We start from the raw sequence: 144179 nt of genomic DNA, 5'->3' as shown, positions 1-144179 counted from the left end.
ACGTGGGGCGCTAAAACGAAACTTTGACATCACCCAAGGAGTTTCTGAGAAGAAGAGGCTGGATGTGGCTCCATGTCAAAAATCCTTCCGGTCGGCGTTTTCAATGTTATCTCCTTGACTAAAAGCTTAATATCTCCATTTCTTTTTAACGTGGTGGAAACGAGCCGTTTTCGATCGGCGATCACGCTGCAATGGAGGATCGCGTTGGAAATATTATTGTTCCAGGCGTTAGTCGGGACCCTCCGCCGTCTCGCACGCACGCTTTGTTTACATGCACTTCCGCGTCGGGGCTTCTACAGCACGAAACGTATATCGCAAGTTGTACGAACGCTTGTTTTAGTTGTACGAACGCTTGTTTTCTATTGCTGTATTGTTTATTGGATTATTGGATTGTTTATTGGATCTTGTTTAGTCGATACACTTATTTGTTCTAGCTCATGCTCATTTGATTTAGCTATTTTGTCTCATCTGTTTAACCCATTGAGACCTGAGGCCGATTCGAAAAATGTCTTCTAAAACCTAACCTAAGTTTTCTGAAAACGTCCAAATTCTTACTAAAAAAATGAATACAAAATTATGTTGCTATATGTATAGCAACAACTAATGAGACACAGAGGTGGCTCCCGGATTCAAAGGTATAACAACGTATAGGTGACAGCAGGTCTAAATGGGTTAAGGAAATAGGTAGCTGATATATTGCACTTTTACCTTAGCGCTAGGTATACTCTTGGTTGCTTGTTTTTGCAGAAAATGCACTAAAGACTTCTGGTGATTAGTAGTTTTCGTTCCCTACCTATGTTGAATACACTTATTGTAAGTCGCTTTGGATAAAAGCGTCTGCTAAATGACTGTAATGTAATGTAATGTAATGCAAGTGGATGGAAGAAATGCAGGCACTCAACGTATAATATTTTAATAAACCTCTGGCACCCAATGTGTTAAGATGCATCTCCAAACGATGCTTAACCTGTTATTGATTTTAGTCTAGGACTCAGTTGGTTCCTTACTTTCATTTTATTTAAAGCGACTTTAGGTTCATTATTTTTTCCGATTTATTTTTGTTTGTACAGTGTTATTTTTTCTGTATTTTGTGTTGATATTTGAACTGTTGGTGCCACTATATAGGTCTATGAATTGAATACCAAGGACCTCAATGGAAACAAGACCGCAAGGACTTTTTTGAACAGACCTTTTAGACAAAGTATTTTAAATGTAACTGTGCCGTTTAACTTTTTTTTTCCCCTAAAAAAATATTCAATAAATAAAATCAAGTCATGCCCAAAGTAGTCTATGATGTCAGGCTTGGATGTTTCGGTTAGCTCCATATACAGAGTTCCAGGAGGGGGTCTATGATGTCAGACCTGGGTATGTCAGTTATCTCCATATATGGGGATGTCGGGATTGAATAGGTTAGTTATCTACGTAGAAAGGAATCTGAGCTACTATTATTATTATTATATCCTCATCATCATCATCATATGCATGGATTCAGGTGAAGAACGTTAAAAGCTGGTTTAACGTGAACACAACCTGTTTTAGTGGCAGGGTAAAGATATGAAAACCCATTCCTCAAAAACACATCCTGCTCTTGCACAAGGAAAATCTTTTTAAGGAAGGGACGCCAACGTGATTTTCTCCATCATGCAATTCCAGCCGGCAGATTAGTCACACTGGGTGGCAGACTCACACCGGAAGTTCAGTGAAATAACAGTCTATTAGAGCCGGCTGGACAGCTTATAAAACACTATTTCTGAACGATTGAGACCTTTATAAAATACTCGGCTCAGGAAAATAAAATACGACATGTCACATTGTTTTCTGCTGTGTTGCTTTTCTATGTGTAAACTGTATCATTTTGTAGAGGTATCTAAAGAGCACAAAGTATGTTTCTGAGCGGCCAAAGTACCGCAAGACTGTCCTCCATTTCCTGTCTGGCAACCAAATCTCGCGATACCTCCGAGACAGAAACGATACCTGCCACTGTTTAGATGCCTCAATAAAATGATGTACTGAGCACATCGAAAAGCAAGTGATTAGATGATTTCTCCTTTTATATTCCTGAACCGATTACATGACAAAGGTTGCAATCGTCAGAAATAATGTCTGTTCATGAGCTGGTCCAGCCGGCTCCATTCACTGCAATGTATTTCATTGAACTTCCGGTGCGAGGTTTGCCACCCATGAGTGTCATGGCGCATCCCTGGCGTCCAGCACGTCTCTTCCTTTCAAAAGCTTCCTTGCTCTTACATTTCCTCAAAAACACAACCTGCTCATGCAGACAACTGGCCTGTTGAACAGCCTGGATGATACTGCCATCTACAGGCTGCAGCGGGGATTTCACAGTCTAAACAATCTAAACATCACCTCAAATCGAATCTCCCATTAGCCAAAAACAAACTTCATATGTTCCAATGTTAAACGCCAAACACACAATAAACTCGTTAATCGCAATTAGTTGAGTGACAATTAATCGTCAACTTAAATTTGTAATGGTGACAGCCCTACTTTTGGGTCTGGAGCTGATAAGAGTTTTCAAAGCCCTCGGGAGTGGTTATACCTTGTAGTTGTCGTTGTGTTCTCGGACCATGTGCTGGACATACTCTATGAGGTCAGACGACAGGGACCGGGTGTCTTTACCAGGACGGCTGGCCTCCTCCTCCAACTCTGCACACAGAGAAACGGCACACCTCAAACCACCGCTCACTTAAACCATTAAGACCGGGAACGCATCTGTGTGTCATTTTAAGATGTCTTTGGCTATTCAAAAATAGCAGATCTACAAGCTCAAGCTCAGATCTACAAGCTCATAGCGCAGCACCGAGTGCCGCGCTATGAGCTTGTAGATCTGCAATTTTTTTAAACAAATCGTGAAAATGTGTGCAAATCTTTGAATATATACATGTACAGTATGTATACGTTTTTAACTCAAATATTTGCTTCTGGGGGTCCCTGGAACAACATATTTTGGGATGGAGGGGGTTCATGAACAAATACATATATCATTGAGAACCACTGATATTATAGCATATTTCCCCCAAAAAAACTGTTAGGATTCAGAAGCAAAGATTTAAGTTAAAAATGTTCACTTTACAGGGATTGACACTAACACCTGCCCGGGGCAGGTAAATAAAATGGTAGGGCAGGTGAAGTTTGCTATCTGGTTGCCCCACGGGCAGGTGCACATGTTGTCTCTCCAGCTCTTTTTATTAAACAGAAAATGCCTTTTCGAGTCAGGATACCAATTTTATCGAATCAGGACAGAGAACTCAGACAGGATACAGATTAAACAAGTGAAATTGGAAGTGATGACAAAGAAATGAGCATTTAAAATTGGAACTGGAACATTATAAAAATGAAGCTGATGAATGGGTACTCTCTCCTGATTGGCTGAAATGGTGTCACCTAACTGGAAATTTATTTTCTGTCTATCAAAGAGCTGGAGAGACAGAGAGACCCCTGTTACAGAACAAACACTATAGCAATGAGTACTATCAGAATATAGAGCTTTAACCCATAACAAAACCTTTTTTGTTTTTACCAAAACATATCACTTACCCTACCTTCAATCCATAGTCATATTCATAGCTATTTAGATATTTGGCATACATATTGAGGTATGACATTTTGTATCGTGCAGCCCCATAATTCGCAAGTAGAAAGTAAAATAAAAAATCACACCCAGTGTGAAGTGGGCGGTGTGGTCATCACAGTGGTCATCATAGTGATGGAAGCTCACTTAAAAAAAAAAATGGATTTTTTTAAGTGCATAATCCTATTTATAGGTTATTAATGTCATCATGTGTCTCACTAGCCTATCACAGTGCTGAATAGAGTCAGCCAATAGAGTCAGCCAATCACAGTACAGCTAGGGGTGTACTAATGAGCCAATCACAATACAGCTAATGAGGTGTCCCAACCCTACTTATAGGGGCGGCTACACCGCCCAAAAATAAGTGTTTAATTGAATGGTAATTCAAATTTAACCTATCATTTTATAAAGGACGATTTACTTTTCGGGAAAGTGGGCAAGACCTGTGGGCAAGTAGAAAATGATGACCTGTACTTGCCAGACGGGCAAGTGCCTCTGAGACCTTAGTGTCAACCCCTGCTTTAAAAAAAAATATATATATTCAAAGATTTGCACACATTTTCCAAGATTTTTCAAAAATTGCAGATCTACAAGCTCATAGCGCGGCACTCGGTGCCGCACTATGAGATTCCCCTCTCTTTGCCGAAAATAGCCGATCTACAAGCTCACAACGCCTTCGCTGCACCAGACCTTGTGAGCTTGTAGATCTGCTATTTTTGGCCGAAGTTCTTGTTAGAATAGGGATGCTAGGTGGTTAATGTAAAACAAATATATCCCATCACACAAAAATTTGGCAGACCCCCTGTAGTAACTCTGAGGACCCCCTAGGGGTCCCGGACCCCCAGTTAAAGACCCCTGTCTTAAAGAATTGGACTTCAGACAGGAAGATGCCAATTATGGAGATCACTTTAGACAAGATTTTCAGTCCATGTAGCAACCAGAAAATCTTAACTCCTCACAAAAAGTTCGGAAACTTAATTTTGATCAATTACTTCTCCCCTTCAATAATACCAATTGGTGTGTTTTAACTTATATCATCTTTATCGTTGATAACGAGGCATAACTTGATCCTTACAAGTTACACCTCGTTGTAAAGGTGCCTAATCAACAATACAAATGACAATACCAATAGGTATTATTGAAGGGGAGAAATAATCCAAAGTTTTTGTGAGGAGTTTAGTTATTAGAATTACAAAAACTTAAGCCAACACTAAAACAAAACAAAAAAAAAGCTGAAATTTAAAACAAAAAGTCAGAATGAAAAAATGTAATAAAACGATAATGATAAAAGCTAAACTACAATAAGTTTGGTTTGAATTCAATTCATGATGGATTCACAGCCTCACCTAACGGGTGTGGGAAATGTAAATAATGTGTTATAATGGAATATTTGGTGTGCCTTACGGTTGATAAGGTACGGCTTCCTCACGGTGACAGGGGCTCCAATCTGCACAAATGAAAAAAAGAAAAATATTTTACATTCGTTTTTCCCTCCTCAATTCTCTTTTCATATTTCCTCAAATAACGGTAGCGAAAGCAGGAATGAACAAGGGTGGAAAATGATTTGTGTGAAACGGTACTTAGTTGGTCCGCTAGTATTTACCTCTACACCAAATCTCTTGACCGAAAATAGCAAATCTACTAGCTCACAATCCATCGCGTTGCGATCGCTTGTAGATCTGCTATTTTCAGGATGTGTGTGCTTCCTGTTCCCTGTCAGCACTCCCGGTCTGCTCATGTTTGTTTTGATCCAGGGCGTGCTGGATCGCCCAGATGCTCAGAGGCCTCATGTATGCCAGGGAGCGATAGACGCCCTTCTCGCAGTACGCCTCAGGCGTCTGGAAGGCCATGCCCAGTCTCTCCCACACGGTCCGATAGCATCCCTCTGCCGTGCGAAGACCTTCCTCCAGCATGCCCTCATGGACCATGGTGGCCGCCAGTCCGTACACCACCCCGATCCAGACCTCGTCCGACTGTAGGCTGGAGTGGTCGGGCACTCCTTCGGGACGCATGCCGTTGACAGCGCCCATCTGGCCTCCAGCGAAACTCATCACATTCAAGTCGAAGATGGACTTAAGCGCACTGCGGATCTTCTCCCGGGGAAAAGCCTGGAACTCTCCGTGTCCCAGTCCGGAGGCCCTCAGGAACCAGTGTCCGGCGCACTGGTCCGACATGACGCTGGTGGACAGCTCCCTCCCGCTGCTGTCGTAGTTGTAGTACTTGCCGTTCCACAGCAGCTTGTCGAACGCGGCGCCACCTCTGTCCAGGACGTCTCTGAAGCGGAGGTAGGCCGCGTCGCTCTCCGTCAGCTTGGCCATCTTGCACATCACGCACACCGACGCCAGCCACAGCCCGCCGCAGTACGCGCTGGGTCCCGTGACGCTCCAGCAGTCGTACGTCTGGTCGGCGTAGCCCGAGTTCTCAATCAGCCCGTCGCCGTCCAGGTCAAACCTCATCTCGGACTCCATCACGGCCAGACAGACGGGCCACATGTCTTTGAGGTACTGGCCGTCCCGGGTCAGATGGAAGTCCCGGTACACCTGCAGGACAAACTTCAGATTCAGGTCTTTCCAGTCAGCGGTATCGTGTATGAGGTACGCGTTGACCCGCTGCCACGGCTCGTCGTCCGGGTCGCCCACGTCGTGAGGGACCGTGTTCTTGGCCTTGACGGCGGCGTAGCGGCCGCTCATCAGGTGGAGCCTCTCGGCGGGGTCGTGGCGGAGCACGCTGCCGGCGATGTCGTACTGCAGGCTCAGGGCCAGCTTGGGCCACAGCATGACGAGTGCAAAGGACGCGTAGAAGTGCACGTCGTACGTGTTGTACATCCTGTACTCCTGGCCCTCGAGGTAGGCGAAGCGGCCATACTCCTTGATGACCGCCGGCTGGGCGGGCAGCCCCCCGTCCTCGCTTCGTACCCCGCCACTCACGTCCACGTCCTCCGGCAGCTCCGTCCACACCGTCCCTCCGTCCACCAAAAAGTACAGCTCGTTAAACAGGGCCGACTTGTACCAGGAGGGCAGGGAGCAGTCTTGCAGTATCGGCCCCTGCCACTCCTCGATGCTTCTCTCCCATTGTCTGTAGCGTGTCAGGGCGTAGTGGCTGAGTGAGGGAGACGCGTCGCCCTGCGTCCCAAAGTAACGGGCGTATCTCCTGACGTGCACGCGCTCCCGGGAACCGAAGGTGATCTTGGGCATGTCCCAGGCCAGGCTGAACTCCAGGGCGTTGTGGCCCCGAGCTGGCACCGAGCAGCCGGCGGCCACGGCTGCTGCCACCCTCTGTCCCCGAGGGGTGGGGGGGCTGGAGCCCGCGGGCGAGTCCAGCCGTCCGTCCGCGATGAGGTCCTGCCACAGGCCGTCGCCGGTTCCCTTCGGATGGAATGCCGTCTGGTGACTTATCTCGCGCTCGGGCTGTTCTCGGGCCGCCACGCACAGAGTGTAAGGGTTCGCCGTGGTGCAGTGGTGCAGCAAGACCCCCGACACGGCCTCCCCCTTCTTCGCCAGGCGGAACGGCTCGTTCCAGTGTCCTCCGCTCTTGTCGTCCTTTAGGCCCGACCCGTTGACCACCGTGAACATGACAGATACGTCCAGTGCGTGGTCGTTCCTGTTCTCTATGTCCCACACAAACACTGCCACGGGCAGGCTGGAGTCCTGGTAGTCGTGCGGGATGACGGGGGAAACCTGCCTGCAAGTCAGGGTGACGTTCTGTTCGGGCAGGTGGTACACGGTCCAGGCGCGGGGGTACAGGGCGTGGTAGAACGCGTACTCGCCGCGGTAGCCCCAGTTCCAGTCCTGCAACGTCGGGGGGCGCTCTACCGACAGCACCTGCTGATAGAGCGTCCGACCGCCTTGGCGTACGCACACCGTGAACTGATTGGCTATGACGGTTTTGTAGTGGTACATTCCCGGGGTCATCTGCCACCTGCAGAACTCACCCCTCCAACCTCTCGTGATGGTGCCTCCCCCGATGCCTCCGAGGGGAGCGCCGTATATCTGGCGCAGAGGCAGCGTGCCGAACATATCGATGAACGGAGCCTTCTTCTCCACGTGCGTCTTCTTGTACCACCACAGCAGATACCGGATTCCGAAGCAGAGGTGCTCCAGGATGGTGGACAGAGAGATGTGTCTTGCTCCAAGAGGTTGCCTCTTCTCTTTGAACTCGTGCGCCAGGCAGATTCTCCAACCGTCCTTTGGCACGCGATAGCCTGGTTCGTCGGACGCGTACTCACTCATGAGGTCTGCGGTCGACTTTTCACCCCAATCCATAGTTGTCTTCCTCCCAGGGGTACTCGCTGAAGTAATGTTTCAAACCTACAGTTTCCTTGTCACTGCATGCAGCACGACATCACCGCCTGTTGTAAAAGAGCTATAACTACGTCTTGTAGGAGTTCTGGTCTATGTGGTGCGCACGGATCATGTAGACGTCGTCTTTAAGATGAGGAGGACTGGTATTTGAACATGGAAACTCTGTGCCAAGAGTCACACATAGATCTGTGTGCCCACCAGAATCGTTATGAAGTCACTACCATTAATACGTTTTTATATCCCCAAACTCTCCCAAGTTGGTGCATCAAAGCTGCACGCTGATTGGACAGAGTTTGTCAACATAATGGTTGCTATAGTTGCATATCGTTGTTGTCGATAAACTTTTTTCATTTCTTTCCGTAAATGAATGGCCTACTTCATCATACAAGAGGGTCACACAAAAGTCACGGAGATAGCAGATCTATTTTAACTATTTTATCATAAAAACATAAGAATAATAAAAATGCCTCGCAAGGCCAGGCATTGTGAGCTTGTAGATCTGTTATTTTGACTATTTCATTATAAAAACAGTAATAAAAAAGGAAAGATTTTGGTTTCCACCCGACGATAAAAAAAACATGAAAATACGAGGCGAGCGATATAGATCAGCGTTTGTCCCTGTACCTTACATACAGTACATACATAAGTTATGCATGTATTGTATGTACCTATACAGTACATACATAAGTTATGTATGTTCTACTGTATGTCCCTCCAAATGTTGCCCAAAATTTTTGTTTTTCTTTTTACTGGCAGTGTTCAATAGAAATTTGGCATAGATCGGTGCAGTGGTTTGTGAGATTAGCTCCTGACCTCACCATTCGGATGCCATCAATGCATTGAATGGGAGATTATCACGTTTTTTAATGGGCGAAGTAGGCGACATACTGACCTACCCGTGATTTATCAGACCATTCATTGGGTCTTATCAAGACTTACTGACCTACGGACGGAGATTACTTAAAAAGTTCAATTTCCGTTTCGGACCATGACGGAGGCACGCAGTCTCAAGCGAATTGGAGCCATGTGAGGGACCACCGAGCGAGCTAAAGCGAGTGAGTTGCCATCCGAACGTTGCGACGTTCGCTTGAGCCTACTCAGCGCCGTTCAAGTTATGTACCGATAGGCACAGAATCGTAAATCATGTTGTGGGGGCTCTGCCTCAGCGTAGGTCAGTAGCTCCTGATTATGCCCAATGAATGGTCTGATATCGCGGATAGGTCAGTATGTCGCCTACTCGCCCGTTCAAAGGTCTGAAAAAACGTGATAATCTCCCATTCAATGCAAACACGCACGGACCGACCACGGACTCCTGCATCAATGTTTCTCAAAGGCGGGTCCACGGACCCCCAGGGGTCCCCAATAATATGAAGAACAGTTTACCCTTTTAATACTATTTTTGAAAGCCGCCAATCAAAAGTAGACGATGATCTACAATATCCGAACTCACAAGATGTCACATTGTGATGCATTGTAAGCATGTAGATCTGCTATTTTCGCGACATTTTGAAGAATCATAAAAAGAATAGTGAACAAAATAATAATAATTTTGAAAAACACAGATCTTCTCTTATGGGAGACCTCGGCACACATTTCTTTTCAGATGGGGGACCGAGGCCAAACATGTTGATTTGGGGGTCGTCGACATGAAAATGTTTGAGAACCACTGGACCTACAGAGAGCCATGACTCATGGATTTACCTGTACATACATAGCAACAGTTTCTATGTAGACCATTTCTTACCTTCGTTGTCTGTTTAATGGGCAGAGTTCGGTTGGGGTCGTAGGACAGGCCCATCTCAGACAGGTTGGTGGCCATGGACTTGCTGTCGTCCCACGCATTTCTGATCTGCACACTGCGGACAGAAGACTGTGTTAACAGAGATCTGGATAGAACAGGTGGTTCTCAACCTGTGGGTTGGGACCCAGGGGGGTTCCCAAATTATGTTGGGGGGTCCCCAGATGATTAGCTGAATGTGTAACATTGTTTTCTCACTCAACAGTAAACAAACAAACATACAGTGTAAGTGTATACAGGGTGTCTGTACATTTTGAAATCCTCTCCATAGAAAACGCAATTCTGACATCACCGCAGTTTTATTTTTTCCATATTATTGAAAATACCATACGGTCTCAATAGTAGGGATGGGTCAGACTAATCGAATATTCGAATAATAGTTTGTAGGATAAAAATCGAATATTAAAAAATATAAATATTTTTTAGAACCTGCCCATAGTAACTACATTTTAGAGAATACCTAGTAATGGGTGTAATATTTATTTATTCTTTATTTTGCGTTTACAGGAAGTAATTCAAAATTGAATTTTAGGGACTTTTGATATAACAAATACACAAAAATGGATTGACCGTGGGTATACTCTAAAAGTGTGAAAAACATATTTTTCAAGATGCACATGCTACTTTCTTTGTTTTTTTTTCTGAAAACCAGTTTATATGCCAATGCAAAGCTGTTATTGTAACCTAGGATGGTCATTTGATTTTGATATTTATTTACTTTTTATGAAAAAAAAGAAATATATTTAAAGGGGCGTGGTCGAATATTTGAATAATCGGTATGAATAGAATTATAGTAATCTATTGTGGTCACTTTTACACATCCCTACTCAATAGCATCGAGGCATATAAGAACCGTGTACCAAAAATAAACAAATTAGCCCGGCGATTTTACTCATATGGATATATGAAGCATCAACTGATGCTGGAAAAAGTACTAATTTATTCAAAGAAAAATAAAATCAATTTTCTGCAAACACAGATGTTATCAAATGTAACTCGATATCATAAAGGACACAGAGTCACATACCTGACAGAATCTCCGGGGTGCTTTGTTTATTTTACCCATTAAGACCGGGAAAGCATCTGTCATTTTAGATTTAACCATTATCTTACATACTTTGGCTATTCAAAAATAGCAGATCTAGAAGCTCATAGCGCGGCACGCTATGAGCTTGTAAATCTGCTATTTAAAAAAAAATATATATATCTTTTTTCAAATCTTTGAATATATCAATGCAGATTCTACAAGTGTACCAAAACAATGTACAACATTATATGTATTTGGCCGTGGACCCCATCTCAAAACATGTTGTTCCAGGGACCCCCCAGAGGCAAAGATTTGAGTTACAAATGTTTGCTTTAAAAAATGTGTGTATGTATATATATATATATATATATATATATATATATATATATTCAAAGATTTGCACACGTTTTCATGATTTTTCAAAAATAGCAGATATACAAGCTCATAGCGCGGCACTATGGGATTGTATATCTGCTAATGGGTTAACTCTGAGAGAGTACAAATGGAACCAAATGCACCCAGAGGTTCCATTTGTAAACTGTCAAGAGTTACAGACCTGTAAAAGATGAGGCTGTTTTAGCAATCTGTAGGACTGTGTTAGCAGAGCCTTCGACAGCTTTTATCAACACATTACCAACAGCAACTACGTAGGAGATGGAAGGTATGGAACGCACATTTAATCCCAAATAAAAAAAAAATATTTATCTCTGAAATGTAGTGGAGTAGAAGTAAAAGTACTGAAATTGGAAATACTCCAGGAAAGTAAAAGAAAATACCTCAAATTGTACTTAAGTACAGTACTCGAGTAAATATACTTAGTTCTGGTGTAAATGCACCAACAATAATAATATTCGCATACTTCTCTATGGTGGGATTTCGTTTCTTCATCATCTTCCTCTTGGCTTTCTTCCTGTCTTTACTGTAGTCAAACGTCTTCCTCGCCATGGCTCTCCTGGTTTTAGGCATGATGGATGCTTATTAATAATAAGAATAGAGCTGTTTTCTTCACGTGTGATGATGATGAACCCAGATGATGAACCAGGAAGTGAAACCAACGTATTTCCGTTTCCGGCAGTGTTCGAGTGTTGCCATGTTTTGTGAGAGAAATAAGCAGCCAGGTCTAGGAAAACACGCTCAAAAGAAGCAACTATAGTATCAGTGGTTCTCAAACTTTTTCATGTCAAGGACCCCCAAAATGATATGTATTTGGCTGCGGACCCCCATCTAAAAATTTTTTTCCCAGGGACCCCCCAGAGCAAATATTTGAGTTACAAATACGCTTTAAAATATATATATATTCAAAGTTTTACACAAAATGTTCATGATTTTTCTAAAAGAGCAGATCTGCAAGCTCACAACGCATCACGATGTGACGCCTTGTGAGCTTCTAGATCTGCTGTTTTCAAAACTTCTCGCAATTCAATGTGGAATATTTGGAATATGTTTTTTGAAACATTCTAACACAAATGTATCACTTCCATGTGGCACAAAAGACAAAACATTTTCATGAAAATATTTGAGAACCACTGGTTTAAATAATAAAAATAAATTAATAAATTAATAATTAATAAATAAAAAAAAACCTAAATAAGCAGCTACACTTTAGAAAGAAGCACAAAAAAACGCAACTACCAATATTTACAAGCGACTTTACAGAAAAAGAAGCCCAAAGTCGCTTATAATAAGCCGACATGGCAACATTGGTTTCCGGTCTTTGGTCTTTTTTGTTTTGTTTTGTTTAGTTTTTGACCTTTTTCTTCTTTAAACTAATCACTTTATTTATTTATTTATTTGTATAAATATTTATATATATATATATATATATATATATATATATATATATATATATATATATATATATATATATATATATATATTATATATATATACATACATATAAAATCCACCGTGTCAATTTATTTAAAACGGGCCTTAAATTAAAGTACAAAAATAATTTAAAAACATATACATGAACGTAAATGGTTGCTGTGGCAACCCACTTTACCAGCCAATCACCACGAGCGTTCGTTCCTCCGGGCCATGGGATCTAGTCATAGGATGTAGTTGACACAGCAGCAGGAGCGTGCTGCCGTCAGCCCGTCACAGAGTTATAAATGATATACCTGCTGCCATCTGTTGGCGGGGAGTAAAATGGCATTTTCTCAAAACATCTTCAGTAGTGTTGTATGATGACCCGCTGCATTTACAAAACATACATTAACCACTTCAGGCATTTCGGCCATTTGAAAATAGCCGATCTACAAGCTCACAATGCCTCCCGATGCATGCATTGTGAGCTTGTAGGTCGGCTATTTTCAAATGATTTTTATACATTTTAAAACTTGTGAAATGGTACATTCTGCATCATTTGATACCAATACTTTTGTACTTTTACTCAGGTAAATTTGACTTTTAGGCTACTGTAGGCTACTGTAGGCTATTTGATCACAAAAAAAAGTTGGTGAAGAGTGGTGGAAGTACTCAGATTATGGACATCAGAAAGTTGTAGGCCTAATACAGTGTAAAAATGCTTTGTTGCAAGTAAAAGTGCATTCAAAATCTAACTCAAAAGTATGAGCATTAAAATATACTTAAAGTAGCAAAAGTAAAAGTAACCTACTCATTACGCAGAATGCCCATTTCAGAATCATACATATCATCAGGTTATTGAGCTATAATGGTCATTAACTACGTAAGACCAATACTTCTGCTGTTCGGAAATAGCCGATCTATAAGCTCACAATGCATTGTGAGCTTGTAGATCTGTTGTCTTTTCTGTTCTGTCATTATAAATAGCCTAATTTGATTAGTTATTAATAATCTAAACGTACAAAATAATAACAACTAAATGCTGTCATATAGCCTGCATGTAGTGGAGCAAAAAGTACATTTGTCTCTGAGATGCATTGGAGCAAGTATAAAATATGAAGAAATAGAAATACACATGTAAAGTAAAAGTACTTTGAAAATGTACTTGAGTGAGCTACATTAGGCTATTTGAGTAAATGTTACTATACAAGATTACTAAAATTAATAAACTATTAGACAGTCGCTATAAAAGAGCACATGCCTGCAATTTATAACTAGCCATAGAAAAACCTTCTAAGTTTAACCCCAGAAATGACACCCACCCAACAGTTTTTTGTACATGTTCTAAGTTTAACATTACAATCATTGTACAATCGTACCACTGTAATTTATTAACAAAGTGTTGATAAAGTATTCAATCAATCAATCCGTTCTATGGTAGGCAGTTATCACTACAGTGACGTGCTGCCACCTGTCGATGTGGGAGTGAAATAACCTTTGCATGTGTAGCAGGATGGGCGTTGGTTCCCATTCTACCCACGGCCCATCCTCCGCCCACTCATCAGTGGGCTGATTGGCAACAGTATTAAAGCAACGCACCTCCAAACACAGTTAGCTGTCTGTCTCCACACTGGTCTACCATCAGTCCAGGCTGGCCTGTTGGGCTCGCCTGTCTGTTCATCGCGCATCAGCGCAGGTATGTCTCTCTGTCTTGCTGTTTATGCAATTGCCTTATGCTGCGTATTACATGGTCTTGAACTTGACCATGACCGTTTGTGTCCTTTGTAGCCCCGTGTGTGTCTACCCATCTTGTTGGCCGTGCGGTGTTGTTCTACGCTGTACAAAGGGTACGTTGGTGGTCCTCCTTCTCCGCAGTATAGCAAGTTAATTTGATGTCAGGCAGGCACTATAATAATCATGGCCTTTATTATTACTACAGTTTATTCCTACCGGTGTCCGCCGCTGCAAGCGGGCCATCGTGGCTTCCGCCTTTGCTGCATAGCGGTACGTTACTGTCTGTCTCTCTGCTCCTGTCTTAATTGCGAACTTCGCCGCGCCTCCGACCAAGTGGAGCTTACTATCAAACCGTGCTCGGGTTGTGTCTCTGTATCTCTGTTTGCAGTATTTGGCTCATGCCCCCATGTGACTCACATGCGTGCACTGCCTGTAAGCAGCCACCCGAGTGCGCCAGAGTGCAGGAATTTAGACACTAATGCTCTCATTACAATGCACAACACACACACACACACACACACACACACACACACACACACACACACACACACACACACACACACACACACACACACACACACACACACACACACACACACACACACACACACACACACACACTTCTCTCCCCATCACGGTGAAATAACACGGATTACAAGTCTGTAAATACACAATATTTTCGAGCTGCGTTCGCTTCCAGCGTTCGCGCGTCTTACTTGTGAATAGTAGTATTATAGATTGGTAGAATGACACGGCCGTTTGTCGTTTCAGGCACCGTGATACCGGCTGCTGCTTTGCAGCGTTTGAATTACCCACGCCTTACGAACTCTCTCACACTGACGCTCCACTCTGAGGTTCCCCTCCAGCTGAGCTTATGCCCTTATATGGGTTAACGTGGGCCTACTCTTTTAGGACACATCGGTCCACATTCTCAGGCTCACAGCCAGCCTCCTTGTTTATTTAGCTTATTTAGTATTATTAGTGTTATTGCTTATTTTGTTATTGTTTATTGTTGTTTTGTTATTATTGCTTATTTATTGTTATTTGTTTGGTTTACTTTGGTGAGACTATAGGCCTACAGACGGCATCCTATTATAATAATATATACTAAGTTAAATCTATTTTCCCTGCACTGCCTAATAGAAGAGCGGAATAGCAATACGATCGTGCACTTTTTGTAAGAACGCTGAAACTTTCAGCATAATTAGTAAATAATATAACATACATTTTCAGAAGGGGAGGGAAGTCAAATTTGACCTCTGAGGGGTCAAATCCAAGATGGCCGCCCGTTTACAGGGTCTGAATGTCTAAATACTTTAAAAAAATACATTAAAGGCGTTCTTTCCAACTAAGTTGGGGTTGCCCATTCATTTGATGATACTTTGGAGATTGCCAGAACCCAAGGACATACATTAAATCAAGGTCAAGGTCAATTACATAGTAATAAGTATATTTTAGCTTGGACACTGGGTTATACTGCAATATAGTGAAACTGTTCTTCCATTTTGTGACAATGTGAATAATACAAAACAAATAAACAGAATAAACCCATGGTGGTAGTCCATATTAATAAATTAATAGTAAATGACAATAATCAAGGTTCAAGGCTTCTTTATTGTCACATCTTGCGTACAGAAAGAGAAAAACAAGACAAAAAAACTACACCTTAACAGTCTCCAGAACAGAGGCACAGTGCAGTACATTTGAGTGCAGCTTTGGCACACTTGCATCGTCCAGTACACCCTTTCGTGCAGCGACAGCAGATTAATTCATGGCACGATTTGGATGCTTTGGCAACCATTTTGGACCACTCTCTCTGAACTTCAGAGAGAGTGGTCCAAAATGGTTGCCACCCAGTTGTTTCTTTTGTCCAGCCCCATTCAGATGGCTCTGGCATCTCTGGTTCCAGTACCAATGCCTGGTTCCAACAGTTTGCCTGGTAGCAAGTGCGCTTGATGTGTTGCTTGAGTGCTGCCTGGGTTGGAGGAATGCTCTCTAGTGTTCTTGACTTCTGTGTGAAGAGCTGTTTCCTGGCATCATTCACTTCCGTGCACTCACTGGTTCGGTCATACATGAACACCACAAATTGCTCTAGCAGGAACATTGATCCTTCACTGACCTAACTTGGCATGTGTAGGAGTTCACTGAAAGCCTCATTAACCTCTGGGAATGACCTCCAAGTTTCCCATGCAGTCTCCTTTCCTCTGCCAGCGAATGCAGATACAGTGTCACACCCGGTGAAAGACTGGGAGAGTCAGACACTGTGTTGGAGTCATTGTGGCAACCATTTCATGCTACAACAGCTATGTACCGAAAGCTTGATCAAACACCAAAGGCAACCCACAGCTCATCGGAATGAAGCCAAAGACAGTACTACCACATCAGTATGAACAGTACGTATGGTCACCTTCTTACATCCCTTTAGCACAGTATCTGCCACATGCAGAAGCAGACAAGTGTCAGCCTCCTCTTGTGAACATGGCGCAAGGCAGGCCAAGTTTGAATCAGCAGGAGAATCAGGAGAACAGACGACTCCACTTCCATTGGTTGCATAAAGTTCCTTGCCCTCTGATAGAGGAATGTTAATTAATTGTCTAAACCCCTTCAGATGTGTCGCCTATATAAGACACCCATGTTTGTTACACTGCCATTTGTTGATTCTGAGGAAATCATTGCACTATTTTTTTGGGCACATTTTTTCCCTTGACCTCGACCTAAATGCATTTCTTTGAAATCTGGTGATCTCGAAAGTATCACCAAATGAAAAGGCATCCCCTATTTAGTTGGAAATGATACTTTAAACATTTTTCTACTGTGTTTGGTTCCAAACTTAAGTTGGACTAGCGGACATTTTGGATTTGACCTCTCACGGTCCTCAGAGGTCAAATCTGACTTCCCTCCCCTTCTGAAAATTAATGTTATATTATTTACTAATTATGCTGAATATTTCACGCTTCTTACAAAAAGTGCACGATTTGCTCAAAAACAGGAGTTAACCCACTGTACTATAAGCTTTATTTCCTGTCTTGCAGGCCTGTGGCTGGGGACTAGCCTGGTAAACCCTCCCTCCGGAAATCTCATTTCTATTTGATTCCTGGAGTGAGTCTGGCATGAACCGCCTCTCTGCAATATTGGCTGTGTATGCCAAACGGCCGCGCCTATCAGCGTCGTCGCTCATTGTTCTGTGATTGACAGCTTACGTTGGCCAATCAGGTGGCGAGTTCGAGTGAGCCCAAAACACGAACGGCAGCCATCTTTTTCTTGTGCGGCCAATTCTCCGCTATTTTTTTACTTCAAAAAGCTCTCTAACTTCTATTTTGAGGCACGGAATTTACTTATAAGATATCGTTTGGATAGAATTTAGTTGTTTAACTTCATATATGTGGTCAATTAATCATGACAAAGCCTATTTAAAAAATAATAATTAGAGAACCGGTAGGGGCGGGCAGTGACACCATTGTACCCGAAAAAGGCAACCCATTTTGGGTATGGCTGTCTCAAAAGTCCCGTCGCGTCACATTAAGACTGGTGAACTGCTGATTGGCTGAAGGGGAAAAATTATCATTGGCTGAAGGGGTTGTCAGTCAACGGTATTACTCCCGCCCAACTCCAGCACAGCCAATATTGCAGACAGGCGGATCAGGCCAGACTCACTCCTGAAATGAAATGGAATTGAGATTTCCGGAGGGAGGGTTTACCAGGCTAGCTGGGGACCCCTTGGTGCGAGGGAGCAGGTGACGGCTGCCCAGTTGGGTTGTGGTAATTCCCCTCCCCCCCTTTGCTGTGCTTTTAGTGTGAAGTCGTTTTAGTTCTGTATAGACCGCCGAAGTCTGACGTCATTTACACATCCTTTGTTTGTCTACCTGGTTCGCAGTTTTCCACCCCCGTTCTGAATCCCATAGACGTATTTAATATCGCGTCAAATAAGAACTGTGTTCCAAAAATAAACAAATGACCACGGCGGGTTGACTCTTATGGATATGAAGCATCAACTGACGGTGAGAAAACGCTAATGTTACTTCCGCCAAATTAGTTACATTTTCGCCAGAAACAGACTGTATCAAATATAAGTGACTGACTATCATAAACTATACAGAACCTCCTCCCTGACAATAACGCCGACACGCGGTGTTTATTTTTGGACCACAATTCTTATATGAGACGATTCTAAGATGACCCAATGTTATTCTCCATAGAGAAATTACTTCCGCAAACCTGGGGATGAACGAGTGACGTCAGGACTTCGGTGCTCTATTGCTGTGTCATATTGGGGTGCCCCTCCTCTGGGTCAACCGGCCTGCTCATCCTCCCCCTTAACCCCCAGCACCGGCCCTATAGGCAGATAGGTTTTATTATTAAGTGCCTTATCATATTGTTTTAGCTAATGAATGTCCTGCTCTTTTATTATTGATGTTTTAATACAATAAAGCTTTTTGTACTTTGTATAAACACTGTTTCTGCCTTTAAATTAATTGTACCAACGAACCTGTGTGAGGAGCAATCTATGTTCAGGCGGTTGGTTTATATTATACATATTTCCTGGTTTATATTATACATATTTCCTGGGGTGCAACTCCCCAGGTGGCGTAGTTGGCTATATAGATACAGTGGTTAGCACTTGATAATGTCAGTGGTGGTACCCCTCTGGTGCCCCTGTGGTACCACCTGTTTTTGTGGTACCGCTTTTTTCTATGTGGTGCCACTAGATGGCGGTAGAGAGCAACTAATGCCCAGACATAGGCATGTTGTGTCTATTTGAGACAGGGCTGCTTTCAGTCAACAGATAGAAGCTGCAATTGAAGCTGAACTTGTTGAGAAGTGAAACAAATAATTGTATGGGTTATATTATCAAGATGTATTTTGGTAAATTGCACTCAGTGGGCTATTAAATATAACCCTCAGGAATGAAACATTAAATACATACATTTTACTTAAGTAAAAGTAGCAATACCACAATATAAAAATACTCTATTACAACTAAAAGGCCTGTGTTCAAAATGTTACTTGAGTAAAAGTACAAAAGTATTGGCATCAAAATATACTTAAAGTACCAAAAGTAAAAGTACTCCAATGTTTGAAAGTAGCCGATCTACAAGCTTGTAGATCGGCTATTTTCAAATGGTATAAAATAGGGCTAAAGTGGTTAATGTTTATGTTTTATAATATAATCATTTATATCTGCAAAGTAACTCAAGTTTTCAAACAATTGTAGTGGAGTAAAAGTACAATATTTGCCCCTGCAGATGTAGTGGAGTGGAAGTAAAAGTGCACTAATACTCCAGTACAGTAAAAAAAACACCTCAACATGTTTCCCAAGGTTCTATGCAACCCAAGTGGGTATCGAACCCTGACCTCCAACCTTTGAGAAACATTTCTTTAACCACTAGACTACCAGTACAGATGCAAAATAACTGTATGAGATGAGAACACAGTACACACAGAATGGGGCATCTGACTTCCAGCTGAAACAGTGCAATGTTACTTGAGTAACAGTACAAAGGTATTGGCATCAAAATATACTTAAAGTACCAAAAGTAAAAGTACTAAAATGTCTGAAAGTAGTCAATCTACAAGCTTGTAGATTGGCTATTTTCAAATGGTATAAAATAGGGCTAAAGTGGTTAATGTTTATGTTTTATAATATAATCATTTATATCTGCAAAGTAACTAAAGTTTTCAAACAATTGTAGTGGAGTAAAAGTACAATATTTGCCCCTGCAGATGTAGTGGAGTGGAAGTAAAAGTGCACTAATACTCCAGTACAGTAAAAAAAACACCTCAACATGTTTCCCAAGGTTCTATGCAACCCAAGTGGGTATCAAACCCTGACCTCCAACCTTTGAGAAACATTTCATTAACCACTAGACTACCAGTACAGATGCAAAATAACTGTATGAGATGAGAACACAGTACACACAGAATGGGGCATCTGACTTCCAGCTGAAACAGTGCAATGTTACTTGAGTAACAGTACAAAGGTATTGGCATCAAAATATACTTAAAGTACCAAAAGTAAAAGTACTAAAATGTCTGAAAGTAGTCAATCTACAAGCTTGTAGATTGGCTATTTTCAAATGGTATAAAATAGGGCTAAAGTGGTTAATGTTTATGTTTTATAATATAATCATTTATATCTGCAAAGTAACTCAAGTTTTCAAACAATTGTAGTGGAGTGAAAGTAGCCGGTCTAGCATGTAGATTGGCTATTTTCAAATAGCCTTGGTAAGAGAGAGAGGGAGATTTGAGGTAAGGGGGAGGGGATCTTGAAGTGAATTGATCTACTCTACCAAGCTGAAAAAGGTTATGCTAATGCACACATCCTGTGAAGTAGGCTGTCTCATCTCAGAAGAACTTGGGCTTGACAGTGAAACACATTTAGTGAGCTGTAATCTTTATATTTCATAGATAGTGGCACTTCTAATATGTATGTTTTATAATATAACAATTTATATCTGCAAAGTAACTAAAGTTTTCAAACAATTGTAGTGGAGTAAAGTACAATATTTGCCCCTGCAGATGTAGTGGAGTGGAAGTAAAAGTACAGTAATATTCCAGTAAAGTAAAAAACACCATCATTTTTCACAAGATTCTAGGTGACCCAAGTGGGAATCGTACCCTGACCTCTAACTTTGCAGGTCACATTCACTAACCACTATACTACTGATATAGCTGATAAGATGGCTGTATGTGATAAGATTTTAGCAAAACTAAGCAATAAAAGCCTGGAGATCGAGGCTAGTGATGAGAAGACACTACACACAGAAGGGGCATCTCACTTCAGCTGAAACAGTGAAGTGTTACTTGAGTAAAAGTACAAAAGTATTGGCATCAAAATATACTTAAAGTACCAAAAGTAAAAGTACTAAAATGTCTGAAAGTAGTCAATCTACAACCTTGTAGATTGGATATTTTCAAATGGTATAAAATAGGGCTAAAGTGGTTAATGTTTATGTTTTATAATATAATCATTTATATCTGCAAAGTAACTAAAGTTTTCAAACAATTGTAGTGGAGTGAAAGTAGCCGGTCTAGCATGTAGATTGGCTATTTTCAAATAGCCTTGGTAAGAGAGAGAGGGAGATTTGAGGTAAGGGGGAGGGGATCTTGAAGTGAATTGATCTACTCTACCAAGCTGAAAAAGGTTATGCTAATGCACACATCCTGTGAAGTAGGCTGTCTCATCTCAGAAGAACTTGGGCTTGACAGTGAAACACATTTAGTGAGCTGTAATCTTTATATTTCATAGATAGTGGCACTTCTAATATGTATGTTTTATAGTATAACAATTTATATCTGCAAAGTAACTAAAGTTTTCAAACAATTGTAGTGGAGTAAAAGTACAATATTTGCCTCTGCAGATGTAGTGGAGTAGAAGTAAAAGTGCACTAATACTCCAGTACAGTAAAAAAAAAGACCTCAACATGTTTCCCAAGGTTCTATGCAACCCAAGTGGGTATCGTACCCTGATCTCTAACTTTTGAGAAACATTTCATTATCCACTAGACTACCTGTACAGATGACATAATGGCTGTATGAGATGAAAAGTCTGTTTCTGATGCCAATACCTTTGTACTGTTACTCAAGTAACATTGCACTGTTTCAGCTGGAAGTCAGATGCCCCATTCTGTGTGTACTGTGTTCTCATCTCATACAGTTATTTTGCATCTGTACTGGTAGTCTAGTGGTTAATGAAATGTTTCTCAAAGGTTGGAGGTCAGGGTTAGATACCCACTTGGGTTGCATAGAACCTTGGGAAACATGTTGAGGTGTTTTTTTTACTGTACTGGAGTATTAGTGCACTTTTACTTCCACTCCACTACATCTGCAGGGGCAAATATTGTACTTTTACTCCACTACAATTGTTTGAAAACTTTAGTTACTTTGCAGATATAAATGATTATATTATAAAACATAAACATTAACCACTTTAGCCCTATTTTATACCATTTGAAAATAGCCAATCTACAAGCTTGTAGATTGACTACTTTCAGACATTTTAGTACTTTTACTTTTGGTACTTTAAGTATATTTTGATGCCAATACCTTTGTACTGTTACTCAAGTAACATTGCACTGTTTCAGCTGGAAGTCAGATGCCCCATTCTGTGTGTACTGTGTTCTCATCTCATACAGTTATTTTGCATCTGTACTGGTAGTCTAGTGGTTAAAGAAATGTTTCTCAAAGGTTGGAGGTCAGGGTTCGATACCCACTTGGGTTGCATAGAACCTTGGGAAACATGTTGAGGTGTTTTTTTTACTGTACTGGAGTATTAGTGCACTTTTACTTCCACTCCACTACATCTGCAGGGGCAAATATTGTACTTTTACTCCACTACAATTGTTTGAAAACTTTAGTTACTTTGCAGATATAAATGATTATATTATAAAACATAAACATTAACCACTTTAGCCCTATTTTATACCATTTGAAAATAGCCAATCTACAAGCTTGTAGATTGACTACTTTCAGACATTTTAGTACTTTTACTTTTGGTACTTTAAGTATATTTTGATGCCAATACCTTTGTACTGTTACTCAAGTAACATTGCACTGTTTCAGCTGGAAGTCAGATGCCCCATTCTGTGTGTACTGTGTTCTCATCTCATACAGTTATTTTGCATCTGTACTGGTAGTCTAGTGGTTAATGAAATGTTTCTCAAAGGTTGGAGGTCAGGGTTCGATACCCACTTGGGTTGCATAGAACCTTGGGAAACATGTTGAGGTGTTTTTTTTACTGTACTGGAGTATTAGTGCACTTTTACTTCCACTCCACTACATCTGCAGGGGCAAATATTGTACTTTTACTCCACTACAATTGTTTGAAAACTTTAGTTACTTTGCAGATATAAATGATCATATTATAAAACATAAACATTAACCACTTTAGCCCTATTTTATACCATTTGAAAATAGCCAATCTACAAGCTTGTAGATTGACTACTTTCAGACATTTTAGTACTTTTACTTTTGGTACTTTAAGTATATTTTGATGCCAATACCTTTGTACTGTTACTCAAGTAACATTGCACTGTTTCAGCTGGAAGTCAGATGCCCCATTCTGTGTGTACTGTGTTCTCATCTCATACAGTTATTTTGCATCTGTACTGGTAGTCTAGTGGTTAATGAAATGTTTCTCAAAGGTTGGAGGTCAGGGTTCGATACCCACTTGGGTTGCATAGAACCTTGGGAAACATGTTGAGGTGTTTTTTTTACTGTACTGGAGTATTAGTGCACTTTTACTTCCACTCCACTACATCTGCAGGGGCAAATATTGTACTTTTACTCCACTACAATTGTTTGAAAACTTTAGTTACTTTGCAGATATAAATGATTATATTATAAAACATAAACATTAACCACTTTAGCCCTATTTTATACCATTTGAAAATAGCCAATCTACAAGCTTGTAGATTGACTACTTTCAGACATTTTAGTACTTTTACTTTTGGTACTTTAAGTATATTTTGATGCCAATACCTTTGTACTGTTACTCAAGTAACATTGCACTGTTTCAGCTGGAAGTCAGATGCCCCATTCTGTGTGTACTGTGTTCTCATCTCATACAGTTATTTTGCATCTGTACTGGTAGTCTAGTGGTTAAAGAAATGTTTCTCAAAGGTTGGAGGTCAGGGTTCGATATCCACTTGGGTTGCATAGAACCTTGGGAAACATGTTGAGGTGTTTTTTTTACTGGAGTATTAGTGCACTTTTACTTCTACTCCACTACATCTGCAGAGGCAAATATTGTACTTTTACTCCACTACAATTGTTTGAAAACTTTAGTTACTTTGCAGATATAAATTGTTATATTATAAAACATAAACATTAACCACTTTAGCCCTATTTTATACCATTTGAAAATAGCCAATCTACAAGCTTGTAGATCGGCTACTTTCAAACATTGGAGTACTTTTACTTTTGGTACTTTAAGTATATTTTGATGCCAATACCTTTGTACTTTTACTCAAGTAACATTTTGAACACAGGCCTTTTAGTTGTAATAGAGTATTTTTATATTGTGGTATTGCAACTTTTACTTAAGTAAAATGTCTGTGTACTTCCACCATGAAACACAGTTGTGTTTAAAGAAACAATTGTTTTTGAATTCATCCTAAGGACTCTGCATTATTTTCTATGTTTACAAAAAATAAAAATTACAATCAATTTTAAATGCAATCACCCTTCCCCTGTTGCTAATAATGTACTATAGGGTTCATGGACTCACATGCGCCACATCGTGGCCGATCAGCCACACTACACCTAAAAAAAAGGTGTCAAATGTGGCACCACCAAGTAGTGGTGGTGCCTCTGTGGTACCACAGAGGCACTCAGATGGTATTACTGCCGTTATCAAGTGCTAACCACTGTAGATTAATTCATACCGCCCTGTTACACATGCACACTAACTTTATCTCCATCAAGCCAAACATGCTATAGATTGTATTTTTATTTGATAAAATCACACTTTGACTTAAGAAAAATAGACGTGAGAGGGCATGGTACTTCTTTGTCTCTTCTGGGCAGCCAATCACGGTCCTGCATTCACTGCTTGTGGTCCTTAATTCTCTGCTTGGGCGGCGAATCGCGGTCCTCCATTCACTGCTTGGGCGACCAATCACGGCCATGCATTCACTGCTTGAGCAGCGACCAATCTTGGTCCTGGATTTACTGTTTCACTGACCAGTTAAATCTTCCCCCCCAACTCCCAGACCCAGCCCCATTCCTAGATGAGGAAGAAGGAGGAGCAGGAAACAGCAAGGATTACAGCCAGGGGTGAAAGTGGGCCGGCACGGTCCGGAACGGCGTTCCGGTAAAAGATTAGGTGCCGGAACGCCGTTCCGTTAAGAAAAATTCGAAGGTAGTTGTGAAAATCCCATATTAAATAACCTGCCACAGACCCATGGCCATGTTCAAGAAGAAAACATAATCTACTAACGTCAGATTAACATACACAATTATTACATTTTCTAATAAAGTGCTTTTGAATTGTTCCACTGTGTGTTTGTGTCAGCTTAATCCGTGCTATTTTTACGGTGTTTATTTATTTTACGGAGCCGAGAGGAGAAGCGTCTCCTCTTCTCCAGCGAAACGAAACTTGGACTGGGATCAATTCACTTTGCAGCTTGGAGATCCGGCATAAAACGGATACGGAAACGGCCGTTGTCCGTGCCTATGTGTGTACAGTATGTGCAAATTACCGGATAAAGAAGGCGGGCTTTACGACGAATTAAATCCCACCAACGTTCAAAACATGTTTCTGGTTGGCTAACAGACTAGCATAGTTAGTTCTGATTGGTTCAACACGTCTTTTCTGGAGAAAAAAAGAAAAGAAAAGAAACGCGAGGGGAAATAAACACTGTTTTGATGAAGAATGCAATTTTAAAAATAAATGAAGCACAATGCAACGAAAACTAACTGATATGTTTAAGAGAAAAGAAGACAGAGTTGAAGAAGCTGACAATGTGGTTAAAAACAAAGTTTGTAGAACAACAACGCCCAGGTACAGTGGTGGGAAAAGTACTCAATTACTTAAGTAAAAGTATCAATACTGCAATGTATGTATGTAAAGCACTCTGTTAAAAGTTTGGAATTGAAAATTTACTTGAGTGAAAGTACAAAAGTATTGGTATCAAAATGTACTTAAAGTACCAAAAGTAAAACTACTAAAATGTTTGAAAATAGCAAATCTACAAGCTTGTGGAGCTTGTAGATCGGCTATTTTCAAATAGCCTAGGTATAAAATAGGGCTAAAGGGATTAATGTATGATTTATAATGTAATAATGTATATATGCAAAGTAACTAAAGTTTTCAAATAATTGTAGTGGAGTAAAAGTACAATATTTCCCAAATCCGCCATATAACCACATTTTTTACATTAGTATAAACCCATTTTGTTTGAATATTTTATTAGGCAGAAATTGATTTTTGTGATAATAAATTGGTAAAATCAGGCAAAAATATGAATTAAATAACATAACCCTAACCTAACTCCTAACCCTAAAACCAAAATAAATAAACCAAAAACTGGAAAAAAAAACGAACCCAATCCGCCCAGAACCGCGAAATCTTTTGTGTGTGTGTGTGTGTGTGTGTGTGTGTGTGTGTGTGTGTGTGTGTGTGTGTGTGTGTGTGTGTGTGTGTGTGTGTGTGTGTGTGTGTGTGTGTGTGTGTGTGTGTGTGTGTGTGTGTGTGTGTGTGTGTGTGTGTGTGTGTGTGTGTGTGTGTGTGTGTGCGTGCGTGCGTGCGTGCGTGCGTGCGTGCGTGCGTGCGTGCGTGCGTGCGTGCGTGCGTGTGTGTGCAACCCGATCGCCAGAGGAAACGTTCTCTTTGAACGTTTTTGAAATTCCGTGCATAGACAACTGGAAAACCCGAAAATCCGTTTATAGCCGCCTCGCATCTCCCCCATTGTGACTAAACCATTTCGGAGGCGCGCAGTCTCAAGGGAATTGTCGCCACGTAAGGGGCCACCGAGCGAGTGGCTCTGCTTCCGGGTTTTTCCAGGTTGCGACTGGTTACGCCCACCGTGGGACTCGCCGTACATATGCACGGAATTTCGGGGTTTCTAGGCGACTATGCACGGAATGACGTGCATGCACTGGATCCGTGCAATGTATATTAATTCTCTGGCGATCAGGCTTGTGTGTGTGTGTGTGTGTGTGTGTGTGTGTGTGTGTGTAATCTTGCAAACTGCTGGACTGATCATATCATCATAGCACACTGCCAGTAAGCCACATAAATACCTCCACAATCTATTTTATTAGTGACTGACGTCACCTGCTGGAGTCTGAGATCCAAATTGGAGATATGCTGTTTCTATGTGGATCCTGAATCCACATCATTTCCTTTATTGCTTTTATTTTTTGAGTTTTGAGCTTGAATTTTGAACAACTATGACAAGTCTATAAATTGATCTTTTACTTTGGAAAGTTCAGGTCATTATGATTGCATTTTGCCTCAGGTTTAATTAATGATGGTCCTATCTAGTAAGGGATAATCGGAACGACTATTAACCATAATAACCAATTAAACATGTGTTCTTGTAAGTGTTTTCAACTGGAATCAGCCTATCAAATCAATAAGCAACAAAACTATCTATTTTATTTAGCTAATTTAATAAGTAGGTTATAAAACAGCCTACATGGTTAAGGTTTAAAGATATACAATACAAAAATAAATAGCCATCACTTATAATAGGCTACCACATAATGTCATTCTGCAATCTAACCATACTAAAATATCTTCAAACTAATCTTAATTAATTACAAACATCTTACTTGGTGGATGTAGACTTCTGTGTCGTGGAATGCGTGCTACTGTAGGCTAAGTGTCACTGAGAATCACTGCACCCTTTTCATCTTGGCATGTTGAATCTATTTACTATCATACTGTAAGTCACCTGACCTCAGCTAGCCCGCCCCACTGCACTAGCTGTGATTTTACAGTCTGGCTAGTGACAATGGCCCCAAAAAATGGAGGTACCCCTCCCGGAGTTAGGACCAAACACAACATAGTTTTTCCTCATCTCTAAGGCCTCCCATACATGAAATGGATTGTTGTATAAAAATATTTTACTGCAAAAGTGGTGAAATTGATATATAACAAAAAATAAAGCCTGGCCGTCTGGGGGTTGAGGCATAAAAACTCATGTAGATTCACAATGGAAGCTCTGACAGGTTTAAAACTTGGCATAAATTAAGTCAGGACATCCCTCTACATTATAAAAAAGACTGAATGTCAATATCTGAATGTAAATAGGAGATACAGTCATTTGAACACATACCTACAATAGGCGGAAATGTAAATCTATGTAGAATGTCTCTTTACTTTGTAGTGACTCTGACATGGATGGTCATAGCAGGACATATGTCTTGTTTGAAAGGTGTGGTTCTACTGAATCCAGCAATATCAATGTTGTAAAAGTAGCTTTAATACTCATGGAGGTATGTCACTAAACGTATATGGAGCTACCCTTCCCCATCAGAAACGACTGGAACCATTATTGGAAAGGTATCACAGGCACGTCATAGCTTTCGCCGACCTAGCCAACTTCGTGTCACAGTACGCCAGACGGCGAACATGCTACGAAGCCGGCGTCTATGACCTCAGAGGCCACGCCCACTTCAGGGTGACCGACTCCATGCATGAGGACATGGCATCATGAACACCAGTCTATGGACAGCCGTCTACGACCACCACCCAGGAACCTCCAGCCTCCACCTTCAGTGAGCCACTCTTCACACTTGAGACAAGACTCAATACCATGTCCGAGCAGATGGCCGCGCAGACCGCACAGATGACCGAACGGATGGCCGAAATGGCCGCGCTGATGACCCAGTAGTTCTCCGCCATGAAGGAGAGCATGGGACCCACGCCACAGGCTGGCGCGTCGACCGCATCCACCGCGGCAACCACCACCTCCACCTCTGTAGATGCCGGGAGGACCGAGCTAAATCAGGGTCCCGCCGCTGATGTACGCACTCATTAACTACTTACAAGCAGTCAACAGTCACCAGTCAGCAGCAACTGCCTGGCCGACGAGCCCACAGAGTTACTACAAGATCATGCCGAGGAGAATACCAACCCTGCGCTAAGCACAGCTATACCAGCTAGCGCTGAGCCGAGCCTGGGTCCCGTCCCTACCGCGGAGATTGGTGAAGAGGAACAAGCTCATAAAGCGCTCCGCTCACAAGAGACGACACAGGAGCAGCCTATAGCAGAGCCCGCAGTCACGCCCATGCCGTATAACCTAGGAGACGGCCCTCCCCACCATAACATCACAGTGGCAGAGGCGCCCACCCTTTCATGGGGGAGCAGACGAGAGGATGGAAACAGTCCTCCGGTCTCGGACGATGTTGGGGAACTTAATGACGAACCCCTTACAGTTACTGCATCATCTCCTACACAGATGGTGCAGGGGGGAGCAGACCCACCAACAGGAGATCCCCCTCCAACAACAAATGACATCAACCTCAGTGATGTTGCTAGGTTTTCAATGTAATGGGTGGGGGGGGGTTCAGTGTGGACCCGTTCCTGCTTCTCAAGACCGATACCGATTTTTTTTTTTTTTTTTTTTTTAATATCGATATTTTTCGGCAGCATATCGACTATTTATCGCGGGAGAAAGTATCGCGCCCACCCCTAATATACATATATTTAAAAAATCACACCCAGTGTGAAGTGGGCGGTGTGGTCACAGTGGTCATCACAGTGATGGAAGTTCACTTAAAGAAAAGTAATATTGTGGACTGTGGTAAAGTGCATTAATCTGTGGGACTATTTGCCCCTGTTTAAGGAGAATTAAAGAGTCCAGGCATTCCTTCTCCTCAGTTGATTTTATTAAGGAGAGAAGATAATTACTTACATGGTTACAGCTTTCGTCAGGACAAGAGAAAGAGTTCGACTCAGAAATAGATATTTATACCCAGTGTGTATGCACATGCATGCTGTTTTCTATAGGCATGTGCACGAGGTGTATGTGTTCTGATCCAGATGCCTAAATGTGTGTGTGTGTGTGTGTGTGTGTGTGTGTGTGTGTGTGTGTGTGTGTGTGTGTGTGTGTGTGTGTGTGTGTGTGTGTGTGTGTGTGTGTGTGTGTGTGTGTGTGTGTGTGTGTGTGTGTGTGTGTGTGTGTGTGTGTCCATTGTGCAGAAGAACAACACCCCAAGATCCTAGAGGTCAGCTAAGGTCAGATGCCCTCTGGGAAGCATCCTTTGAACTGGACATCTAGTATTAGAGCAACCACTCTGGAATGTGCACTGTAGACCACTCAGTATCAGCCTATGTCTCTGTGTGTGTGTGTTCAAATTGGGCTCTATAAGTCCATAAATGTGTATCAATTTACCACATTCCCCCCTTGGAGGGCTCTACAAGTCCTCCATAAACGTGGGGACATAAAAACCATAGAACCCAAAGTAACACAAATCAAAAGGCATGAAAAGTTAACTAAACATTAGTATCAAAACACAAACAATAAAAACCTGCTACTCCTCATGTAGAGAAAGAACACATGTGTTAGGATCATCCAGACCCCCCTTGACAAACAGAAAACTGTGACACAAATAGGCTACACAGGTTTCAAAAGATAACTAAATTTACAATCTATAAAAACAGAAAATCACCATCAAACAATTAAGGACATACAAATCGCCATTTACTACGCGCATCAAAACACCAGCTGTTACGACCCCCTGTCTAGGGTAGGGGAGGTGACATAATAATGGAGGACAAAGTCGCTTTCAAAAATGAATTGATTTTATTTTCCTTTTTTTATGCAGAGATCTCAAACTCTTTTTGTCTTTTTTTCACCAGTGCCAGAAACTTCAGGGTGCCGGTTTACATTTGTAAAAAGGCTAACTAATAAAGAAAATTACCCCCTAACCTAAACCTAACCAAAGAAAAATATACATTTACTAAACTCACTTACCTAACTAAAGAATATACAAAAACAAGTAGAGAAGTGGTTGAACCAAACAAAAAGACCAAACACCCCTACAAGGCGAGTGAACAGATAAATACAATACTTAATAGAAATGACAAATATATACAGAAAACTCTGAACTCAAAATAATAATGGTCAAAAAACAACAGGTTTAACTAATGGGATTGTAGGTTAAACCGAGTAACTGAAATAAGTCAACTGAAGGGCAAACAAAATAACTGATCGTATCTAAAGTCACTGAAGGACAAATGAACAAACCGAACAAAGCAAAAACAGAACAAAACACAACAAAACAGGCTACATGGGTTCGGGGAGACAGAGGGATTGAATCTCTGCTAGCTCTTTCAAATGAGAGCAACCAGTCCCCATGACAGTCAGGGCAGAAGGAGCTTTTGTAGGTGAGCTTCAGAGAACAGCCAACCCTGGCTTGGGCGGAGACAAAGGGACGACGAATGGGAGCAGGGGAACAGGGCCAGAGGCTGGACCTGTCAAGCTGGACAGCTGGAAGTCAATCACTCACTCACTCATACCAGCACCACACCCAGACTCACTCACAGCTTCCACCACCACTCATGACCTTATATGGAACACAGAAACACAACAATATAATACAAGCCACACATAGCACAAAAATATACCCAAAATATAACCACACATAACATAACCATACGGCTAGGGCCGTAACACCCCCCTCCTTAAAGAAAACCTCCCCCCCCAAAAAAGAAGTTTTTTTAAGCTGGGGCATAAACACGAGAAAGGGCATCTGCCAAGACATTATCAACTCCTTTCTTGTGACGAATCTCTAAGTTGAAATCCTGTACCAGTAATGACCATCGCATGAGCCTTTGATTCGAATTTTTCATCTGTCTCAGAAAAACCAAAGGGTTATGATCAGTATAAACAACTACAGGCAATGGGCTAGATCCCACGTAAACCTCAAAAAATTGCAGAGCAAGCAATAAAGAGAGAGCCTCTTTTTCAATAGTACTGTAATTGGTCTGAGGTGCATTAAATTTCTTTGAGAAATAACAGTTTGGATGGTCAATACCTGCGCCATCCTCCTGCAGCAGTACTGCTCCGGCTCCACTTCCACTCGCATCCACCTCCAACTTAAAAGGCATTTTGAAGTTTGGGGCAGCCAGGACAGGAGTGCTGCAAAGGAGAGCCTTACAGGACTCAAAAGCATGCTGGCAAGCAGGCGACCAGACATAAGGCTTTTTCACACTGGTCAAACTGGTAAGGGGAGCAACTACATCAGCGAAATTTTTACAGAAGGCACGATAGTAGCTCGACATTCCTAGAAAACGGCGAAGACTACGGCGTGACGTAGGTACAGGGTAGTCCACTATGGCCTTGACCTTGGCATCGATGGCCCGAACTTGACCCTGACCTACCTCTTTGCCTAGATACGTAACGGTGGCACGACCAAATTCACACTTTGACAAATTTAGAGTTAGATTAGCGCCCGCCAACCTACCGAAGATTAAACCAAGAGTGTGCATGTGCTCAGGCCACGTATCAGAAAAAGCAACAACATCATCGAGGTACACCTCACAATTTTCCACCCCAGCCAACACATTGTGCATAAGCCGTTGGAACGTAGCAGGTGCATTACGGAGTCCGAATGGCATAACAGTATACTGATATAGACCATCGGGGGTAACAAAGGCAGAGATATCTGAAGCACGAGCAGTTAAAGGGACCTGCCAGTACCCTTTAAGTAAATCAAGTTTTGTAACGAATTTAGCAGCACCAACACGGTCTACACAGTCCTCCATGCGAGGCAGAGGATACGAATCAGGTTTGGTAACATTATTTACCTTCCTGTAATCTGTGCAGAAGCGTTGACTGCCGTCTGATTTTGGCACGAGCAGACAAGGCGAACTCCACGCGCTAGAGCTGGGAATGGCAAGGCCATTATCTAGCAAATAATCAACCTCCTTTTTAAACAATGAGCGTTTAGTAGGATTCACCCGATAAGCATGTTGTTTAATAGGAGGATTCACACCTACTTCCACATCATGTGATAGGATAGTAGTGCGGGAAGGTATGTCTGAAAATAAAATGGGGTTATTTTCAATCAAATTAACTATGTCTGCTTGAGCTACTGAATCCAAGTGCTGCAAATAATCAGGCAGATTTTTCAGAATTTTGCAGACGAGAGCCAGCAGAGCTCTTTGAATGCAAGCCATCACTCTCTGGGGAATATAGAGAAGGTGCTATAGACACAACTGAAGCTACCGGGGTGGGTAGAACTGAAGGCGCAACACTCTCAGAACGATCAAAATAGGGTTTGAGCATATTAACATGGCACACTCTGGTCTTACTCCGGCGGTCTGGGGTCGCAACTACATAATCAGTCTCGCTTAGCTTTTTTTCTATGACATATGGGCCACAGAACTTAGCCTGAAGGGCTGAAGTGAGAAACGGAAGCAAAATTAGCACCCTATCACCCACATTAAACGCACGTTTAACCGATTTGCGATCAAAATGTTTTTTCATTTTCCCTTGGGACGCAGTCAATGCGCTGCGTGCGATGTCACAAGCCGCGTGCAGGCGGTCTCTAAATTTTGACACATAATCCAACACATTTGAGGATGGAACAGTGGATTTCACCAACAAACGATCATGGAGCACCCGGAGAGGACCACGTACACTATGCCCGAACACCAGCTCAGAAGGGCTAAAACCAAGTGATTCTTGTACACTTTCCCGCACCGCCATGAGCAGAAAAGGTAAACCCTCATCCCAAGACTTGCCAGTTTCAGAACAGTACTTTTTCATCATAGACTTGAGCGTTTGATGGAACCGCTCAAGAGCGCCCTGAGATTCAGGATGATAAGCACTAGACTTTTTGTGTTCGATGGACAAGGAAGCGATAACCTGAGCGAAAACTTTAGAAGTGAAATTCGTACCCCTGTCCGATTGGATGGACTTGGGTAGACCGAAAATAGAGAAAAAATTAACCAGAGCTTTAATCACAGTTTTTGCCTTTAATGTGCGCAATGGAATCGCCTCAGGATAACGAGTGGCAGCACACATTAAAGTCAACAAATACTGATGACCTGACTTCGTTTTGGGAAGTGGGCCAACACAGTCAATAATGATATGTTATTGTCTCCCATCACCGGAATAGGTAATAAAGGAGCAGGAGGAATAACCTGATTAGGTTTCCCCATCATTTGGCAAACATGACACGAACGGCAAAAATTTGACACATCAGATTTTAACCCTGGCCAATAAAAATTACGCAAAATGCGGCGATACGTTTTACGAATACCTAAATGACCAGACAAATTGTCATGTGCGAGACTAAGGACTTGAGAACGAAAAGGTTCAGGTACAACTACCTGCTGAACGGAGTTCCACCCGAGGTTGCCAGCGCCGGGCGGGAACCAAGTGCGCATCAAAATGCCATCCACTACACTGTATGCACTCTGCGCATCCTGCGCATTAGCGGCTCCCCAGCAAACAGTGAGGGATGGATCATTTTGCTGTGCCGAAACGAAAGTCTTTATCGACATCAAACACAAATTCAGTCTTTATTGGCATCACATCAACCATCTTCTGCTTAACCATGGCGGCAGGAAGATTCACTGGTTGCTCAGAACACATAAAAGTGTCCTTCAAACTAATGTTCTCATCACAGCCCTTCCTTGCCTGTGCACGGGTCACAGCGCAGGCAGGGAACAATACCGAGGTGCCCATAGACTGATCCAAATCGATCACAGGATTCTCGACAATTTCTGGCGTTGGGAAAACTTTCTCCCCTGCCAAGTCATTGCCGAGAATTAACGAAACGCCACCGACTGGTAACTGAGCGCGAGTACCCACATGCACAAAACCGGAGACCAGGGGCGAACGCAAAAACACAGAATGCAACGGAGCGCGTAATGAATTCATCTCCACCCCCAACAGTAGAGCATCAGATCCACAAAAGGACTTATTCGAGAAAGGCAACACATCATATAAAATGAGATTGTGACGCTCCCGTATCACGTAGGATTGTGATCGGCACCTGACCTGACCTGATAGGGACACTGAACCTTTCAGAAGGAAGGGCCCAAAACATTCCTCCATTTCGTCTGACACAGGCGCCCCTGTGCCAGAGGAAAGTGGAGGAGGAATGGACTGAATGAACCCAACAGCTTTTGCTTTTTTCGGACTCTGAGTTTCTTTTCGCTGTAGAGTGGGACATGCCGAAATGAGGTGACCCTTTTCATGACAATAGAAACAATCACGAGTCTCTGACCCAGAGATAACATTAGATCCAGAACGAGGAGGGCTTTTTAACCACATTATCTACCTTCTGCTCGTTTAAGTAGACAACAATACGCTCAGGTAGACAGGATTTAAATTCCTCTAATAATACCAAATCACGAAGCTGGTGAATAGTCAATACCTTGTTCGCAGTGCACCATTTGTCAAACAAGACACTTTTCTCCCCGGAAAATTCCACATATGTTTGGTTGGCAGTCTTTTCACAAGACCTAAACCTTTGGCGGTACGCCTCCGGTACTAACTCATATGCCCGTAGTATGGTTTCTTTTACAACTTCATACTTGCGGCTCTCTTCAACAGTTAAGGCTGCACACACATCCCGAGCTTTTCCCACTTATTTGCATTGCAGTAATAGACTCCACATATTCTTAGGCCATTTCACCGTGGTTGCAATGCGCTCAAAAGTGTCAAAGTAAGAATCAAGTTCTGTCTCTTTAAAGTGTGGTACCAGAGGAATATGCTTACTGATGTTGAAATCTGAAGGGCATCCCAAAGTTCCAGAACCACTTGTCCTGCTTAGCTGAGGGGCAGGTGACCTGTCGAGCTCTGCGGCCCTGATGCGGAGTTGCATCAGCTCAACCTCCTTGGTTTTTGTTTCGAGTTCCACCTCTCGGAGGCGGAGGGCCAGCCCTAGACTATGTGAGTCCCCCCCAGCAGTGATGCGAGCTACAAGCGGGTCTGTTTCTGAGTCCTGAGGTGAGGCCTTAGCCACTCCATCCTCAAGCTCAGTGAGCGCAGGGGAGTCTGTGTCAGCAGCCGCCTCCACATTCTCACCCGAACGCCCAGCCATATTCTCCGCCAGGCCGGTGCTTACATGCTTTATGAGCCCTTTTTCAGTAAGTTTTTCCTCCACAAAAGACCTTAGTTCGGCCTTATTGGCACCCAATGGGACAGAAATTTTGAAGACTTTTGCAATCAAATTTAACTCAATTTTAGTGCATTTATCTAATTTCTCTAAAGTGGGAGAAGTTGGGAAAGTGAATGCAACCTCATCTGTTTCTACAGCGGACATTACAATGAATCAAATACTCTACCTAACCTGCCAACCAAAAAATGGAACAAAGCTTAATTGACTACTCACCAGAACCAAAACGAACCGAACCAAACCCATGAACCTGTTAAAACGAATTAAACCGAATTGAACGAATACTCAAAAAGTAACTTTCAAAAAAGGAATACGTTTCAGGGGTAACATTTTTAAACCGAGCCCCCAAATTATGTTATAATTTGGATCGATATTATGCTATAATTTGGACCGGACGAGCCCCCAAATTATGTTACGACCCCCTGTCTAGGGTAGGGGAGGTGACATAATAATGGAGGACAAAGTCGCTTTCAAAAATGAATTGATTTTATTTTCCTTTTTTTATGCAGAGATCTCAAACTCTTTTTGTCTTTTTTTCACCAGTGCCAGAAACTTCAGGGTGCCGGTTTACATTTGTAAAAAGGCTAACTAATAAAGAAAATTACCCCCTAACCTAAACCTAACCAAAGAAAAATATACATTTACTAAACTCACTTACCTAACTAAAGAATATACAAAAACAAGTAGAGAAGTGGTTGAACCAAACAAAAAGACCAAACACCCCTACAAGGCGAGTGAACAGATAAATACAATACTTAATAGAAATGACAAATATATACAGAAAACTCTGAACTCAAAATAATAATGGTCAAAAAACAACAGGTTTAACTAATGGGATTGTAGGTTAAACCGAGTAACTGAAATAAGTCAACTGAAGGGCAAACAAAATAACTGATCGTATCAAAAGTCACTGAAGGACAAATGAACAAACCGAACAAAGCAAAAACAGAACAAAACACAACAAAACAGGCTACATGGGTTTGGGGAGACAGAGGGATTGAATCTCTGCTAGCTCTTTCAAATGAGAGCAACCAGTCCCCATGACAGTCAGGGCAGAATGAGCTTTTGTAGGTGAGCTTCAGAGAACAGCCAACCCTGGCTTGGGCGGAGACAAAGGGACGACGAATGGGAGCAGGGGAACAGGGCCAGAGGCTGGACCTGTCAAGCTGGACAGCTGGAAGTCAATCACTCACTCACTCATACCAGCACCACACCCAGACTCACTCACAGCTTCCACCACCACTCATGACCTTATATGGAACACAGAAACACAACAATATAATACAAGCCACACATAGCACAAAAATATACCCAAAATATAACCACACATAACATAACCATACGGCTAGGGCCGTAACACCAGCAAACCTAAAATCGCCTAGATTAAAACGCACTATCAAACGATCTTCGTCTTCATCAGGGTCTCTGACGGACATCTGTCTTCATGAACGGAAAACCCGTCTCACGAGAAAAGATAGAGTAAAGTCAAGATAAAGCTGTAAAAGAGAAAAAAGGAAGAGTAAAGAAAAGGTATGTATCCGGGGAATGTGAGAGAGAGACATAGAGGGGCAATGGTGCTCCTCCTGCTTTGAGTCTATTCGCAATTGTCCAGCTCCAAGGGGTAATGACACCCCTGTCTGTGGGAGGGCTGTGGCCTCCCCTCCCCTCTGTTACATTGTCTCCAGAAATGGGTGCGTTCCCCACATATATAACAAGGACCCTTAAGCTTCGGCATAACTGCCTTCTGTATGGCCAGTTTGACTTGATTTAGCTCCCTCAATGTCTCGAGATCCTGAGCCTTTTCTTTCTTTCTTTCTTTCTTGCGGATAAGGTCTACCCAGTGGGCGACGTGAGACGTATAAGTTGGCAAATTCATGCTGGCAAGGCCCACCACATTCTCAAGTCCGCTCCACACTGGTGGAGGCAAACCCTGCTCAATCTTGATCCGTACAAGCGCCTCCTCCAACAGATTTCGTCCGGGGTCATTCCCTGTCACGATTCCCCATCTACTATACGCTCTTGCTACAAAAGCACGGGGATTCTCTGTGTCTCCCAAAGGATCAAGGAGAATACTGTCAAGATGCACGTTGGTTGGGTAAAGACCTCTCAACGTACGCCACAGAAGACCTCTGTTTGCAGCGAAAAGTTCTGCGTCGTATACTTTAGTGTCAATGTATCTCTGAAGCCCTGCTCGAGTCAGAATATCATCTAACACATAAATGCCCACCAGCCAAGAGATCAATTTTTTAAAGTCCCCCATCGCTAACTGAGTGCTCACTGAAATTTCATCAAATTTAGAGATCCACAGATAAGCACCCTCCTGGAGTGGTGGAAGCTTGGCCACAATATCTGACATGTCTGTATGCGACAACGGCTCATAATCAAGTTGCTGACCCCTAATGATCACTGGCATTTGCTTAGTAGAGTTTGCATCCGGGCTCTTATCAGGCTGTCGTTCCAGCCCCTCCCGCTGCTCAGTCTCACTCCTGCAGTCTGGTTCCTTAAGCTTAGCTGTGGACAACATTGCAGCTATAATTTTATCCTGACGTTCTTTGAGTAACCTAGTCAACTTCTGACCTTCCTTGAAAAACAAGTCTAAGACTGCTACTTCTACTTCTCGCTTTTCTTTCCTAGCATCACCTTTCTTGCCCGTTTCCTGTCCTGCTTTGTACGTGTCGACAAGAACTTGCATCGTTTTAATAACGTCTGGATCAAAAGTGCCATATTGCGGCCATGGCTTGTCTAATCCAGGCCAGCGCTTATTCCACCTTTTGGAAATTTTGGAAATCCCTTTGAATAGGGGGTTATTCTGTTGTACAATCAACACAGGTGTCGTTGTGGGGGAAGGAGCTCTCGTTGGCTTGGCTCCCATCACTAATATCGATCAAGTATGCAAATAATATTGAATAATATATTTGATAGTTGTAGTAGACCCTTGTAGGTGCACTGTGCATGGCCAGAAACCCAATAATAATAGTGTTATTTGTTCATATAGTTTTGAATCAATGTTGAAAAGCATTAATAAACTATATTGTCACTATTAAAGGTTCATACACAGACCACGAACAATTGTCAGTCCACAACGCATCTTATCTGGCAACAGTGTTCAGTCTATGTAGACTGCATAGTTATGTTGAGAGCGTGAACATAGGGGGTAATGAGTTACTCCAATACAAATTACCATACGTTACTCTAAAATTCGGCACTGAAACTACAAACTCACTGATGTCAAACAACAAGCTCATTTAGAATCAGGGTAGGACGTGTGATTTTAGGCTGTGGGGCAGAATTGTTCTGTCAGCTTTAACCCTAATGCTCAACCTTGGTTCATGATTCCTTGGCTGAAGCACCACCCCTTGGAGGTGGGGGCCAACTTAAGACTGGACTAGTCCCCCACAGCATTAGTTAGCTACCAGCAGATCTGTGCTCAGACCATGTGGGCACGAGAGCGTCCTCTCCTGCCCCACGATCCGCTGTGAGTCCCAGGGAGGGCGTGTCAGCCGTCGCCTCCACGTCCTCACCTAAACTCACAGTCGCACTTAAATACCGGTGATTGTTTCAGTCCACACCAAATACCCTCTGTCCAACAAGCTACTCCTTGTGATCACTCACGACATCAGACTCAGAATACAATTACTATGTTCAACTCACTATTTTTTATTACTTCAGATGAGAACCTATAAGTGTTTCCCTCTTACTCAACTGCACTTATCTCTGTGTATTTGATAACTGTCCTCCTATAGCATGCGCTCTCCTAACATAATTATGGACCCCTCAACTTCTTGCTTCCAACTTCTTATTTCACGCTTGTGCAAAATACACCACATTTGTGGATGCAGATTATTGCAGGTGATGGGCAAACCCCTCACAAACAATAATATGCATTATTGTCTTCTTATGAAGATCAAGCGTTGCTCATATGTGGCTCTACATTTTTTTATTAGTCACTCACAATAATAATACACTATTTTATTAGACCTGTCACTCATCTTCTCTTGATTTTTGTCCCCCCTTGTAACTTTTACAAGCATCTCTCCCAAAAATAGTTTTCGTTCAGTACTACAGTGAATCTTCAAACGTTGGTTTGTATCAGTAGCTCTATTATACATTCACTCACCAGGCATACCCATTCAATCTTCTCTCTCACTCATACATGATGTAATCATACACTGTCAAACATAACTTCATACACACAGGCATGTAACCTCTTCATTGAACCCCATGGCTTTCTGCCTACCCCAAATCTTATACTGTCACTAACTCCTCCCTATGTCTTCAAGTTTCGACGGCCAGGCGAACATAGTTCTTCTAAGCACTCACAACTCCAAAATGATTCTGATTCCAGGTAGAGTGCACCTAGCCATGTTCACCACTAAAACAAAAAAAAGAGATCACTTTACCTATTTCAATGAGTCGATTCCATGCCTACACAAACACACTCAAATAATACATTTCAAACTATACTGCTGTTAGGCTATTAAGCTTTCAAATGGTTTTAGGGACAAACTGATCTTGTGTGATACAATGGACCGGCATCCCTCAGGTCATGGAATGGGTCTGCTTGTGTCCATCCAGATGAAAAGCCTCTGTGTGGTCTGTTTTGCCTTCTGGATCTGACCACTCAGGGGGATGGCCTCAGAAGGGGGTTTGGCTTGGTCTCCAGGGAGGTCATCCTCACTGGAAACTCCCCATGGTACATGTACGCTCAACACAAAAGAAAATAAACAATTTAATTAGCATTCATTCTTCAATACTTCAAACCACAATCTCTACATTACATTAAATGCAGAATAACTCTTAACTCTCACTCATTCACTCAAACAAAGAAGAGAAAAGACACAAGGGCCAATCACACAGAAGAGAGAGAGATCGGCACATCCTATGAAATAGGTAAAAGTTGGTGGGGGCCGAGGGACTGTGGGAGCCCACTGAGAGGTGGGGGCTTGAGGGGGATAGAGACAGGGAGCCTAGGCTCACATGCACTCACTCACGCACTCACTCACACACAAAAGGGTAAGAGACAACCAACAGTGATTGTTTGTTTGGTTCCAGAATTAAATGTCTCAAACAGACTATACTTTTTTTTGAAGAATGTAAAGGAGATTCACAATTACTACATGTTTCATTATGATTTTCCCCTATTGTTATTAACGTGGTGAAATGGAAAATATGTGTTTGCACACTTTTATAACATACTCACAGTTATGAGAACATATCTATCATTATATGCCAAACGCTGCATTACTTATTTTAAAACTCAAACAGTACACTAAAATACGTATCTGAGAACATCTGAGGTGAAAATGTGCTGTCACATAATTTTTCTCTCTCTCACTCTCAGCTATGGGCTCTAATCAGGGCCTTATGCTCCCACTGCTCAGAGGAATGGGACACTGTGATTGGTTACATCAAAGTATACCCTTCTGAGTTTACTCAAGTAAATATACTCATCACGCATCTCTCCTGCTTCACCTCCCCCCTTGAAACATGAGAATCAGGTTTCAGAAACACAGAGGAAAGCATGCAGGAAAGAGAAAGTACTCAAGTACCATATTAGCCACTACTTGAGTAGAAATACTCCCCAGGCAAAAATAACAGCCTGTGTGTGTGTGTGTGGACCCCCCTTTCTCCCCCCTACAGAGGAGAAATAGGAGAGCAGCAGACGAGTGAGAGTAGGACAACTCTCACCGTCTATCTATGGAATACACTACTTAGCAAAACATATTAACATTATCATCATCAATATTATCATTATTATTATTATCATTATAACTGCTTATACCTCTTCCCGCCTTTACGCTAGACGGTCAACCTAATCAAAACACCATCATATTCTTCAGACATAAACACACAGACTTCTCCACACGCAGTGTGGATATTAGCCACTCACAGACACAAACAAAAAACGGCAAAGACAGACACATAGACACATCCTGCAGCTGACAGGCAGACACATTGACAGACAAACAAACAAAACATTTTCACCTCATCACCTGTACACATGTATAGCTTTTACATGTATGCAAAATGTATGAAACAAAAACAAGAATACGAACCTACACACAACATAAAAAAAAGACATTAACATCGTTAACATCGCAGTAACACGGAAAACCACAGTAGCAGCTCACGGCCGCAACTCAACAGTTCAGTACACGGAAAACCTCAGTTTTCAGTGAATAAGTAGCAGCCCCTGGCCGCAACTCAACAGTTTCCAGTACACGGAAAACCTCAGTTTTCAGTAACTAAGTAGCCCGCCTTTACACTAGACAGTCAACCTAATCAAAACTCCCAATCCCAAGAACTACTCAATACCCATGTGACAAAGTACATTCGATCAACTTATTACAAAAGCAACTAAGCAACGAAAATAACCCATCACCAGAGTGACCAAGGAAAGTTCCCCAAAACAACTGAGCACACAAGTGATAAGTACAGTCCATCCACTCATTACATTAGTAACTAAGTAACGAAAATAACCTATCACCAGAGTGACCAAGTAAAGTTTACTGTTTCTTTTTTTTATATATATATATATATATATTTTTTTTTAGCTTCATGATCAGTCAGGCAAAATTATTAGGAGACAGAGCGTGACGTCTTAATCTGATGCGTAATCGCCTGACACAGAGGCATCACTGAAATGCAAGCCAGATACTTTTGACCAAAATTTCAATAAAAATAAATTCAACATGAATTCAAAACCCTCCCTCAACAAAGGCAAAAATAATGCCCCACAGACAGCACTTAAAAAAGTAAAAAAATAGGTTATTTTCATCGAAAACATCCTGAGGGACAAACTACTGAGTCAAAAAACAACTCACCTCTATTGAAGATTGTCCCTCAAATGAATTCAGAAAGTCAAAAGCTGGTTCGCCATTTGTGGTAAAATGCATTAATCTGTGGGACTATTTGCCCCTGTTTAAGGAGAATTAAAGAGTCCAGGCATTCCTTCTCCTCAGTTGATTTTATTAAGGAGAGAAGATAATTACTTACATGGTTACAGCTTTCGTCAGGACAAGAGAAAGAGTTCGACTCAGAAATAGATATTTATACCCAGTGTGTATGCACATGCATGCTATTTTCTATAGGCATGTGCACGAGGTGTATGTGTTCTGATCCAGATGCCTAAGTGTGTGTGTGTGTGTGTGTGTGTGTGTGTGTGTGTGTGTGTGTGTGTGTGTGTGTGTGTGTGTGTGTGTGTGTGTGTGTGTCCATTGTGCAGAAGAACACCCCAAGATCCTAGAGGTCAGCTAAGGTCAGATGCCCTCTGGGAAGCATCCTTTGAACTGGACATCTAGTATTAGAGCAACCATTCTGGAATGTGCACTGTAGACCACTCAGTATCAGCCTATGTCTCTGTGTGTGTGTGTTCAAATTGGGCTCTATAAGTCCATAAATGTGTATCAATTTACCACAGGACCAACCATTGTACACCCCTAACTTAAAAAAAAACCCATAAATGTGTTTTTTTTAAGTGCATAGTCCTATTTATAGGGCTATGCACATGTGTCATGTTTCACTAGCCAATCACAGTCCTGAATAGACTGTGATTGGCCAATCACGGTGCAGGGTTAGGGGGGTACACTGGTGGCCAATCACAGCGCAGGGTTGGGGGGGTGCAAATATGAAACCTCACATATAGGGGCGGTTTCACCGCCCAAAAAATCACGTGTGAAGTGGGCGGTGTGGTCATCACAGTGGTCATCATAGTGATGGAAGCTTACTTAAAAAAAAAGTGCATAATCCTTTTTATAGGTTATTAATGTCATCATGTGTCTCTCTAGCCAATCACAGTGCTGAATAGAGTCAGCCAACAGAGTCAGCCAATCACAGTACAGCTAGGGGTGTACTAATGAGCCAATCACAGTACAGCTAATGAGGTGTCCCAACCCCACTTATAGGGGCGGCTACACCGCCCAAAAATCAGAAATATATTTTTTCAAATGTATAGTATGAATCTGTAGTATTAGCACACCTTATGGTAAGAACGATGGTACTAATAGTGGGCAAAGGTGGATTTAACATAGCTTTGACCAATAGAATACATTTAATCATAGAACCTTTTAATCATTATTATTATTTTATTTTGTATTATTTATGAATGTAGAATTTCTTTTTACTATTTATTGTGTAGCAATAAAAGGCTGAAAGCACTGGCTTTGTCACAGGCCTAACAGGGCTATTCAACTAGATTAGACAGGGGGGCAAAATTGTTGAATGAATTGAGGTCGGGTGCCAAGGAAATTTGTAACCAGTTAACACCAACGGTTAATATCAAATTTTCTTTTAATTGTTAGTGAAAATGCACTTTTACCCCCAACCCAAAGTGGTGCCTGGAGGCAGACGCACAGCCACCACGTAAAGTATCATTTATAGTCGGACTTAAGGATACGTAACGAGCGCCGGCGCTCCTTACGTTGTCGTTTTTGTCTCCCCCCCGTCACCTGCGGCTCCAGTTTTTCCTTCCATGCAGTCGACATTCACCGTCAGGCCGACGTGCACGTTGGTGGTAGTACCATTGGCGCCCGTTGGCAGTAGGCCTATAAGGAAAAAAATGTTTTCCTTGGGCCCTCTTTCTCCAAAAAAAGACCCACGTTGGTGGAAGTACTTGAGTAAATGTACTTAATTACTTAGACCAATAGCCGACCCACGGTCTGTGACAAAATGAACCCAGCCATTCCCTAAACACACACACACAACAAATAATATAGCACAGTGCAGTAGGGGTCGAAACTCACGTTTTGTAGACAACCATTGTTTTTGTCTAGTTTGTGGACTAGTTTGTGTCTTTTATTGCGTTGTTTTGGCTAGATGCTACAATACTAGCTCAATGTTAGCGCTGTTGCCAGGTTTTGTGAGAGAAATAAGCAACCCGGGGCCTGTTCCTCGAAAGGTGAATTAAATAAGCCTGGATTTAAGTCAAATCCAGGCTTGACAAAGTCGGGTCCGTATAGCCTGGTTTATTCGGTTCCTGGAACGCCAAGCCAGGCTGAAAAGGAGCGACTTTGTCGAGCTAGGCCTTGTCAAGCCAGGCTGTGTCGAGCCAGGATAATGAAGCCAGGCTTCACTTATTTCTATAAAAGACCATGAAAGTCGATAGCAGAATCCTTGAACTTGACCAATCATGGAGCCCAAAACCAGAGCGGCGTTCTTCTCTGTGGCTGAACAGCAGCACTGCAGCAGCTCATGGAATCTTACAAGGAAGTAAAATTTATAATAAGCAAGAAAGGAAACGCGGCCGCAATAAATATAGATCCAGGGAGAAAGCGTGGCAAAGTATTGCCGACAAATTAAATGCACAAGTTGTCCAAAAATATGCAATTAATTTATATACAAATCCATAAATATATAATTCAGTTAGGTTTAAACATAAGGAGTTTAAGTGAATGTTGGAATTATAATTATAAACACTTAGAATAATTTTCTAATTTCAAATTTCTAAAATCGAAGATCTACAAGGGAAAAGCTTGCCTTTTGGCGGCCGGGGGTCCACGGTCCACGGGGGTCAATGGGGGTCCGGGAGTACACGGGGGGCCCGGCCCCCCGTGTACTCCCGGACCCCCGTTGACCCCCAACAGAGGTCTGGGGTATACGGGGGTCCACGGGGGCGGGGGTCCATGGGGGTCCGGAGGTCCATGGGGGTCCGGGGGTCCACGGGGGTCCGGAGGTCCATGGGGGTCCGGGGGTCCATGGGGGTCCGGGGGTCCACGGGGGTCCGGAGGTCCATGGGGGTCCGGGGGTCCACGGGGGTCCGGAGGTACACAGGGGGCCGGGGGTACACGGGGGTCCGGGGGTCCACGGGGGCGGGGGTCCATGGGGGGCCGGGGACCCCCGGCCGCCATAAGACAAAAACATTTCGGGCTTGTAGATCTTTGATTTTCGCATAAGAATTGAATAAGTGTAGAAAAACTCATTGGTTTATGATTGGAGTCATTGGACTAACAGCTATTTCACAAAACTTGAAGAACAAGGCACTGGATTAATAAAGCTTGGCTGTTAGCCTGCTCCTGACCAGGCTAACTTCACAGCTAAATTGCCATGGTAACTAAGCTAGGCTTGCTTCAATTCTCTTTTGAGGAATCGGATAAGGCTAAACTTAGCCAGGGTGAACTGGCTAAACTAATCTTCAAGATAATTCACCTTTTGAGGAACCGACTCAGCTCTAATCCTGGCTAAATTAAGCCAGGATAGGTGGTAAAGCCAGGCTTTAGCTCTAATTCACCTTTTGAGGAACAGGCCCCTGGTCTATGAAAACAAGCCCAAAAGAATCGACTGGGCCACATCACATGAAAATAGCAGATCTACAATATATATTTGAGAATCACTGGTTTAAATAATAATTGGCCCAAATAAGCAACTACACTTTAGAAACAAGCCCAAATAAAACCGCAACCACCAATTAAAAATTGCTTGTTTGTTTACAAGCAACTTTACAGAAAAATAAGCCCAAAGTCGCTTATAATAAGCAGACATGGCAACATTATGGGTACGGTACATAATCTCGCAACTGCCATCTAGTGGATGTATAGGTGTATTACGCCTGTACACTTTAAAATAAATAAAATAACCCCTAAATAACGTGAGCGACCATGCATGTGTCCGTAAAGAACGGACGGAATCCCTCACCCCCTGACGCACGTTTCAGACCCACCTAGGAACTTTGAACGGGCCTTTAGACTGCAATTCTGCCTGATTTTTGCCAGACCCAGGGGGTCGGCCTACAGGAGGCTGTGTCGGTCGGTCTGTCGGTTGGTCGATCGGTCTGTCCCTCTTTTCCTACAGGAGCCATTCAGATTTCAACCACTAGGGGTCTGGCAGAACCAGGTCTCCTGGTCTTATTGTCTCCGCCAGGCCGAGAGGCATGGCGAGAGAGTATGTTTTGCCCCCTGTCCGTCCGTCCGTCCGTCCGTCCGTGTGTGTGTCCGTCATTCTGTCTGTGGACAGCTAATCTCCGGCACCGTTGGCTTGCTCGCAGTGAAACTGTGCACACACACTCCCTGGATGCCACAGCAGAACCTCTGCCCCAAATTTTTCACATGGGCCTTTTATAGCGCCACCAGGAGGCAGATTTGTGCAAAACATATTTTTTGACAGTACTCCTACAGATTTGGTCCAAAAATCCCGTAAATCGGTACACAGTATCTCTATAGTCATTAAACAAAACGGGTCTTTCAGATTTTTCATATTTCATCCTGATTGGCTAAAAATGGCTTCCAAAGTTTGCAGGAGTGCTCCGTTTTGAACAAAATGCCTCAAATCATGAACACAGCATGCAATTTCCTTGACATTTTGCATGCATATTCCCACTATGCCGAGGATGAAATGCCACTTGAAAATGTTCAAATCAGCCTCATGGTGGCGCTATAACAGGCCCATTCGTGTTTTTACCTATAACTGCACCGATCTGTGTAAAACTTTGTAAGCGCACTCCCTAGAGGTCAAGGAAAAACCCTTGCCCTGCATTTTTCACATCTGCCTTTTTAGAGCGCCACCAGGAGGCCGACTTATGTAAAACACATTTTTGTATATTACTCCTTCCGATTTGATCCAAATTTCACGCAAATCGGTACACATGATCTCTATAGTCATGTGATCAAGACGGATGTGTTTGATTTTTCACATTCCATCCTGATTGGCTAAGATTGACATCTAAAGTTTGCAGTAGTGGCTTGTTTTGAACAAAATGCCGCAAATCATGAATGCAGCATCCGATTGTGGTCAAACTTTGCACGCACATTCACACTATGTTGAGGAGCAAATGCCACCCTTTTAACATTGGCCTGTTATAGCGCCACCAGCAGGTCTGATTTAGCAAAACACATTTTTTGAACAAAATGCCTCAAATCATGAATGCAGTGTCCGATTGCCGTGCAAGGCCTGAGAAGAAATGGCACCCTTTTCACATTGGCCTATTATAGCGCCACCAGTAGGCCACAATAACCTACCTGACCTGGCGGAGACCTGTGCTCCGAGGAGCACTTTTTCTAGTTTTAATTTTATTTAAGTTAAACACAGGGAAATAAAGTACCATGCGCAATTCAAGAAGTTCACAAGCTGACATATAGTCCATGAGCCAGACAAGATTTGATTATCAAATGAGTGGCCAAAACCGTACCTGTATTAAATTGTTTATAGGGTCAATATAAGTAAATAGATATATGATAACCTTTCCACAGGAGCAGCTTTTTCATATTTATCATATTTATTTTATATTTATTTTCACCATAGTACATGACAGGTGAAACAATGACAACATTTAAAAAATAGTTATCATAATGAAACTTCCCCAGTTGATTACTTACATGAAGACAATGATGAAGTATTACAAGGTTTCTGAAATTGTATATTTAAATATGCAAATTAGGCATTTAGTCCATGAGCCAGAGCCCCAAAATTGAGCCATGATTATCAAATGGGTGGGCAAATCCAGGTTTGATTTTTTGACTAGCTGTACATCTCTAGTTTACAGTTTGGCATGATAACCATTGCAGACTAGTAGCTTAGTGGTAGTTATCATGCGTTGAATATGTGGACCCCTATATTGTCACATGCAAATTGTATGAACAACTTTTGAGCCTTATTTTGTGTAGAGAGCTATGAACCCACTTTCCTGCATAATTCAAGTATGGGGAATTGATTGAAATGGTTATTTTACTACTTCAAAACTTCCATATATGCTTAAATAGCCTTTTAATGCAAGATTTCACACACACATACAATAAGTTTAAAATAAGGCTACTAAATATCCACATTTTTAAAGTGTGTGCTGAGAACCAACACCATTGCAGACTAGTAGCTTTGTGGCAGTTATCATGCATTGAATATGTGGACCCCTATATTATCACACGCAAATTGTTACAACAAATACATTATCAACTTTTGAGCCATTATTGTGTAGGGACCAATGAGTACACTTTTCTGCACAATTCAAGTATGGGGAATTGATTGGAATGGTTATTTTACTTATTCAATACTTCCATATATGCTTTTAAAAATGGCTTTTTAATGCAAGATTTTGCACACAAATTGAATAATTTGAAAATAAGTCTTATAAATATCCCCAATTTGAAAGTATATGCTGAGAACCAACATGTTCCTAATGTCTATACAAAAAAGAGGACCTGACAGTGCCTGGCCCCTGATGTGTCCCAGAACCCCTGAACCTTCTGTCCTTCTCCCTGCCATATCCCTCCCTTGGCCTTGTCATACACTCCTCCTTTGTATCTGTCTCTATATTGTTTTGAAAAGTAAAACTGAAATGTTTACCAATACAACAGCCTCCGTCTGCCTTCTGGGTCCCCACTTTCCGTATACATTTCCACATAACTAACTCATCTTACTTGATAAACTGATCATTTGGTCCTTCAAAGTCTTTGTGTCACATGAAACAAACTCATTCGTTAATTTTGACTTGGTGTATAAGACGGTATAACAAACAAAAACAAAACTAAATTTTGCCATGCACCAAAACGTGTTTTTTTTATGCCTGCTCAGTGCTCACAGTATTTTCTTATTTATGGAGTGATACATTGAATATTCTCTCGTTAAAAAAACATTCATGACTCTAACATCTTAACAAAATGAAATAAGACACTGGCTTTGTCCAATGTTCCAATGTTGATCCTGGAAAGTTATGCACATTTGGGCATATTTTCCTATATAATGCCTCATTTGCATATTTAAACATTCAATTTCAGAAAACTTGTTATACGATAAATCATTGTCTTCATATAAGTAATCAACTGGGGAAGTTTCATTATGATAACTATTTCTTAATTTTTTTTCATTCTATTCACCTATCATGTTTGTATGGTGAAAATAACAAAATGTGTGATAAATACGAAAAAGCTATTCCTGTGGAAAAGTTATCATATATGTATTTACTTATATTGACCCTATAAACAATTTAATATAGGTATGGTTTTGCCCACTCATTTGAGAATGACATCTTGTCTGGCTAATGGACTAACTGGCTTGTTTCAATTGGGGTTCTTTTGTACTCAATTCATAGTGACATTAAAAGACAGACAGATGTACACTACTATGCAGAACATCATATAAACAGTTTAAAATGAAAAAAGAAATGAAAAAAAAAGTACAGTAAGAAGTACGAAGGGGGGGGGGGCTTCTTAAGGTAACAATGTATATGCTAATGGTAGCCTATCTGTACCGATTTGAATGGAGGAGGTTTGCCAAAGTGATGAAATGGTGTTTCAGTATTTCCGAACGCAACTACTTTGAACCTTGCCTTGCCTGCACAAACAAGGAAGTTACAAATGCATGGATGGCCGAACTGCTTTGTTTATAGTTATTTAAAAATGTGTTATTGTAGCAGTGTTTTGGAATCAGCCTATACCAGAATCAATAAGCAACCAAACGATCTGTTTTATGTAGCTAATTTGAACTGTAGAATGCATGGTTATGGTTTAAATAGGCTATATACTTAAAACAAATAACCATCACTTATTGTAGGCTATACCACATAATCTGCAGTCTCACCATACTAAAATATCTTCAAACAAATCTAAATGAATTACAAACTTACTAGGTGGATGTTGACTTCTGCGTTGTTGAACGTGTGCTACTGTAGGCTAACTGTTACTGAAATCACTGGCTTTCTCCTTCATATTGGCGGGCAGCCAGTCACCTAACCTAACGTCAGATAGCCCGCCAAGCCCCCAGAAGCACCACGGAGGGTTATTGAAGCCACCTAAGCCTGGTGGCCAAATCTGGTATTTCAGGACCTCCGCATGTAGGACGCTACTGCGCATGCTTCTACCGTCTGAAATGTTAGTGCGCCTGCTCAATTGGCTCCGACGTTGGCGCTGAACCAAGGAAATTAGAAAAGAAGGAAGGGACAGCCTAGGGGGCAGGCCGACGCCATTGCTTGCATGGCAGACGCCATTGATGCTCATGGGAGCCAAAACTGGAACAGGAAGTGCAATGAAATGCATTGCCGTCTATGGGAGCTGGGTAGACGAGCCAGGACAAGAACGTGAACACAATTTGTTTTTGAATGATTGCGACCTTTGTCAGACAATCGGTTCAGGGATATCAAAGAAGACATTTAACACGTTGTTTTGGGAGCCTTTTTTTTTTGTGTGTACTATTTAATTTTATTGAGGTATCTAAAGAGCACAGACTGCCTTTCTGCCTCGGCTGTATTGGCTGTCATCGCGACTCGCGAGACTGCGTGTCAACGACACTGTCTTGTAAACATCAACACAGTGTTGGAGAGATAGCTGCGAGTCTGTGTCGAACCGACCGAAGGAGCAAGCAAGAGTTGATCATTTTCCGAGCATGAATGTATCTATTGCTTTGTGTGTTCTTACTAAGTTTGAGTAATGTAATTGCTAAAATTAACATAGTTTACGTTTATATCAGTTTGTTAGGCTGTGGTAAGCTATGCAAGCCAGTTGCCTCTTGTAAATGTCTCATTTCTAATTATCGTTTGACGTTTAAAACAAGCTCTGTAAATGAATGATGTTCTGCATGCTTGCCATAATATATAAGATACTGTTACTACTACACAGTACCCTACAGTATCGATTTTGACCATACTATCATACCGTGCTGATGCTCGGTAGTGCTTGTTTTTGTGTCTGACTGTGTGCTTGCGTGTGTCCCTGTTTACACACATTTTTAAAGTCCTTACAAGACAAGAAGTCAGCGGTGGACATGTTTAAAAACATGCATTTTCACAACCATAATGATAATGCTGATAGGTCAGAATCATTTCAGCATCATGTCACTATGAAGCTATGACATCTATGAAAAGTTGAATGTGCAACACAATTCTAAACAGTGTGTACTGTGTAGTGGAAACGTTGAAGACCCCTGATGTAATAGTTCACCAGGGATATGTTCTTGATTGTTTTTACTTCAGAAGACAGCATCTTTGAAAAACAGCTCATTTTGAAAAAAAAACTAAAAACAAAAAACATTCCTTCTATCTACTGAGCAGTTCATAAGGAAAACAGGATTAAGGTCCTTGCACACTGGTGCATTTTTTTGGTGCGTTTTATTAATCCGAATTATTATAATGATACACAATAGTAAGTATATTTGTTAATGTTAAGAATCGATAGTGTGAATTAATGTCAGCTTTAGCCTTACATACTACAATATTTGACCATTACACAGATTTTTACCAAAATAGTATTTTTATTTTGTTGGTTGTTTGTTTTAAAGCCCCAAGGTGTAACATGCGTAAAATGTATGTTCATCTACATACTTTTCTTGACAAACAACAATATCATACTCTTAATAGTTTTGAAAATAGTTTTTTGTGGCTAGAATGATGTACGTATGAGCAAGCATAAATTCCCATGAAACACATGCAAATTGATGTAGGCCTGAAGAAAATGGAAAAAAGGGCTATGTGTTTACTAGATAGTACAGTATGATTGCATATTGTGGTACATTTTTTCTGTTAGAAGCCATTGCTGAAAATGTAGATAGTTGTATTATATATTAGCTATAATAATGATAGAACCGGACAGCTTTTGTAGATGTAAACATATTTGTCTAGCATCCAATTGTTAGACCCTGATTATAACCCCAAATTTCTATTTCATTCGATGTATGGTTATAAGGTTACAATTCAACTCAGATAAGTATAATCTGACACACTAACTATGTTCTCAAACTAGGTTCACGAGTAGTAAATGTATGTATATCTGAAAATGTATCAGTATTTACTTTTACTATAAATGACCATAATTTATGGTATAGACCAAGATTATTAGTTTGAAATTCGGTTTTGTAGAATTACAGAATTGTTAAATGGTTGGTAATGGTTTTCTGCTTATAATTAAAACGGTATTAGGTGAATGATGTAGTGACCATATCATATTAGAGGGTCTACTTGCTGTTAAGGTTTAGAGAGAAAACGGAGATAGAGAGATTAGTGTGTGCTAGAGGATGAGAGAGAGAGAGAGAGAGAGAGAGAGAGAGAGAGAGAGAGAGAGAGAGAGAGAGAGAGAGAGAGAGAGAGAGAGAGAGAGAGAGAGAGAGAGAGAGAGAGAGAGAGAGAGAGAGAGAGAGAGAGAGAGAGAGAGAGAGAGAGTGTGTGTGTGAAAGGTGAGAGAGAGGGGGGAAGAGAGAGGAGATTGAGAGAGACAGATGTTAAGAGAAGCCACCACTGACCACTAGATGTTTTTTGATAAAATAGCTACAAATACATTGGATTAGAGTAAAACAACAACGTGCATAACATCTTTTTTTTTTAATGAGTGTATCATCACTCCCTGAGCATGTGCAGGTATGCACACAAAAGTAGTTTGATAAAATACAACTGATATTATAAAGCATAAAAAGTTACTTAAAACACCCTAGATATTGCTCAAGGTATATATTTAAGCAATATATTACGTAAAAAAGTGAATAATCCTTTAAACTCTGGGGGATACGTGGAGGTGGTAATAAGGGTCTGTGAGAGTTGTTACTGTTGTACTGTTAAACTAACTATAAGCTACAACTTGGGGCATAATTTTGTTTGAGCCTGATAATATGTGTGTGTAAAGTGTTAACCCTATTAAATCTAAAACTTTGTCCCCACACAAACCCATATTTACATCATACAACTGTACTACAGTTTAAAATAACCTGAAACATTTTATTTGTAATCTTATATTCCTAAAAAGGAAGAGTTAACATTCATAGCATAGTTTTCAAAAGTTTTCAACACTTGTTAAAGGAGGAAATGTGAGACTGTGTAATATTATTAGGGAATTTAAAAAAAATACCACGTAAGAGCAGCTTTAAGTTATTCTTCAAGTGAATAATCATTAAATAAACAAAATAGTTTTAAGCACACATATTTTGACTTTTGCTATAGGCAAGTGCAAAAATGTCAGTTTCTTTAACAAAATTAAATCTGACTTCCCCCGGGGAACCAAAGCCAGGAATCATAGACAGTGGTGTGTCTTTCTGATGTTTGGGTTAACATTTTGTTCATTTCAGTTTGCTTAATAGACAGTGGTGTTTTTTTATTTTCTTCTGTGGTGTTATTAGCCTATTTGTCATTACTAATACTATCCATGTTGGGTGAAGCGGTATTCACTTTTCTATTAAAGCATGATATGACATAGCAAGAAAATGTTATGTTGATGAGTAAAACTTAATTTATAAGGACTCTGTGACGCAATGGTAGTGCGTCTGACTCCAGATCAGAAAGTTGCGGGGTCAAATCCTGTCGGGATCAGTCTTTATTCTATGAGTTGAATACAAAGGACCCCAAATGGGAAACAGGTTTTCTTGGTTTTAAAATCCTCTTAACAGACCTTGTATTGAACTGTACTTCCCTGTGTTTGCCTCTGCATACTGTTAATAAAGTATTCCATAAAAAAAAAGTTGACCAGCATGGATGCAGGGTTCCAATGGTAAACAGGCAACCAAATAAACAAGCAAGCAAAATTGGAACGAACATAGCCAATCAACAAGCATCGTGAGTAATTGGAACGAACATAGCCAATCAACAAGCATCGTGAGTGCTATGATCCAAGTATCACTTGGGGATTTTGTATCTCCCAGCTGCCCACCATGGGATCCACAAATAAGTAAAGTTAAAACAAAGAATAAAATGAATTAAATGAATATTTTGGATGCTGTTATTTGACAGAAATGACAGTTTTTGACTTTCCAATAATTAAAAAAGATTGAAAGTAACCAAATGTGCTGGTTCATTAATATACTTACAGCAATGATATCATGTCCACTATAATTGCTTTGTGGTATATTCCACCAATCATTCATTTTCTCAGGGGTTTCTTTCACTATTGAGGAAAATGTATTGTATTTTATTTTTGACACAGTGGACAATTCTAATGCACACCCTAGTTATAAGGCTTAGTCAGCTTGATAATATTTCTAACAACTAGTAATATTCCATCATGCATTAGGGGTGACACTAAATAATTTTTTTTTTCTAAGGCCACGTATACAGCAAATAAGATAGTTTGAAAATGTATATTTATTAGGAGATGTTTAGTGTAACGTTAAGCTTTATCAAACCTAAACTTTAAATTTATAATTTATATATTTGAAAACTGTGGATTAAAAAGAGATGGCAGAGATGGCATAGAAAAGTAATGACCAGTCTGTCATCTGTTTACATGGGTAACTTTAATCCTGGCTAAGCTTCCCTGTGAAAGATGCATTTCAATTGGCCTGACATCCTTGTTTTCTAAAGGTATGTATGCAGTAAAAAAGTTATAAATGTTTATTATGGTGTTATTGGTTAGGGTTGTCTTGTGTCACATCTTAAAAGGTTTAGTATTCAACAAAATCAGTGACTTACAATAAGTAATACAGATCTTAGTTTCAAGAAAAGTTATTTGGAAACATGTAAATATACGTACTACTTATGAAATTAGTTTGAGAATGCTGACAATGTGGTCTGAATTTAGTTTTTGGAGATGGCTCGGAAATGTTATAAGTGCATCCGTTGCTAGATGTTTTGAGAGATCATGTTCATGATATCGCACAAGATCAGAAAAGTGTCAAAATCAGAGACTTACAATAAGTAATACAGAATCTTGTATTTAATGCAAAATATTCGACCTATTGGGAGATATCATGCCGCGTGTGTAGGTTAACATAGTAGTGTGTAGTTGATAATTCCACAAATGTGGGAACTGTGGAAAGTGGGAAAAGTTTTGAAGATGACATTTTGAAAGATACAATGTGAGTAACCTGATATAGAAATGGGTGACCCCTAATGCTATAAAATGTTTCTAAAATAGCTGATTCTACTTCTATTCTATCCAAAAACAATGCATATACAAGTCAATCTGTAGTCTATTTCCTTCCAATCCCAACATTCAACAGCTATCATCAACTATACTCATAAAATGTGTGTACGTTAACATAGTAGTGTGTGGCTGAGCGTGTGTTGTATGAACCGTAAGTGTGACTTGTACGTGGGTGGGCGCTTCCCTCCACGAATAGCGTGAGGAAGTCATACTTACCTGGCAGGCAGGGGAGACACCATGACCAGAAGATAGTTCACCCTCAGTGAAAACGCATACTTACCTGGCAGGGGGAGACATCGTAACCAGATTCCTGGCTTTGGTAAGTCATACTTACCTGGCAGGCTGGTGAGAAAATATGATCCAATGCACTCCGTTATCCTGCATGCACTAGGATAACTTTAAATACTTTTGCTTTCTATGATTATTTATCCAGTAAACCAGTTAGACCGTGTTTTTTTACATGGTGATGTTGGTTAAGGTTGCCTTGTAACATCTTAAAAGCTGCAGTAAGTTAGTTAGAAAATATATATTGGTTGGGGTCGGTAAGTTAATCTATTCTTTTGTTTAGAAGTAAGAAGTAAAAAAGTGTCTTAAAAACTGACAGTGAAACCGTTATTGTGAATGATCTCATAGATGGTTCACCCACATCGAGGCTCAGTCATTGGTTAAAAAATAATTACCCAGCATGCATTGAGGGTAACTTTTAAATACTTTTGCTTTTCTTTTGCTTTCTATGACTATTTATCCAGTAAACCAGTTAGACCATGTTTTTTACATGGTGATGTTGGTTAAGGTTGTCTTGTGTAACATCTTAAAAGCTATAGCTAACCTAAACTTTAAAAACTTTTGCTTTCTATGACTATTTATCCAGTAAACCAGATAGACCATGTTTTTTACATGGTGATGTTGGTTAAGGTTGCCTTGTGCAACATCTTAAAAGCTGCAGTAAGCTAGTTAGAACATATATTGGTTGGGGTCAGTAAGTTAATCTACTCTTTTGTTTAGAAGTAAGAAGTAAAAAAGTGTCTTAAAAAACTGACAGTGAAACCGTTATTGTGAATGATCTCATAGATGGTTCACCCACATCGAGGCTCAGTCATTGGTTAAAATATAATTACCCAGCATGCATTGAGGGAAACTTTAAAATACTTTTGCTTTTCTTTTGCTTTCTATGACTATTTATCCAGTAAACCAGTTAGAACATGTTATTACATGGTGATGTTGTTTAAGGTTGTCTTGTGTAACATCTTAAAAGCTTTAGCTAACCTAAACTTTAAAAAAACATTTTTTATTTTTAAACCAGTGGTGAAAAGGTTAGAGACTAGAGCCAGTTGCCAGCCTGTCTCCCTTCTGAAGCGCAACCTGAGTCCTGTCATTACATCAATCATATCAAGTTGTACTCCACTTGTAAAAAAAAAAGTTATAAATGTTTAATATGGTGATATTGTTAGGGTTGTCTTTGTGTCACATTAAGGTTTAGCTACCATAGCCTTTTAAAATATAATTTATATATATATATATATATATTTTTTTTAAACCAGCTGTGAAAGGACTAGAAACTAGACAGTGGTACCAAACCTGTTAGACTTTCAATGTATCCTGATGTGTTAACATCTTTTAGAATCACATTCAAAGTGTTCAAACCTTTTTGTTAAAGGACTGTGTAATATTACTTTAGGGAATTAAAAGAGTAGCGAGTAAATGCAGCTTTAAACACAATACATAGGTTGTGTCAATGGTGCATTCTACTTGTTTACACTGTATAACACCCTGTGAGTGGGACATTTTCAATCATCTATGTCACTAGGGGGGCCACTCCCATTGGCTAAAATAATTACCCAGCATGCACTGCAGGATGGCCTGACATCCTTGCTTACTAAAGTTATGTATGTAGTAAATAGGTTATAAATATTTTACATGGTGATAATTCCACAAATGTGGGAATTATGTAAAAGTAGGGAAATGTTATGAAAGATGACATTTTGAGAGTTACAATGTGAGTGAATAACCAAACATTTGTCTTGGAATAAAAGTGGGGTGACCCCTAATGCTATAAAATGTTTCTAAAAGTAGCGGAAGTAGCGGTTTCTACTTCCAAAAACAATGCATACAAGTCATAATGTAGCCTATTCCCTTCCAATCCCAACAATCAACAGCTATCATCATTAATCATATCAAGTTGTTGTACTCCACTTGTAAAAAAAAAGTTATAAATGTTTAATATGGTGATATTGTTAGGGTTGTCTTTGTGTCACATTAAGGTTTAGCTACCCTAGCCTTTTAAAATATAATTAGGGAATTTTAAGAATAGCGAGTAACGTGCGCTAATTATCATACAATCCCTCCCCTCCTTCCCCCATCATCTATCCCGTCACTAGGGCCCCCCCCTCCCATTGGCTAAAAAGAATTACCCAGCATGCATTGAGGGTAACTTTTAAATACTTGCTTACTAAAATGCATGTAGTACAAAGCTAGAACATGTTTTTGTATGATGTTGTTCAGTGTTGTCTTGTGTTACATCTTAAAAGCTTTAGCTAACCTAAACTTTAAAAATAAGTTTATTTTATTTTTAAACCAGTGGTGAAAAGGTTAGAGACTAGACAGTGGTACCCAACCTTTTAGCCTTTCATTGTATCCTGATTTGTTAACATATTTTAGAATCACATTCAAAGTGTTCAAACCTTTTTGTTAAAGGACTGTGTAATATTACATTAGGGAATTTTAAGATTAGCGAGTAAAGGCAGCTTTAAACACAATACATGGGTTGTGTCAATGGTGCATTCTAATTGTTTACACTGTATAACACCCTGTGAGTGGGACATTTTCAATTACAAAACTATTCTGCTTACACGCTTAACATGTAAGTGCATTTTTAACAGTCTCAATCTTCATTATACATTATAAAATAATACAGATACATATTTTATGTGAAAGTAACTTTACTGAGCAATAACTTATGAGACCCCATGACCACTAAGATGGTTCACCCACATCGAGGCTCAGCCATTGTTTAAAAATAATTACCCAGCATGCATTTCACCCATGGCGAGGCACAGCCATTGCACTCCGTGCGCTAATTATCATACAATCCCTCCCCTCGTTCTCCCATCATCTATGTCACTAGGGGCCCCTCCCATTGGCTAAAAATAATTCCCCAGCATGCACTGGGGGTATTTTTAAGTACTTGTTTACTAAAGTTATGTATGTAGTAAAAAAGTTATAAATGTTTATTATGGTGTTATTGGTTAGGGTTGTCTTGTGCCACATTAAGGTTTAGCTACCGTTGCTTTAAAAAATATATATATATTTTTTTATTTTAATCAAACCGTATGTGAAAAGACTAGACTAAAGAGTGGCATTCAGCCTGTTAGACTGTTAATCTACCTTGATTCCTTTGCATTTGATCCCCAGTTTAACTACAGGGGAGTCATACTGTATTTGTAAGGAATACTGTAAGAAAATAAAATCCTGCTACGGCATATGTTCTAAAGTCATTATAGGTATTAAAGCATAATAAGTTTAGTTAATTATTATACCCTTTAAGAATAATTTATAAAAGAATGAACCCTGTTACTACATTGAAATAAGACTATAATGTGACCTAAGTCAATCAAAGTTACCTTTTAAACAACCACTTGAAGCCTAATAAACTCATGTGACATTGTAGTAGTCAGCAACAGGCAAACGTTAATCAGAGATAACAATTCTTATTTTTAAAGAATAAAACAAAACAAAACCTCACTATTCAATTATCACTTTCTACGGTTACCCTACAGCCCCACTCCATCCACCTTGAATCCACATTTACCCTGCGTCTGGAACACACCCCACTCAGACACAGTAATTGAATACACATTAGAATACACATTAACCCCCTCCTACTTCCCCCCCTTCCCAGCAGGGGGCGCCAAAGCCCCCTCCACTTCCCCCTCCGCACAGCAGGGGGTCTCAGACATGCTAGGGCATGAAACAGACACGCCCCCCTAATGATGACGTCACTAAAACAAAATGGCGGATGCTAACACAATTAGCATGTTAGCATGTTAGCTTAGCAAGTACATTTTGAATTCCAGACTTTTACTTGTAACAGTATTTTTATATTGCAATATTGATACTTTTACTTAAGTAAAACATTTTAGTACTTTTTCCACCACTGAACGTACATTTAACTACATTTACTTTTGGAGTGTCTGTATTTATTTGAGTATTTGTAGTTTTGGATCACTTCAAATATAGCCTGCTATACTGCCTAAACTACCAGTCAGCGTGGTCTATCACATCAAAACATAATCCAGGGATCAGTGTTAATTATGTTGACTAAAACGATGACGGAAAATGTTTGTTGACTGCCTTTTTATGCGTTGTGAGCTTGTAGATCTGCTATTTTCAAACCTTTTAGTACATTACATTAGTACATTTTGGTACCTTTTTACTTTTACTCAAGTAAATTTTGAATTCCAGACTTTTACTTGTAACAGAGTACTTCTTTCTACATTGCAGTATTGATACTTTTACTTACAGTAAGTAAAACATTTGAGTACTTTTTCCAACACTGCTAAAACTAAATCAAAATGAACACAGCCAGGAATGTATAGGAATGAAAAAGAAAATCACAACTACAATTTGCCCACTCAGATTGTAGCATATGTTGCATTGGGGGTCTTGGCCCCCCTAAGGACATCTGCTCTCTCTTTCTCTCATACTCTCTTTGTCTCACACCCACACCCCCACATGTGAATATGCGCACACACGCGCACGCACACACGCAATTACGCACGCACGCACGCACGCACGCGCACACACACACACACACACACACACACACACACACACACACACACACACACACACACACACACACACACACACACACACACACACACTCTCTCTCTCTCTAGTGTGATAGCATTCTGAACGGGACAGATGTTGTCTGGACAACCCCCCCCCTCTCTCTCTCTCCCTCTGTCTCTCTCTCTCTCTCACACACACACACACACACACACACACACACACACACACACACACAGACACACACACACAGACACAGACACAGACACAGACACACACACAGACACAGACACAGACACACACACACACACACACACACACACACACACACACACACACACACACACACACACACACACACACACACACACACACACCCAGAAGAAAGTTGGGTTCAGTTCAGTCTCCCTGCTCGAGGAGGTGGACCGACAGCCTAGCCGAGAGAGAGAGAGAAAGAAAGAAAGAAAAATGTGTTTGTGGTTCGAGTCTGTGTTTGTTTTATTTTTTCACCTCAGATGGATGGACACGCACGCACGCACGCACACACACACACACACACACACACACACACACACACACACACACACACAGTATAGCAGGACTGGATGTTGTGGTGTGGAGATGTGGAGACAATAATGTAATTATGTTCTGAACTAGTAGACCAACTATTCCAATCTGGATGTGAAGTTCTGGACCAATGGGATCGAGGTTCTGGATGAAGGCTACGTTTCTGGACCAATAGGATGATATTCTGGATGTGAAGGATCTGAATTTGGATGTAAATGTTCTGAACTACATTCTGGACCAGTATAGGGATTGTGAACCAATAGACAGATTGTGGATGTGAAGTTCTGGACCAATAGGCAGTGGTGGAAAGTAAGTAAAATGTTTAACTTTTTTTTTGTTTCTTTACTGGAGTATTTTCAGTTTTCAGTACTTTTACTTCTACTCCACAATGTCAGGGACAAATATTGTTATTATTTTCACTCCTCTACAATTATTTGAAAACTATTTGTAACTTTACTACAATATACTTTGTAGATTTTGATTATTATCACAAAACATACATTAACCACTTCAGCCCTATATACTGTACACTAGGCTATTTGAAAATAGCAGATCTACAAGCTCACGACGCGTTGTGAGCTTGTAGATTGCTATTTTCAAAACATTTGTATACATTATGAAAACTTGTGAAATGGGACATAGGGCCCTATATTTTCGCCGGTGCCTTACCCATTATCCCTAAACTTCCTTGACATTTTCTACTATGTTTAAAAAACATTTTCAAATAGTTCAACTAGCCGATCTACATCGACACGTTGTGAGCTTGTAGATCGGCTTAGCTATTTATATATTTGAATAGTTGGTACTTTATAGGTAGGGTAAGTTGGACCTTTGTTAAAATAAGTGTTAAATAGCTCTATATTCTGATAGTACTCATTGCTATAGAGTGTCTCCCATGTCTCTCCAGCTCTTCAATAAACATAAAATGCATTTTCAGTGCTCTCTCCTGATTGGCTTAAATTTCGTCACCTACCTGAAAATGTACTATATTCTGTTTACTAAAGAGCTGGAGAGACCCCTGTGACCGAACAAACGCTCTGTAGCAATGATTTTATATATTTTCATTCCAATACCTACTTACCTGTACTTTTACTCAAGTACATTTTGAATACCGGACTTTGACTTGTAACAGAGTATTTCTACATTGTGCTATTGATATTTTTACTTAAGTAAAAAACTAATGTGAGTACTTCTTCCATCACTGCCAATAGGATGATGTTCTGGATGTAGGCTACATTGCTGGACCAATAGGATGATGTTCTGGACTTCCGGCGCCGCTGCTCTTCTGCTGTTGGCAACTTTGTTTGCAGGTAAAGTGTGTGTGCAGGCACCATCTAATTGGTTTCTTGTGTAACTGAGTAAGGGCTCATTGTGCTGTTGTTGCAGTGTCCTGCGGAGTCAGTGTTTTCGCTGTGTGTGTGTGTGTGTGTGTGTGTCCACCGGAGCCGGGGCGCTTGTTTCACTCCTAACCTGGCAACACCGGCGCTTGTTTCTCCCACAAAATCTGGCAAAACCGGAGCCACTGGCTGCCAACGACTTATGACGACTTAAAAAAAAGTCATTAAAAAAAATAATATATATATTATATTCACAATATATATATATATATATATATATATATATATATATATATATATATATATTGTGAATATAATATTTCACTTTTTTAAAACTTTTTGTATCTAGATCGGCATCATATAAATACTCTGTTACAAGTGAAAGGCCTGAGTTAAAAATTTTACTTGAGTAAAAGTATTGTCATCAAAATTAAAAGTACTAAAATGTTTGAAAATAGCTGATCTAGATCAGCTATTTTCAAATATATAAACCTATGTAGTTATTTTTATATAGTAATTTATATCTACAAAGTCACATAGTAACTAAAGTTTTCAAATAATTGTAGTGGAGTAAAAGTACAATATTGCCTCTGAGATGTAGTGGAGTAGAAGTAAAAGTACTGAAAATTGGAAATATTCCAGTAAAGTAGAAATACCTAAATGTTAAGTACAGTACTTGAGTACATGTACTTAGTTACTTTACACCACTGCGTAACACTGTTTGCAACACAATCCTATATTACATAAGAGATAAGTCCCGTCATCATTTTCCCGTGTCATTGTTTCGCACTAAACACAACAACAACATATCACACGTCACTAACAACATAAGCCACAACATAAGCCACAACGTGCGCGATTAATTTACGGGTGGCGTAGGCTACTTTTCATTGCTCACCACACATTTGCCTCCTCGGAGCATAATTAATTGCGGCCAGCACAAACTGACAACATTACGGGTAGACCATGTTGTTCCCTAGCGTCAGCATCGACCACCGCCGAGCGAAACCGAAACCGAAACACCGCGAGCCAACACGACGCAGCCGCCATTGAAATCTCCACACAACAACAACAACAACACACGCGACCACTTCGTTTCAACCCGCGCCGTTGCTTTCACTTTGGTCATGTCTCTATCACACCACACTCACAATAATATGTCCGTCATTCACGTGCCAAGTACATCCCAGCGCTTCCCCCTGCACGCTGTGCTCCATTCTCACAAACACACACACACACACACACACACACACACACACACACACACACACACACACACACACACACACACACACACACACACACTACTGAACGCTTTTGTGGGTCTTTGCGAAATCCCGAAGTGGAGTTTTGGTCATTGGAACCCGTTTGTGAAGTGGGTATTTTCAAACCCTGGAGTGGATTTAGGGGAGCGTCAGAGTGTTTGTGTTGGAGCGCCTCAGTGCGGCTGCAGAGTTCATGTGCAACCTCTTGCATGCGTGGCTGTGGCTTTACAGTTTTCCGTTTTCCTTCGCCGTGTCTGTAGGTCTCCAGGGACCCCCAAGGGTCTCCGCGGGACCCCTAAGGGGTCCGCTATGTTTCGCGGGGGTCCGAAGGGCTCCACGATATTTCGCGGTGTCCCAAGACTCCAAGGGGGTCCGCGGACAGAGGGGAGCACAGGACACTCAGTGTTGCCATGTCCTCTGATTATACGCGCATTTGCCTTACTTTTCACAACAGCGTTGCCATGTCTGAAAATCATAAGCGACTTTGCCTACTTTCACACAATACTCTCTCTCACACTGTGAGGTGACTGTAAGGTGGATCTGCGATGCGAAGTGGACGACACGTCACACTAGACGTTCTAGTGTTATACAATATGTAGTGGGGGTCTGTGCTTCACCCCTCTCCCAGCCAAGGGGTCCTTGGCCTAAAAAAAAAAAAAAATACCCTTGATTTAAAGTGAGACGGAGTCAAGGGGGAGGGGCAATGTGTTTCTATGGCTCTGCCCTTTATTGTGTCAGAGACCATTGTCTTGGAGTTGGGGCCCCTGTGTGTGTGCACGCGCGCGTGTGCGCGCGTGTGTGTGTGTGTGTGTGTGTGTGTGTGTGTGTGTGTGTGTATAATAGTATAATAAGTGTAATTAATAAGTATAATAAATGTCATAGTTATAATACTTATGTGCTTACTATATCTTTTTTCCTATACAAACCATTAACTCCATTTTAACCATGTGAGATTCATTGAAAACACCTGTCCTTATTTCCAATATTTTTTTGGGGAAATGAAAAATAACAATGAAAAATAATGAAAATGAAAAGTGTAATTGAAAAAACTCTGCCCCCTCACGTGTTAGAAGGACGATATCAGTCACCAGAACCAAGGACGGGTGTTTTCAATGAATCTAACATGGTTAAAATGGAGTTTGAAGTTACGATGGGTTTGTATAGGAAGGGGGTGTGTCTGATAAAATGAATATCAAATATCTACATACTGAATCAAGCAACTTAAAAACTGTCTGGGGTGAAACACAAAAGCCTGAGTTAGGCCGTGGGCTGAGTGCTCTAATTCTGACTTTCATTGATCCCCACTCAGAAACTGCATTCTTTTTTCAGGGTAGATATATAAAATTCTTACAAGTACTGTAACAAATGTTTCCAGCTCCGATTCGTGCGCCAGAATGAAAAAGACAGATTTTATCGAATGCAATTTTAAACAGGCAAATATGCAGGGCTACTAAGAATCTCCATGGCAACCAGCAATAAAACATTCCGTAAAACCGAGACTTCTGGTCCAAAAAATACTAAAATGAGTGTAAAATATAGATTTTCCTAACGAACTTGCAACAGCTATACCATAGGCTACTAATAGTTCATTCATAACCGTATTGGACTGCTTTTGTATATCCGATTATTTTCGCTATATTGCCTTGCCTCTCGTTCACTGCCGCTGCGGTGATTTGATCATTAACATAAATGAAGTGGTAACGTTAATTCTTGTCTTTATAATCTAAAATTGTATCATATTTAAGTATACTTAATCTGTTACAGTTACAGATAATTGTTCAAATCAATCGTACATTATTACCTGTTAAACTGTGAGCCATTTATAGGCAGTGGTGGAAAAAGTACTCACAGGTTTTACTTAAGTAAAAGCAATGTAGAAATACTCTGTTAGGGCGCGCTCCCACCAAGAGTTGGCTGGCCGCTGTTAAACGCAGGTTGTGCGCGGCCAAAGTTTTTTGCAGCCAGCGGATTTAAAAAAAACGCTGTGACGCACCTGTCACTCACATTCAAGACCGTCCCCGTAGCCCGCAACGCCTTCTTCCTTGACGTTAACCTGAAGCCTTTGCGACCGCACTGACTTGTAACCAGGCCAGTTCTTTAATGTCAGTCATATGGAACTCTTTCATGGTCAAATCATAAAGTACTGGGTGAGATGCAACAGCTACAACCAGTTGGTCTACTGAGAGCACCATGTTGCTTCCTGAGTCTTGAGACGGTCCGCCTTCGACTCACCCGATTGGACAGAGGGAGAAAATCAGCGCCTGCCTCCAGCAGTTTTATGCTTAGTCGCGGAGAGCAGATAAACACAAGGTCTGCGCGACCAGCGGAAAAATCTGCTCTTGCGTGAATCAACGCATTTACATTGACAATGCATTGGCAGATTCTGCAAACAGCGGCCAGCCACCGCACTTTTATTTTACCTCTTGGGCAGAATCTGCCAATGCTTTGTCAATGCAAATGCGTGGATTCTTGAAAAAAATCTGCAAGACCAGGAATCCACGCATTTGCATTGACAAAGCATTGGCAGATTCTGCCCCAGAGGTAAAATATAAGTGCGGTGGGAGCGCGCCCTTACAAGTGAAAGTCCGGAATTAAAAATTCACTTGAGTAAAAGTACATAAGTATTGGTATCAAAATGTACTTAAAGTACCGAAAGTAAAAGTACTCTTTATGCAGAATGTCCCGTTTCACAAGGTAATATGTATCAAATGTAAAATCTTTTGAAAATAGCCGATGTGAGCTTGTAGATTGACAATTTTCAAATAGCCAAAGTTTAAATAGGGCTGAAGACTGAGAGGTTAATGTATGTTTTGTAATAATAATTCAAATCTACAAAGTAACTCAAGTTTTTATATAATTGCAGTGGAGTAAAAGTACAATATTTGTCTTTGAGATATAGTGGAGTAGAAGTAAAATAATTAAAACTTGGAAATACTCCAGTAAAGTAAAAATACCTCAACTGTATGTACTTAAGTACAGTACTTGAGTAAATGTACTTAAGTACAGTACTTGAGTAAATGTACTTAGTTACTTTACACAACATACTATAGGTGACGTTTACATAATTAAATTAAATAACCAACACAACACTGATTCATATTATTCAAGTGATTTTGTCTGGTGTTGATTCATTAAATAGCATCTGATTATGTATTTTTTTTGTCTGCTGTTTTGAAGTTCTTATGAAATGGTACCTACATGTCTAGTCAGGACACGTATGAAGCAGGATTTGCTTCTGTTTGTGGTTATTGCACACAAACATAAGATAGAGATAACAAACACCATTTAAGCCATACAAAAACCTTACAAATGAGTATTTTAACACTGTGCATTTAACCAAAAGATATAAACGGGCTCTGAACAGTACTGTACAAAATAATGAATGCAGCATGCTAGTGCACACACACTAAATTGACAGACAAACGTAATTTAACCCAACTCGCCTAACTATATCTACATTAACAACTGGTAACTTTAGCTCAGAACTTGTCAAGAGAGAAAGAACAAATCACCAACCGTAACTCTAAACACCAACTTTGGCAACGGATCCACAGTGACTGCAGATCTGAACAGAAAAGATACGAGATGGGAATCAATAAAATAACAAGGCAACGTATAGCAGAGCCAATTAATGATAGCGAGACATTTATAAAGGGGTACATATTGATTGGTCACTGCTTAATAGTATCTTAAGCATTTGCAGCTGTTGTTAAAACGCTAAATTTGCATCTGCAAACCATCCTGTTGCCTGTAGGCAACCCTTACATTATAATGATATAATATTGATGCTTAATATCATAATGTGCAACCAACGATCATCACAAAACAAATATTACCTCTGTTGTTTTCTTGTTTACAATATTCCGTCAGTCTGAGCTGTATTTCCGGGTTCTGCTCTTGCAAGTGGTACGAAGAACATGATTGGCCAACTGAATTACACAATACAGTAGGCGAGCTTTGATTGGTTTATACTTGGCATCGGGTTGCCAGGATTTTGAAAATAAGTAATGTTTAGTCTGTGATATTATATCTAATTTTTATTATTCTGGCGCAACTTTTCAGGTTGAAAACATTTGATAATGTGTTCATAAACAATTAATCTACACAATACTAAAAAATCACACCCAGTGTGAGTAAGCGGTGCCTACTCTGTTTGATGAGTGTGTGCTGTCATTCAGTTGGTACAAATCTATTTGATGTGTGGGCGCTGGCATTCAGACTGGTATTGAGGCGGTACTAAAAGAGTATTTGTAGTAGTATTTTTTGTAGTAGTATATTTGGAGTTTTTACTCATTTTTACAACTTTTAAGTATTTTTACTCTTTTTATCAACTTTTAGTAATTTTTACTCTTTTTTTCAACTTGTAAGTATTTTTACTCATTTTGAATACTTTTAAGTATTTTTACTCAATTTAAGTACTCTGAAGTATTTTTACTCAAGGTATTTACTTCTAAATATTTGTACTCACTTTATTTACTTTTAATAATTTGTACTCACATTGTAGATCGGTCGTTTTAGTGTGTGTGTGTGTGTGTGGGGGGGGTTGGGTGTGTGTGTGTGTGTGCGTGCACACGTGCGGGCCAGTCTGTGTGTGTGTGTGTGTGTGTGTGTGTGCGCATGTCTTTAAGTGGCGCATGTGTTGCAAAGGTGCGCCTCGCAGGACCGCATGTTCTGTGTGTGTGTGTGTGTGTGTGTGTGTGCGTGTGAGTGTGCGTGTGCGTGTGCGCGCGCGCACGTGTGCAGTGCTGGCTTGTGTGTGTGTGTGTGTGTGTGTGTGTGTGTGTGTGTGTGTGTTTGTGTGCATGTCTTGAAGTGGCGCATGTGTTGCATCTTTGCCGTCCGCAAACATACGGACGGACGGACGGACGGACGGACATACATACACACACGGTCAAATGTAGAGCGGCTGGCACCGCTAAAAATGTGTCAGTTCCTTGATGGGGATCAACCAACTCAAAAACTAAAGCAGATAGAGGCACTCGGCCCACGGCCTAAGTGTGTTAAACTGAACCCAAACATATTTGAAAGTGAAATGTCCCTTTAAGTACCCACAGCTCTATATATTGGCCAGATTAGAAATAAATTGGGCCTCTTCCTTACTTCCTTCACAGGTGTTACCAATGATACTAATGACGGCTCTGTTCCATTCTGGTCATACTGAGTCAGGGTGCTGATATTGTGCATGTTGGCTCACTGGAAACACTCTGCTACACCAGTCAAAGTGTGGTCCAGGGACCCTCATAGTTCCTTGAAGGGGTTCCAAATGGACCCTTATGATGGGGTCCATTTGGTTCCACTGTGAGAACCACTGTGCTACACTAAATGGAATGGAATAATAACACATTCTGAGTATTTGTGAGTTATTATAACTATACTATAACTGTACAGCAAGGTTTCCCAAATGTTTCAGACCTTCCAAAATAATCATATTTGAACTGGGGACATTACATATGATATAGTTCAGGTAAATATTGTGAAAATAGCCACACTACGAGCTCACAATACCTCACTTGTAGATCGACTATTTTCACAATGTTTGCCTCTGTCTTACGTAATATTTAACAATTTGGCCAATTTGGTGTTAACCCTATGTCACCAAACGTATCATATATGATACACACATTACACTGATTTTTTAATAAATCAGTGTAATCAATACTTGGACCAAGAACCTGTTGTATCATATCTGACACATCCCCACTTCCCCCTGGACCATACCATTTGCATTGCAGGTAGTTACAGAGCCTCAGGTGGTCTGACCCAAAATGGCTGCCATCAACTAAACAGGAGAGGTTGATGCACTACTAACAAACAATTATTTTTTAAGCAGTTCGGGTACGTTTTCCTAGTATATCTAAATAAGTGTTGGATAACTTGAATGCACTTAAGAGCTCTCAAAATTTAGCATTTGAGTTAGTTTTTTATGATGTCAAAAGTGTTTGTATCATATTTGATACTACAGGTCTATAGTCCTTTACGATTTGTATCATATTTGATACTACAGGTCTAAAAGATTTTTTTTTGTAATGTTAAAACCGACTTGATTTTTTTTTTTGTTTCAAAATTTTATCCCACGATTTTGTAACCCTATTTTTTACACCCAGTGCCAATCTCTATGTAATCCTGGGCACTACACTCCCTCTGCCAACCTAGGGAGGCCAGGGCCGAGCTCATGCCTCCTTCAATGCATGAGAGCTAACTGACCTTCTTATCACCTGACAGGGGAGAGTTTCCCTGGTTGGACGTAGCGCGTGGAAGGAACACATTATTCCAACCAGTTCCTTTCCCCTCCATCAGGCGCCCCGGCTGGCCAGGGGGAGGCAGTAAAACCGACTTGAAATACCCCTTTTAATACCCCTTGTATCAAATATGATACAACAAATAAATGATACAAAGTAATGGTAAAAAAAAATAAAAAAATCAAAAATGTTTTAGGACCCAATAAAGTGTCCCTTTTAAAATTTTTGGAATTTTCTGACCTTTCCTTCATAGTTCAGGTTCTAGAGGGTTAAAAAGATCTTAAAAGTCATTCAATTGTGTCTTTATAAATGTGCAGATACCATGTATACACTTATGCTGTATGTTGGTTTGTTTACTGTTGAGTGAGAAAACAATGTTGCACAATAAGCTATCCGGGGACCCCCAAAATAATTTGGGGACCCCCCTGGGGGTACCGATCCCAAGTTTGGAAACCACTGCTATACAGTGTTATAAGTGTATAATACATTATGAGTATGTTTGTAATGCATTATGGCCTTCATAGGAAGTTTTTTTTAATAAAAATGCACTGGTATCGGATCACTACTCTGTGTTGACCTGTACACAGGTTCAGGTATTAGTAAAGTACTCCGATGTTTTACTCAAGTAAAAATACCAATACAACATTGTAGAAATACTCATCGACTACCTTTTTTCACTGACCAAAACAAAATAAAAACCAAGCTAATATTGTTGCTATCGGGCAGAAACCAACTAACTCAATTTTTTAGCTTTTCCATTTTGTTCATAAATCAGTGCTATTGAAGACCCTTTACGTCTATGTGTTGGTTACAAAAGATATTGAAGCAATGAAAAGTATTAAAAAGCGCTTCTGATAAAACCAGCTAACTCCATTGGATCCTCAAACTTTCTGCTAAACCAGCTAAGTCCACCAAAGGGGGGTGGAGTTAGCTGGTTTAGCTGACTCCAGGCTCCACTCCCTTTTGACCTCCAACCTCATTGTGAGCTTGGAGGTCCATTCAGTTCTTATCAATGATGAACAAAACCTCCTAACTCCACTTTTTGTTTTGCTGGTTTCTGCCCGACAGCAGAGATATACTAAATATATTGACAATTTTGTCAATCCTCCTATAATTCCACAAAGCTCTGTGCGTCTGTAGCAAGCCCCCAGAACCCAGTGGTTTCATTGAAGCCAAATGGACATGCTGGCCATTCATGGTACTGCAGGCCTGGGGCCTCAACATGAACGAGCGAAAACGGTTTCGACCAATGGGCTCGACTCACGAGCGTGCGCACGTGCTTGCGCACGGGGCTGCGCGCTTCTGTGACGCAAAACGCGTCACTTCTGTGACGAACTGGGCCCTAAATAGGCCGCGCCCACCAAATTTCCAACCCGGAAGAAGGGGTGATTTAGGCCCATGCGCTGGGTGAGCAACTCAATGCAAGTGGATGGGAGGAGATTTCGGGTGCCCTCTCTATTATTTTTAATTCTATGGTCTGTAGCTCTGTGCCTCTGTAGCTCTGTGCCTCTGTAGCTCTGTCTGTCTGTGATGTGTGCAAAAAAACACCCAGTTCTCCTCAGTGGCTGGAGCAATTGATCTGCATTTGCACACAGCCATTCACCATTACCATGTGCACGGAACACCGAAGCCCGTTTTTTGCTTTCCCCAAATGTCAGCTGTTTATTTGCCTTCTTATGTAAAGGATTGTCGCCATGGTTACGGCTCCCCAGCTGTGGGATGGCCTTCCGACCTATGGGACGAATGATCAAACTGCGCATGTGTCGAATCCATAGACCACACAGGGAACGTGCGCTCGGGTCCGTCCGGCCGTGTGTGTGTGTGTGTGTGTGTGTGTGTGTGTGTGTGTGTGTGTGTGTGTGTGTGTGTGTGTGTGTGTGTGTGTGTGTGTGTGTGTGTGTGTGTGTGTGTGTGTGTGTGTGTGTGTGTGTTCACTGTGGGTCCAGGACGCCGCCAAGAGTGGAGAAGAGATCCAGTAGAACTAAGACAAGACATTTTATGCTTGGCTGCACGTGGGTGTCACAAGTTCAAGCCGGATGGACACCGTGAGGTTTTCAGTTCGATCCCGGGCTCCCCCAGAAGAGTTAGCGTAGAAGTGTCCTTGAGCAAGACACTGAACCCCTAATTTCTCCCGAAGAGCAGATTGGTGCCTTGCATGGTTTCCTCCGCCATCGCTGTATGAATGTGTGGGTGAATGTAATGCACGATCTATTATGTAAAGTGCTATATAAATGCACCATTTACCATTTAAGTTCAGTTTATTTTGTCCCAAGCTGGGCAATTTATGTTACAGCAGATAATAATAAGAAACCAAGAATCCAAGACACAGTAAACATACATACAACGTACATACACAAGACATAAACATAGACATAGTCATAGACATGATCACAAGATCCAGATAATAATAGTTACTAACAGCTACCTCCTCCTGCTTCCATTATTGATGGCACGAATAGAAGTAGGTAAAAATGAGAATTGTACCTGTTGTACAACGTTCCGAAAATAGCCGATCTACCAGCTAGTAGCTGGGCTATTTTTGGCACACAGCTACTGTAGGTATAAATCAGGCATTACGACGCAATCAAGGCCTGCCAAAAGTACATTTTAGTCGACTAAATCAACTGTAGATTTAGTCGACTAAAACTAAACTAAAAAAACATGTCAGTTGACTAAAATGTAAACTAAACAGATTTTTTTTCAAAAGACTACGGCTAACTACATTAGCCATAGTTAAACATTAAAATTTTCTGTAAAAATTAACAGTGCTTGTAAAAGCCCTGTATTCAAAATTGAGTATAAAAGTATTGGCACAATACTTAAAGTACGAAAAGCAAAAGTGCTCAAATGTTTCCAAAAATGTCAAAAATAATGAGAAAATAGCAGATCTACAAGCTCACAACGCGGCACGATGCGACATGTCTAGATCTGCTATTTTTGAATAGTGCCAAGTATAGGGCTCAATTGATTAATGTCGGAATCTGCAAAGTAATTGTCAACTAAAGCTGTCAAATAATTGTAGTGGAGTTAAAAGTATGCACGTACGTACGCACGCACGCACGCACGCACGCACGCACGCACGCACACACGCACGCACGCACGCACGCACACATACACACTCTGCTTGCCAGATGCCGTGTGTGTGTGACTTTCTGATGCAAAGTGACCACATATCACTTATTAAGACCCTTTATCCAAACCGAGACGTATATGTCACAGGGTCAGACACACACACACACACACACACACACAGATTTGCATTTCACACAATCATATTAACAGCTTTTATCGTGTTCAGACACAAAAGATCATTAGTCACACGCACGCACGCACACGCACACACACAAACGCATGCACACGCACACGCACACGCACACACACGCACACACACACACACACACACACACACACACACACACACACACACACACACACACACATACACATACGCACTTATGGTCGTAATCATCAAACTTTTTTTTTGCTCTGGGGGGGCTTTAGGGGGGGTCATGCTGCTTTAATTTGTTGAATTTTGTATTTTAAAAATGTTTTGTTTTTAAAAAATTCATATGTGTTAATACTACCCTATCTATATCAGTTAACCCTGTATGGTGACTTCACTTGGTATCTCCCACTTCTGTTTACGTTCAACCGGTCCCACCAAACCCGCCCGGAAGCAGTGTTGCCAGACTGGTCGCTTGAAAAAATTGCATTGGGCGGGCAAGTTCTGGCGGGTTGTATTAGCCTCACGTCACCAAACCTGGTTTCTTTCTACTGCTCAGTGCTCTGAGTCTGATTCAAACTCGAAGTTTAAAAAGTTCCATATAGGAATGGGAGTCTGACCCCGAGCTAAATTATGGATCGCCCCTGTTCCTGTCCTCTTGGTGTACATGTTTGAGTGGTGCCAACAGTGTGTGTGTGTGTGTGTGTGTGTGTGTGTGTGTGTGTGTGTGTGTGTGTGTGTGTGTGTGTGTGTGTGTGTGTGTGTGTGTGTGTGTGTGTGTGTGTGTGTGTGTGTGTGTGTGTGTTGTCCCTCTGTCCGTCCGTCCGTCCGTCCGTATGTCTGAGCAAGGCCTCAACAGCTGCAGCTGATAGCAACACAAAGATGCAACCAGTTACTAATTCAACACAAAGGTGCAACACATGCGCCACTTAAAGACATGCACACACACACACACACACACACACACGCTTGCTAAGGACGCACACACATGGGCGCTAACCCGTTGTAGAGAGGTAGAGGGGGAGAGAGAGAGGGGGAGAGAGAGAGGGGGAGAGAGAGAGAATGGCCTTTCGTGGTCGAGTGACCATGTGTTTATATTGAGAGAGGGACCGTTGGTGGAAGTAGTAAGATTTAAAACATAACCAGACTGTATTCATCACCTCATGTGAATGAATGTCTCCCCTAGATTCATATTTAGATCTTAGTTGGAAAACTGCAATGGCATCATCAGAGTGTTGAATTCTCCTCTCCTCTCCTCTCCTCTCCTCTCCTCTCCTCTCCTCTCCTCTCCTCTCCTCTCCTCTCCCCCTCAGAGTCAGTGTGTGGGGGGCTACAGACCCATGAGTGTGTGTACTACAATGTGAACCATGAGCTGGAGAAGACCAACCACAGTGGGGTGGAGCGTTGTGAGGGAGGGGAGCAGGACAAGCGCTCTCACTGCTACGCTTCCTGGACCAACTCCACTGGTTCCATAGAGCTGGTGAAGAAAGGCTGCTGGCTGGACGACTTCAACTGCTATGACAGGTACGCCCAGGTCTACTGGGATTAGGGCTGTGAATCTTATGATATCTCACGATTCCAATTCGATTCCGATTTTTGGGGTCACAATTTGTTTTCGATTCAAAAACCTTTTTTTCCGATTTAAAATCCATGTTTTCCCCGGTTCAGCCCAGAATCAAAAATGTCATTATACAAAACTACTGGGGAAAAAAATATATACATTAATAGGAGAATCGATTCTGAATCGTCCAACATGAGAATCGCGATTTGTATTCAAATCGATTTATTCCTGCAGCCCTAACTGTGATTGGCCAGGCGTTTTTGCTACTATGCCTAAGCCCAACTTTAACCCTCACCTCAGTAAAACTATGCCTAACCCTAACCTTAGCCCTAACCCTAACTTAATTGTAACCCTAACCTCAGTAAAACTATGCCTAAGGCATTTGTAGAATCGGCCTCAGGTCTTAATGGGTTAAGAGATCAGATGTCATGGTTGCAACAACCCAGCAGAAATCGACCATGTCCCCTACTACACTGTTTGGTCTGTGTTGTCATCAGTGGTGTCAAGTAACTACAGTGGTCACCTGTTGACCTTTGCGCCTCCGTCTCTGAAAGGTACCTACCATTACCCACCTTATCCTTAGGTTGTGAAAGGTTGGGGGTGTGGCTATGCCTTGGGGGTGTGTTTTCAGTTTTTCATTGCTGTAATACAGTAGGTGGACAGTGGGTGGCAGAAGAGAGCTAAAATGTTTGCAGAGGAAAGAAATTACTCTAGATTACATTACATTAAGGTATATGTCTATTTATGAATTGATTAATTTAAGTAAATACATTGATTCATTAATGTAATTCATAATCCTATCTTATAATTTAAATGCCTGCTCATCTGCCATCTCTGTGTCCCAAAAATAATCTGTGGGCTAATAATAATAATAATAATAATAATAATAATAATAATAATAATAATAATACAAAATCTAGATTATTTAATTGTTCAATTATTAATTTTTTTTAAGTAACTAAAAAGTAATATGTAATATTAATATATTGCAGAATGTCCCGTTTTTTACCACAATATAAAAATACTCTGTTACAAGTAAAAGGCCTGTGTTAAAAATATTACTGAGTAAAACTAGGCTACAAAGGTGAAAAGCCATTTACTTGTTCAGTTTGTAGCAAAGGCTTTAGTCACATGGGAAGCCTAAAAATACACAAGAGGACTCACAGGGGGAAAACATTTTACTTGTTCCGTTTGTACCAAAGGTTTTTATATATTATTATTTTTTCTCGCATCAATTGCTGTGTAGTATGTATCCTAAATGTTTCCTCTCTAAATGAAACAGCCAACAGCTAATGGGACCCGACCCGGCGGCAAAGTTTTTTTTTTATCCAAATAAATTCATATATTAATTAATTTGTAGCGTATTGTGTTCACAATAAGCAACTTGTCATATTAGTCAGATCCCCAAGAGTATATGAAAGCCAGTACTGTACGCGAACAGGCTTTTTGCATGTAGTTTAAGCGCAAGGGGGCGGGGCCGCGGGTGGGTAGAGAGCCTGGCGACGCGAGCTATGTTAGTTAGAGCACTGAGTGGCAGTTGGGGCAAACGCAGTCCCCACAACATCATTTACGATTTTTCAAACAACCGCAGACTACTTTTTTCGCCGATAAAGTATAGTTTTGGACCATGACGGAGGCGCGCCGACTCAGCAGACCTTGAGGCCGAGGAGTCGCGCCCGAGCGCCTCCAGGCGCGAGTGCCCGCGACGACCGGCCGATGGTCTGCTAGTCGACTAAGCGCCGTCCGAGTTATGTACCGATAGGCACAGAATCGTAAATGATGTTGTGGGGACTGCGTTTGCCCCAACTGCCACTCAGTGCACTAACATAGCTCGCGTCGCCAGGCTCTCTCCCCACCCGCCACCCGCGGCCCCGCCCCCTTGCGCTTAAACTACATGCAAAAAGCCTGTTCGCGTACTGTACTGTACTTAGGTAAAACATTTTAGGTATTTTTACTTCTACTCCACTCTCAGCAAATATTACACTTTTATTACACTTTATTACAAAACCCACATTAACTTCTTCAACCCCATATACATTTTGGCCATTTGAAAATAGCCGATAAAAGCGATGCGATGCAGTGTGAACTTGTAGATCTGCTATTTTCTTCAACGAGTAATCCGGGACCCGAGGGGATCCTCAGAGTTACTACAGTGGGGCGCAAAATCTTTTTGTGATTGGACCATTTTTTTTAATGAAGTAATAATTGTGTGTGTGTGTGTGTGTGTGTGTGTGTGTGTGTGTGTGTGTGTGTGTGAGACAGATCTGAGTGTGTAGCAACAGAGGGCAGTCCCCAAGTCTTCTTCTGTTGTTGTGAGGGAAACATCTGCAATGAACACTTCACACACCTGCCTAGCATCCCAGCACCAGGTGAGTGTGTGCAGTGCCGCTTTAGACTCCACAGGGGCCCTAAGCATGATACAGGACACATGCACGCGCGCGCAGCGCGCGTGCATGTGTCCTCCGTGCGCTCGCGCTTGATTTTTTTTGCGGTTCTGGGCGGATTGGGTTCGTTTTTTTTTGCGGTTCTGGGCGGATGGGTCCGTTTTTTTCTCGGCGGGTAGGCGGGGCCCCACGCAGCCTGCGTAGTGTGCGTGTAGGGAGAAGCGGCCCTGAGTGTGTGTGTGTGTGTGTGTGCGTGTGCGTGTGCGCGTGTGCGTGTGCATGTGCATGTGCATGTGCATGTGCATGTGCATGTGCATGTGCATGTGCATGTGCATGTGCATGTGCGTGCGCGCGCGCGTGCGCGCGTGCGTGCGTGCGTGCGTGCGTGCGTGTGTGCGTGGGTGGGTGTGTGCGTGGGTGGGTTCACAACTTATTTGAACACATTGCTATGGTAGAGCAGTGGTTCTTAACCTGTGGGTCGGGACCCCCAGGGAGGTCCCCACATGATTTTAGGGGGGTCCCCAGATGACAGTGAAGTGACAATTTAAGGACTGTAAGTACCACCAAAAAAAAAGAAAGAAAGAAAAGAAAAAGGCCATTACTGCTTAACAGGTGGGCAGGTGGAAAACCACTTTAAACACAAAACTGGTCAGAACTCGCAAGTGGCAGCTGGCTGCGCCTCGGCAGAATCTGACGAGGGAACTCGTCCCTGGCAGGCAAAGAGTTAATATGTGCGGAAAAGCACTTCCTTATTTGCTTCATATCTAGCGGAGCTTCCTTGCCACCTGGGTTGATATGTTAAAGAGTCATTCTACGAAAACGTGTCATTTTCCATTTTCAGTGTTTGATTTTTAAAATACCATTTTACATGTCATTTTTTGGATGAAGTAGATCCGTATCTATCAGAAACATGAGCCGTGCCATCTCAGGCTATTATTTTTTTTGTATTTTTTCACACTTTTAATCAGCATGCATGTGCATTTCGTCAACCCTGTTACCAACATTTAAATTACTTTTTGGAAATATTTTAAAAACATATTTAGAACAAATGTCATACAATATGAAAGATTAATTCCCCCTATTACACTCAGTGTGTTTGTCAAGTGAAAATATTGACAAGTTTAGCTTTTTTCTCACAGATCAACCTGCATTTTTGCAATTGATACCCCTACCTTATTTTTAAAGACGCGGTGCCGTGATTTTCAGTGATTCCCCCCCCCCCTAAAACATAATCATCAGGTATTATGGTTATACTAGGAGGAAGATTTTTTTTCAAAAAAGTGTACAGAAATGGTTAAAATTATGTTTTATGTGGACACGCCTCCAGTTCATTAAGTATACCTGGTTCTCACAGCATGTGTTATGATAATGAGGGGGAGGGTATGTTTTTACTATGTCACTAAAGCGCTGTTTTCTATTGGCACGTTTGACCCTCAAGGTTTCAGCCTCCAGGTAGAAACTCAAAATAGTCAGAGAAGACATAAAACACCATAAAAACACCACCAGGGGGCTTAATGAAGTTCTATCAACCTCATAGACACATGAAAAACAGAAAAAGTGCAAAACCATGGCACCACCTCTTTAAAGAAAAAGTTACTTTTACACAACAGTTACTTTTATTTAACATATATGAGATGAATTTATTTTGCATTTGCCATTTAATTTATTGAGTTATATTAGAATACAAGTTATAAAAGTAACAGGGCTGACAACAGGATAGTGTAACCCCTGTTACTATCCTATGTTAAGTCAACCCTGTTACTGTCAACCTCATAACTATTTTAACATAGGATAGTAACAGGGGTGATAGTAACAGGGTTGAGGAAAAATGCCAAGATTAGCCATTGCTAGCTATGTGGTGCATGTAATGACACCACATCGGACACCAAACATGCTTATGTGTAAATTAAAACAATTAAACAAATAACTTTTAACTCATTTTAAACAGGGTTGACGCCGTGAGCTCGTCCCCCTTTGTCAAACATTACAAAACTCAAAGAAAATTCATAAAAAGAAGAGCACACTTAGCTGACTTTTTGCCAGGAACAACATGAAAGAGTGATGATGTCACTTCCTGGAAAGAATGGCCTTTTGGAACATTCCATTACCTCTGAAGGGGTGTTTTATTTTAACAGTAACAGGGTTGACTAAAATATAGTTTGTTTTCACAATTTTCAACAAATTAAAAATAAAACATTTTCAAGAGACACTTGATAGTGGGGCGACGTAGCACGACAATCGTTCACTTTTGTGATTAAAGCGCCAAATTTGGTAGAGGTGTTGATTGATATATTGGGAACAAATCTGGATATTGGGCCATCACAAATTCTCACCCTGGTGGGCGTGGCAGCCATTTTTCAAAATGGCCACCAGTGGTTGATCAAATCTTCCAAATTTTTGTCCTAGTAGGCCGAAATGTTGCTCAAGTATGTGAGTATGAAGGTGTGTGGGTGTGTTCATGCTAATTGCCTAAAAGGGGGCGTTGCAATGGGAGTGGCCTAGATAACAGCAATATTTTGGGAGAATTGTTCAAATGGTGATACAAGCGTGAAATTTGGTACAAATCATCTTTGGAGATCACGCTTCGATTTAGGAATCCAGGCCACTCTTAAATCAAAGATGGCAGCCTTTTTTCAAGATGGCCGCCAAAATTTGTTTTTGCATTTTTGCATATCTTTGCCTATAATCATTTGAGGTCAATCACCAGATCACCAAATAACACTCCCATAGTATGTTTTTGAACATTTTCAAACAGGAGTTACCATTTATAACCATCTAAATTAAAACTTTTCAGAAACACGCCCTGCCACTGTGCTCACAGTCAAACTTAGGGATTAAAGCAAAACAAAATCGCATGAATGAACCTGTACAAAAGAAAATCCCATCTGGTTCTGTGTCTTCCTCAGTGAATCCAGCCACCTGCATGTCGTCTCTCACCGCATCCTTAAACCTCCAGGTTTTTGACGAACTTTAGACTTGATTTCCTTACCTTAATAAACATTGTCATAAATACTATATGCCTCCAGTCACTAGTTTAAAGTCTTCTTTCAATCACCATGATATGCGTTTTGGGAAATTATGATCCCAATTTATTTTTAAATTGATGATAAAGTAGGGTGTGCTGGGGGGCGGGATGATTTGATTGACAAGCTACCCAACCAATAGCATTCTTTCCGGTTGCGCAGGATATAACGTGATATAACGCGATATAGAAAGATGGCGGATTTGAAATTCCTGAACAATCGGCTTCATTTACGGTCTGTAGAAACCAATGGCGTCACTTTGTCCATACATTTTTACAGTCTATGTGCTACTCATACACTGGCACCGTCACCGTAAATGGTACAGTAACTCCTGTTTGAAAATGTTCAAAAACATACTATGGTCGTGCTATTAGGTGATTTGGTAATTGACCTCAAATAATTATAGGTAAAGATATGCAGAATTGAAAAAACAGTCTTTTGGTCGCCATCTTGAAAATAAAAATGGCTGCCATCTTTGATTTATGAGTGGCCCGGTTTGGTTTCCTAAATCTAAGCGTGATCTCCAAAGATGATTTGTACCAAATGTCCCGCTTGTATCACCATTTGAACAATTCTCCCAAATGTTGCTGTTATCTAGGCCACGCCCATTACAACGCCCCCCTTTTAGGCAATTAACATGAACACACCCACACACATACTCACATACTTGAGCAACATTTGGCCCACTAGGACAAAAACTAGGAAGATTTGATCAACCGCTGGTGGCCATTTTGAAAAATGGCTGCCACGCCCACCAGGGTGAGACTTTGTGATGGCCCAATATCCAGTTTTGTTCCCAATATATCAATCAACACTTCTGCCAAATTTGGCGCTTTAATCACAAAATTGAACGATTAGGCTGATATATCGTGCCACGCCGCCCCACTATGAGGCTTTATATGAAATATCGATTTTCTTATTATCATAAACTTTTTTGGGCTCAATATCTGGTCAAAGTTGAACAATCATACAGAGGGACAGGCCATTTATGCATAAATCCAAGGCCATGCTATTTTTAAAAGTGTTTAAATAACCCTCTAAAACAATAAAACTAAAACTTTATTGTTCTTATGTTATGAAAACACATCAAGGTAACTAAATTAAGATATATATATCTATATATATATATATATTATATATTTTTTTTTATTCAAAATTACTTATTTTGTGTGTGTGTATTTTCAGGTCCAGGGTCCAGCAGTGTAGATGGCGTGTTGGCTTATTCTCTGCTGCTCTTCTGTATGTTCAGCCTGCTGCTCATTAGCGCCCTCTGGAGGTGCACCCACCATGGACACGTGCACATGGTCAAGGTAAGCGCGCACGCACGCACGCACGCACGCACGCACGCACGCACGCGCACGCACGCACGCACGCACGCACGCACGCACGCACGCACGCACACACACACACATAACAAAAGATATAATAAAACAGCAATCTCTCTCTCTCTCTCTCTCTCTCTCTCTCTCTCTCTCTCTCTCTCTCTCTCCAGGACCATGCACCCACCTCTCCCCTGGTAGGCTTGAGGCCATTGCAGTTACTGGAGGTGAAAGCTAGGGGGCGGTTTGGATGCGTGTGGAAAGGCCAGATGATGAATGAATACGTGGCAGTAAAGATCTTCCCACTACAGGTGCATAATACAATATTTTAATAAAGAATAACTAATGAGGAACAGATAATGACCAGTACACTATTACTGGTCGTTGGACTATGTGGTTGAACCTGGCACCAATGTTCATTTTGAAAGCAAATTGTGCTTTTCATTTTTTGGAGCGTGACAACCACACGCAACCAATCATACATTTTAGCAGTGGTGGAAAAAAACACATTTTTTACTTAAAGGTAGAGTAAGTGATATTTTTTGGTTAAAACAAAAAGTATTTTTTTAAAAGGTTAAAATACTATATTCTGATAGTAATCATTGCTATATAGTGTTTGTTCAGTAACAGGAGTCTCCCCGTCTCTCCAGCTCTTTAATAAACAGAAAATACATTTTTCGGTAGGTGTCAAAATCTCAGCCAATCAGGAGAAAGTACCCATTTTTAAGCTTAATTTGTATAGTTTGCAGTTCCAATTTTGCATGCTCATTTCTTGGTGTCATCACTTCCAATTTCACTTGTTTAATCTGTATCCTGATTGAGTTCTCTGTCCTGGTTGGATAAAATTGGAAATGAAACTGAAACTGAAACGAAAATGCATTTTCTGTTTAATAAAGAGATGGAGAGACAAGGAGACTCCTAATACTGAACAAACACTCTATAGCAATGAGTACTATCAGAATATAGAGCTATTTAACAATTATTTTAACCAACGCAAATCACTTACCCTACCTTTAAGTAAAAGTATCAATACTGCAATGTAGAAATACTCTGTTACAACTAAAAGTCAAAGGTCCCGTTTCACAGGTTTTCAAATGTATAAAATGGGTAAAAATCTTTTGAAAATAGCAGATCTACAGGCTCACAATGTGTCGCATTGTGAATTGTACTTGTACTTAAGTACAGAACTTGAATAAATGTACTTAGTTACTGGTACTTTACACCACTGTATGATACTGACTAAAAGTAAAACATTTCAGATGACTAAAACTAAATGGAATTCTATTCATTAAGACTATGACTAAAACTAAATCAAAATGCGCTGTCAAAATGATCTTTTATTGTTTTGTTTTCCAGGACAGACAGTCGTGGCAGAACGAGACGGCCATTTTCCAGACGCCAGGAATGAAACATGACAACATTCTGCGATTCATCGGAGCCGAGAAGAGAGGAACCAACATGGATATGGAACTATGGCTCCTTACTGAGTACCAAGAGCTGGTGAGAGGAGAGGAGAGGAGAGGAGAGGAGAGGAGAGGAGAGGAGAGGAGAGGAGAGGAGGGGAGGGGAGAGGAGAGGAGAGGAGAGGAGGGGAGGGGAGGGGAGGGGAGGGGAGAGGAGAGGAGAGGAGAGGAGAGGAGAGGAGAGGAGAACCACTGTTCCCATGATGTATTCTTAGCAGCATATAAAACAAAAAATATCTTATACAAATAAATGTACCTGATGGAGCTATACCTCACCCATCTTCTGGGTGTGTTTGCTAAGCAGCCGGCCCCTAGCCGCGCACGGGCTCTAGTAGCCGGCCCGCACATCGGAGGCCTGAACCTCTTGGGACCCCTGCGAAACATCGCAAAACATCTGTGACCCCTTGGGGTCCCTGGAGACCTAGTGTGGGCTAGCTCTGAGATTAATGGAGTACACGGACATTATCGTGACTGACTGTGTGCAAGGGTGAAAAAACGAAAGCGAAAGCAAAGTGCAAGATGTAAACGAATTGTGTGTGTGCATTGCTTGTTAGTCGCGCAAAAGCTGGCAACCCTGTGGCTGCGTGGCTGCTCCGTTGCAGACAGGCAGAGGCACAGGCACGGTTTTAACTCGACAGTACAGCGTGTACACGTTCATTGCAACAGCGGTGTGTGTTTCGACACGCAAACCGAAAGCGAAAGCAACAGCGGGGTTGAAGGGCTCGCCTGTTTTCATTTTTTTTTGAGACGGACACATTTCAATGGCCGCCGCTTCGTTTTCGCTCGGATCTGGTGGGCTGCACTCGGCTCTCAGGCAGACGCAGAAACACGGCGAACGGCGAACATGCGAACAGCGACGCATGCGTGCCATTCGCAAATGTAAGTATAGATAAATGTGCTATGATATCTGATGGAGCTATAAATCATCCAGCTTCTGGGGCACGCTGGGCAAGACCTGGGCCTCGCCCCCATTCTATATACCGGCAGATTTGCCTATAATACCTCTGGATTTGCCCCGGGGCGACTGTGTTTTGGGGGCGAGTGTTTTGGTTTTCTTGCCGTTGTGGCCGTCGTTGATACGCTATGGTCGCCTCGGTAAACAAGGAAGTGTTGATCAAATTGAATCACTATTTGGTTATTGCATCGTCTATTTCTCACTTCAAATGTTTTCAAAAACATTCTTGAGTCCAACGTTTAGCTGTAAATGACATGGTGTGTTTGTATACATGTTGGCTAATATATATATATTAGCCAACACCTTTTTTGCTCTAAATTCAAAGATGAAGTGAAAGAAAACGGTGTATTGTGTTGTAGCCAAATGAAGGAACATGATTATTAGCAGCTTCCCAAGGCTTTTATTTAACAAAGTGCAGCCACAACAAGAGGCAGGCAGAGAGAGAGAGAGCGAGCGAGCAAGCGAGTCTCTCTCGCTTGCGAGAGAGAGAGAGAGAGAGAGAGAGAGAGAGAGAGAGAGAGAGAGAGAGGCAGAGAGAGAGAGAGAGAGATAGAGAGAGGCAGAGAGAGAGAGAGAAGAAGTGAACATGCATTAATTAACAAAGTCATGATTTTTGTTCAGTAAATTATATTTGGACTGGTTAAATTGGGGTTTGAACCAGGGACCTATAGACTTGCGGGTAGACAGTGTAAAGGATAAGGATAATTCCTTTAACAGGTCCGTTCATGAAAGTCCTTGCGGTCTTGTTTCCAATGAGGGCCTGTGAAGAGTCTTGCTCAGGAACAAATTTCATTTCATCGAAATGGCCTGGCCTGGAATCGTACCTGGGGCAACCAGGGCCTCTGGCTCCCTAAGCGGGCTCACACACTCAGCTATGGCCGCAGTACTGACTGAACCATTGGATAGACTAGAATTGGATTTCATGTGTGGTAAGTTATCATACAGCATGGGTTGCTTATTATATACATACAAGCTCATAACGTGTCACATTGTAGATCGGCTGTATGTGGTTAACACTGTAGGTGTTGTATTAATAATTACATCTGCAAAGTAACAAGTAACTAAAGCTGTCATATGCTGTAATTGCAGTAGAGTAGAAGTAACACAAATGGAAAGTAAAGTAAAAGTACCTCAAAATTGTACTGTGCTTTGTAAGCACTTGTATTGGTAGTCGACTATAAGCGCCGTCCGAGTTATGTACCGATAGGCACAGAATTGTAAATGATGTTGTGGGGACTGCGTTTGCCCCAACTGCCACTCACTGCACTAACATAGCCCGCCAGCACCGCCCCCTCGCCCCCTTGTGCTTCAACTGCATGGAATAAGGCTGTTCGCGTGTGTGTGTGTGTGTGTGTGTGTGTGTGTGTGTGTGTGTGTGTGTGTGTGTGTGTGTGTGTGTGTGTGTGTGTGTGTGTGTGTGTGTGTGTGTGTGTGTGTGTGTGTGTGTGCTCGTTTTTGCGCGTTTGCATGCGTGGTGTGGGGCTCATGTCTGGCTTGCATTGCCCTCTAGCGTTGATTCTACAGAATTGCCTGGGGGGCGGTGAAAACAAGCGTTTCTTTTCCAATTTACCTGGAAAGCCAATTTACCTGTAACATATATATCACACAGCTTAGATTTTTTTGATTAAATCGGAGAGTGATGTAAAACAAATCTGTAGTGTAAAAGTTGCACCTTTATATAATGTCAATGTATAAGGTTTCTTGTGTCTGGGTAGCTCAGTTGGAAGAGCTCTTGACTCTGAACCGGAAGGTCATAGGATTTAATCCTGGCAAACGCAACATAGCATATGAGTAATCTTGTTCCCTGGTGTATACAACATTGTTACAGGTATAGACTCATTTGTTTGTTAATGTTGCTACCCTTTAAATGGCCATGGCCAATAACGTGGCATTGGTCACTTAAAGTTAAATATTTGAGAAACTACACATTATTTCAAAGAAAAAGCCACCAGGCCACTAATGAGTTGTAACAGGTGTAATTGGTGATGAGTGAGAGCAGGTGAGAGGGGTGGATCCAATCCATGGGAATAGAGGGAAGGTTGCTGACTAGATGACTCTTTTCCCACCCTCACACCCTCACGCACCTTAACCTCAGTAAAACAACGACCTAAACTCAAGAAAAACTATTTGTAAAACTAAGAATTCCAAATGATGATCACCTCAACACATTGTTGGGGAGAGGGATCGAACCAGTGACTTATGGACTCACAGGCTTCCTCTCTTCTCATTGAGCTAGAGATATGGCCTCCCTGATGGTGTCTGTTGATATCTATAGGTTTTTCCGTTCGTTATGAACCAAGCCTCTGTTTCGCTATTCTAGATCACTGGTTCACAAAACATTTACCAATAAAGTTTTTTTTTTGTCTCCTCGGAATGGAAACTAGTGAAAATAGTCGATCTACAAGCTCACAACGCGTTGCTATCTGAAAAGTTGTGAGATTGTAGAGCTATTTTCACAAGAAAGTATGTCATACATAAAAAACAACTACTCTCAAAAAAGCATTTCATGTTATTTTTTTTAAAATGCCTGAAAAAAGTCTGAATTAACAGGGTCATGTTTTGTACAATGCAATTTAAATGTAAACTGTAATGAGTGGGATTTGAACCGGGGACCTTTGGAACATGAGGCTATTCTTTATTGATTGAGCTATTCAATCCACAGCCTTGGACATTGAGAAAGGAGAATCCAACAAAAAGGGCGATTGAAGTAAGTCATACATTGAAAATAACTACTTTCAAATAAGCATTTCACGTTATCTTTCACATGTATTCATTGATACAGTCATGTTGTGTGCAATGCAATTATAATGAAGTCTACATGAGGTGGGATTCGAACCAGCGACCCGTGGTTTCAAGGCTCATTTGTTTGTTAATGTTGCTACCCTTTAAATGGCCATGGCCAATAACGTGGCATTGGTCACTTAAAGTTAAATATTTGAGAAACTACACATTATTTCAAAGAAAAAGCCACCAGGCCACTAATGAGTTGTAACAGGTGTAATTGGTGATGAGTGAGAGCAGGTGAGAGGGGTGGATCCAATCCATGGGAATAGAGGGAAGGTTGCTGACTAGATGACTCTTTTCCCACCCTCACACCCTCACGCACCTTAACCTCAGTAAAACAACGACCTAAACTCAAGAAAAACTATTTGTAAAACTAAGAATTCCAAATGATGATCACCTCAACACATTGTTGGGGAGAGGGATCGAACCAGTGACTTATGGACTCACAGGCTTCCTCTCTTCTCATTGAGCTAGAGATATGGCCTCCCTGATGGTGTCTGTTGATATCTATAGGTTTTTCCGTCCGTTATGAACCAAGCCTCTGTTTCGCTATTCTAGATCACTGGTTCACAAAACATTTACCAATAAAGTTTTTTTTTTGTCTCCTCGGAATGGAAACTAGTGAAAATAGTCGATCTACAAGCTCACAACGCGTTGCTATCTGAAAAGTTGTGAGATTGTAGAGCTATTTTCACAAGAAAGTATGTCATACATAAAAAACAACTACTCTCAAAAAAGCATTTCATGTTATTTTTTTTAAAATGCCTGAAAAAAGTCTGAATTAACAGGGTCATGTTTTGTACAATGCAATTTAAATGTAAACTGTAATGAGTGGGATTTGAACCGGGGACCTTTGGAACATGAGGCTATTCTTTATTGATTGAGCTATTCAATCCACAGCCTTGGACATTGAGAAAGGAGAATCCAACAAAAAGGGCGATTGAAGTAAGTCATACATTGAAAATAACTACTTTCAAATAAGCATTTCACGTTATCTTTCACATGTATTCATTGATACAGTCATGTTGTGTGCAATGCAATTATAATGAAGTCTACATGAGGTGGGATTCGAACCAGCGACCCGTGGTTTCAAGGCAAATGACGCTCATACGTTTGACACAGTTTCACGCAAATTGCTCAGAAATCCTTGGTTTAAATGTTTTTCAAACTGCTCAATATGGCGTAAAATCGGAGGGCGGAGCTCACTGGTCAAAGTGATAGATGTGTTCCTCATGAGTCAAGGCACATGTGTAAGCAAGTTTCACGGCTGTCGGCCAAACGAGGCATGACTTTTGCCTGTTTAAAGTTTGCATGTTCAAAAAATTGCTATAGCGCCCCCCTTTGACCAATTGGAGTAAGATTGGTTTCAGTGATACTTGGAATGACCCTCTACATTATTGCAAAGTTTCAAACAAATGAGAGTCTGCATGTATGTGTTAGGGGCAGATGAATAATTTTCATAAAACTGCAATATTCATTGGCTTATAAAAGCTTAACGTTTTCAGTTATGGAAAATACGCTTGCTCACGTTTGTCAGCATAGGTCCAAAGTTCATGTGTAAAAAGTTTCGTGCAGATTGCTCAAAGATCCCAGGAGGAGATAGATTTTTACTGTTTTTTCATATCATTCAAAATGGTGTGAAATTTAAAGGTCAGAGGTCAAAAGTCAGAGTATGAAAGTTGTTAGGCATGAGGACACGCATGTGTGTATTGAAGTTTCATGGCTGTAGGTCAAACAGGGCATGAGTTGTAGGTGAAAACCGGGACGAACGACGCGGAGGGACGGTTGCAAGTCGGACCTTTTTTCATGCTACACTTAAAATTCGTCACCCTCTTAGTCTTCGGTCGAAAACATCAGTTTTTTTCCCCAGTTCTGATCAAAATTGGCAGAGTTGAAGCCACTTTTGTATATTTCCACACTGTAGTAAAAAATCCCCTATTTGAGTGTTTTACATTTGTACTGCTGTGTTTATTTGGTGCCGATTGTACATTGATTTTGTCTGTTAGGCTAATCTGTGGGCTAACTCTCAGTGAAGGTTCCATTGAAAAATATTCATTAGCTTTTGTGTTAGCTAGCAAAACATCTGGGAGGGCAGGGAGGGACGAACGGCGCATTAAGCCACTCGGTGCATTACGGACAGGGAGGGACGAACGGTGCATGTGTAACACAAAGTTGAGGAAACAGACAGAGGCGACATTAACATGATACATTTATTTGACTATCAGCATGGTCATTTGCTTGTAGGATTCTACTGAAGCATCAATGAGAGTTAGATACCAGAAATGTAACTTATGTGCTTGTTATAGGACATTTCATCCGACCGCGCCGTCCACCCCCCATGTATGCACAGTTCGTCCCGACTGGTGGCCGTGTGCGGAGAGTAGCGCAACGTCACTTTACTTACCGATTGCGTTTGACTCGTTTCACTAAAATTAAAACGGACTGCGGGTAATGGGAGAGGACAAGTGTCTCTTGTTCACAAAAAAGTATGGTTACATGAAATTAATTAATCTCTGTGCAGGGAGGGAAATAGAAAAGGGTGCGTCGTTCGTCCCCGCCCTCCCCTACCTGTTCAAAGTTGGCATTTTCAATTGAGTGCTACAGCGCCACCCTTTGGCCAATGGTTGTGAGTTTCGGGTCTTCGCCGTTTGGCATAGCCCTCTACCTTATTGCCGAGTTTCGTAAAAAGTGACCACACGGTTAGGCCAGAACTGAAAAAACGGCGGAAGAAACGGGGCAGTTTCAATAAGGCTTCGAGCCTGATAGGCCTCGAAACCTTAAAAATAAAAAAAATAACACCATTCACTTTGCAGCAGGTTATTTAGACTGTAGTCCATGTTTTATGGACTCCATTTTTCTTTGGCAAACCTATTCTTCCTTTCCACGAAGCCAGTCGCTAAGACATACAAGCTGATTAACATGTTGAGATGATAAAGAAACACGCTTCTTTTGAACAATATGCCCAGCAAGGGAAAACAGCCTCTCACACGGCACTGATGTGGCAGGTGTAGACAGATACCTTTGTGCAAGGCAGGCCAGCCTGCTGTGTGAGCCTGCATGTTGTGACCACCACTCTATTGGACAGGCGTCCACAATAGAATATAAGTATATAACATAACAGTACAGAATACTGTATTAGCAATGATTAACACAGTATCACCAACTAAAAGCACCAAATGAGTTGAACACAATAAGCCAACGTTTGTTTCCAATGTGGTCCATTATAAAACATACAACATCCAGGAATAGTTTCATATTCTTCGGATAACACTTGTACTTCAGACTGTAGCATATAGGTTTCTTCCTTGTGTTAGATAGGTGCCGTATTGGAGGCTATGTACAAAATAAATGTATGCTCACTTTGCGCTTCTCCATGTCTGTTGTGAACGTGAATTTGAATTTGGCCACGTAGGCAGGGTCATCATCGGAGCTCTCCATCACATCAAAAAGCAGGAAGAACCACCGAGCATGAAACATACTTCTCACCTCCCAGAAGTTCAGTCACATATCTGCACAGAATAGAATTCAAAATGACTTCACTTAATACTGAGAAATGACCATTCACTGTTTACAAATATACACACAATGATTTTTTTTCTTTCTACATTTTCACATTTCATATCATTTCTATTTTTCATATATACTCACTTAAACTCTTGCCCATTTATTTCTCTCATACACTGTCATACTCCCTCTACACACACACACACACACACACACGCACGCGCACGCACATAATCCACGGGAGCTGCCATTTTGCGCATGCTCACTGCTCAGACCGAATTATTTGGGGTAACACGTTTGCGTGTAAGAGAAAATACTAGTAATATACTAAATGGACAATTTACCTTTAAAACTCTCCCAGATGGCACAATAGACAAAACTAAAGTTGTCTGTAGCCACTGCCAGGCAGTATTAAGTTACCATCGAAGTGTTTCGAGCCTTAAGTATCATTTACAGGCAAAACACACCAGCGTCGATGCCAGCAAAACGCCAGCAAAACAAACACTGCAACAGTCTACGTTGGATGGAGCTTGTGCGAGACGTATCGATCAACCAAAGAGTGTCAAGCTCTTGCTATTGCTATGTTAAGAATGCTATTGCAAAATGGGTGGCTACAAGTTGCAGGCCAGTGCTTATTGTGGAAGATGTTGGCCTGAGGGATATTCTTAGGATTGCATCGAATGACTTCACCTATGTGTTACCCTCAAGAGTTGAATTCCATCTGGTCGGGACATCTTGAATAAGCGACTCCTCCTCTTTCCCATTTTCTTTTTGTTGATGATGTAGTTCTGCAGCGTTAGCTGGACTGTGTTTAAAGTGGCCAACGACTTTTCTGCATTTGGCTAGTGCATTGTCAAACGGACTGTTCTGCAGAGACACTGTGACAGAACGCTGGAGACTGTGTGCAGTGCAGGGAACATGATCAAATGTGGGCATGTGATTCATAGCTGCGACCATATTTCGGGCACTATCTGTGCTAAGTGTACTAACTTTATCACAAACGTTCCACTCCTCTGCAACTTGAATGAAATGTTTGGCGCATGTTTCTGCATAGTGTCGCTCTTCAGTTTTCATGACCGTCAGTGCATGTGAACGCAGCTTCCAATCTCCATTAATATAGTGGACTGTAATCCGGAGGTAGTTGTGGTTACCCAGCGATCTCCGGTGAGAGCAACGGTTATTGCTTGTTCCAACTCCTTGGCTCGTGTAGCCCTCTCCTTTTCATACAATTTATTATCGTGGCTCTTGAGGGTAACACATAGGTGAAGTCATTCGATGCAATCCTAAGAATATCCCTCAGGCCAACATCTTCCACAATAAGCACTGGCCTGCAACTTGTAGCCACCCATTTTGCAATAGCATTCTTAACATAGCAATAGCAAGAGCTTGACACTCTTTGGTTGATCGATACGTCTCGCACAAGCTCCATCCAACGTAGACTGTTGCAGTGTTTGTTTTGCTGGCGTTTTGCTGGCATCGACGCTGGTGTGTTTTGCCTGTAAATGATACTTAAGGCTCGAAACACTTCGATGGTAACTTAATACTGCCTGGCAGTGGCTACAGACAACTTTAGTTTTGTCTATTGTGCCATCTGGGAGAGTTTTAAAGGTAAATTGTCCATTTAGTATATTACTAGTATTTTCTCTTACACGCAAACGTGTTACCCCAAATAATTCGGTCTGAGCAGTGAGCATGCGCAAAATGGCAGCTCCCGTGGATTATTATTGTTATTTGTATCGTCTTTCTAAGACGATTTCTACGTAGATTTTATTGTTTATAAAGTAGGATAAAGTAGGATGTGGCCATGCAAAATGGTGGTGTCCCGTGGATTTATAAAATATTTGCGGTAAAAATATATTTTACCGCGAATATATATATATTTTTTCCTGTTGTTGGTGACAACTGTAGTGCGTCCCATGGACACCACGACGGTGACATGAATGCGTCCTTCCTCAATAATGTGTGTCAGCGACGCAGGACGCAGGCCTATGAGCACTAACTTTAACTACTGTGTGTGTGTGTGTGTGTGTGTGTGTGTGTGTGTGTGTGTGTGTGTGTGTGTGTGTGTGTGTGTGTGAGAGTGCACGTACGTACGTGTGTGTGCGTGCGTGCAGGGCTCTCTGTCAGACTATTTAAAGGGCAACATGATATCGTGGACAGAGCTGTGTCTCATAGCAGAGTCCATGTGCAGAGGTCTGTCCTATCTGCATGAGGACATTGCCCAATGCAAGGGACGAGCCCCCAAACCTGCCATCGCTCACAGGTACGTTCAGCCCAATGCAAGGGACGAGCCCCCAAACCCGCCATCGCTCACAGGTACGTTCAGCCCAATGCAAGGGACAAGCCCCCAAACCGGCCATACGTTCAGCGGGCAGCGGTGGGAAGCACTGTTTCCCAAACAGTTGTGTCAGGACCAGTGGTGGAAAAAGTACTCAAATGCAATAGCAATACTACAATATAAAAATACTCTGTTACAAGTAAAATGCCTGTGTTCAAAATTTTACTTGAGTTAAAGTACAAAAGTATTGGCATCAAAATATACTTAAATTACCAAAAGTAAAAGTACTAAAATGTTTGAAAATAGCAGATCTACAAGCTCACGTGTCGATGTGACACGTTGTGAGCTTGTAGATCGGCTATTTTCAAATAGCCTAGGTATAAAATAGGGATAAAGTGGTTAATGTATGTTTTATAATAATGATGTATATCTGCAAAGTAACTAGTAACTAAAGTTTTCATATAATTGTAGTGGAGTAAAAGTACAATATTTGCCTCTGAGATGTAGTGGAGTAGAAGTAAAAGTACTGAAAACTGGAAATACTCCAGTTAAGTAAAAATACCTCAAAATTGTACTAAGTACAGCATTTGAGTAAATGTACTTAGTTACTTTCCACCACTGGTCGCGGACACGTTTTTATGGGTCGCGAGTAAAAATCCCCGGTAACACTTTCTATGAAGGTTGCCTCTATAATGCTTTATAAGCTCATTTATAATGCATTACAATGCCCTTATAAGGCATTACAATGCTTGTTATAAATGTTTATAATCATGTATAACGACTTATAACCACATTTATAACATATTATAACTGCTGGTCATAATGCATTATTATGCTCAGTGGAACAGCACATTATAACTACCCTAACTTAGTCATATTATAACCAAATGTTTATTAAATGGAATAATGTCTTATAAACATCAATAATATGCTATAACATGACTTTTAGACCTTTAAGTAAAGTGGCCACATATTCATGCGTTATTAAACATTGTATCATACTATAATACCCTATAGCACGACACAGTGACCTTTAAGTAAAGTGGAAACATTCTTTAATGGTTATTAGCACTTGTATCATACTATAATACCCTATAGCATGACGTAGTGACCTTTAAGTAAAGTGACAACATTCTTTATAAGTCATTAGCATTTGTATCATATTATAATACTATAGAGAGAAGGAATGAGTCCATATCAGTGTGTTTTCAGTTTGTTCATTTTACTGGATATTATGGAACTGCAACAAGACAGTTAAACACATAAACAATGAATTGAAAAGGCACGTTTCTTCATCACATTATTAACAGGATGCATTGGCTTTCTTTTTGATTGATAGCCATACTGTAACTGGACATAAACAGCATAATACATAACAGAATTTTTTTTAAACAAAAATATAACATAAATACATGACAACAAATAGTTCTGTTGTTTCCAAAATAGTATTACTATTACAGTGGGGTAGAATTCATTAATTAATCACAACACAGTCACACAGTAGCAGCTTGGGGCCTCTGCAGTCACTACTTCAGTGCAAGTTAGCTTTAGCTGCTAAGTTAAGATGCTAAGCTAAGATGCTAAAATAAGCTGCTCAGCATGGAGGACAATTGTAGTTACAAACATTGTGGAGACAAATGGCCAACTTTCCCACCATCAAAATACTCCCTGGTCATATGCTACTTTATGTGTCTAAGTTTACTGACTTTATGATATCCCACCTGAAACAAGATAGTTAAACACATAATTAAACAATGAATTAAGGCAATTTTGTGTCCAGTCTTCATCACATTGCATAACAGGATGTTTATGTTATGTTATTGTCCTCTTTGACTGACAGAATCCTGTAGCGCTCACTGGAGTGTAATGCCCCCTTGTGGCGTGGTGGAGCTATTGCTCTGTATGTGTTGTCTTTTGCAGGAATGGAACACAGTGAATATTAAGTAAATACACTAACATTACAACAATATGACAGAAAATAAATACACTTATGCGTGAACTCTCTCTTTGAAACTATTTAACTTGTAATACCATGACATCTACTATGAACTTGAATAGCAACAACACATACAGAGCAATAGCTCCACCACGCCACAAGGGGGCATTACACTCCAGTGAGTGCTACAGGATTCTGTCAGTCAAAGAGGACAATGACATAACATCCTGTTATGCAATGTGATGAAGACTGGACAGAAACGTGCCTTATTCATTGTTTGTGTTTAACCTTCTTGTTGTAGGTGATACATCATAAAGTGGGTAAACTAACTAAACTTAGACACATAAAGTAGCATATGACGAGGGGGTATTGTAATGGTGGGAAAGTTGGCCATTTGTCTCCACAATGTTTGTTTTTAGTATTGTCCTCCATGCTGAGCAGCTTAGCTTAGCATCTTAGCTTAGCAGCTAAAGCTAACTTGCACTGAAGTAGTGACTGCAGAGGCCCCAAGCTGCTACTGTGTGATTGTGTTGTGATTAATGAATGAATTCTACCCCACTGTAATAGTAATACTATTTTGGAAACAACATAACTATTTGGTGTCATGTAGCCTATTTATGTTATATTTTTATAAAACTTGTTTTTGTTTAAATGTTATTTCTGTTATGTATTATTCTGTTTATGTCCAGTTACAGTATGGCTATCAATCAAAAAGAAAGCCAATGCATCCTGTTATGATAATGTGATGAAGAAACGTGCCTTAAATTCATTGTTTATGTGTTTAACTGTCTTGTTGCAGTTCCATAATGTCCAGTAAAATGAACAAACTCAAAACACACTGATATGGACTCATTCCTTCTCTCTACATCAAGCTATAGAGTATTATAATATGATACAAATGCTAATGACTTATAACGAATTTTGTCACTTTACTTAAAGGTCACTACGTCATGCTATAGGGTATTATAGTATGATACAAGTGCTAATGACCATTAAAGAATGTTTCCACTTTACTTAAAGGTCACTACGTCGTGCTATAGGGTATTATAGTATGATACAAGTGCTAATAACCATTAAATAATGTTTCCACTTTACTTAAAGGTCACTGTGTCGTGCTATATGGTATTATAGTATGATACAATGTCTAATAACGCATGAATATGTGGCCACTTTACTTAAAGGTCTCAAAGTCATGTTATAGCATATTATTGATGTTTATAAGACATTATTCCATTTAATAAACATCTGGTTATAATGCGTTATGACACATTACAGCACTTCTCTATGAGCCTTTACAACTGACTAAGTTAGGGTAGTTATAATGTGCTGTTCCACTGAGCATAATAATGCATTATGACCAGCAGTTATAATACATTATAAATGTGGTTATAAGTCGTTATACATGATTATAAACATTTATAACGAGCATTATAATGCCTTATAAGGGCATTATAATGCATTATAAATGAGCTTATAAAGCATTATAGAGGCGACCTTCATAGAAAGTGTTACCAAATCCCCTTTTTTCATTTCCTACATAGAAAAAAAAACATATTATTTCAAAAGATTTAAAAAAGTTTAAATAAAATACTAAATTGCATCTTTTCATCAATTAAAAACAATTCCAACATTTTTCAAAAGTATTTCATAAATAAAATCAAATAATTACTTTAATAATAATCATAATAATAATAATACTATTAACTAATAACTAATAATCTCTCTCTCTCTCTCTCTCTCTCTCTCTCTCTCTTTCTCTCTCTTTCTCTCTCTCTCTCTCTCTCTCTCTCTCTCTCTCTCTCTCTCTCTCTCTCTCTCTCTCTCAGGGATTTTAAGAGTAAGAATGTCATGTTAAGGACAGACCTGACTGCAGTGATTGGTGACTTTGGGCTGGCCGTGTGCTTTGAGCCGGGGAAACCTCCAGGGGAAATCCATGGACAGGTAGGAACAAACAAACAGTGGTGGGAGGAAGTACTAAAAAAAATGTGTACTTCACCCATTCAATCCGGGAACACATCTCTGTCATTTTAGATTTCTTTGGCTATTCAAAAATAGCAGATATATAAGTTCATAACGTGTAGATCTGCAATTTCTTTTAAATAACGTTGTGCAAATCTATATATTTTTAACTCAAACTTTTGCTTCTGGGAGTCGCTGGAACAAAATATTTTGAGATGGGGGTCTAAATACAAATACATATCATTTAGGGTGGTCCTTGACATGAAAAAGTTTTTTTTTAACTGTTACGATTTAGAAGACATTTGTATAATCCCCAGAAGCAAAGATTTGAGTTACAAAATTAATGTTCACTTTAAAACATTTATATTCAAAGATTTGCAAACATTTTCACGATTTTTCAAAAAATAGCAGATCTACAAGCTCATAGCAGAGCTTGTATATCTGCTATTTTTTGAATAGCCATGACATCTTAACATAACACACAGATGCGTTCCCGGTCTTAATGGGTTAAGTAAAAGTATCAATACTCTATTGTAGAGACACCCGTTTTTTGGCGGACCAGAGTTTGTTTGTTTGGTCAGCAACAGAGTTGGAATGAGCGTTCACACCAGCGCAAACTAACCACACTCTCCGACAATATGCTCCAGGGTTCGTTTTACTCGTACTAATACATCCAGGTGTGAAGGCACCCTTAAAGTACCAAAAGTAAAAGTATTCTTTCTGCAGAAGGTCCCATTTAGCAAGTTTTCAAATGTATAAAATGTATTGAAATCCTTGAAAATAGCAGATCTACATAACTTGTAAATCGGCTATTTTGAAATTGCCAAAATATATAGGTCTGAATTGGTTTTGTAATAATAATCAAAATCTACAAAGTAACTAGTAACTAAAGTTTTCAAATCATTATAGTGGAGTAAAAGTACAATATTTGCCCTTGACATGTATGGAGTAGAAGTAAAATTATTGAAAATTGGAAGTACTCCAGTAAAGTAAAAATACCAAAGAAATGTACATCAGTACAGTTTTTAGTAAATGTACTTAGAAGACACTACTGGGTAGGAGAGACAGATTTGGACAGTGATTCTCAAAGTACGGTCTTGGGACCCTGAGGGGTCCTTGAGGGGCCTCCAGGGGGTCCCCAGACAAATCTGTTTACCCATCGATTTTATTCTCCAGCTATTCCAAAATAGCAGATCGACAAGCTTTTTTTTATATATATAAAAAAGAAGAATTGCTACACAATATTAATGATTTTTGAATATTTAAAACACAAATCTTCTCTGAGGGTACGTGACCAAACGAGTATCACTTTAGGGGTCCGTGACATGAACATGTTTGAGAACCATTGGTTTAGGACAGTGATTCTGAGTCTATGTCGAGGACCCCAAACTTATGTTCATCAGCGGACCCTCATCTTAAAAGAGTTTGTGGCAGGGAGACCCATGAGAGAAGATTTGTAGCCTATAGTCAACAAACCTTTTTTTCCAAAATGATTTAAAACATCTCACAACAACATTCAAGATTTTTCACACATTTTCCAAAAGAAACGGCAGATCTACAAGCTCTCAGTTTGAGCTTGTAGATTTGCTAATTCCCGTCTTTTTTAACCCATTAAAACCCATCTCTGTCATTTTAGATTTTTGCGTTGACTATTCAAAAATAGCAGATGAACAAGCTCACACGCTGCAGCTTGTACATCTGCTATTTTTGGACATTTTTGAAAAGTCTTGAAAGTGAAGAGAACTACTAATTTAGAAGTCATTTGTAGAATCGGCCTCAGGTCTTAATGGGTTAAATGCTGTCCTAAAATTATGTGCGTGCGTGCGTGCGTGCGTGCGTGCGTGCGTGCGTGCGTGCGTGCGTGCGTGCGTGCGTGCGTGCAGTGTTGTGCCTGAACGATCGTTCATGAACTCGTTCATATTTTGGGCGAACGTGAACTGAACGCACTGTATATCTGCTAGATGAACGTTATTGTGAACGCGTTCATTCTGGCGTTTGTGAACGGCGCTCTCTCACAGTATAACTTTGTTCAAGAGTGTCCCAAATTTCCATGGTTACATCGGTTTGTCATGTTGTATTTCATCCTATCCTGTGTTTCCGAGGCGCTATGAACGCACCATCAGCCAAAAAAAAAGAAAAGCCGGGCGGTCTCTGACATTCATCTGCACAGTGCGGAGTGAATTCAATCTACGTGCAGACTACAGACTACTATGCAGCAGCCGTGATTACAGATAGCCTCTCGGTTTAAAAATGCAAGAGAAGCACCTCTTTAGCTTTATAAAATCCCTGTCCGTTTATCAGTTGTTGTGTCACTGTAGTATGCTGAGTGATAATGATCCACAGCTGTAGCCTATTGTTCTTATTGCAGATTCTCTGACGCAAGATCATTTTGTAATTAAAGAAAGCTTCTCCGCTGTACTAACTACACACGTATGAGCAACAACAACGTTGCTGGGACCGGGTGTACTGCTTGTGTTTAAAACAAAGTATTTTTCACAACTTTTCACTGTTGATGCAGTTTCTTTCTCTTTTTGCTGCTGCTGCTGTTCTCTCTGGGCTAGAGCCTAATTTATACTTCGCAGCATGACGGTGTCCTGTGCCTAAAATTGCAGACATACAAGCTCACAACGTGTCGTGGATGCAACTCATTGTGAGCTTGTAGGTCTGTTTTTAAAACATTATGGCTAAAAATGGCATAATCCTGGATTATATTTTTGATTGATTGAATATTTTATTAGGCAAAAAAATTTAAAACAGCACAGTTACATTTAAAATACTTTGTCTAACAGGTCCGTTCATAAAAGTCCTTGCGGACTTGTTTCCAATGAGGGCCTTGGTATTCAATTCATAGACATATATAGTGGCACCACAGTTCGAATATCATTACAAAAAAGAAAAACAACAGAAAAATAAATAAATAATAACACTATGTACAAAAAAAAAAAAAAAAAAATAGAAAAAGTGCTCCTCGGAGCACAGGTCTCCGCCAGGTCAGGTAGGTTATTGGGCCTCCTGGTGGCGCTATAACAGGCCAATGTGAAAAGGGTGCCATTTATTCTTAGGTCGTTCACGGCAATCGGACACTGCATTCATGATTTGAGGCATTTTGTTCCCAAAATGTGTTTAGCTAAATTAGACCTGCTGGTGGCGCTATAACAGGCCAATGTGAAAAAGGGTGGCATTTCTTCCTTGGCCTAGTGGGAATGTGTTCATGATTTGAGGCATTTTGTTCAAAACGGATCAATCCTGCAAATTTTGGAAGCGAACCTTAGCCAATGAGGATGGAATATGGGAAATCGGACAGATCCGTGTTGATTACATGACTACGGAGATACTGTGTACCGATTTGCATGACGTTTGGATAAAATCTGTAGGAGTAATGTAAAAAAATGGGTTTTGCACAAATCGGCCTCCAGGTGGCGCTATAACAGGCCCATGTGAAATATTTGAGGCAGAGGTTCTGAATTGGCATCCAGGGAATGTGTGTGCACAGTTTCGCAGCGACCGGGCCAACGGTGCCAGAGATTAGCTGCTAACACACAGACAGGACACACGGACGGACGGACGGACGGAGGGTAAAACATACTCTCTCGCCATGCCTTTCGGCCTGGCGGAGACAAAAAAGGGGGGAAAAGATATGTACAAGAACAGGGGGGGGGGGGTCGGCTGTCTAACGGGAAAATGGTACTACCTCCTCTTTTGGCCTCCTGAAAGATGATTTTTTTTTAAGGCTCTTTTAAATGAGCCCAGCGAACTGCATTTTTTGAGGGATGGGGTTAGACTATTCCAATCCTGGGTGGCAGTGCTGTAGAAGGAGAATTTGCCCATGTTTGTTTTATGGGTGGGTGGTACCAAATTGTTGTTAACGCTCCCTCTGGTATTGTGACTGTGGGTGTCGCTAACCTTTTGGAGGTATTTACTCAGATATGCGGGAATAGGAATAGGGGGCATATCGGGCAAATTTGCATTTACAATTTTGAAGGCCAGTCCCATTTTTTGTTGTTTAACCCTTTCTTCCACCCTGAGCCAGCCTAGGCTGGCAAAATGGGTGGGAGAAAGGTGGGTCATGGGCCCCAATCCGAGGAGTAGCCGAATCAGTTTGTTTTGGGAGGTTTGAAGCTTAGTCTTCAGTGACACTGAGGTGTTGGAGTACCAGGAGGTGCAAGCATAGTCAAAAGGTTGTTGAATCAGGGCCCCTGAGAGGGTCCTGAGGGCCTGAGGGTTGACAAAAGAGGAAACTCTGCCCAATATATTTGGTTCTCTGGTTTACTCTTTTGACCACCTTTGTCGCCATGCTATCACCTGTCAGGTATTTGTCAAGAATACAACCCAAATAGGTAATCTCTTCTTTGCTAGAGATAATTGTGTCATCGACTTTGACCTTGAAATCATTTACATCCATCTGTCTGAGGGAATGTTTGGTCCCAAAGAGAATGGATTCAGTTTTCCCAAGGTGTAGTGACAGTTTGATATCGGTAAGCCAAGTACGGATTTTGGAGAGTTCGGAGCTGAGCGCCTCCTCAACCTGCAACTTGTCCTCTCCCGAGATCAGGAGTGCCGAGTCATCAGCGAACAGGAACAATTTGCAGTTACAGGCAGCATTCATGTCGTTAATGTATAGAAGGAACAGTAACGGCCCTAGAATGCTGCCCTGAGGAACCCCACAGCTCACCGGGAGGGATGAGGACATGGTTCCGTTGATGTCAACCACTTGTTCTCTTCCCTCCAGGTAAGATCTCATCCAGTTTAGTGATGTGCAGTCAAAACCAATCGCCCTCAGCTTATCAGGTAAAATGTAATGGTTTACAGTGTCGAACGCTTTTTGGAGGTCCAACATGACCATGCCGCAGTATTTGCCCGCGTCTACCTCACGTTTGATGTAGTCGGTCAAATACATTAGGCATGTGTCAGTGGAATGGGAGGTTCTGAAGCCTGATTGGAATTCAAACAACAGTTTATGCTCGCTGAGGTAGCTGTTGATTTGTTCTTGAATTAATCGCTCTACAACCTTTGAGATGGAACAAAGGATGGAAACAGGCCTATAGTTGCCAGGTTCTAATTTGCTTCCTTTTTTATGCAGAGGGATTACTCTTGCCAACTTGAAATCCTGTGGGACGTGACACTGGCTGATGGATAGGTTTGTGATTTGGGTTACTATGGGGGCAATAGCAGTAGCTGCGTCTCTGAGGAATCTGGTGGGGATATTGTCAAGGCCGGTGGCCTTGTTTGGCTGGAGGGCGAATAGTTTTTTCTGCACATCATCAGCATTTACTGGTTTGAATGAGAAGGAGTCTTTTTTAGCCCCCTTGTCATAGTGAGCATGGATGTGGTCAGAGCCGTACAAACCTGAATGCTGAGGAAGTTTGCTTACCAACTGGGTTGCAATGGTGGTAAAAAAGCTGTTAAAACAGTTCGCTACCGCTTGCTTGGCTTTTGTTTGCCTCAATGCTTTCATTTAAGAAATTCTTTTTGGCAGTTTTGACCAATTTGTTTACTACATTTCGTTGATTTCTGCATCTTTCAAGTAGTTGCACATTTTTGCATTTCCTGAACTCAGAGTACATTTTGTTTCTGAGTTTGATGGCATTTAGGATGTCTCCATTCATCCAGGGTTGTGTACGGGCTCTGACTCTCACCACCTTCTTGGGCGCTAGGCTATCGATAACAGACACAAATATGGAATCAGAATAGACTCTTAATTATCTGTATCCGTAAAAACTGATTTGTACTCGTAGAGGCAATTCATAACAAACAGGCTGTACGTGTGAATCAGATTTGTACTTGTAAAGTGGAATTCGTAACTCTTATTGTCAGATTTGTAAATCAAATATCAACATTTGTAACTCAAATATCAACATTTGTAACTTGTGTATGTGTGTCAACTTATACATTTTAGAAGGAGATATATTTGTGACTTTCCACCGATTTGTGTGAGTAATTATGAGACTCTTTTACCTCGCTGTTAGTCATATGATTCGTAACTTGTAAAAAATAAAGTCACATATGCATGCAGTCATTTGTATTTGTGTCTCTAAATTTACAACTCGTATATCAACATTTGTGTGTCAACTTAGACATTATAAACGCAAATGTAGCTGTTAATGTGCACAGATGTGTGTGAGTAATTTTGAGACTGGGAGAACAGTCTCATAATTATCTGTCTCCGTAAAAACAGATTTGTACTTGTAAAGTGCAATTCGTAACTCTTATTGTCAGATTTGTAACTCAAATGTCAACATTTATAACTCAAATATCAACATTTGTAACTTGTGTATCAACATTTGTGTGTCAACTTAGACATTATAAACGCAAATGTGTCTGCTAATGTGCACGGATGTGTGTGAGTAATTTTGAGACTGAGACAACAGTCTCATAATTATCTGTATCCATAAAAACAGATGTTTACTTGTAAAGTGCAATTCGTAACTCTTATAGTCATATTTGTAACTCAAATATCAACATTTGTAACTCAAATATCAACATTTGTAACTCAAATATCAACATTTGTGTGTCAACTTAGAAATTATAAACGCAAATGTAGCTGTTAATGTGCACGGGTGTGCACAGATCATTTTGAGACTGTTGTTCCACGGTGTGGTTCAGGCAATTCGTAATTCGTATTGGAAGCAGTACCGAGAGCCTCCAGTAGATGGCGAACATGCAACATTGGAGGTAGGAGGAGTTTGAATAGACTACAGAAGTCCTGATGTCACTCGCTCATCCCTTGGGTCACAGAAGTTTTTCTCTGTGGAGAATAACATTGGGTCATCTTAAAATCGTCTCATATAAGCATTGTGGTCCAAAAATAAACAAACTTCCCCATATTGTCAGGGAGGTGGCTCTGTATAGTGTAGTGCCACAGTTCTCAAAGTGGGGTCCGCGGACCCCTGAGGGTCCGCGACGCATAGCCAGGGGGTCCGCGAAATAATTCACAAATGTCTTTATTTTTTGTAATGATATTAATCATGTTCCATCATATTCAAGGCTTGAAAATGATGGAATATGATTAAGGATTACTGTGATTATGGAAAACCCACATTTCATATCACACACACACACCATACAGTAAGAACTCCTGTAATTTTCACTAGCCCCCCCCCCCCCCCCCCCCCCAAAAAAATAAATAAAAAAATAAACCCCACTTTGAGAACAGTGGCACTACACTATACAGAGCCACCTCCCTGACAATATGGGGAAGTTTGTTTATTTTTGGCCCACAATGCTTATATGAGACGATTTTAAGATGACCCAATGTTATTCTCCACAGAGAAAAACGTCTGCGACCCAAGGGATGAGCGAGTGACATCAGGACTTCTGTAGTCTATTCAAACTCCTCCTACCTCCAATATTGCATGTTCGCCATCTACTGAAGCCACTCGGTACTGCTTCCAATACGAATTACGAATTGTCTGAACCACACCGTGGAACAACAGTCTCAAAATTATCCGTGCACGCCCGTGCACATTAACAGCTATTTGCGTTTATAAGTTCTAAGTTGACACACAAATGTTGATACACAAGTTACAAATGTTGATATTTGATTTACAAATCTGACAATAAGAGTTACGAATTGCACTTTACAAGTACAAATCTGTTTTACGGATACAGATAATTATGAGACTGTTCTCTCAGTCTCAAAATTACTCGCACACATCCGTGCACATTAACAGCCACATTTGCGTTTATAATGTCAAAGTTGACACACAAATATTGATACACGAGTTACAAATGTTGACATTTGAGTTACAAATCTGACTATAAGAGTTACGAATTGCACTTTACAAGTACAAATCTGTTTTTACGGATACAGATAATTATGAGACTGTTCTCTCAGTCTCAAAATTACTCACACACATCCGTGCACATTAACAGCTACATTTGCGTTTATAATGTCTAAGTTGACACACAAATGTTGATATACGAGTTGTGAATTTAGAGACACAAATACAAATGACTCTGCATGCATAGGTTACTTTATTTTTTACAAGTTACAAATCATATGACTAACAGCGAGGTAAAAGAGTCTCATAATTACTCACACAAATCATTGGAAAGTCACAAATAAATCTCCTTCTAAAATGTATAAGTTGACACACAAATGTTGATATTTGAGTTACAAATGTTGATATTTGAGTTACAAATGTTGATATTTGAGTTGCAAATCTGACAATATGAGTTACGAATTGCACTTAACAAGTACAAATCTGATTCACAATTACAGACTGTTTGTTACGAATTGCCTCTACGAGTACAAATCTGTTTTTACGGATACAGATAATTATGAGTCTATTCTGATTCCATACACAAAAGCAGTTGGGGGAGGGGTGAAGCAGAAGTCCTGTGCTGGCGCCATGGTGTGAAAAACAGGGAGACATTTTTCTCTGTTTACAAGCCTTCCCCACAAAGGAAAACTGTGCAAACGACGACCTGAGTCCATTGACAAAACAGGGAAAAGAACTCCGTTTCCCACCATTCCTCTCGTGGGACACGCTGTGGTTGTCCTCCCTGCAAAACAGGGAGAAAAACGTCTCTGTTTACAAGCCTTCCCCACAAAGAAAAACTGTGTAGACGGCGAGCTGCATCCATTGAGAAAGCAGGGAAAAGAACTCAGTTTCCCAGCATTCCACTCGGTGGGACACCCTGTGGTTGTTCTGGTGTCCCGTGTTGCATGGGGAAGCCCTCTCGGTGACGGCGTGTCGGGGGAATCCTCTGTATCGTCGACGGGGGTCTGTTTGCGAGTGTGTATCCAGGGGACCATGGTTTCATCTCCGTCGCTAGCCGGGACAAATAATCCAATATTTATATTCATATAATATAATAAACATAGGCTATAAACATAAATACAGGCCTGGGTCTTCAACGTTTTTCAGGTCAAGGACCTCTTAGCTGAGAGAGAGAGACCCTATATATATATATATATATATATATAGGGCAATAATTTCTACAAATAATAGCTCGCAGCAATATATTGAAACAAAAAAAGAACAAAAAATGAAATAAATTTTTTGGAACGATGAACTTTAGTTCAAAATTTTGAATTATGAACTATGAACTGAACTAGTTCATTTTAAAATGTGTGGACTATGAACTGAACTAGTTAATGTAGAAACTTTCCCAACACTGTGTGTGTGTGTGTGTACAGGTGGGCACATGGCGGTACATGGCTCCAGAGGTGTTAGAAGGAGCCATTAACTTCCAGAGAGACGCCTTCCTCAGGATAGACATGTACGCTCTGGCTCTGGTGCTGTGGGAGCTGCTGTCCAGATGCAACACACACGGTACAACACATACACACGCACACACGGTACAGCACATGCACACACACACACACACACGGGGGGGGGGGGGGGGGGTCGCACATTGAAAACTGAAAATAAAAAATAATAAATAAAACCTTCCCATTAACCCATTCAATCCGGGAACACATCTGTGTCATTTATATTTCTTTGGCTTTTCAAAATAGCAGATCTACAAGCTCATATGAGCTTGTAGATATGCAATTTTTTTAAAAATCATGAACATTTGTGATTTCAATATCTATAAAGGTAAGGTAAGTCTACTATTATTATATTTTTTTTGTTAAAAAGGTTAAAGTACTATATTCTGATAGTAATCATTGCTACAGAGCGTTTGTGGTCGGGGGATCTTAGTATAATTTGAAATTCAATTCCAATTCACTTTTTAAACAATTATTTTACTGATTTTCCTTTCAGAACCCAAATTAAACATTGCTCCATTTTTCAAATAGTCACTTCCAAATTGAAGCTCAGATTATACTAAGATCCCATAGGCACTTGGGGTGTGGGGGTATCTTAGTATAATCTGATATTCAATTCAAATTCACATCTGAAAAGTCTATTTTACTGATTTTCATTTTAGAACCTAAATTAAACATTGCTTCATTTTTCCAATTTTCTAGCCCACAAAAAAATCTGGAAAATGCTCAATTTTTCTGATATTGTGCTTAGTATTTTGGCGTCTTTTGATTTGGGACTGACACTGAGAAAAGCTCAAAATAGGGTTTTTTTCAATTTTTTCATCCCAGAATAAAAATCAAAGAATGTCTTCATTTTCCCAATTTTCTAGCTCACCCAAAAATCAAGAAAATGCTCCATTTTTCTGATATTGTGCTTAGTATTTTGGCATCTTTTTATTTGGGACTGACAAAGGTAAACATCTTCATTTGTCTTTGTTTTTCAAAATGTCAGTCATCTTTTAATCTACATTTTTCATCAAAACAAAGATGTCACGTGACCATGTGTTACATCACATGGTCTTTGTCCTTCAAAGTAAAAGTTGTAGTCTAACATGTAAGCAATAGGATCTACAGACAGTCATTAACACCACATCTAATGACTGTATGATGTTGTTTTTAATGCCTTTTCTGTCTTTTTTTTAGATCAAAGCTACGGCTCACAAAAGTATGTTGCAAGACTACCAAACCTTTCTGGGACATAAAACCGTAAATCCCTTACAACTATATACTTGTGGTGTGGAAGCTCCACCAGCAGGGGTCATTCACTTTCCCCTTGTGCCTCCCAACTTCACAGCACCTTAGTAGTTTTACTGAGGTGCTGTCAACCTAACAACCTTTTTGTTCTTCTATACAAATATTTTCTTTCACATCAGGATTTAAAGGACGAGTTCACCCATTTTCAACCTGTCTTCATATAATTGTTCCTCAATAATGCTCATGATAATATGGCACAATTTTTGTCTACTCAATCTGTGTCTCAGAGGAGGGCTGTGGACAGTTCAGAAACCTGTCTACCAGTGACATCATCGATGGGGAATCCAAGATAATAGAAACTACAGGCTTTCTATTCCTGTTAGCACGCTATATGGAAACCAATGGCCCCGATTCATAACGAGGGTCGTAAATATGGGGTAAATAAAGTTCGTAAAGGCCGGTCGTATTTTGGTAGTCACAAACGGACGTGCAATTCCCAAAGGGGTTCGTATATCACAGAGACGTGCGTACAACCAGTGCGTATGACCAGGTGTGATGATTACTCTGGAAGGCTGCGTCCAACAGCATCCAACTTTAACGTCACCGTGCTGAACCGTGCTAAACAGCGTTGCCATGTCCGCTTATTATAAGCGAATTTGGGCTTATTTTTCTGTAAAGTTGCTTGTAAATATTGGTAGCTGTGGGGACCGCGGTTTTTTGGGCTTGTTTCTAAAGTGTAGTTGGTTATTTAGTTGGTTAAAGTGTAATTGTTTTAACCGGTGGTTCTCAAATATTTTTATGACATGGACCCTCAAGTTAATATGTAGGCTAATTTATCCCTATAAGCCCCATCTGAAATGTTTTGTGCCAGCTGGAGGCAGATTTGTGTTGTTAGAATGTTTAAAAAATCTTCCAAATATTGCACATTTTATTACAAGATTTATTTTAAATATAGCAGATCTACAAGCTCACAACGGTTAAAGTGCTTATAATGGCCTAAGTGCCAGTTGCTTCTTTTGGGCTTGTTTTCCTAGACCTGGTTGCTTATTTCTCTCACAACATCTGGCAACGCTGATGAAAGTTTGAAGTTCAACTCCGCCTCGTCTAAAGATAACAGATGCGGCTTCGCATCGCCTTGACAGCTTACTGTTCTGTCTGGAAGCGGATCACGTAATAAATGCTCTCATGTGTAATGAGAATAAATAAGTTTACAAGGTTTAACCCCATTACCAAATAAAAGGCTAATAAAACGTGGAAAGGATATATATAAGCCTTTTCTAATGAACATTGCGGACTTTTACCAAGGTAAAAAGATGATGAAATCCAGCATACAAGTGGAACGCTGCTATCCGATTATGGACCAGAGCTTATTGATTACTTATTGATTAAATTAGTGCATTTTTGATTAATATATCACTGTCCTACGTCGGAATGGGGAATATTAGATCTGTTGTGTGTGGTGTTCATGTGATCAAAATACAGTAGAGTAGCCTACAGTAGACTATTAGCCTACAAATTAATACTGCAGCACGGACAGAGGTGCGTCAGTCCCTCCGCAGTTTCATTAAGGCATCATAGCCTATTTTCATTATTACATGACACTTTTGCTGAGATGGCCCGCTGGCAAACACACTGAGGGACGGGGACCTAATAATTCAACTCTAAATGCAACTGATAGCCTAGAAAATAAATAAAAAGCGGTGGAATCTACATCATGTCTATATGATGCATACTGTAGGCTACAAGCAATATATAGTTTGACATTTATTTTTTAATTTTTTATATATATGTGTTGACAAATGTTGGGCATATATATATTTTATTTGAGGTTTGCCACTGTTGTAATTGATTTTGGCATGAAGAATAAAGCATTCTAAAGACATACGCACATTTCAGCCCTGGTAAGACAGCCTCAGGGCTGACCTGAGAACGTGCGCACCTGACGCACAAAACACAGACCAAAAAACTTTTATGAATCCGACTGCAGGTGTAGGATTTGTCCTAAATGCCGGTAGGTACAAAATATGGTCGTAAATCCCTTTATGAATCGGGGCCAATGTTCTCGCGTTAATAAAAACAAATATATACAATTTTAAATATTGAAGGGAAAAAAATCCTTTCTGTTGAACTGATAATCGGCTGATTCTTTGACCAGATCCGAGAGCCGCTATGAGAAGTAAGTAAAATCGATATGTAAGGCTTAGGCTGTGAAAACCAACTAGGCTGATGAGTTGTCTGATGCTTATCTAAGAGTTAATGTCGCTCGGGCTCACTGATGAACTCCCTTAGCCATGATGTCAGTCCTGATGAACTCCCTTAGGACTTTGATGTTTGTCCTGGACGTTTTGGTTATCTCCATATATGGAGTTCCAGTAGGGGTTCTCTGATGTCAGAGCTAGGTATGTTAGGTATCTCCATGATAATCGTCTAGGAGAGATTCTATGATGTGTTGGAGATTTCAGCTATTTAAACAACAGACAAATTGTGCAATGACATAATTTGTCGTGCGTCCGTCCATTGTATTGGTTAAATTAAGAGTTAAAATTAAGTGTATTTATTAATCAAGCAGTAAGTTAAAAGTTAGAGAAATGTACTTAACAGAGATCTCTGGGCTCACACTAGCTTTCCTTATCAGCAACAAATTGCATCGAGGTCACCTCACTAAGTCTGAGCCCTCTTATCTGTCCCTAGAGCCCCTATATACTGAAATGTGGGATGGTCTTCAGGTTGGTTCGCCACCTGACTCAGCATTTGTCTTCAAACAATGGGGGGGGGGGGGGGGGCATTTCTCTCCAACCTGCATACCACAAACGCATACACATGTACAGACAGATGACCTCTCATCACTTCAACGGCCGGGCCATCTGACAGTTTTGTCTTCTTTATTGGGACAGCAATTAAACAATAGTAATTAAAGCAATCGCATATTCTTATAATACCAACTAGTATTAACTAAAGCTTTAAAGGGATATCAATTGCCATCAGATGTCAGACTTGGGGAGGTTAATTGTCTCCATCTATGGGAATCTCCATTTGGGAAGGTTGTGATCAAATAGGTCACTAAAGTCGGGACTGAATAGGTCATTCATCCCATTAGGTTTCTGGGCACCTTGCCATGATCCACCTTGCGGTGTTATCCATCTATGGCTAATGCTGGCAAGTATGCCCTGAACGTTCTTTATACTTTCACTGGTAGATGCGTTTCTGAAGTGTCCATAGCCCTCCTATGAGACACAGACTGAGAAGAAAAAAATCACACAATTTTAGCAGGAGCATTAGTGAGGATCTATGAAGATAGGTTGAAAATGGGTGAAGTCGTTCTTTAATGATCATTAGACTAATAACCCATTACCCATTATCAATAAGTAACCCACCTACATCCCAAACTCCCTCCCCAGTCAGAGTTTATAGTTTTATTGAATGTAGAATTATGTGCAGGATGTCATTTGTATATGTGAGGGAACTTAATTTACTGTCTTTCCCTATGGGACTGACCGTGGGTAGCTACCTGGGATGTAAGTTGGGGCTTGATCAACCCCGGCTGGGTCACCTGGGCGAGGGTTCATGTTGCGAGACCCGAAACACCCTATGACCCCAGGCTACAACACTGATGATACATCCCAGGTGCATCCATGTGATGTATTCTTTATTGTATGTACTTAGTTTAGGAGAGAATATCTCAACTGTTCTTGGCTAATATGACCCCAGGGAACAACTTAGGAACTGTGACTAATTCTCTATCCGGAATGAAATACCCGAAAATGACCACGCTCTTTTTTTAAATGACCATAACCGGTGCACTACTTCCAACATGGCTCTATCTGCTGCTGTGTGTGCGTGCGTGCGTGCGTGAGTGCGTGTGTGTGTGTGTGTGTGTGTGTGTGTGTGTGTGTGTGTGCGCGTGTGCGTGTGTGTGTGTGGTGCAGTATGTATCAGTTATCGCAGAGCTGTTCTGTTGTTGTAGTAACACCAAGACACATTCCTAGCAACGATTTGTTGTTTAGCAATTCACTTTTCAGATTCTAATTTGAACAAATTGTTCAAATTCCATACACCTTTGACTATTATGATAGTATTCACTTTATGCTGAGCATTGATGTTATGGTTTGCTGACCAGCTGCTGCTGGAAGTGCCAACTGCACCCACTAAAGTTACCAGGGGTGACCGGGCCTTTGCCGTGGCTGCCCCCTCTGGAATGACTTACCTTTACGCATCAAAGCAGCCCAGTCATCTTTACTAAAGACTAATTTTTTGTCCTTGGCATTCAGTAACAACTAAAGCAGCCTTACCTTCCTCTATTGGCGCTAATGTTTGTTTGTCTGTGCTTACTCATTGTTTACTATTGTCGGCTTACATTGCATTGTTTGCTTCCTGTTTTTTTTTTTTTTTTTTTGCTTTGTTTTGCTTTTTACCTGTACAGCACTTTGGTTGACCTGGTCATGTTAAATGTGCTATATAAATAAACCTTGATTTGATTTGATTTGATTTTTAAAAGGGCGTGGTCATTTTTGGGTATTTCGTCCCGGATAGAGAATTAGTCACAGTTCCTAAGTTGTTCCCTGGGGTCATATTAGCCAAGAACAGTTGAGATATTCTCTCCTAAATGAAGTGCACACATATCTTAGCCAGGTCCTAGAAAGTGAATGACCCCTGCTGGTGGAGCTTCCACACCACAAGTATATAGTTGTAAGGAGTTTACGGTTTTATGTCCCAGAAAGGTTTTAGTAGTCTTGCAACATACTTTTGTGAGATGTAGCTTTGATCTAAAGAAAATGACAGAAAATGCATTAAAAAACACATCATACAGTCATTACATGTGGTGTTAATGACTGTCTGTAGATCCTATTGATTACATGTTAGACTACAACTTTTACTTTGAAGGACAAAGACCATGTGCTTTGACCCATGGTCACATGGCTTCTTTGTTTTGATGAAAAAGGTAGACTAAAAGATGACTGACATTTTGAATAATAACCATTCCAGGCTTTTGGATTCCAGATGAATTAAGAAAAACAAAGACAAAGGTGGCGGTCATATTGGATTTGGCCACTATGATGACCCTGAAGGTTGCTGGCTCGGGCGCTCTTGCTAAATCATTAGAGCATGCCCTTTGTTACATCTGGGACAAATGTGGTGCTCTTAGATTGATTTGCGCAAAAATATCCTTATGGCCCTGGACAGTAATACGTTTCTTTTAGCTGTTCTGTCAAATATCAAATTAGAAATTTTACACTTTACTATGTTTCCCTAATCATAAGTATTCTGAACATTTTGAGCACCTCAGTAAATCTGTAGCTCCAAAAGTTTAGCAGATAGAGCCATATTGGAAGTAGTGCACCGGTTATGGTCATTTAAAAAAAGAGCGTGGTCATTTTCGGGTATTTCATTCCGGATAGAGAATTAGTCACAGTTCAGAATCAGAATCAGAATCAGAATCAGTTTTATTGTCACATCACAGGTTTACAAGGTAAAAAAGTGGGTGAAATTCTTTTTTGTACATCGTTCCCATCGCAACGTTAGTTTCCATAGAAAGAAGAGGGGGGGGGGAGAAGAAGAGGGTGGGGGGCAAGTGGGAAGGAGATCAAAACAAGAGAGCAACAGAAGGCCAGACAAGTTATCTACATATTTACAAATTACCTGAGATAATAAAAAAAAACTAAAAAAAAAACTAAACTAAGGTGCCTGAGCATAGCAGCAATGTATTGTATACTGTGCATGTTATACTTATACTGTGCATGATAGACAATGGACGTTAAGGTGCTTAGAGGAAAAGGAGCACAATAAAAAAGTCAGTGCGTTATACAAGGGATTAAGGTGCAAAAGGTCAGTGCGTGTCCACCTAGAGTGGACTGACCCTAGTATAATCCGCAAGTAGCTCCATGAGGGAGTTCCTAAGTTGTTCCCTGGGGTCATATTAGCCAAGAACAGTTGAGATATTCTCTCCTAAATTAAGTGCATACAATAAAGAATACATCACATGGATGCACCTGGGATGTATCATCAGTGTTGTAGCCTGGGGTCATAGGGTGTTTCGGGTCTCGCAACATGAACCCTCGCCCAGGTGACCCAGCCGGGGTTGATCAAGCCCCAACTTACATCCCAGGTCAGTCCCATAGGGAAAGACAGTAAATTAAGTTCCCTCACATATACAAATGACATCCTGCACATAATTCTACATTCAATAAAACTATGAACTCTGACTGGGGAGGGAGTTTGGGATATAGGTGGGTTACTTATTGATAATGGGTAATGGGTTATTAGTCTAATGATCATTAAAGAACGACTTCACCCATTTTCAACCTATCTTCATAGATCCTCACTAATGCTCCTGCTAAAATTGTGTGATTTTTTTCTTCTCAGTCTGTGTCTCATAGGAGGGCTATGGACACTTCAGAAACGCATCTACCAGTGAAAGTATAAAGAACGTTCAGGGCATACTTGCCAGCATTAGCCATAGATGGATAACACCGCAAGGTGGATCATGGCAAGGTGCCCAGAAACCTAATGGGATGAATGACCTATTCAGTCCCGACTTTAGTGACCTATTTGATCACAACCTTCCCAAATGGAGATTCCCATAGATGGAGACAATTAACCTCCCCAAGTCTGACATCTGATGGCAATTGATATCCCTTTAAAGCTTTAGTTAATACTAGTTGGTATTATAAGAATATGCGATTGCTTTAATTACTATTGTTTAATTGCTGTCCCAATAAAGAAGACAAAACTGTCCGATGGCCCGGCCGTTGAAGTGATGAGAGGTCATCTGTCTGTACATGTGTATGCATTTGTGGTTTCTGTTCCTTTCTGTCCTTCCCTAATCTTAGAGAGATGCAGGTTGGAGAGAAATGCCCCCCCCCCCCCCCCATTGTTTGAAGACAAATGCTGAGTCAGGTGGCGAACCAACCTGAAGACCATCCCACATTTCAGTATATAGGGGCTCTAGGGACAGATAAGAGGGCTCAGACTTAGTGAGGTGACCTCGATGCAATTTGTTGCTGATAAGGAAAGCTAGTGTGAGCCCAGAGATCTCTGTTAAGTACATTTCTCTAACTTTTAACTTACTGCTTGATTAATAAATACACTTATTTTTTAACTGCTCTTAATTTAACCAATACAATGGACGGACGCACGACAAATTATGTCATTGCACAATGTGTCTGTTGTTTAAATAGCTGAAATCTCCAACACATCATAGAATCTCTCCTAGACGATTATCATGGAGATACCTAACATACCTAGCTCTGACATTAGAGAACCCCTACTGGAACTCCATAAATGGAGATAACCAAAACGTCCAGGACAAACATCAAAGTCCTAAGGGAGTTCATCAGGACTGACATCATGGCTAAGGGAGTTCATCAGTGAGCCCGAGCGACATTAACTCTTAGATAAGCATCAGACAACTCATCAGCCTAGTTGGTTTTCACAGCCTAAGCCTTACATATCGATTTTACTTACTTCTCATAGCGGCTCTCGGATCTGGTCAAAGAATCAGCCGATTATCAGTTCAACAGAAAGGATTTTTTTCCCTTCAATATTTAAAATTGTATATATTTGTTTTTATTAACGCGAGAACAATGGTTTCCATATAGCGTGCTAACAGGAATAGAAAGCCTGTAGTTTCTATTATCTTGGATTCCCCATCGATGATGTCACTGGTAGACAGGTTTCTGAACTGTCCACAGCCCTCCTCTGAGACACAGATTGAGTAGACAAAAATGGTGCCATATTATCATGAGAATTATTGAGAAACAACTATATGAAGACAGGTTGAAAATGGGTGAACTCGTCCTTTAAATCCTGATGTGAAAGAAAATATTTGTATAGAAGAACAAAAAGGTTGTTAGGTTGACAGCACCTCAGTAAAACTACTAAGGTGCTGTGAAGTTGGGAGGCACAAGGGGAAAGTGAATGACCCCTGCTGGTGGAGCTTCCACACCACAAGTATATAGTTGTAAGGGATTTACGGTTTTATGTCCCAGAAAGGTTTGGTAGTCATGTAACATACTTTTGTGAGCCGTAGCTTTGATCTAAAAAAAAGACAGAAAAGGCATTAAAAACAACATCATACAGTCATTAGATGTGGTGTTAATGACTGTCTGTAGATCCTATTGCTTACATGTTAGACTACAACTTTTACTTTGAAGGACAAAGACCATGTGATGTAACACATGGTCACGTGACATCTTTGTTTTGATGAAAAATGTAGATTAAAAGATGACTGACATTTTGAAAAACAAAGACAAATAAAGATGTTTACCTTTGTCAGTCCCAAATCAAAAGATGCCAAAATACTAATCAGAATATCAGAAAAATTGAGCCTTTTCCTGATTTTTGGGTAGGCTCGAAATTTGGAAAAATGAAGCCATTCTTTGATTTTTGTTCTGGGATAAAAAAATGGCAAAAGCCGTTTTTATGAGTTTTTTTCCAGTGTCAGTCCCAAATCAAAAGATGCCAAAATACTAAGCACAATATCAGAAAAATTTAGCATTTTCCTGATTTTTGGGTAGGCTAGAAATTTGGAAAATTGAAGCCATTCTTTGATTTTTGTTCTGGGAATGAAAAAATGGCAAAAGCCGTTTTTAAGAGCTTTTTTCAGTGTCAGTCCCAAATCAAAAGATGCCAAAATACTAAGCACAATATCAGAAAAATTGAGCATTTTCCTGATTTTTGGGTGGGCTAGAAAATTGGAAAAATGAAGACATTCTTTGATTTTTATTCTGGGATGAAAAAATTGGAAAAAAAACTTATTTTGAGCTTTTCTCAGTGTCAGTCCCAAATCAAAAGACGCCAAAATACTAAGCACAATATCAGAAAAATTGAGCATTTTCCTGATTTTTTTGTGGGCTAGAAAATTGGAAAAATGAAGCAATGTTTAATTTAGGTTCTAAAATGAAAATCAGTAAAATAGACTTTTCAGATGTGAATTTGAATTGAATATCAGATTATACTAAGATACCCCCACACCCCAAGTGCCTATGGGATCTTAGTATAATCTGAGCTTCAATTTGGAAGTGACTATTTGAAAAATGGAGCAATATTTAATTTAAGTTCTGAAAGGAAAATCAGTAAAATAATTGTTTAAAAAGTGAATTGGAATTGAATTTCAAATTATACTAAGATCCCCCGACCCCAATCAGCACTGAAAATGCATTTTCTGTTTAATAAAGAGCTGGAGAGACAACAAAGAACAGACCAATTAGGCTCTATGCACAGCAGCCATTTTAGAAATAAATTTGGCCTCCTCCTTACTTCCTTCACAGGTGTTACCAATGATACTAATGAAGGCTCTGTTTCATATAGTGTAGCACAGTGGTTCTCAAACTTTTTTAATTTCAAGGAACCCCATAACTCAGAGAGTGCACTTCCGGGTCCTTTTGGTTCCATTTGGTTCCATTTGTACACTCTCAGCGTTACACGCCCGTAAGGGACCATTGGAACGCCCTACAGGAACCATGAGGGTCCCTAGACCACACTTTGAGACCCTCTGGTCTCCTGTTTCCAGTGAGCCAACATGCTCATTATCAGCACCCTGACTCTGTTTGACCAGAATGGAACAGAGACTTCAGCCGTATCATTGGTAAAACCTGTGAAGGAAGTAAGGAAGAGGCCCAATTTCTTACCAATATGGCTGCTGTGCACAGAGCCAATCAGTGCTGAGCTGCACTGTAGTCAGTATGTACACAGAGTGCCTGTCAGTTTAGCTTATGTTCAAATAAATGACCTTTAACCTCTTAAACACTCTATTCTTACTGAAAATGACTGAAAATGACTACTCACAGCGCTTATCCATCTTGGAAGAGTCTGGAATTCCACACTGTAAAAATTGCCAAAACGGGTATTTGACCTGTGTGCGTGTGCGTGCGTGCGCGTGTTTAAGAAAGTAGGTAGCTGATATATTGCACTTTTTACCTTGCCGCTAAGTATGCTCTTAGTTGCTTGTTTTAGACATGTTGAATGCACTTATTGTAAGTCGCTTTGGATAAAAGCGTCTGCTAAATGACTGTAATGTAATGTACTTACATGTAATTACATTGATGTATATTTTCCATAGTGTAAGGGCTGAAACACCGGTCTCCCTGGAGGAATCTTAAAGAGGAGAATCCAGTCAAAGTGTGGTTGTCAGAGCATAATATTTCCGCCCGACTGGCTAACTGCCTTTGGGTCTAATAAGCAGCGCGCCCAGTCACATGTAAAGCACATTATTTTATACACTGTTTACCTTCTGCTCACAAGGGGAGGGGTCAGGTGGCTAAGCCCAGCCCCTAATCCCGGTTCACCAATCACACATACATAAACATGAATACTGAAGGGTCGTGGTCGAGCCCCCCCGCCAACATCCTGGTAAACCATTAGCATGTCCTTACAATGTAACAACTTGTCTTATTTCCAATTATCAAACTTTACTATTTACACAAAGTCTGGTTTAGTATTTCTTGTTCAACATCTCTTAAGCTTTAGAATAAGTCCACACACATTATACATTCATGATTGCAAAGAAACAGCAGTTAAAATACAATGCGTTCAACAAAAACAGCAGTTACTTCAGGACTGAATATTTCCCCCAAATGACATTTCTCTTTGTTAACAACACAAGTCATAGTTATCCAGACTTTGTCCTTTTAACTACAAAGACTCAAGAAAGAAGAATAATCAAAGTGTATATATTTTAACTGTTTACTCAGTCATCTTGACCTGGCTTCTAACCATTCACTACACATTTGCTGTCTGTGGCTGGTGCCCAGGAAGGAACAATGATTATTCTGATTAGTTCAGATGAAGACAAAAGAGGCCAACCTCAACATAGGGTGTCGACACTTGGACTCCAACGATTTACATCTCTGAACCAAGAAACAAAAGGTTTGCCAGACAGCCTGTTCCGTTTCTCACCTCACCTGGGCTTCTATAACTTAATACAATGGCCAGAACTCTTGGGGTGTTTGGGAATGCAAATCGATCGCATCTCAGCCTGCATAAACAGATGGGGGCCACCAGTTATTTTCAACTCCAAGCACTGTTAACTGCAAGAGCTCAAAGTCACCTAGTACTGTATCTCAAGATGAAATAAAATTACTTATATCGAACACCGTGCTTATGTTTGAAAATGATACCACAACATTAAATGTAATGTGCGTGTGTTCAGGTCCAGTAGATGAGTACTTGCTACCGTTTGAAGAGGAGATTGGACCTCATCCCTCATTGGAGGATTTACAGGAAGTGGTCGTGAACAAGAAGATGAGACCCGCCTTCAAAGAGGACTGGCTGAAACACAACGTGAGCGAGCACGCACGCACGCACGCACGCACGCACGCACGCACTCACGCACTCACACAAACATGCACGCGCAGGTATTGGGATAATTTGCTTGTCTGGGTCATGATCCTAGAAGTCCTCAACAGTCTCTCTGCCTGTCTGTCGCTCTGTGGGGTTTGCGTCAGGTGTGTGAGACAGTAGAGGAATGTTGGGATCGTCTGTCTGTCTGTCTGTAATCTCTCAAGAACAGATTCAGAGCTGCGCTACTGAATCTGTCGGGAGCCCCATTCAGAACGTGTCAACATTAGCCTACAAGTGGGCGTGCCTTAGATCAGGGAGCAGGCCGCCCTTTACCCAATCAAATGTAGTGGGCGGGATTTACATCTGTGCGTTTGCTTACCACTGGAAACAAATCCAAACTCATTTAACAATAGCGTCCTCGGAGCCGACAAAACCACGGAAAGTTAGTAACATTTTAACTTGTTCTTCCATCATAGAGACAAGTGGGCTTATAACCAAAACGATCCAGGTTCCGTGGGAAAAATGTTGTTAGTGTTCCGTGGAGCAATGTTGTTAGTAGGAATGAAAACATAGGCGCCCCCACCTGAAGAGGAGGGCTGAGGGCAGACCAAACGGGCCTATTTCCTGTGCCCACGTTCTATTGGGAGCTCCCCCCAGTCAAATTCAAAGGAAAAACACCAGAGGGTGCTGTTTTTATTTATTTTTACATGGGTACCCAAATTGGTCTGTCTGGCAGGTGTGTGAGACAGTAGAGGAGTGCTGGGATCATCTGTCTGTCTCTCTACCTGTCTGTCTCTCTACAGGGTGCGTGGCAGGTGTGTGAGACAGTAGAGGAGTGCTGGGATCACGACGCGGAGGCCCGTCTGTCTGCCGGCTGCGTGGAGGAGAGGATCAGACGTCTCCACGGCAACCCCGCCGTCATAACCCCGCCTCCCTCCCACCACAACTATAATGGAAATAATATGAAAACTACACTATTGCCTGTATGATTATGGTTATAAACTTCTATGAGCCTTCTAAAGAAAGGACTTTGCACACTCTGCTGTTTCTAGGTCTATTTACAGAGTTTGTAGTAGTAGACAGACCGTGTTCTCACCTGTTGGTATCCTGTCAGAGTAACTATTTCTAAATAGAGCCATGTATGACTCTGTCCACTAACCACACCTCCAGCTATTTGTGTTCTCTTCTTGTGTATAAAGGAAACACACAACTGAGCAATCGAGAGGCTGCATGTAGGCAGTCTCCGAGAGCTCTCGTATAGTATAATAAATGTATGTTGATTCATCCACTCTACTCTCTGTGGAATTATTTCCTTTATATTGATGTGAAGTTTATATTTTTCCATAACAGATGGCGCTGTGAGCAGGGTGTATCTACTGTCCGTCAGCACTCTCTTTTCCAGGATGTCAGTAATAGCGCTACAAGGCAAATCTATCACTCACAAACGCAGCGATGGGCCTGTGGATCAGAGGTGCTGACCGGCAGAGACTACACTCCAAACGAACTACGGGTAAGAGTGGTATGACCCAATATATATGCCAAGGATATTGTATTGATACAATCAATTGTGTTAAAGTTGGTCGTGAAAAGCGAGCCATTCGTAGTCAAACGATAAATACCTGTACTCCGGTGCAAAGTCCTTAAAAGGAAACTGTAGGTCGTGTAAGACGAGCCGTCCGTGAAAGTCGGAAAATACCTGTACTCCGGTGCAAAGTCCTTAAAAGGAAACTGTAGGTCGTGTAAGACGAGCCGTCCGTGAAATTCGGTAAATACCTGTACGAACTGTACAAAGTCCTTAGCCGGAAACGGTGTGGAAAAAGGAAAAAAATATATATATAGTTAAGTGATGGTTTTTATCTAGGAACGATTACAGTAGGTGTTTACCTCTATTCTGCTTTTTTGTCTCTGGTTGTGGAAACAAACAACTCAAATGGGAAGATAAAGGGAGGATGGTAAACAGCAAGAAATTAGTTCATAGGTTCTGTTAACTTTGCATAAGACTCGAGCAGCTGGTGTGTATGTGTATACAGGATGAAAGTGTGCGTAGGCCTACATGTATGAATGTAAGAATAAGTCAAATAGTAATATCCACTATGTAATATGAGTAGGAACAGTCTGTATGTTGGAGTAAACACAGACATAGATAGAGGAGTGACAATATTGTGAGTATATTAGCAGTTGTCATCTAACAGTCTTAGAACTGGAAGATCTACAAGCAGACCCCCTGCAATGTTGTCAATCAGCTGTTTTTAAACATAGACGGATAGATAGGATTTAATGGTTAATGGGAGCTTTGTTGTCATATTCAAGGAGACAAAGTGACGTGATTATAGTGGAGGTTAATATGACTATATTACCCCTTATAAGTATAATAAAATAGAAGTCAAATATTTAACCAGTATCCCTGCTAATCAAGGAAAGGGAAGAAAAAGGAGAAAATTGTACTCAAATAGAGTATGTCAACGTACTTAGTTACCTTCCTTATTTTGGAAGAGATAGGTCATTTTGTAACTGCCGTCTTATTTTTTCCTTGGTATCTTACACTACAGAAAAGGTTAGTGGTTAGTTCTAGGGATACTCCCAGTATAGATAGTAAAGTTTCAGGGTGAGAGAGACAGTATGCAGGAAGTAATGAGTGTTTCAGCTTCTCCCCCTCACAGCAACCAAGGGTCCAGAATTGATGCCCACTGGGTGGTAATGATAGGAAACACCACTTAAGTGAGGAGCCTAGGTGAGTGTCGAATTTGTTTAAACATTGCACAGAAATTTCCCAGAAACAGTGGGGACTAGATCATTATTGTAAGAGTAGATTATGATTTTTTTTTTTGTAAATTGTAGTAATAGGTGAAGTTGTGGCATTAGTGTCAGAGTACTGTATCATAAATCTGGGGATAGTTGGGTGCTGGTCTATTTGAAGAGCTATAAATACCCATCTAATAGAGTGATAGATCTATCCAATCTGGGTGAATTATTCAATTTGGTTGAAGGTTGTGCTGCTTTGGTCATATGGACAAGCCAAATACTTTATGACAAGAATGCCATGAGGGTACTGAAGTAAAGTTGATTCACTGCTGCATAGGAGCATTTGTATATAACATTATATGAACATGGACTTTAGTAATAGGAGTGACACACATAACTGTTGCAATAATAGTAACTTCATGACAGTTGCGACTGGAGAGACATAAAGTGTACTGTAGTTTACATAGCCTGCTTACTGCGTGTCCATCAAATGCTCTACCTATCACATCGTGCTATTACTAAGGAGAGGACAATGCAGTCACACTTGCAGTCTAATCGTCAAATAGACTGTGTCCGCATCTCAGACAGAATGTGTTGGAATGGGGCCAACACGATGACACTGAAATGGAATCTTTTCCAGTGACATTTTGGGACTGACAGGAGCAGATTTCAGTGACCTAGGAGGCAATGGACAGGTGGCTTTCTTTATGTGGCTTGCAACATGGAGGACTCTGAACAAGCATTCCTGAGGCACATGCATTAGGGTGGGACATGCATCGACTCAACAGCCATGATGAACTAATGAAATGACTTTTCTTTTCTTTTCATGGGACTGTTAGCTGTTGTCCTCTATGTGAGGTGCGGGTGTGATGGTGTTGCATTGGTGGTCTCACAGTGAGTAGGTGAGTAGCAGGCTTATTAGTTTAGGCCTATGAACATAATGTAAAAATTTAAAAATCCCGGACAAGTTTAGGCCTATAGAGATAATGTATTGACGATCCCTGAAAATGAATGTCAATGAATGTCTATAGCTACATAGTCTTAAGATTTCGGAGGCGAGATGTTTTTATTTGACAGAAACAAGTGGCTTGTCGATATGATCAGATGGTATGCTATTAAATCAACTATCAAATTATCATGAACATACTAAATGAAAAATCTATAGAGCAATTATAGTGTGTAAGTGTATGTTGCTCACACTGAATTTGGAGTATTTACAATATACATTTCTGATGGCTAATACTACTTTAGGGAAAGGAAATTTATGAGACATACAAAACGCATCTCTAGCACGAAAATGCAAACTTGCATGCAGAGAGGAGATGCCACAGAGTGTATTTGTGAGTTGCTTTGTGGTCTGACCAATAATAACCAGATCACAGCTGTTGTGGCCCCCACAGGGGCCACACTCAACAACAATAAGAGTATTTGGGAGACTATATTAAGACAGCAGTTTCTTCGTGTGACGACTACAATGTCAGTAATTGAAGAGGTTAGGAATAGGGTTTGTTATTAAGGATAGATAGAATAGGGAGAGACAAGTCAGAGTGCAGGAGTATATAAGTTGAATCATACTGTCATCCAGTACAGGGTTATTTCATGAGTCCTGTAGCAGTGGTGTAAGAAGTACTCACATTTGACTTGGGTAAAACTATCAATACACCAAGGTAGAGATACTTTGTATAAGGCCTGTATTCGCAATGTTACTTAAATAAAAATATAAAAGTATTAGCATCAAAATATACTTAAAGTACCAAAAGTAAAAGTACTGCAAAGTTTGAAAATAGCATATCTACATGCTCACAACGTGTTGCAATGTGAACTGGATTGACTATTTTCAAATAGCCTATGTATAAAATAGGGCTAAAGTGGTTAATGTATATTTAAATTTATATCTGCAAAGTTCTAGTAACCAAAAGTTTTCAAATAAGTGTAGTGGACAAAGGAAAAGTGTTGAGAATTGGCAATAAAAAATTTACTTCAGGACATTACTTGAGTAAATGTACTTGGTTACTTCACACCACTGTCCTATAGTAGGATACTGTGGCACAAGGTAATGAGCTCCACTGTAAGAAGTATCAGTCACTTCAGTTTTTGTCTATACAAAACTCATCTCATCCTTGTTGGTGTAATGTAATTATACACTGGGAGAGAGTGAAGATAAGGAAGTATAGACTGATAAAAAGTATAATATTGCTGAAAAAGACTACATATTGAACTAGTAGTACATGTACATAATATATGTCATACGTGAAGAACCTTTAGTGATAAAATAATGTAATAACCTACTATAGGATAAATCGAGTGTACATTCCTACATTGGTTCAGTGCTTCTCAAAGAGGGGAGTAGGCTATTAGGAAAGGGGGGTAGTACAAAAGTAGGCTTTGTTTTTGTCACCTGTTTTCAGTCCTTTTCAGTTATTATTGGCCAGTGGGTCCCCTGCTGGGTCAGTGAGCAGCTGATCCCTGCTGAGTCATCAGTGAACAGTTAAGAATGGAGATAATGAATAGCCAAATATTGTGGAAAATATTATATACAGTCATGATGAAGGAGAAGGAGGAAAATTTATTAGGAGATATTTGAGCAGAGTAACAGCATCACCAATCAGTATGTGTCCTTAGTGTGAGGCAGTGTATTTAACAATACACCCCCTGGACATGACACTAGTGTGTCACAGGGACGGACCCCAATCCAAACCTTAATGCTGAGTGCAAGGCAGGGGGGCATTGGGTCCCATTTTTAGAGTTTTTGGTGTGACTAGGCCGGGTGTGAGCTGACCTCCCGGTCTCGGGGCGGACACTCTGAGGCCACAAGGCCACGAGTTGGTATTCAAGGATGCGGAGCAAGTCTGATGAGAATGGATGATACCCGGGTATGTGAACTTGTATGAGTGGACCAGGGGTGTCTCTCAAGTAGTTTTTTAAGGAAGGAAAATGGTTTGAGAATCACTGGTATGTTTGGAAGAATGTTGAATGCATTACAACCACAGTTTTGGTAAAACTAAAAGGTACAAGTTTATAATGGATGGTTTCTGAGTAATGAGAACTTTGAGGTGAAAGAAAATCATGCTAACCAAATTGCTGTTTTTCTAATAGGAAGCCTGATATCTGGTTACAAATGTTGTACGTTATTCTAATGCTAATTGGATTTTTCCTACTTGTCAAGGGGAGGACCAATCTTGGACCGATGCTCTTTTTCAGGTGCAGAGTAATGGATGGCGGGTATCTTTGCAATACTGTGTTGTGGTGAAATGTTAATAAGCATTTATTTCCCTTCCATCGTATGGGTCTTGTTAATATGGAGAAATGAACTAACTCTACTAAAAACCTAACATGTCTAAAACAATGAATGTTAGTGCGATGCATTGTGAGGTCTGTGGACAAAATGCAATTACAGGAGATGTTGAAGTTCAACATTACGTCTGCAGTGGTAAGACAACACTCCCACTAATGAACAACTGGAGGTATGGAAATGTAACAGATTTCATCCATTATTGAAAATATGTATTGTGACATATTAGACTATAGATTGATTATCTTGTAATGGTGATTCCTATAGTGTTGACATCACCATACAGTGAAACATTCATTTTGACAATACCATGTAATAAGACTGGTATAAGTTTCCCCTTGCCATTACAAGGACTAGAGGGACAAGGATTAAGTACAATTACAGATTCATAGTTTGGTCAAATAACCTGTAGAATAAGCATAGAAAAGGTTTTGAACCAGTAATTGGGCAACTGTGTTTAAGATACATTTAATGACTAAGTTAAAGGAAATACTTAGAAGCGTTATCAGGCACACATATAGGATAAAACAAATATTTTAGGTTAGAGTTAGGATTTGACATAACCAAAGCTGTTGTGAAGTTTGTCTATTTTGCAGTTTGAAATCCAATAGAGTAATCTGGAGATATAAGGAGATGTGTTGGGAAATGACATTTCCCACATAAGGAGTTTGGTTTGTATCTTGAGCAATTGTATAATTGTATAGTTTTTTACTCGCACATCATACACTGTCTACTTGCTGTCCTATATACACATTCTAGAAATTGTTGTCCAGGTCCTAAACATTTAAAAAGACATCTATATAACAAACGTATTAATTTACAGTGGAACCAATCTATGTGAAGCACAATTACCTGCACAAGATGTTTTTTACAGTTATGGAAAACCAAAGGATATACAGTGACCAGTGACCAGTGACCAGTGACTGTGAAAGTAGCCAATTTTGCAGCAAAGGTGCCCGGATTTCCCTAGTGCCCACTATCTTGTATCCCCAGTGACAGCTGTGATGGGTGCACTGGTAGGAGGAGCACTGGGAGCCTAGCCTGGTCGAATATGCGATGGCAGATTTGTCTGGTTCCAGGCTACCGGAGGCCAAGCAAGTGCAGTTGTTGTCGGTGCCCAAACAAAGACAAAAAAGACACATGCCATACAACTTAGAACTGTAGACACATGCCATACAACTTAGAACTGTAGCCACGAGGAACTGTAGCCAAGAGGAGAGAAGAGAGACTCATTGACATTTGAGCTCATGTGAAGAAACAAAAACAAAAACACACCTGATTGCTGGCTTACAAGTGGTCGCTCGGAAAAACAATACAGAGGATCGTAGGTGGAATTTCCCCAAAGAATGCAGACAGAAAAGGGTTTTCGCCCCTACCAGCGATCAGAAGTGTCTTGTATGTTTCCATATTTCTTTGTAAGGAGTGGTTGTGTTAGTGGACATTAAATGCCATGAATGTATTTCTCCTTTTTAGGATGTACATAGAACTATTAGGCTTCTGGAAAATACTGGTTGGAATTCAGAGGCCCACAGGTGAGGTCTAGAGAGTAAATAATTGTAGTAATATCTCATTACAGTCTAGTATTTCATATCTCTTGGTCTATGATTCTATTTGAATCAAAGGGAGGATTATAATGGAAATAATATGAAAACTACACTATTGCCTGTATGATTATGGTTATAAACTTCTATGAGCCTTCTAAAGAAAGGACTTTGCACACTCTGCTGTTTCTAGGTCTATTTACAGAGTTTGTAGTAGTAGACAGACCGTGTTCTCACCTGTTGGTATCCTGTCAGAGTAACTATTTCTAAATAGAGCCATGTATGACTCTGTCCACTAACCACACCTCCAGCTATTTGTGTTCTCTTCTTGTGTATAAAGGAAACACACAACTGAGCAATCGAGAGGCTGCATGTAGGCAGTCTCCGAGAGCTCTCGTATAGTATAATAAATGTATGTTGATTCATCCACTCTACTCTCTGTGGAATTATTTCCTTTATATTGATGTGAAGTTTATATTTTTCCATAACACAACCACACCCACCTGCTCTGCGTGGCCCCGCCCCTTCCCACGGTGGCCAACGTGGACCCGGCCCACAAGGAGTCCACTTTATGATGGAAGGGTTCAGGGGCGCCATTTGGTAACCGGAAGGGTGGGCACCTCGATGTTCTGCCAAGGCGCAGCCTGCCATGGACGTTAACGCGTCAAATAGTTTTTTAATTGCTTTATAAAAGATCGCGCTGTGATCCGGTGCCCACTTTCCCTGTAACTCACACGGATACGGAAATAACGTCATCCGAAGATTTCCGCCTCCGTTCACTTCAGCGGCGGAACAACTGAAAGCCGGGCCGGGAGGCACAGCGCAGTGTGTGGGTGCACATTTTGTGGGTTTTCCGCGGATTCGGTCACTTTTTGGGGGGCTTTTTGTCACTTTATTTCGGTTTTAGGGTTAGGTTAGGGTTATGTTGTTTAATTCTTATTTTTGCCTGATTTTACCGATTTATTATCTGACGGCCCGGGCCCTCCTGGGTCGCGGGCCCGGAGGCGGCCGCCTCCCTGGCCTCCCCGGACGCTCCGCCACTGGTTCACTTCCTGTCTATTGGTTTCCTGCATGCCTGTAACATCAGTTCATTTGTTGTCTCCGCCAGGCCGAAGGCATGGCGAGAGAGTATGTTTTACCCCCTGTCCGTCCGTCCGCCCGTCCGTCCGTGTGTCCGTGTGTCCATCTGTCTGTGAACAGCTAATCTCCGGCACCGTTGGCCCGGTCGCTGCGAAACTGTGCACACACACTCCCTGGATGCCAATTCAGAACATCTGACCCAAAACTTTTACATGGGCCTGTTATAGCGCCACCAGGAGGCTGATTTGTGCAAAACACATTTTTTATATTACTCGTACAGATTTTAACGAAACATCACACAAATCGGTACACAGTATCTCTATAGTCATGTGATCAACATGGATCTGTCCCATTTTCCATATCACATCCTGATTGGCTAAGATTGCCTTCCAAACTTTGCAGGATTGGTTCGTTTTGAACAAAATGCCTCAAATCATCAACACAGCATGCGATTTCCGTGAAATTCTGCACGCACATTCCCACTAGGCCGAGGAAGAAATGCCACTTAAAAACGTTCAAATCAGCCTCAGGCCGATTCACGCTTTTACCTATAACTGCACCGATCTGCGTGAAACTTTGCCCGCACAATCCCTAGAGGCCAAGGAAAAACCTTTGCCCTGCATTTTTCACATCTGCCTTTTAGAGCGCCACCAGGAGGCCGACATTTGGAAAACAATTTTTTTGCTCTTACTCCTTCAGATTCTGTCCAAAAATCACGCAAATCGGTACGCAGTATCTCTATAGTCATGTCATCAAGAAGGATGTGTCCGATATTTCATATTCCATCCTAATTGGCTAACATTGGCTTCCAAAGTTTGCAGGATAGGTCCGTTTTGAACAAAATGCCTCAAATCATGAACGCAGTGTGCGATTTCCATGAAATTTCGCATGCACATTCCCAGTAGGCCAAGGAACAAATGCCAACCTTTTCACATTGGCCTGTTATAGAGCCACCAGCAGGTCTAATTTAACAAAAAAAAAATTGGAACAAAATGCCTCAAATCATGAATGCAGTGTCCGATTGCCGTGAAAGGCCTAAGAAGAAATGGCGCCCTTTTCACATTGGCCTATTATAGCGCCACCAGGGGGCCACAATAACCTACCTGACCTGGCGGAGACTTGTGCTCCGAGGAGCACTTGTTCTAGTTTTGCCCTGGATTTGACGAGACACAGTGGTTTCAACATGCTCTAGCAAAGGAAGCGATAGTTCCGGTCATTTTCTTTTTTTCTCTGCATGACAAACAGTGATCCCTTTGTGTTTACCAACCGTCTGACAAGCGATCATAATGTATATAAATGTTCTGTGGCCACTTGGGGAGGTTGGAAAGACGTGCATTTTTGACAAAAGCGGCAAGGAAAGTTACCTCACGGGTGCATTTTCTTTCCTCTGGGGATCGGACCGAATCGCTGGCAGTGGGTGAGTTTATTTATGTATATACTCTGGCAGTGAAAGTGAAGTTAATAGGAGACCTTAACAAGAGCAAAACCATATTTAAAACATTGTTTTTGAACCTGGATCATCAGCAGGCTCATCAGTGATTACACTGTGGGAGTTGTTCTGGAGTTTATATTATTATCTTAGTTAAATAATGGTCTCCTACCGCAGCAGAGCCCTGAATTATTGAATTATGGGCTCAGGAATGCGAAAAAAAAACGAGTGCATCTCCATGAATTCAAAGCTTCATGGGGTAAAAAAAATAAGTCATTTTGGGGTTGAAGTATTCCTTTATATTGACAAATTTCCACCAAAATGTTAAGTAATGTAAAGTATAAATGATTTGAACATTCGACAATTAAGGCCTAATATTTCTACAATTGCTGAAAATTATACAAAACCTGTACAGCCAGTCACTTTTGGCATAAACAAGAAGTTGAAGGATACAAGTTTGATACGTTTGATAATGCATGTTCAAATCATACAAATTCTTAATTTTTTTACATTTTGCCAAGGAAGTTTTTTTTATACGTTTGCATCTGCACCCAGAATCACAGTTACTGTCAATTTGATCATGCAAATAAGCGGTTATCATATATTGTCCAAGATTTACATATTGCGCATCCTTCCCAGTCTACCCCATCTACCTTTCTTTTGTTCTCCTTCAGATCACAAAACACAACAGGAAAACAGGAATTTAATTAATTCATTAAAAATATAGCTGCAAGCAGCAATATGGGGGCCAAGGAATGCAATAGGCAATATGCAATACGCAATATGCAATATGCACAATAAGCCATAGAAACAGAATAGATTGAACTTGAGAGAAAGCAGCCCGTGCAGTTAACAAAAGATGATTCTAAAAAAATACCTCAAAATTGTACTTAAGTACAGTTCTTGAGTACATGTACTTAAAGACGTATGCCAAAATCCATTTGAAAAAAAATCTTTTCACTGTTCTCAGGTCAAATATTGATATTTGAATTTCAAGCACTGAAAGAAACTGTGATGGGATTGGTTTATTTTCAGGAAGCGGGTATCTTGCATGCAGAGATTTGATTGGCTGACAGCTCACAGCATTCTGTTTGACTAGGATCATACTGGAACCTGGAACTTCTCAGGTGACCAGTGGAGGGCAACCGTATACACAGGGGGAGGAGCCATTGACAGGGGGAGGAGCTATACATTAAAGGACATTGTCACAGGTCCTGGTCATGGCAAAATATCTTCAGAAATAAATATTCTATTGATGACACACACACACACACACACACACACACACACACACACACACACACACACACACACACACACACACACACACACACACACACACACACACACACACACACACACACACTTCACTTTAAAACAACAGTAACAACACACTCTACCAGCCTCCAGTGGTGTAAAATGGCAGATCTACAAGCTCACAATGCCTTGCGCTTGTAGATCTGCTATTTTCACATGCACATACTGTATGTTTTATAATTATAATCTAAATCTACAAAGTAACTAGTAACTACTTTTCAAATAATTGTAGTGGAGTAAAAGTACAATATTTGCCTCTGATATAGGTTATAGTGGAGTTACTGGAGTAGAAGTAAAAGTATTAGAAATTGTAAATACTCGAGAGTCAAGTGCAAATACCTCAAAATTGTACTTAAGTACAGTTCTTGAGTACATGTACTTAAAGACGTATGCCAAAATCCATTTGAAAAAAAATATTTTCACTATTCTCAGGTCAAATATTGATATGCGATTAAAAGCGATTAATTAATTACAAAGCATCTAATTAATTAGATAATTTTTTTTAATCGAGTCCCAGCCCTATATATATATATATATATATATATATATACATATAAAGCCTCACCTAAAGGTTGTTGCGTTCGAAGATAACGTGATAAATACTGAGTAAAGTTCAAATGTCACGATGCTTCGCACGATCAAAATGACAAAAAATTAGTCACGGATGACCTTTGCAGACGGTTTTACATATTTGCATATCTCTGGAATCACAATGAAATAATAATAGGCCTAACAAAGAGATGCACAAGACCACATTCACTCAGCAAACATGAAACATATTCAACTCAAAACCTTAAAAATTTGATTGTTATGAGACACTTGACGCTCAAAGCATACATTGACCTTAAGCCGAACATAGCAGCTCGCTAGCATCATGGTGCTAGCATGATGGTAACTAGCATCATGGTGCTAGCATTATTTTGATGGTAGTAGCAACTTTTATGATTGTTATCATTAATATTTGCTCTCTGATGCATTGAAAGCAAGCTAATCTATCCCTCTTTGTACAGTATGAGGTTAGAATAGGTTAGAATAGTTCCACAGTGAGGATGATGATGATAGGTTTAGGTTTTTTTGTAATTTTTATGGTTCACATAAAAACTAAATTGTATATCCCAGATCCACAGCGAGATTCTCTTGGACGTGTCTGATAAAATTAATATCATATATCTACATACTGAATCAAGCAACTTAAAAACTGTCTGGGGTGAATGTTTGAAAGTGAAATATCCCTTTAAGCAACAGACCTCGATACGGCACAAATACCTCAGATAATATGTTTTTTTTCTATGTCTAAAAGTTCTGTTCTTTATTTTATTACATGATGATTTGTTGTGAAGCTTGTTGTCTGTTTTTTTTTATGGAATATGAAAAATAGTAGGTTAAACGTAAGTTGTTGTTGTTATTGTTGTTTTTTATGAACAAAAAATACATGTTTTTTTATACCACCTTCCATGGATTTTGGCTCATACAGTGCTTCATTGTTGTATTCAGGGGTTTTAACACAGGATGGTTAAAAGAGGGATACATGGAAAACTTATATAGAAAAACGAAATGTATTCATAAATAAAGCTGAATTGACAAATGATGGTGTCTGTTAGTCTGTAGAATCAGTAGTGTAGGTGAGTGGATGTGTGCAAAGTATGGCGTGGGGGTGTTGGATGCAAAATAAAATAAATACATGCAAAATCAAATGACTTCTTTAAGCATGTTCTTTTAAGCATGTTCTTTAAACACACTGAAATCAACTGACATCTCTTTATGCACTGAATGTCTGTTCTGTAAACACGGAAATCACTGCTCTTTGAGCTCAGTTTGCTTTATGCTACAAGCCGGACATCATCATCACTGCCCTCTTGACAGCTGCCCTCTCATCACGTTGAGCCTAGCAGCATGCAATCAGTTGTTTGCATCCACAAGTCAACAGCTGGCTTTGGGTCAAGGTGGGTGTGCATCAGGGATGAGAGGCGAGAGTCTGACAGCCAGGATCTGTAGTTTAAAAAATATATATTATATTGAGGTATGAAAATCCACTCTCACATGCATCACTGCTCAAGGGCAGCTAGTGTAAGGGACAACATAAGGACTTTCTAAATGTTGGAGTAAGTCTCTGGATTGCTTGTCTTCACATGTTGACCAAGTCAATCCGTGTATCTTGCGTTCAGTCAATAGCAAATCTGAAATCCCAAAATTGAAAATTGGCTTGTTTTTCAACATCAGCCTTTAATCTAACCTGACACCGTCAAATGGAAAAAAGTTTTTTTAATTATCGATCTTTCATATACATTATGTCCTATTATATACTTGCGTTTGTAGTTTTAATCCTATCACCCGGAATCGGAAGTAACGGCAACACGCTGGTCGTGCCCATAGTTCAGTCCTCTTAGCAGTCATAAGCTAGCTTGCATTATGGATACCTGCACGCTTTACAGAGCCCAGCACCAGTTGTGTTTGGACTGTGGTATGTCTTACATCTGGCTGTCACAGAAATGTAAAACAAACAGTCGAACAAAGGTTGAGAGATCAGTTCTTGCAAAAGTGGCACAGTGAACTTAATAATATGTGACATTTATGTTGAGTCCAAACAAGAGTTTAAGTTGGAAAAATATCTGTTGAATAGACAGGCCATTTGTAATTTCAGGGTGAACACAACAATCCCAAAGGCTACTGGTAGATATAAAGGGCTGGAAAGAAGCCAGAGGTTATGCAATTTATGTAATGACAATGGAGTTGGAGATGAGTTTCACGTTATATTTGAGTGCAAAAATAATAACATTATGAATTTTAGACAAAAATTATAACTCACCCATCTAATACATTTTTACAATCTGATAAGCCACAAGTTATTTATAAATTGGGTGCTTTTCTGAAAAACGTTCTTCCTCTGTTCAAATAATGCTTGCCATGCCTTTTGCTACATCTGTTTGAATACTGTTATGTTTGTATGATTTATGATATCTGTGCTCCATACCATGTGAACAGGGTTTTGTGAGTTAAATAAATGATGATGATGATGATCCTTTTTTATTTAAACAGCCATTCCAAATAAATGAGTTGTGTGACTACTTCTCTAAATGATCTCCTGTTCACTTCATGCACTCTGTGTGAGTGCCTGCATCGTGAAGAACAGCAGAGCATTTATAGAAGCAGTCACACATTTTGTGTGATCATTGGGAACGTTTCTTGGGAAGGTGTGTTTCATTTTCATTTTGTTCAAAATAAGGTCCTAGTCTGGTAAACCAGCGTTTCCCAACCGCCAAAGCCGCGAAGGAATGCTAGGTGTGCCGTGTAACATTTCGAATGAAAAAGAAAGAAATCAACCCCCTCCCCCCAGAACAATAGATGCGTCGTGGGCTGCTGCTGCCTTGAGCCTTTGGCTCATCGTCCGTCGCGGACACACATGCAGTGAATCGACCCTCGCACATATAAATGCAAATGTGTGGCATTGTCTTCATGGGGCCATCACCTGTACTCGCCTGGCAGGTACTCGGTATACGACGGACCTGGCAGGTATACGACGGACCTGAACGCCGTACCGGCGAAGAGGGGCTGTCAAAAGCCCATATTATATTATATAACCTGCCATGATGAATGTCCAACCATCTTGGAAAACAGCATTTCTAGCAGTTGGGTTGGCTCCCTCTGGCAGGCAGCCAGGTTAGTTCAACTACAGCTGAACTTGGTACATAACATCTACATGACTACATCAACAGCGCTCCTGAGTAGTATATGTTCTACACTATGCTAATGGGATGGTGGCGCCACTGAGCACATTTCTATATATAGCATTTAGATCCTATATATAGATTTTCTAAAAATAACTTTATGCTATAAATACCCATGCTATAAATACCCAGGCTATAAATATCCAATTTAATTCGTACATTAATTAATACATATCCTCTCTGTCTCTCTGTCTCTCCCTCTTTTCTCCCTTCTCTTTCTCACTGCCTCTCACTAACTCTCTCTCTCTCTGTGTCAGCTGTTACCTGTCAGTTGACACCTGTCAAAATGTCTCACCCCCATTCACCCTCTCCATTCTCTCTCTCTCTCTCTCTCTCTCTCTCATCTCTCTGTGAGGGGGGTAGTGTGCGTGCGCTTGTTCTTTTTTTTCCCTTGGGGTTTGATTGATTGATGTAATTTTATTTAGTAAGACATGAGAACATTAGTACATGATAGTACTAATTCACAATACAAGGTCTACTAAACTGGGAGACTCATTAAGCAGTAAGCTTGTTTAAGATGTGCTATTCTCTGTAGTTCTCTGTGTGCGACACCTTCGTAGGGGTGATCCGTGATTGTGTCATGATCATAGAGTGATCCCTCCGTTCTTATGACAGCTACTGGAGGTGGGGGTTCATTATTAGGGTTAGGGGTAGTATTCCATCTCTCTCTCTCTCTCTCTCTCTTGGTGAAATTGGTTAAAGGGAGAGGGGTTGCTAATGGTCATCAGTGGTACTGCAGACATACATAGGCCTATCAGATTTTAAATCACTAGGGTGTAAATACAAAATACATTGATTGTTTCATTTGTCATATTATAGGCTTAATGTTTTAATTAACATGGATACACTCTTTTTCATGTTTTTTCTACAAATGAATTAACACTAATTAAATATAATATGTTTGTAAGAACTATAATGACATTATAACAGCGGCCGACGGCCGTAGCACAGGGGTGTGAAAATTCACAGTTTTTACAGATGGAGTCTGGCTTACCCCCCATGGGGGTCTAAGCATGGGCTCAAGTTTCACTGTAAAATGGATGAGAGGATAGGGTTAGACACTAGTCTATAGCATTATGATCCATGGTTTTAGAAAAATAATATAACAAATTTACTACATCATTTAAAAAAGTGCTAGGTTAGATCAAACCTTAATGTGACACCATACATTACCCTAATCAATATATATTTTTTCATAACTAACTTATTAAGGCATACATGGCCAAAGTTCGCAATTGCATGCTGGGGAATACTTTCCTAGCCAATGGGGAGGAAGCCCATAGGGATACAGTATGTGGTGCTCCTCTCACAGGGGGGATTTGTTCGCACAGGTGTTAGTGCTTTTGTTTTCTCGGCGGGTCCACAGCTGCAACCAGGGGGGACACAGTGTATTTGTTTGATTATTATCTGTATGTATGTAACACATTTCATCATTTAACAAGCTCTGACAACCTTTGAAACCTATGTTATAAGGTTCTAATGAAAATGTGGTACAGACACACTTTTTGCTAAAATTATACGAAAATAGCAGATCTACAAGCTCAGATGAGACAAAGGGGATGTAATAAAACTATGAGAAGGGGGATTCCACTAGCCCCATCCCACCCTCCCATCATTGTTATCACCCCCTCCATTGGTTTTTCACACCTATTTGCTATGAGTTGGTTCTCGGAGGCTACCCACCTGTGTATACATGTCTATCTGTCTATCTGTCTATCTATCTATCTATCTATCTATCTATCTATCTATCTATCTATCTATCTATCTATCGGTCTGTCTGTCTGGTTGTCTGTCTGTCTGGTTGTCTGGTTGTCTGTCTGTCTGGTTGTCTGTCTGTTTGATCTACTTATCGGTGAAGAGTACATTTACTCAAGTACTGTACTTAGTTTTGAGGAACTGAGAAAACTGAGTTTTCAGAACTTTTACTTCTAATGCAGTAATATACTGCATCTCATGTACAATTTGTACCCCAAATGCCCATGACCATATAAAATGGCTGTAATTGGTACTGCATGCATACGATCTACATACAATAAATATCTATTATGGCTGACTGAGCATCTGCCATTCTGATATTAACCACTTCAGCCCCTTATACATTCAGACCATCTGAAAAATAGCTTATCTACAAGGTTTAGTGGTTAGTGTTAGGGGATCGTAAATAGTGATTGAGGGGTAGTGGGTAACGGGGGATGGTAACATATGGTGAATTTGTGATCTGTCTATCTATCTATCTATCTGTCTCTTTCTTTTCTCTCTCTCTCTCTGTCTCTCCTTTACAATGCTAGTACGAGGTTACAGTAGTTTAGTATTGTCCCCTTCTCAGGGGGACAGCTTCCTGCAAGTGATGTGTACCACAATGTTTTATTGTGAGTTGGATTGTACTGGGTGTAATTTTCCTTTTTTAACAGGTCGTTCATGAAAGTCCTTGCGGTCTTGTTTCCAATGAGAACCTGTGAGCAATTGGGGTTAAGAGTCTTGCTCAGGGACAAATTTCATATCATCGGCACATATCGATGGCCAAAACGCAAAACCTCCTATCTGAAAAATTTACATTGTTGGGAAAATGAAAAAGAAAACTACAAAATGTTGTATCTTTTTTGCACAATGCTATTTTTTTATGATACCCATCACATAATTCACTGTTTCTGGATTTCTGGATTATATTACAATATTATATGTTAATTACACTGATCTCATATTGCAAATGCAGATAGGAGGTTTTTCCCCACTTTTCCTGGTTAATTCTGCAGATAGGAGCTTTTGCACCGTGATGTTAAGTGATTGCATAACTAAATAATGATAAATAGTACAGGCTGTAAATACATACATTTACAGCTGCAAACAGTTGCATCAGTGGTGTGGTCTAGGTTTGTTTTCTGAGGTATACAATAATCATTCCCTGCACGAGATGCGCGTGGTCGTGGGTAGCGCATTTTCAATGGATGAAATGGTTAGTAGACTGTATACGCTTTTTTCCAAAAACAACAACAATTAGGTGGACTACAAAACAACTGGCCCAGGCACCCCTCGACATAATCCCCCCTATACCCTCAACTCCACCACCTGAAATACCCCCCCACTCCCACAACCCCCATTCCCCCCAACCAGCACAACACACCCCCCAAACCCCACCCACCCAAACCCTCACGCCCTCCAACTCCCCTAACTCATACAACTGGATCACCAACCTTGTGTCCGGTGTGGATAGTGGAATAGTATGTAAGATCATTGAATGTCTTAAAGAGCCTATAAGCAAGGAGGAAAGACGGATGCCTTGACCCTAGAATCACCACAGCCAGGGAGGAGATGAGAGCAGCACACAGGGACTTTGTCGCTGACCAAAAAGGAGAGGGTCTGAGGGAGAAACGAACAACGGGAGCTGACCCAAAAGATCAGGGACATTAAAGAGGTGCATGTTAACCAGAAACATGGCAAGAGCTGGAAGCTCATCAATGACATTTCTGGCAGAAGCTCTTCTCAGACTTCCAAGATCTGGGGAGAAAGCGCAGAGGAACGAGTTGAAACATGGTACCAGCACTTCAAAACACTCCTAGGAAATCCTCCTTCAACCGAAGAAGAGGATGATCCGAGGATGATCCTGTCTTCCATGACCTTCCCAAACCAGACGGTTCACCATGGATGAGTACCAGAGGGCCAAGGCTACTATCAAGTGAGGCAAGAGCTGCGGGGAAGATGGAGTGACAGCAGAGGTTCTGATGTATGTGCCCATAGACGAGGTGGTGTTGGATTGTATCAAGCACACACGTCTAGCAAGCTGCCGAAGCTGTGGAGCAAAATGATCATCGATCCAGTACCAAAGTCAGGCGAACTCACCAAGGCATTAGCCTGAGCTCACAAGTTGCCAAGACGGCTAACAGGAAGATCATCAACCGTCTTAGACCCATCTTAGACCCTGTAATGAGAAACTCGGGCAGATACTGGTGCTGAGGAGGATACTGGAAGGAGTAAGGAGCGGAATCTTTCAGTGGTGATCACCTTCATGACTTCCAAAAGGCTTTTGGCACCATCCACCGGGGGAATCTGATGAACATTCTCCGGGCCTATGGAGTTCCTGAGAAGATGGTTCAGATGATGGAGACAAACTACTCGAGGCAGTCCAGGACTTCTAATAACCTGGGCCTGGACTGCTTCAATGGAACAGGACCTGAAGGTCCGGGGGGCACTTGACTGGAATGCCTTGCATGGGATGAGGAGAGTGTGGAAATCAGACATGGGAGAAGACCTCAAGAGGCGGCTGTTCGTATAGCTACAGTGGAGTCAGTACTGCTGTATGGGGCGGAGACATGGACCGTCACAGCACAACAGGAAAGGGCCTTGGATGGAGTCTACACAAGAATGCTATGAATGGCACTAGGAGTCACATGGACGGACCACATCAGAAATGTGGTCCTCTACAGGAACCTACCATGGGTCACAGACAAAGTCAGAGAGAGAAGGATGAGGCAGGGCACTGCGTCAGGGACCCATAACTAGTGGCAAGCAAACTAACACTATGAGAGCCAACCCAGGGCAAAGCCAGGAGAGACAAGAAGTGCACCACCTACGTAGATGCACTTCGGCGTAACAGCTTAGCCAACAATACTGTAGAGCTTAAGACCCTGATGCTAGATAGGAGAGTGTGGAGGGCAGCGATTCAGTAGTCCCAAGTTGGTGTTGGCTTGACCACACTCACACAGGCCTAACTGGCCTATGCCCCCCTCAACATAATCCCCCCCATACCCTATACCCCCCAACTCCACCTACTGCAATACTCCCCCACTCCCACAACCCCCCCCCCCCCCAACTGCCAGCCCACACCTCTCCACCTCCCTAACTCAAAACCCCATCCCACTTCAGGAGTCCTGTGTTGGTGTTGGCTAGACCACACTTTCGCATCACAAAGACCCTATCCTGTATGATCCGGCCAAACTGGCCTATGTCCCCCTCAACATAATCCCCCCCATACCCTCTACCCCCCCAACTCCACCACCTGCAATACTCCCCCACTCCCACAACCCCCCCCCCAACTGCCAGCCCACACCTCTCCACCTCCCTAACTCAAAACCCCATCCCACTTCAGGAGTCCTGAGTTGGTGTTGGCTAGACCACACTTTCGCATCACAAAGACCCTATCCTGTATGATCCGGCCTAACTGGCCTATGCCCCCCTCAACATAATCCCCCCCATACCCTCTACCCCCCAACTCCACCACCTGCAATACTCCCCCACTCCCACAAACCCCATACCCCCCAACTGCCAGCCCACACCTCACAACCCCCATAACTCAAAACCCCATCCCACCCCCAAATCCCACCCAACCCATTACCCCCACTCCCAGAACCCCCGGTCCCCATGCCCCCAACCAGCACACCACAACCCCCAAACTCCACCCACCCAAACCCTCATGCACCCCCAACCCCATACCCCCCAACCACCACCCACACCTCCCACACCTATAACTCCAAACCCCATCCCACCCCCATACCCTCATACCCCCCAACCGACACACCACAATATTTTCACAGGGTTGTTGGCTGCCACGGTGTTCACGTGTGATTTTGATCTGCAATTAATAAAAAATCACGACAATGACGTTCACATTTAAGCAGCAATGACAACCTCTAACCACAAGTTCAAAATGTTCAATGCCAAAACCTCCTATCTATACCTAAAAATGACCTCCTATCTACATAGATGCACATAGGAGGTTTTTACCTAGAAATAGTTAGGCTTACAAACAAACATTATTTTTGTTAAATAATGCTTTTTTATGCTCATTTTGAGATCAAGACATTCTACAGTACTGTATCAAGTATTACCATTACATTTTTTTATCAACTCACACTCTTGGTGTGATAAAAGTGTCACCACCTGACACTAATCATTAGCAATCAACAAGGCAATGCAATTAACTTGACAGAGTTACTAACAAATACTTAACTAGTAAGGGGGGAAGACACTTTTTTATTTTGAAAATAATAGATGACTACAAACTGAAAGACATTTAGACGGTCTACATAACATAGAATTCCCAAGTTTCAGCTCTGTCTGCTGCTCAACTAGTTCTGGTGCAGATAAGAGGTTTTGCGCTTCAACATTTTAGCACTAATTGGCACTGAACAAGATAGGAGGTTTTAGTCAAATGACTTTTTCTGACAAAATGAGGGGCGGGACTATCTTGCAGACAGACTGAGCATGTGCAGCATAGCCTATAGTCCTCATCCACAGTGAAATCCGAAAATCATGAAATTTGCACATAGGAGGTTTTGCATTTTGGCCATCGATATGCTGGGATAGCCTGGAATCGAACCTGGGGCAACCAGGGCCAGCTGGTTCCCTAGGCGGGCTCACTAACCACTCAGCTATGGCCGCCCCTGTGACGTGGGAAGTCAGTTTGGTTTGATGTGTTTTATCTTGTCATAATTGGTGTCTTATAATATGTCTTGCGTTTTACAGAGCATCCTAGATTGTGTTTTTTTTTTCTTCTATTAAATCTTTATCCCACGATTTTGTAACCCTATTTTTTACACCCAGTGCCAATTGTCTATATAATCCTGGGCACTACCTTCCCTCTGCCAACCTAGGGAGGCCAGGGCCGAGCTCATGCCTCCTTCAATGCATGAGAGCCAACTGACCTTCTTGTCACCTGACAGGGGAGAGTTTCCCTGGTTGGACGTAGCGCGTGGAAGGAACCAGTTCCCTTCCCCTCCATCAGGCGCCCCGGCTGGCCAGGGGGAGGCAGTATAGTGACCAGGATTACGGCATGTTTTTGTGAGGGTACCTACCCTAGGAGACATGGAGAACATGCAAACTCCACACAGAAAGGCCTTTTCGCCAACCCCACCTAGAGAACACGCCCCCAGTGCCCATAGCGTCCCCTGCAGGAATCGAACCCAGGACCTTCTATTTGTGAGGGTACAGCGCTACCGACTGCGCCACCGTGCCCTTAGATTGTGTTTTTTGAATAGTTTTTTCATTGAGTGTATCGTTACTCCCTGATCATGTGTAGGTATTTATACAAAAGTAGTTAGATAAAGCATGTTACAGTTACAACAATGTTAGAGTCACAGTAATGTAAGCGTTAAAGTTATGTTAGAGTTAGAGTAATGTCAGAGTTACAGTAGTGTCAGAGTTACACTAATGTTAGAGTTATGTTAGAGTTCAGTGATGTTAGAGTTACAGTAATGTCAGAGCTACAGTAATGTCAGAGTTACGCTAAGGTTAGAGTTATGTCAGAGTAACAGTAATGTTAGAGTTAAAGTCATGTATGAGTTAGAGTTTTCGTCAGAGTTCAGTAATGTAAGAGTTACAATATTGACCGAGTTACAGTAACGTTAGAGTTAAAGTTATGCTAGAGTCACAGTAATGTTAGAGTATTGTTAGAGTTCAGTAATGGTAGAGTTACAGTAATGTCAGTTTTACAGTAATGTTATAGAGTTAAAATCCTGTAAGAGTTAGAGTCATGTAAGAATTACAGTAATGTCAGAGTTACAGTAGTGTCAGAGTTACAGTAATGTTAGAGTTTAAGTCATGTAAGAGTTAGAATAATGTTATAGTTTTTCTTAGAGTCCAGTAATGTTAGAGTTAATGTAATGTTAGAGTTACAGTTATGATAGAGTTAAAATAATGGCCAAGTTATATTAGAGGTCAGTAATGTTAGAGTTAAAATATCGGCAGAGTTACAGTAATGTTAGAGTTAAAGTTATGTTAGAGTCAAAGTAATGCTTGAGTGTTGCTAGAGTTCAGTAATGGTAGAGTTACAGTAATGTCAGAGTTAAAGTAATGTTAGAGTTAAAATCATGTAAGAATCAGAGTCATGTAAGAGTTATAGTAATGTTAGAGTTACAGTAGTGTCAGAGTTACATTAATGTTAGAGTTAAAGTTAAGCTAAAGTTAAAGTTATGTTAGAGTTACAGTAATGATAGAGTTAAAGTTATGTTAGAGTCAAAGTAATGCTAGAGTGTTGTTAGACTTCAGTAATGGTAGAGTTAAAATCATGTAAGAGTTCAGTAATGGTAGAGTTAAAGTAATGTCAGAGTTAAAGTAATGTTAGAGTTAAAGCCACGTATGAGTTAGAGTCATGTAAGAGTTAGAGTAATGTTAGAGTTAAAGTTATATTAGAGTCACAGTAATGTTAGAGTTTTGTTAGAGTTCAGTAATGGTAGAGTTATAGTAATGCTAGAATTAAAGTTATGTTACAGTTACAGTAATGTAAGAGTTTTGTTAGTTACAATATCGGCAGAGTTAAAGTTATGTTAGAGTTAAAGTTATGTTAGAGTTAAAGTTATGTTAGAGTTAAAGTTATGTAAGAGTTAAAGTCATGTAAGAGTTAGAGTCATGTAAGAGCTAGAGTAATGTTAGAGTTCAGTAATGGTAGAGTTAAAGTAATGGTAGAGTTAAAATCATGTAAGAGTTAGAGTCATGTAAGAGTTAGAGTTTTTGTCAGAGTTCAGTAATGGTAGAGTTAAATCATGTATACTGTCAACATTAAAATTCAGACAAAAGTAACCTCTGTATATCTCTAACATTATCGTAACATTACTCTAACTCTTACATGCGTTTAACTCTAACATTACTGTAACTCTACCCTTAATGTAACTCTACCCTTACTGGACACTTCAACTCTAACAAAACTCTAACATATCTCTAACATTATCGTAACACTGACATTACTGTAACTCTAGCATTACTGTACTCTGACTAAACTCTAACATTACTGTAACTCTAACATTACTGTGACTCTATCATAACTTTAACTCTGCCATTACTGTAACATTACTGTAACTCTAACATTACTGTGACTCTAACATAACTTTAACTCTAACATTACTGTAACTCTGCCGATATTTTAACTCTAACACTACTGTAACTCTAGCATTATTCTAACTCTTACAAGCCTTTAACTCTAACACTACTGTAGCTCTGACATTACTGTAACTCTAGCATAACTTCAACTCTAACAAAAACTCTAACATTTCTCTAACATTATCGTAACACTGACCTAACTTTAACTCCAAAATTACTGTAACTCTGCCGATATTGTAACTTTAACATTACTGACATTTAGCATAACTTTACCTCTAACGTTAATGTAACTCTGCCGATATTTTAACTCTAACATTAATGACATCTAGCATAACAGGGCCTTTATTTTAACTCTAACATAACTTTAACTCTAACTTTACTTCACCTCTAACATTACTGAACTCTAACAAAACTCTTACATTACTCTAACTATTATATGACTTTAACTCTGACATTACTGTAACTCTGACATTAATGTAACTCTAACAAAACTCTAGCATGACTAACTCTAGCATAATTTTAACTCTAACATAACTTTAACTCTAACATTACTGTAACTCTAACATTACTGTAACTCTGACATTACTGAACTCTGACAAAACTCTTACATTACTGTAACTTTAATATAACTTTAACTCTATCATTACTGTAACTCTAACATTACTGAACTCTAACAAAAACTATAACATTACTGTGACTCTAACATAACTTTAACTCTAACATTACTCTAGCTCTTACATGACTCTAAGTCTTTACATTACTTTAACTCTAACATAACTTTAACTCTGACATAACTTTAACTCTAGCAATACTGTAACTCTGCCGATATTGTAACTCTGACAAAACTCTTACATTACTGTAACTGTAACATAACTTTAACTCTAGCATTACTGTAACTACCATTACTGAACTCTAACAAAACTCTAACATTACTGTGACTCAAACATAACTTTAACTCTACCATTACTCTAATTCTTACATGACTTTAACTCTAACATAACTTTAACTCTACCATAACTTTAACTCTAGCAATACTGTAACTCTGCCGATATTGTAACTCTGCCATAACTCTATCATTACTGTAACTGTAACATAACTTTGACTTTGACTTTGACTTTATTAATTCATGCTTGCAGTGGAGCCAAGGCCCCACTGAAAAAACTGCAGAACTTTACATTTGATGCATGATAATAATAATAATAATAAAAATAGATTAAAAACACAAAATTGTACAGGTTAAAACATTTTCAGGGCAGCAGAGCATGGTCATGTATGCAGTTCAGGTGGCCATACTGTGTTTTTTTTGCAGCTAAATAGTGTCATTATATAGCCTGACTGCAGTGTGCACTGTTGAATTTTTCAGCCTGTTGGTCAGCCTGTTGGTCTTGGCCTTGGGTTCAGCCAGCTTGTGTTGGTTCCTCAAAGTCCTGGCAGTGCAGCTGCCTCGTGTTGGAGGTAGCAGGTCATGCAGAGGGTGTTGCTCATCGTGCATGTCCTTGACCATCTTCACTGCAGCCTCCTCCCTCCTGCTCTGGAGTGATGGTAGGGGTTGTGAGATGTTACCAGCTCTCCTTTTGATGATTTTACAGGCACGTGTCTGGACTCGCTCTAGCTCTGCCTGTTGTTTCTTAGAGCAGCCCACTAGGAGCACTGAGCTGTATTCCAGACACGGCCTGATGAGAGTGGTGTAGATGGTGACGAGGTCATCTGCAGGTAGTCCGTGTCTCGCCATAACCGTGAGATAGTGCAGCCGCTTGGAGGCAGTTTTTATTGCATTTTCAATGTGCACATCTCCAGTCAGGTTTTGGTCAAGGTGGTATCCTAGATACTTTGTTGTTTCCACAACAGGTACCTCCTGTCCCCCCAGCATAAGCGGGGGAGGTTGAACTTTAACTCCAGCATTACTGTTACTCTACCATTACTGAACTCTAACAAAACTCTAACATTACTCTAACTATTACATGACTTTAACTCTGACATTACTGTAACTCTGACATTAATGTAACTCTAACTAAACTCTAACATGACTCTAACTCTAGCATAACTTTAACTCTAAAATAACTTTAACTCTAACATTACTGTAACTCTGACATTACTGAACTCTGACAAAACTCTTACATTACTGTAACTTTAACATCACTTTAACTCTATCATTACTGTAACTCTAGCATTACTGGACTCTAACAAAAACTCTAACATTACTGTGACTGTGACTCTAACATAACTTTAACTCTAACATTATTCTAGCTCTTACATGACTCTAACTCTTTACATGACTTTAACTCTAACATAACTTTAACTCTAACATAACTTTAACTCTAACATAACTTTAA

The 144179-nt window shown here is 40.7% G+C and overlaps 3 protein-coding genes across 3 annotated transcripts in view; 1 reads left to right on the top strand and 2 right to left on the bottom strand.

Moving 5' to 3' along the window:
• nop16 (NOP16 nucleolar protein homolog (yeast)) overlaps positions 1-11740 on the bottom strand; it is a 15864-nt gene extending 4124 nt beyond the window's left edge. Inside the window, exons 1-4 of the mRNA XM_080434722.1 lie at positions 11575-11740; positions 9635-9746; positions 4994-5036; positions 2558-2664 (exon numbers count right to left, since the gene is read on the bottom strand). Coding sequence (XP_080290848.1) covers positions 2558-2664; positions 4994-5036; positions 9635-9746; positions 11575-11681 — 369 coding nt within the window. The 5' untranslated portion in view covers positions 11682-11740. The remainder of the gene's footprint in view (positions 1-2557; positions 2665-4993; positions 5037-9634; positions 9747-11574) is intronic.
• Positions 5278-7851, bottom strand: LOC308090031 (non-lysosomal glucosylceramidase-like; the record flags this gene model as incomplete). Its single annotated transcript, XM_080435057.1, has 1 exon — positions 5278-7851. The coding sequence occupies one exon, from the start codon at positions 7849-7851 to the stop codon at positions 5278-5280; it is 2574 nt and encodes an 857-aa protein (XP_080291183.1).
• A 27537-nt stretch (positions 11741-39277) lies between the features above and the next one.
• On the top strand, positions 39278-119126 carry LOC308090030 (activin receptor type-2B-like; the record flags this gene model as incomplete). Its single annotated transcript, XM_080435056.1, has 13 exons — positions 39278-39318; positions 40124-40188; positions 74333-74543; positions 76843-76949; positions 81173-81297; positions 81480-81617; positions 82663-82806; positions 92127-92275; positions 96053-96167; positions 105328-105463; positions 117782-117912; positions 118716-118895; positions 119112-119126. The coding sequence occupies 13 exons, from the start codon at positions 39278-39280 to the stop codon at positions 119124-119126; spliced, it is 1557 nt and encodes a 518-aa protein (XP_080291182.1).
• Between the last annotated feature and the right edge of the window lie 25053 nt (positions 119127-144179).

Source organism: Gymnoscopelus braueri, assembly GCF_963280865.1.
Source record: "Gymnoscopelus braueri genome assembly, chromosome: 8".
NCBI classification, from domain to species: Eukaryota; Metazoa; Chordata; class Actinopteri; order Myctophiformes; family Myctophidae; genus Gymnoscopelus; species Gymnoscopelus braueri.
Note: the sequence above shows the minus strand (reverse complement) of the source record. Positions and strands in the feature narration are given on the sequence as shown.